Here is a 104,801-nt window from a genome sequence, read left to right as displayed (position 1 = left end):
AGTAGATTGAAGCCAGGTAATGCAATGCCTCCAGATTTGTTCTTTCTGCTTAGTCTTGCTTTGGCTATGTGGTCTCTTTTTTGATTCCATATGAATTTTATAATTATCAGGAGCCACTGGGTGCTGCGGCAGCTTCAGGATAACTTGAGGGCACATCCTGGGAAAGAAACACCTCCTGTCCGTGTCGCTGACTGCTTGAGGATAGCAGTTCGGTGTGGCTTCTCCGTGGCCCAGCTTCTTTAGGGTGTTTTTCTTTCATGGTGAGTGCAGAAGCTTTCGTTTTCTGGAATGTTCTGTGTATCTCTGCTAGATTCTCCTTTTCTTTTTTCTCTCTTGATACCTTAGCATTAATTTTACAGTAGTACTTATTCCCTGAGGGCTTTCGAGGTTGGAATGTGTAGGAGGCTTTAGGGCTGTTTTTGAGGGAGATTCCCCATGTAGATGGAGAGAGAGGAAGGCTCTGGCTGTGGGAGGAAGGGGGAGCCCGGCCCAGATGGCGTGTTGGGGCCAGGCCGCAGTTTGGCTGCCTCGCTTTCAAGCCTCAGGTGGAAGGAAAGGATCCAACTTAAACTCCAGGGTTTGCTGATATTTTAATTATTTTTATTTTTTTGGAGATACGATCTTGCCTTGTCGCCCAGGCTGGAGTGCAGTGGTGGATCTCAGCTCACTGCAACCTCCATTTACTGGGCTCAAGGGATTCTCCAGCCTCAGCGTCTCCAGTATCTGGGCCTATGCCCCATGCCCAGCTATTTTTTTTTTTTTTTTGTAGTTTTGGTAGAGACGAGGTTTCGCCATGTTGCCCAGGCTTGTCTCAAACTTCTGAGCTCAAAGCAACTTGCCCAAATGCTGGGATTACAGGCATTAACTACTGTGCCCGGTCTGCTGAATTTTAAAATCTGTGTCCCTGCCGTTGGGACATAGGGGTCACTTTTCTCCACTCCCTGCAGTGCCTGCCTAACTCTGTCCCTCTAGTCATGGCCACCTGACCGGGGGAAGGGACCTTGCATGTGGTTTAATGTCCTCTTTGCAGAAATGTCTATTCAGGGTCTCTGCTCTGTTTTGGGTGAATCACTTTTTTTTTGTTGTTGTTGCTACTTAGTACTGTTAATGTGTTGCATATTTTCTATAACAACCCCCATTAGCCAATATGTGATTCCTCAAAACGTTCTACCAGCCTTTCTCTTTGGGCTCATTGCTTCCTTTTCCTTGCAAAAACTTCTCACTTTGATATAGCCATGCATGTTTTCTTATGGCCAGGCATGAAGGTTCACGCCTATAATCCAAGCACTTTGCAAGGCTAAGGTGGGATCACTGGAGCCAAAGAATTTGAGACCAGCCTAGGCAACGTGGCAAAATTTCATTTCTACAAAAAATACAAAAAAATTAGCCAGGCGTGGTGGTGTGTGCCTGTAATTCCTGCTATTCAGGAGGCAGAGGTGGGAGGATCACTTGTGCCGGGGAGGTCAAGGCTGCAGTGAGCCATGATCATGCCACCGCACTCCAGCCTAAGTAACAGAGTCACTGTGGTTATCACTTCTATGATTCCCTCCGATTTTCTAACAAGTTTTTGAGATGGTCTCATACTCTTTAGGCTGGAGCACAGCGGCATATCAGGGATTGTGAGTCCTCCAACTTAGTTTCTGTTTCTCAGGATTCCTTAGACATTCCGGGCCATTTGTGGTTCTATATGACCATTAGCATTGTGTATTCACATTTCTTAAATTTTTGTGCATAATAAAGTATATAATTAGAGAGTATGCTGAGACTGTTGTTCCTCTGGGATATTTTGATTCATGTATATTTTTACTAATGATCAAATCAGGGTACTTGCCACATCTGTTCTCTCACACAGGTATTCTTCTTTTGTGAGAACATTGGAATTGCTCCATTCTAGCTTTTTTGAAAAATACAGTATTTTGTTAACCACAATTACCGAGCTGCGAGCTGTGGTATAGAGAACAAGAATGTATCTGTCCCAACTAACTGCAACTTTGTTTCCATAACCAATCCTCCCATTCCCTCCTTTCCCTCTCCTCAGAAAACCACTACTGTGCCTTCTACTTATCGGAGGCAGAGTTTTCTGGATTCCATATAACTGAGATGAATCTCTGCTTGTTTTTCTATGCCTGGCTTACTTTATTTAACATATTTTCCAGGTTCATCCGTATGGCTCCAAATGAAAATTACGTTGTTGTGGATGAACAGTATTGCGTTGTGCAGATATACTGCAGTTTCTTCATCCCTTCATCTGTGGATGGAAAGGTAGGTTGATTCCATACCTTCTGTATTGTAAATAGTGTCATGAAACATGGGAGGGCAGGTAACTTCTTAAGGTACTGGTTTCCTTGGCTTTAGATGCATATGCAGTGTGAGGAATACCCCAACTTTTTCACAGCGTATTCACTAATTCACATTGGCATCAATAGCGTATCAGAGTTTTCCTTTCTGTAAGTCTGCACTGGCTGCTACCTTCCAAAAATGCTATTGCTGTTTTTGGTGATATTCATTCTCAGTGGAATTTGATGGTAACTGATATCGGGGTGTGATTCTGACTTACATGTTTGGAGTGATTAGTGATGTGGAAAATCTTTAGTTTCACCTGTGGATCAGTTTCGTGTCATTTGCAGAAGTGGTTGTGCAGGTCGTTTGCATGTTTTTAGCTTGTGTATTAATCTTTTCCCCACTTGGTAGCCTTAGTGCTTGAATATGTTAAATAACAACCCCTTCCAAAATTACAATTTCCCACAATTTTAACCCAATCATTCTTTCCACCAAGGTAAGATGCTTTCTCTTTGGGTTCATTGTTTTCTTCCCAGTGCAGAAGCTCTAAAATGTTTGTCTCTCAGGTTTATATTTGCTTTTGTCAGCAGGGATTTCTGTGTCCAATCAGAGAGGAAAAAAAGAGATCATAAAGTCATTGTATTGTCTATAGGTATTTTCCCCATAAGTGAGACCATGTGGTGTTTGGTTTTCTGTTCTTTCCTTAGTTTGCTTATCATAGTGACCTGCAGGTCCATCCTTGTTGCTGTCAAGGACATGAATTTTTTTAAACTATGTAGGATGTTGTAGTATCTATGTACAGCACTTTTAAAACATCTAATCAACTGTTAAGGGGGAACATAGATGGATGTTATTTTATATTTCCATGTGAATAGCACTTCCAAGAACATACCCATGCCTGTGTCATTTTGAAAGAAGGATTTATGATTAATTCTTTATGTGTAGATACCCAGTTATGCAATTGCTCATTTGGATGGTAGTTCTAAGTTCTTTGAGGAACCTCTAAACCACTTCTCATAGCGTGAGAACTAGTTTTTATTCCCACCACGAGAGTAGCAGCGTCTGCTTTCCTCTGCTGCTTTGCTACCATGTAAATGTTTGAACTTAGGACAAGTGGCCATTCTGACCGACGTGAGACGGTATTTCCGTGTGTGTGTGAGTTACATTTCTCTGATGATGAGTGATGTCGAGGTGTTTGTTCATGTTCTTTACCCATTGCTTGAATGGTTTATTTGTTTTTCTGCCTCTTGATTTTTTTTAAGGTCATGTTAGAGTCTGGCTATTAGACCTTGCTGAGAAGCATAGTTTGGGAACATTTTCTCCCATCCTGTAGGCTGTGTGTTTACTGTGCTGGTGATTTATTTTGCTATCTGGCAGTGTTACAGTTTCTTAGGCCCAACTTGTCCTTTTGGTTTTTCTTGCTGTTGCATTTTGTCTAAATGCTTTCCAAAGCCTGTATTGAGAAAGATATGTCCAAGGTTTCCTTGTAGGGACTTTCATAGTTTGAGATCTTCTACTGAAATCTTTCATTCACCTTGGGTTGGTTTTTGCATCTGACGAGAGTTAGGGCTTCAGTGTTACTCATCTGCATGTGGCTAGGCACCTAGCCCGGTGCCCTTCATTGCAGAGTGAGCCTTTTGTCTGTCTGAGCTTTGGAGTTTCAGGGCATTTTGTGGTCCCATGGGAATTTTAGCATTGTTTTTCTATGTTGCTTTCAAGAAACAAGATTAGCTCTGTCCTAAAGATGTACAACTAGAGGGCAGAGTGGGACATTTGGGGCCGCGCATGCATCGTATAGGGATGAAATCAGGGTATTTAGTGTCATTTTTTGCCTTGTCGAGTTTTCATATATTTGAGTGAGGAGAGCGAGAACGCTCCTTTCTGGCTGTCTTGAAAACTACCCTCTGGTAAAGTTTTCCCTGATCATCCTGCTGAGGAACAGAACAGCAAGTTTCATTCCTCTTAATGCAACGTGTCACTTTGTACCTGTTTCCTATGCCCACCCATGCCCAGCCTTCTGTTCCAACCCTGGCAGGCCCTGTGGTGCTTTGTAGGTCTGTGTGAGATAAAGTTTCCTAGATGCTTCACGAGGCAGGTGATGCGAGGTTTGTCTGTCCCTGCCTAGGGTGTTTTCATTTACCACGATGTCTTCCAGGTTCCACCATGTTGGTGCGGATGACCTGATTGCGGTACCCGTGTCTGGGTGAAGAGGATCCGGTTGTGACTAGATGCTGCAGTTTCTGAATCCCATTCTCTGTGGGTGGACAGGTAGGTTGATTCCTTATCTTGGCTATTGTGACTGGTGCCACAGTCAGCGTGGGAAGGCAGATACGTCTTCCGTGTACTGGTTTTGTATGATTCCAGTAGCAGCACAGCTCAGTGAGAAATGGTCGTTGTATTTTTAGTTTTCCGAGGAACCTCCAAGTGCTCTGTAGTGTGAGTACTAATTTACCTGTTAACAGCTGTGGATAAGAGAGCTCTCTGTTCTCTGGAAATTGACAGCAGCATTTGTGGTTTCCCTTCTTTGGAGATACATGAAGGGCTTTGTAATACTCCTTCCACCGAGAGGGACACAAGCAGTATCAGAGTCTTGTTCTGATTTTCATTTTTGCCATGATTAATGATGTTAACCAGGCGTTCACAAACAGACTTGTTTTCAGTTTTATATGTTCTTTGCAGAAAAGTCTCTCTGTCCAGTTTTGGTTTGGTAATTAATTTCTGTTTTCCGGTGTTTTTGGCTAGTTAGTAATGTTACTTACGCCTTTTCCAAGAAATGCCTCATCGACAGTGTTTTTCTCCGAACCCTTCTTATCATCCTTCGTATGTTTCTTTCTTTTTATTCGTATTTTTCATTCTTTCTTGCCCAGAAGCCACGTGGTCTGGTGCAGTTTCAGGTGCGTGCAGCGTTCTGGTTTTCCCTTAACACTGGTGACTGATGAAGTTAAAGAAATTCACTAGCATGTCAATCTGTTGCCAGTGAGTTTTGGTTGTTGGTGGTTTGTATTCTTTTGTGTCTTTATTTTTTTTTTTGGTATTTTCCTTTTTGTAAACCATGAGCACAGATCCAGGTTCACCCTGGTATCTGCACACTATATGCTTTCTTCCTAGAGAGTGACTTTTTCAAGTTCTGGGTGTAGGTCTTTCATTCGTGTTGAATGAATTACTGTGAATTTTGCACAATAAGGACCCTATGTTGTTACTTGCGTAGGGATATCCAGTTCCCCAAACGCTGTGTTGGGCAGACTCTCCCTTTCCAGGGTGACTTTTGTGGTTCTTTTCAAACATGTGCTTATTTTATGTTGTGAAAGGAAGATATCTTGGTCCCTCAAAATCACTAAGGAAGACTCAGGCTGGAAACTGCTTAGGGCCATCTTGCCTCCCATTCTATTCAAAGTCACTCCTCTGCTCACTGAGATAGACGCATATCTGATTGCCTCCTTTGGAGAAGCTAACCAAAAACTCTAAGTAATGTAATTATTTGTGTATCACTGATCTGTGACCTTGAAGCTCCCTCCCTGCTTCCAGTCTTCCTGTCTTTGCTTAAAGTTGTTCAGCCTTTCCAGAACGAACCTATGTACTTCTTAACGTATATTGATTGATGTCTCATGTCTCTCTAAAATGTATAAAATGAAACTGCCCTGGCCACGTTGGGCACATGTTGTCATGACTTTCTGATGCTTTGTCACGAATGTGTCCTCAACCTTGGCAAAATAAACTTTCTAAAATTAACTGAGACCTGTTTCAGATTTTCTGGGTTCACTTTTTGGTAACCACGGGGGGATTCTGAGTGGAGATTCTCCTGACCTTTGGCAAGTCTCCTGTCAGTGCTTTGGGACCAGCGTGAGCTCACTTTATGACCCAAACCAATAGGACAATTTGCTGAGGTCTGAGAGCACCCCCTCCAGAGAATTCCTCATCTCCCAAAATTTGGTCAAGATCTAAAAAGTTTATTTTGCTGTACAACTCCTTTTTTTTTTTCTTTTTTTTTTTTGGAATTTTGCTTGCGTCCATCAAGAAGACAAGTTTTCATACCTCCATGATGTTGGAAGACAGGTGCCTCCTTTGTGGGGTTGGAGCTCACTTCTTCTAATAGGCAAGTGTTTTTTCTCCTTTGTGGAGTTGGAGCTCACTTCTTCTAATAGGCAATTTTTTTTTTCTCCTGCTTCTAGGATGGTAGAGAGCAGTTTACAGCCTGAGACCCATTACTAAGTAAGAAACTGGTTTTGGATTCTGTCTTGCATATTCCTTTTAAAGAATAAAGTTAACATTTAACAACCAGCCGGTGTTAATTTCTGCTTACCCTTAGAGTGCTCAGGTACCATAATTTGTGTGACCATTGGCAGTTTAGCAGCATTTTGTCCTAGCTGAAATATGGTGATAAGATTAAAAGAGTTTTGTTTAAAGGAACACAATTGTGTAGAAGTCACCTTAATTAAAAGGGTAACATCCAGATGTGTGTGCAAGTGTGTATTTGAAAGGCCTTCATGTTTTTGGTTTTTCTGTTTGTTTCATTCTCCTAAGACCTTGTCTTTTTTTTGTTGTTGAGCAAACGTATTTATTTTTGTCTTGTCAGTTGACTGAATTTTGTTTTCACCTGATTTTTTTTTTGACTGAAATAGTTATTGCAACAGAGACCACTCTTGGGTTTTTAAGGAAGAATGTAGTTTAATTTTATGTTTAATTTGACTCAGAGAAAAATATTAGTGTCTCCCTCTAGCACCACTAGACTTTTTCTTTCTGTACTTTATGAAGTAAATTTGGCTATTTGATTTTCACCTGAGTTGTTTCCTTTAATGTTCAAATTTCAGGCTATTAGTTGACAACTGCCTAGGGTTGTGAAACAAGTTATCAAGAATCTGAAAGTCTAAGACAGAAAAAAAAAGAGGGGGGAGTCTTTAAATCTATAAAATGTACTGTAACAGCCCAATGGGTTTACCTTGCCTGCTGCCTAGACAGAACCGATTTATCAAGAGGAATTGCAGTGGAGAAAGAGTAATTCACGCAGAGCTGGCTGTGTGGCACACCAAAACTTACGCAACTCGGTCTCCCTGAGCATTCGGGGATCAGAGTTTTTAAAGATAACTAGGTGGGTAGGGGCTTGGGACATGGGGAGTGCTGATGAGTCAGGTTGGAGATGGAATCATAGGGGGTTGAAGTTGGGTTTTCTTGCTGTCTTCCATTTATAGGTGTGATGGCACAACTGGTTGGGCCAGATTACGGGCCTAGGCAGGGTCTGCAACACATATCAAGCCCTGATCTTAGGTTTTACAATAGTGATGTGATGTTACCCGCAGGAGCAATTTGGGGAGGTTCAGACTTTTGGAGCCGGAGACTGCATGACCCCTAAACTGTAAATGCTAATCTTGAAGCTAATAGGTTAGTCCCACAAAGGCAGACTGCTCCCCAGGCAAGAAGGGGTTCTTTTCAGGAAAGAGCTGTTACCAATTTGCTTTCAGAGTCAAACTGTAAACTAAATTCCTTCCCAAAGTTAGTTCAGCTTACACCAAGGAATGAACAAGGACAGCTTACGGGTTAGAAGCAAGATAGAGAGTTGGTTATCTCTGATTTCTTTCACTGTCATAATTTCCTTAATTATAATTTTGTAAAGGCGGTTTCAGTACTTCCATCAATGTGCCTAATAGATTTTTATATGTATTTGTGTGTTGTGTACAGAATGTTCCACTACTAAAAATACATAAAAGAGCTCTAATTGGCTTAAAGAAAAATAAAAGCGCTTAAGTTAGATACTAAAAAAGACTAGTCCAATGCTTTTTCAACTTTATGTAACTTAAGTAAAATCTTTAATAAATAAGCTAGCTTTAAAATTATTGGTAAAATAATATTAGAAATGTCTTAAGAATTGGCAGCATACATTTTTGTTTACATTTAGTAATAAACCAATTTCAAACGTATTCCTGCCAAATACTATAAGGTGTCAAAATTTGGCATTGGGGTTTCAAAACTATAAACCCAGCCCAAAACAGAATGATCTTTACTTCAGTAATTTTTAATAAGATGTTGATATGGGTTTAATAAAAATAGCTGCATGTTGAATTTAGTAAGATTACTAGCACTTCTAGTCCTGTGGCTTTTGGTTGTCTAGTCCACAGACGATAAGGAAAGGACTGCTACTGCCTTTGTTTCAAAGCTAAATTAGAAACCAGGTTCCTCCCAGTGTTAGTTCAGCCTATGGCCAGGAATGGACAAGGACAGCTTGGAGATTATGAGCAAGATGGAGCCAGTTAGGTAAAATCTTTTTTTCACTGTTATAATTTTGCATTGGTGGTTTTATAACTTTAAATCACGACTATCACAGATTTCATAAATCTAGGTAAACAGGTAAATATAATGGGATAAATACTTGTAGACAAACTGGTCATGATTTAGAATATAAAGTTAAATTAAATAATAGATATTTCATTATTTGGGTATTTTCCAATACACATATCTTGTAGGAAAACATTCTTGCCAAAAGAAGTGTGTCTTTTCTAAAAAGAAGAAAAAAAAAGAAAAGATCAACAAGTTTTGTCTAATTCAAACCTTACATTATATATAAAACAAGGTAAAATGAACCAGGGAATAAAAAACAGATGTAAAGAAAGTTGTCAAGAGATTGTTTTTGAGTAAAAAGAGCTTAAAGAGAGATACTATTGTATAAGAAAGATTCCTGTATAGTAAGTTTAGTCCTAAAATAAAATAACTGGTTGTTTAAAAAGAAAGGATGTTCAGAACACATTAGAAAGTCTGACCATGTCATGAACAGTCAGTGTAAAGCCACAACAAGGATTTATGTATTTAAAAAACCCAAAAATTTTTATATAATAAAGTTGTCATATTAAGTTTTGGTTTGCTTAGGAAAAACTGAGATTTTTAAAAATCTAGGTTATTACGTCTGTGTATCTTCCTGTATATGCTTTCAAAATCCTTGCAACATTGAGTTACAGGCATTTACCTCCTAGGTCTAAAAAGGACACTAAGTCCTGCTAAATTTTAAACACTCACAGCAATTAAAGCCTCATTTTCAGGACCCATAGAAGATGCCGATTTAAATAAACTGCTGCCTTCCTGAGAATACAGGGCAAGAAGTGATGAAAGCTATTCAACTCCTCGAGACCCAGAGACCAGTGAAAGAGGTAGGAGCGTAAGATTGTAAGGGCCGATTTTGAAAGGTAAGGTAAGTTCAGTTTCTCTGTACATTAATTACTAATGTCAAAGGCACACTGATGCAAAACCAGTACACGGACCCCTGTGTCAGATGAACAAGGTCTTCTTGAAGCATTAACCAGCTCCTTATTACAGGTTACAAAAGGCTTATGGAAGTTATATTTTATGATCAGGATTACATTTTATAGATTGTTTACAAAAATTTTAAAACCAAATGTAATTGACTTTATGCTGTTTTTATTATGGCCTGTTGTTTAGAAAATTAAGTCTCCTGTCTCAAAAAATGAAGGTTTTCACTTTTTAAAAAATTCTTGAATTATCACTTTGGTTAAATAAATGACTTTACAATGACCTGTAATCCTATTTTTTAATATCAAGTGTTTTAAATATTTTATATTTGACAGACTTTCCAAAATCAAATGATATATTATGTCTTTTTCTTTTTTTTTTTTTTTTTTTTTGAGACGGAGTCTCGCTCTGTCACCCAGGCTGGAGTGCAGTGGCCAGATCTCAGCTCACTGCAAGCTCCGCCTCCCGGGTTTACGCCATTCTCCTGCCTCAGCCTCCCGAGTAGCTGGGACTACAGGCGCCTGCCACCTCGCCCGGCTAAGTTTTTGTATTTTTGGTAGAGACGGGGTTTCACTGTGTTAGCCAGGATGGTCTTGATCTCCTGACCTCGTGATCCGCCCGTCTCGGCCTCCCAAAGTGCTGGGATTACAGGCTTGAGCCACCGCGCCCGGCCTATTATGTCTTTTTCTATCCTGAATAATTCTTTAAGACATTAGGTTCTCTAAAGTCTGAAAATAGCATAATTTGGCTTATCTGGTATAAAATTTATACAGGAAACATTGTCAAATATGAGATGGTGTTTGGCTTTCTTTCGGATCCATTTGTATAAATATGTTATTGGTATGTTTCCAAAATGATGGGAAACTCCTGTAATTCTGATATAACTTAGTGTACATTGTTTGTAATAATCATAATTGTTATGTTAAAATTATTGTGTGCCTCAGAGGTAACAAATTCACTTGTCAGTTGTGTCTTTTAACTATGGCTGCCTTAACTTTTTTTTCATCCACAGATAGTTGTCTTGTTTTAAACCCTCTTTGTAAGGTGGGTTTATAATCAGCTATAGGACTCTAATAGGTGCACTTAAGTTCAGGTTTTCTGATAATTTTGGAAATTGTTATATTGGAATAAGGCAAAAAATTTCAAAACTCTCATGGAGAGCTGAAATGTTCATGACTATCATACAGAACAGGAGTTAACTGAAATAACTGAGTCAATAGAACACTGAAGTAATTTTTTTGACTTTTCGCTTGAAACATTGCTGATACTTTTAGTTTTTCAGAGTTAAGAAACTTTTAAAGTTATTTACAGGTTTTAACAATAAATTATTGTATATTCCTGTGCACAAAATTTGGAGCGTATTTGTTGTTCTCTACCTAATTTCTCCAGAATTTGGAGACCGTGAGTATTGTAAATTTATGGCAATATAGTTATTTGCATAAGTACAATAAAAATCTGTTTTATTTTGCAGTAAGACACAGTTGGAGAATTTGGTTATTTTATCAAGGGTTGGACTGAAATGGTGTGCTTTCCTTTAAGGAATCAGACTTACGAAGCCAATAAAGCCCTTCGAAAAGCTGGCCTCATATTTTGTGTGCACAGTCCCTGTATAGGGTTTTGATCTGTGGTAAATAATGTCACTTGCTGTGACAGGTGCAGAAGCCCCGGTTTATCTTGGAACCTCAAGAGAAGAGGAAATTCACTGAAATCATAGGTATTTGATGGCGTGGTTGGGCTTGGCTTTAAAAAAGTCTTATCTAAGATTCCTCCTATGGAGCAAAGTTCTGTCAAAGCCAATTTAAAAGCCCAGGTAAAAAATAATTATTATTGCACTGTATGCAAATTATTAGGCCAAGTATAATAAAGCAAATCAATTCTAACATGATTTATCTTTAGTAAAAATGGAAAACTGGAGGGAAAAAAATTATGTTTCAAAACTACAGTAGACCTGTTTTTAGATTCTAGTCTTGCCTACTTTTTTTTTCAACTTTTATTATTTTCTACAGCTTGGACCGAATTCTAAGTTTTCTTGGCTACAAGTCTTTAGAATAGTGTTTTCAATTTTTTTTTTTTTCAATTAGTCCTAAACTAAGCTGTGCTTTCTTAAAACCCTGAGAACTGAAGCCAAACAACTTAAACTTCAGAAGAAAATAACAGCAACTTGTTTACATACATAAGCCACTTTCATACTTGCCTACTGATGTATGGACTGCACAGTAATGTGGCTTATGTTTATTTTTCCAGGATTGTTCTTTTGTTTGTTGTTTTTTCTCCCTTCCTCCAGCCTATTTTAGCTTCACAGGATGTGAGACTTCACAACCTGCTAAAAATGAGCTTTTGGGAGCTTTCTAGGAATAAACCCTCCTAGCCATGAGAGATCAGATGAAACCCGAGACCAGAGACTCATTTTCTTGTAAAATGCCTTTTCCAAAAGATTTTTTTTAACAAGAAAAGGGGGAAATTGTGAAAGGAAAATATCTTGGGCCCCTAAAATCACAAAGGAAAACTCAGGCTGGAAACTATTTAGGGCCAGCCTGTCTCCCATTCTCTTCAAAGTCACCCCTCTACTCACTGAGATATATGTGTGTCTGATTGGCTCCTTTGGAGAATCATCAGAAACTCAAAAGAATGTAATCATTTGTGTATCACTGATCTGTGACCTGGAAGCTCCCTCCCTGCTTCCAGTCTTCCTGTGTTTGCTTCAAGTGGTCACACCTTTCTAGACCAAATCAATGTACTTCTTACATGTATTGATTGATGTCTCATGTCTTCCTAAAATGTGTAAAACCAAGCTGTGCCCTGACCGCCTTGGGCACATGTTGTCATGACCCTGAGACTGGGTCACGAGTGTGTCCTCAATCTTGGCAAAATAAACTTTCTAAATTAACTGAGACCTTCTTTTGAGTTTGCTGCTGGGCGGCATCCTTGTGTTCATTGGCCTGTGTTTCTCTCTTAATGCCTATCACGAATTGCTTGGGTAACTAAAGCTTTGGGAAGTAATTTAAAATGGAAGAGTGTGACTCTACTCTAGACTTTGTGTGTGTAGGAACTGCTTTGGGAATGCGTGACACTTCATTGTCCTACGGGATTTTTAGTAGTGTGTTGTGATCCTGTTTGGAAAACAAAAATATCACATGGTCTGTGTTTTTACGTAAAGGGTGCAAGGGACCTTTTTACATGAATCAATGAAACTGCAGGACCTAGCATCTCTGTTTCATGCTACAGTGAGGATTTCTTGATGGAGAGAGCATTCTGAATCCTTTTCAGCAATATTGAATATTACGCTTCCATATTGTTAAGCCTAGTCACCCTGCTGTGCCGTAGAACACCAGAGTTACCTGCATGTCATCTGAGCATCCCTTTGTAGCCATTTCCAATTCTCCCCTCAGCCTCTGGTACCCACTGTTGACACTGTTGTTCTATGAGATTCACTTTGTTAGATTCCATGTGCGTGAGATTATGCAGTATTTGTGTTTGTCTTCCTCTCCCTCTCTCATTTTTTTAATTTAATGTTCTCCAGGTTTCTCCATCTTGCTGGTAGTGAACTGATGTCCGGAATTTTGGTGGCTGAAGAGTATACTTGTGCATAAATCCTTCAATTCCTGCATTTTTTCAGCTGTGGAAAGACAAGTGGGTTGATTCTACACCTTGATTATTGTCCAGAGTACTTCATGAAACACGGGGAGGGAGAGCCCTCCTTAAGGTAGGTTTCCTTGGCTTTGCGGGTGTAGCCAGTGTTGGGATGGCTAGAGGAACTGGTAGTTGTGGTGGTGGTTCAGAAACCTCCAGCTGTCTCTCCCAGTGAGTATAAGAATTTGCATTCTCACTAGTAGTATGTAAGAGTTCCTCTGTCAGTAAATCTACACTGCCCTTATCTTCACAAAGTTTTACTGCTGTTCCTGGTCATACTCGTTCTCTGGGGAGTTTGATAGTATCTGAGTGTGGTTGGGATTTACAATTTGGGGGATGATTACTGATACGGAGAAACTTTTCTGTTACCCGAGAGTCTGTTTCAGGTGTTTTCAGAAATGCCTATGCCAGTCCTCTGGGTGTTTAAAAGCGTGTGTATTGGTTTTTACGTTTTTGTCCACTTAGGACTATTAGTTTCTTGAATATGTTAGGTAAGAAGCCCTTCCAGATCACAGTTTTCCATAATTTTCTTCTAGTCTGCAGGATGCCTTTTATTTGGGTTCTCTATTTTCTCTCCTTTGTTGAAGCTGTGTGAAGCTCTGAAGTTGTCCTTAGTCTCACATGGTTGCATTAGTTTTTGTTAGCACGGATTTCTGTGTCCCTTTGAGAAGAAAAGCGAGATGGTGAAGCCATTGTATGGTCTATGGGTATTTGGTTCCTATGTCTTCCTTTTCTGTTTGTAGCTTAGGTTCACAGGTTCAAGTTTCCCCACAGTGGACACGCACCCTGTGCGTTTTCCTTGGAGATTTTTGGTTTCAGAATTGCAGTTAGGTGTTCAGTGGGTTTCATGTCGCTTTTTGTGTCTTGTGTAGAGGAAGGGTTTATTTCAGTCCTTTGTACGTGACCCCCCTGTTGCCTCAACCATTGCGCCTTTGGTGTGCTTTTGGGGGAAAACAAGAATCCCATGGGTTCAGTGTTTATAATTTTGGGTTGATTATTTGACTCCTTCATTGTGTCCATTCGGTTGTCTTTCTGTGTTCATGCCGCTAATGGGTGGATTGGACTTTTTGTTTTGTGAGTTTTCTTCCTTTTTTCTATTTCTATTTCCAAAGCTGGGTTTTCTAAAATGATAGCTACTTTTATTGTGATCGAGGGGTACACCTGCAGATTCAGTTCCCTACATGGTTATGCGGTAGAATTTTGATGCTTGGGGTCCTAACGTACCCGTCACCCAGGTAGTGAACGTAACACCAGTTGGGTCTTTCTTCCTCCAAGGCTCCCTGTCTCCCTTCTTTTTTTGTCTGGTATACCCAGCGTCTGTTGATTTCATCTTTATGTTGATGTGTATTGGGTGTTGAGCTTCCACTTACATATGAGAACCTGCAGTGTTTGATCTTCTGTTCTTGCCTCAGTTGCTTAGCAGAGTGGCTTCCAGTTCCACCCATGTTCCTACTGAGGGCATGATTTTGTTTCTGTGTTTGATTTTCCTTAGTGGCTTTTTGGCATTCTTTGATGTATAGGTACCACGTTTTTAAAAATCAGATTTTCTGTTGGTGTGCGTCTAGGTCAGTTCCCCGTCTTTATTCCTGTCAGTAACACTCCTGTGGACGTGTGAGTGTCAGTGTCTTTTTGATAGATGCATGTATTTTTCCCTTGGGTAGATGCACGGGGTGGGATTGCTGGGTCAAAGCGTAAGCTCTGCTTTCTATCCTTTTTTTTTTTTCCAGAAATCTTCAGATTGGTTTCCACAGTTTGAGATCTAGTTTGCATTACCTCCAAGAGAATAGCCGTGTTTGATTTTCTCTGCTGCAACACCAGTATGTTATATTTTGACAGGACAAATGGCCACTCTGACCAGCGTGTGATGGCACTGGTACCTCATCTCTGATGATTAGTGATCTGGAGCATCCCCCAGGCCTGTTGAAATAGCAATCCCTTGAAAATGTCTTCTCAGTTATAACCCATATGTATGTTGCTCAGGCCGCTGTGTGGCCCCAGCACTGTTGGTTTGCACTGGGACTTGGGGATTGTTTGTCATTGTTACCCAGGACAAATGTTACACTGCTTTTCCTACAGTGAGTAGTGGGAGTGGCGTATGGGGACATACGCTTATGCCCACAGTTCCATCAGAAATCCCACTGCCTTAAGACAGTCTCACGGCAACCCAGTCCCAGCCTTGCAGCACCAGGTAACCCTGTGGCGTTTTGACATTGGGTGTGTCTGCATTGTTAAAGTCATTCAGCACATTGCCATGCATTTATCCACTTCGGTCAATGTTAAGGGAAGTTCATTGCCTCTGCTTCTTCAGTAACTGATGTCTGGTGCATCAACTGAATGCATTTCAGGCTTATAAGGCGTTCACCTGAATCTATGGGTAAAAAAGCTTTTCACCATGTCCACCTCCGCAGTGAGTGACCAGTGTCTCATTATTAATGCATCTGATGGCACAGAGTTTTAGTGGTTGGAGGGAGGTCAGTCGCCTAGCAGAGACTGAAATCACGTTGGTATTTACGTTATTACTTTGCTACACCTTGGTTTCTGGCAGGGTTTCACACTGTTTAGTCTGGACTGAATCTTTGAATTACTTTACTTTGTCTACCAACTATTTCAAAGAACTTGATAAACTTGTTCTAATTAGCCAACATAGTCATCCATAATGTCCGTATACGAGGTCTAATAATAAAACATTTCTTAATGCACACGGCATGGAAGACAGTCTACACATTTTCAAGTGTAGACTTTGCCTGTGACTCTTTTGTGAGGAATAGTCATTGTTACTTTAGGAAAACCCTGAGTTTATCCAGCTCTTGTTAGAATTGGATAAGTGTGAATTCCTACAATAGAATACAAGTGTGAGAGCCAAGTCCTCTGGTAAAATAAACTCATTATTTATGTATGTCTGGTCATTGTATTAATAAAATCAGTTTGTTTTGGCTGAAACACATGGTTGGCCTTTACAATAGATGTGAAAATGGGATTATAGATCATTGCTGTTAAGTGTGAATATTAGATTGTATTTATTGCCAAACTCTGAACAGCTTCTAAGGAGTGAATTTCCAGTGCATTGCTGTTCTCCAAGTACAAGCAGTCCCTTCAGTTTTACCACATTCACCTTTCACACAGTGATGCATGATATGGAGACAGCAGGAATTGAAGTAGAACCAGAGGGAGTAGCTAGGACAGACATTCCGATTCATTCATTTGATTCTCACTATTGTCAGACAGTGAGTAAAGGTTCACTGAAGTTTTCTTTTGATGAATAAAATGGACAGTTTCTCAGTGCAATGGAAGAGCAGCCATGAAGACTTTACTACTGATTAGTGAAGTCTAAACTGGTTTCTGTGTATTCTTTTTCAATTCAACTTTTATTTTAGATTGAACAAAAATGTGCAAGTTTATTGTGTGATACTGAGTTTTGGGGTACGATTAAAGCCATCACTAAGTTAGTGAGCATCTCACCTTCTTTTCACTCTATTATGGAGAACAGACCCTCCCAGTCTTCAGTGCACTCTAAATACTGGCTAATTCTGGCCAATGGAAGGCATCTGTGGAAGAAAAAAGCCTCCGGTCATGTGGTATCTGTCTTTATTCACTGTAACATATTAGGTAATGGTCACAGCCACTCACCATGGCCGTTTTTAATAACGACCCTGCTTTTGTGTTCCAGTAACTTCTGTTGTTTTCCTGATCCTAAGTATGATAGAAACTTCCTGCTGCTGCTAATCTCTGGGTTCCATTTAAAATCCTTCTGTCACATGAACGCTATGTGCTGTACTAAATTTTTCCATAATTAAATACTTAGAATCATTTTTGCCTACTTACTTCAGCCCTTAGTGATATGTTTTAAAAACGCTTATTTTTTTTTTTTTTTTTTTGAGACGGAGTCTCGCTCTGTCTCCCAGGCTGGAGTGCAGTGGCGCGATCTCCGCTCACTGCAAGCTCCGTCGCCTCCTGGGTTCACGCCATTCTCCTGCCTCAGCCTCCCGAGAAGCTGGGACTACAGGTGCCCGCCACCACGCCTGGCTAATTTTTCTGTATTTTTAGTAGAGATGGGGTTTCACTGTGTTCGCCAAGGTGATCTCGATCTCCTGACCTTGTGATCCGCACGCCTCGGCCTCCCAAAGTGTTGGGATTACAGGCGTGAAGCCACTGCACCTGGCCAAAAACACTTATAATGTGTTACAATATATTTAGCAAATGTAGGGAATGACATTTTTACTTTCGTCAGCATTTTCACTAGCATTTATGTAGTAATGCTATCTCAAGTATTTTTAGTCATTTAAACGTTATCTAATAGATAACGCTTTTGATTCATTTCTATGTAAATATACTTGAGATATTCAGTAAATAGTATTTAATATATGTTTCTTTTATGTAATATAAAATTATGATTTTTTTTTTAAACAGTGCATCATATTTACTTGTTGGCTTTTTGATAACTTAGAAATAATATTCTGGATTAACTGTGACTCATGAGAGAGTTCGTGCAACTATAATGTTTCCAAATTTACTTGATTTTCAAGACTTACACTAGAACTGTGAGAACCAAGGTATTAAGCATATGTATTAATATCACCTTTGGTCAACTCTTGGGTGGCCCCAATGGTAGTGTAGGAATTAACATAATTTTTCCTACTAAAAGTATTGGATTTGTTTTGAGAGACCACAGTTTAAAGTCATTGACATACAAAGTTGTTGGATTAAAAATTTTTAATACATTTGACGTGGTTTTATAGAAAAATAATTATCTAATCTGGTTTACATTGATAGGTTGTTTTCTTGGATAAGAACTAGACGAAGAGAAAGGGAGAGTAATGATAAATGTCCAGGTTTTCAAGTTGAAAAATAACAGTGTATTACAACGGATGTGATGTCAAATTACAAATGCTGAAAATGTTATATGTAATCACGTAACCAGAGTAATTATATAAGGTAAAGAAATGAAAGGCATCCAAATAGGAAAGAGGCTGGAGTGCAGTGGCGCCATTTCAGCTCACTGCGACCTCTGCCTCCTGGGTTCAAGCGATTCTTCTGCCTCAGCCTCCCAAGTAGCTGGGATTACAGGCGCGTGCCAGCACACCCGGCTAATTTTTGTATTTTTTTTAGTAGAGACAGGGTTTCATCATATAGGCCAGGCTGGTCTCTAACCCCTGACCTCGTGATCCACCTGCCTCACCCTCCCAAAGTACTGGGATTAGAGGCATGAGCCGCCGCGCCCAGCCAACATAGAGATAATCTTTAAGATTCCATCAAAAAAAAAAAAAAAGCTGTTAGCTGATAAACACATTCAAAGTTGAGAGTTACAAAATTAACATATAAATAGTATTATTGTTTCTATACACCAATGACAAACTATTAACTGAAAAACAATAAAGTACTTCCATTTATAATAGCATAACAAATATATAAGTTAAAAGACTAATTTTGAAGAAGGATGTGAAACATTTGTAAACTGAAAATTTACAGCACTGTTGAAAGAAATTGAAAGTGACATAAATAGAAAAAATCTCGTATTTATGCATTTGAAAAAATTAATACTGTCAAGATTTCAGTGCTACCCAAAGCAGTCTACAGATTAAATGCAAGCACTATCAAAATCCAGTTCCATTCTTCACAGAAGGAGAAAAATTAGTCCCAAAATCTGAATGGAACCGCAGAAGATGCTGAAAAACCAAAGCAATCTTGAGCAAAAAGGACAAAGCTAGAGGCATCAGACTACTTGATTTCAAATGATATTAAAAAGTTATAGTACTTAAAACAGCACAGCACTGGCATAAAAACAGACTTCTAGACCAGTGTGAGGGAATATAGAACCTATGAATAAATCCATGTGTCTGTGGCCAATTGATTTTTGATAAAAGGGCAAAGAATACACAATGGAGAAAGAAAACTCTCTTCAATAGATAATGTAGAGAAAAACTGACTATTCACATACAGAAGAATAAAATTGGATCGTTATTTCACACTCTATACCAACATCAAATAGCAATGGATGCAAGACTGAAATATAAACCTGCAACCATAAAACCGATGCAAGCAAAGATAGGAGAAAACCGTATGACAATGGCCTGAGCTATGATTTTCTGCAGGTGACCCCAAAAGTACAGGCAATGAAAGCAAAAACATACAAATGAGATTCCATAAAACTAAGACGCTTCTCTGCACAGCAAAAGAAACGGTTATAAAGAGACAACCCACAAATGGGAAGAGGGAATTTTTAAACCATACATCAGGTAAGGGGTTCATATCAATAATATGTAAGGAACTCAACCCAGAAATGAGAAAGCAGGCTTACTAAAAAATAAGCAAAGGACTTGAATAGACATTTCCTAAAAACAGACATACAAAAAGCCAGGTTTTTATCAAAACTGTCGATAAAAGACAGCATTCCTAATTATCAGAGAAATACAAGTCAAAATCACGAAGATACTACCTCACAGATGTTACTGAGGCTATTATAAAAAAAGATGTGGCCGGAAATGGTGGCTCACACCTGAAATCCCAGCACTTTGGGAGTCTGAGGCAGGTGGATTGCCTGAGGTCAGGAGTTCGAGACCAGCCTGGCCAACATGGTGAATCCCCGTCTCTTATTAAAAATACAAAAAATTAGCTGGGCGTGGTGGCACACACCTGTAATTCCAGCTACTCGGGAGGCTGAGGCAGAAGAATTGCTTGAACCTGGGAGGTGGAGGTTGCAATGAGCCAAGATCATGCCACTGCCCTCCAGCCTGGGTGACAGCAATACTCCATCTTAATAAATAAATTAAAAAAATAAAAATTAAAAAATGATGGAAGATAACTGTTGATTAGAATGTGGAGAAAACCCTTGTACACTGTTGGTAGGAATTGAAATTAGTACCACCATCTTGGAAAACAGTATGAAGCTTTTTCAAGACATTATAAATATATTTGTATTATGATTCATCAATGTCTCTTCTGGATATGTGTCTAAAGAACTTAAAATCAGTATGTTAGAGACATCTACAATTTCTTGTTCATTGCAGCATTATTCATAATAGCTATGATTTAGGAACAACCTAAGTGTTTATCAAATGAAGAATGGATAAATATGTGAAAAATTGAAACCCTTATACACTGCTGCTGAGACTTGAAAGCAGTCTGGCAGTTTTTCAAAAGGATAAATACAGAATTATCACATGACTCAGTAAATTCACTCCTATGTATACACCAAAAAGAAAACAAATGCCTACACAAAAAGTAGCATACAAGTATTTATAGCAACAAGAAGTAGGAAACAACAGAAATACCCATGAATTGTGGAGTGGATTAGTAAAATGTGGTGTGTCCATAAAATATAATAGTATTTGGCAATAAAAAAGAAAAAGGTATTAATACATGTTCCAAGAAGGGTGAACGTGTTGAAAACACAAGTGAAAGCAGTGAGTCACACGTAATTATATATTAGTATGATTCCATTTACATGGAATGTCTAGAATAGGCAAATCCTTCCATAATAGGCAAATTCTTAGGAAGCAGATGGGTGGTTGCCTAGGGCTGGGAGGGGTTTAAAGGAAGAGTGGGGAAAATGGGGAAAGATTGCTAATGGGTGCAAGGTTTCTTTTAAGGAGCATAAAAATGTTCTAAAATTATATTGTGGCGATTGTTTATCCACCCAGTTAATACACTAAAAAATTGAAGTTTACACTTTAAATGAGTGAATTAAATAATATATAAATTATATTTCAATGAACCTGTGAAAAAAGTTAAAAATGTGATATACATACACACACATACAAAATCTTTTCATTGTTTATTTCCATAGGTATTTGGGGAACAGGTGGTGTTTGATTATATGAGTAAGTTCTTTTGAGGTGAGATTTTGGTGCACCCAACACCTGTGCAGCATATGCTGTATCCAGTTTGTAGTCTTTTATTTCTCACCCACCTCCCACTTTTTCCCCCCAGTCCCCAAAGTCGGTTGTAGTATTCTAATGCCTTTGCATCCTCATAGCTTAGCTCCCACTTGCGAGTGAGAGCATACTGTGCTTGGTTTTCCATTCTTAAGTTACTTCACTTAAATAGTAGTCTTCGATCTCATCCAGGTTGCTGTGAATGCCATTATTTTTTTTTTTTATGGCTGAATAGTATTCCATGGTGTGTCTATTACACACACACACACACACATATATATATATATCATAATTCCTTAATCTCTTTGATTGATGGACATTTGGGGTGGTTACATATTTCTGCAGTTGTGAATGGTGCTGCTGTAAACATGCGTGTGCCAAGTATCTTTTTCATATATTGACTTCTTTTTGTCTGGGGAGATACCCAGTAATGGAATTGCTGGATATAATGGTAGTTCTACTTTTAGTTCTTTAAGAAATTTCCACACAGTTTACCATAGTGGTCGTACTAGTTTACGTTCCCACCAGCAGTGTAAAAGTGTTCTTTTTTTCACCATATCCCCACCCACATTTATTATTTTTTGATGTTTTGATTATGGCCATTCTTGCCAGGAGTAAGGTGGCTTGGCATTGTGGTTTTAATTTCCATCCCTGATCATTAGTGATGGATGAGCATGTTTTCATGTTTGTTGGCCATTTTTATATCTTCTTTTGAGTCGTTAGCCCATTATTTGAAGGGATTGGTTTTTTTTTTTGCTGAGTTTTTTGTAGATTGTGGATATTAGTCCTTTGTCAGATGTATAGATGGTGAAGATTTTCTCCCTTTCTGTGCGTTGTCTGTTTACTCTGCTAATTGTTTCTTTTGTTGTGTGGAAACTCTTCGGCTTAATTAAGTCTCACCTGTTTATCTTCATTTTGTTGTCGCACTTGCGTTCGTTCTTGGTCATGAAGTGTCTCCCTAAGCCAATGTGTAGAAGGGTTTTCCAATGTTATTTTCTAGAATTTTTATGGTTTCAGGTCTTAGATTGAAGTTGACTTTTGTGTAAGGTAAGAGATGGGGATCCAGTTTGATTTTTTGGCACGCGGCTTGCCAATTATCCAAGCACCATATGTTGAATAGGGTGTCCTTTCCCCACTTTATGTTTTTGTTTACTTTATCGAAAATCAGTTGACTAAGTATTTGGGTTTATTTCTGGGTTCTCTATTCTGTTTCACTGGTCTATGTGCTTATTTTTATACCAGTATCATGCTGTTTTGCTGACTGTGGCCTTGTAGTAGAGATTGAAGCCAGGTAATGTAATGCCTCCAGATTTGTTCTTTCGGCTTAGTCTTGCTTTGGTTATGTGGGCACTTTTTTGGTTTCATAGGAATTTTTGAATTATCTTTTCTAGTTCTGTGAAGAATGATGGTGATATTTTGGTGGAAGATGCTTTGAATTTGTAAATCGCTTTTGGCATTATGGTCATTTTTACAATGTTGATTTTACCCATCCGTGAGCATGAGAGGTGTTTCCACTTGTTTGTGTCATCTGTGATTTCTTTCAGCAGAGTTTCGTAGTTTTCCTCGCGGAGGTCTTTTACTTCCTCGTTAGGTATATTCCTATGTATTGTATTTTATTCTTGCAGCTGTTGTAAAGGGGTGAGTTCTCGAGCTGATTCTCAGCTTGCACATTGTTGGTGTACGGCAGATCTATTGATTTGGATACATTAATTTTGTGTCCTGAAGTTTTGCTGAAATTATCAGTTTTAGGAGCTTTTTGGAGGAGTGTTTAGGGTTTTCTAGGTATACAATCATAATCAACAGCAAACAGTGATGATTTGACTTCCTCTTTACCGATCTGGATGCCCTTTATTTCTTTCTCTCATTTGATTGCTCTGGTGGGACTGTCAGTGCTGTGTTGAATAAAAGTGGTGAGAGTGGGCATCCTTGTACTTACTGTTTCAGTTCTCAGAGGAAATGTTTTTAACTTTTCCCCATTTAGTATTATGCTGGCAGTGGGTTTGTCATAGATGGTTTTTATTACCTTAAGGTATGTCCCTTCTATGCATGTTTTGCTGAGGGTTTTAATTATAAACGGATGCTGGATTTTGTCAAATGCCTTTTCTGTGTCTATTGAGATGATTATGTGACTTTGCTTTTAATTCTGTTTATGTGATGTGTCACATTTATTGACTTGCCTGTGTTAAACCCGAAGAGCTAGGGTGTTCTCAGGAGCCGCCGGGTGCCACAGCAGCTTTGGGATAACTTAAGGCCGCATCCTGTGGAAGAGACACCTCCTGTCCTGGCGCGGACGGCTGAGGACAGAGCTTTGGTGTGGCTTCTCCGCGGCCGGCGTCTTTGGGGAGTTTGGCTTCTTCGGGCAGTTCTTCCTTCGTGGTGAGTACAGAAGCTTTCATTTTCTGGAATGTTCTGTGCATTCCTGCTGGGTTCTCCTTTTCTTTTTTCTCTCTTGCCATCTTAGTATGAAGTTGACAGTAGTGCTCATTCCCTGGGGCTGTCGAGGTTGGAAAGAGGAGGACCTGGCTTTAGGGCTGTTTCTGAGGGAGACTCCCCGTGTAGAGGGAGAGAGAGGAAAGCTCTGGCTGTGAGAGGAAGGGGAAGCCCGGCCCAGGTGGGGTTTTGGGGCCAGGCCTCAGGTGGAAGGAAAGGATCCCGGCCACCTCTAGGATTTGCTGATTTTTAAATTGTTTTTATTTTTTTGGAGATAGGGTCTGGCCCTGTTGCCCATGCTGGAGTGCAGTGGCAGATCTCAGTTCACTGCAGCCTCCACTTTCTGGGCTCAAGGGATTCTCCAGCCTCAGCCTCCCCAGTAGCTGGGCCTGTGCCACCATGCCCAGCTATTTTTTTTTTTTTTTTTTTTTTGTATTTTTGGTAGCCATGGGGTTTTGCCATGTTGCCAAGGCTTGTCTCAAACTTCTGAGCTCAACGCAATCCTCCCGCCTTGGCTTCCCTAAGTGCTGTGATTACTGGCATGAACTACTGTGCCCGGTCTGCAGAATTTTGTTTTTCTTGTATTTTTGGTAGAGACAGGGTTTCGCCATGTTGCCCAGGCTGGTCTCAATCTTGTGAGCTCAAAGCAATCCTCCCGCTTCGGCTTCCCAAAGTGCCGGGGTTGCAGGCATGAACTACTGCGGGTGGTCTGCTGAATTTTTACATTTGTTTCACAGCCGTTGGGACATAGGGTGACTTTTCTCAGTGTCCCCGCAGCGTATGCCTAATTCTGTCCCTGCCTCGGGGGAAGCTCCCTTCCGTGTGGTTTAATGTCGTCCCTGCGGAAATGTCTATTCAGGTTCTGTGCTCAGTTTTGGATGGATCATTTTTTTGTTGTTGCTACTTGGTACTGTTAATGTGTTGCATATTTTCCATAACAACCCCGTTAGCCGATGTGTGATTCCTCAAAACGTTCCCCCAGCCTTTCTCTTTGGGTTCATTGTTTCCTTTTCCTTGCAGAAACTTCTCACTTTGATGTAGCCTGCATGTTGTTTTTATGGCCAGGCATGATGGTTCATGCCTGTAATCCAAGCACTTTGGGAGGCCAAGGTGGGCAGATCACTTGAGCCAAAGAATTTGAGACCAGCCTAGGCGACATGGCAAAACTTCATCTCTACAAAAAATTAGGCGTGATGGTGTGTGCTTGTAGCTCCAGCTATTCAGGAGGCAGAGGTGGGAGGATCACTTGTGCCAGAGAGGTCAGGGCTGCAGTGAGCCATGATCATGCCGCTGCACTCCAGCCTCAGTGACAGAGTCCCTGTCTCAAAACAATTTTTTAAATCTTTTTAGTAACGTTCATTTCGGTAAGAGTGAAATGACATCTGAGTGTGGCTTTGAAGTACTTTTTTTTTGATGAATAGTGATGTTGAGGACCTTTTCTCTTCCCTGTTAATTTTATGTCATCTTTGCAGATATCTCTAAGTTCTTTGCTCAGTATGAGTTTGGATTTGTATTTTTATGCTACTTAGTATTCCTTTTTTCTGTGTACGTGTTTGGTAACAACAGTTTATCACTTCTATGATTCCCTCAAATTTTCTAACAATTTTTTTTGAGACAGAGTCTCATTGTCTACCCAGGCTGGAACATAGCAGCGTATCAGGGATTGTGAGTCCTCCCACTTAGTTTCTATTTCTCAGGGTTCCTTAGACACACAGGGCCATTTCTATGTGATCATTAGCGTTGTATATTCACATTTCTTAAATTTTTGTGCGTAAAAAAGTATATAATTAGAGAGTATGCTAGAACTGTTTTTCCTCTGGGACTTTTTGGTACATGTATATTTTTAGTAATGATCAAATTGGGGTACTTGGTATATCTGTTCTCATACAGTTGTTATTTCTCTGTTGTTATAACATTCAAATTGCTACCTTCTAGCTTTTTTGGAAAATGTACTATTTTGTTAACCAGAGTCACCCAGTTGCGGCATAGAACACAAGAATGTTTTTCCCAACTAACTGCAACTTTGTTTACATAGCCAATCCTCCCATTTCCTCCTTCCCCTCTCCTCGGAAAACCACTACTGTGCCTTTTATTTACTGAAGGCAGAGTTTTTGGATTCCATATAAGTGAGATGAATCTGCTTGTTTTTCTATGCCTGGCTTATTTTATTTAACATTCTATTTTCCAGGTTCATCCATGTGGCTCCAAATGAAAATCACATTATTTTGTTATGGATGAAGAGTATTGCGTTGTGCAGATACACTGCAGTGTCTTTATCTCTTCATGTGTGGTTGGATAGGTTGATTCCATTATCTTCTGTATTGTGAATAGCGCTTCATGAGGCATGGGAAGGCAGATTTTTTTTTTTTGAGACGGAGTCTTGCTCTGTTGACCAGCCTGGAGTTCAGTGGCGCGATCTTGGCTCGCTGCAAGCTCTGCCTCCCGGGTCCACGCCATTCTCCTGCCTCAGCCTCTGGAGTAGCTGGGACCACAGGCGCCCGCCACCTCACCTGGCTATTTTTTTGTGTGTGTATATTTAGTAGAGATGGGGTTTCACCGTGTTAGCCAGGATGGTCTCAATCTCCTGACCTCATGATCCACCCGCCTTGGCCTCCCAAAGTGCTGGATTACAGGCGTGAGCCATTGTGCCAATAAGTTGGCAGATAATTTTTATGGTACGAGTTTCCTTTGCCTTAAATGCGTACCCAGCGTGAGGAACATCCCAACTTTTTTTCACAGTATATACACGCATTTACATTGACATCAATAGCATAGACGAGCTTCCCTTTCTGTAAGTCTACCCTGGTTGCTGCCGTCCAAAATTTTTATTGCTGTTTTGGTGATACTCATTCTCAGTGGAGTTTGATGGTATCTGATATCGGGGTGTGATTCTGACTTACATGTTTGGAGTGATTAGTGATGTGGAGAATCTTTAGTTTCACCTGTGGATCAGTTTCATGTCCTTTGCAGAAGAGGTTGTGCAGGTCCTTTGCATATTTTTAGCTTGTGTATTTTTAAAAATCTTTTCTCCACTTAGCAGCTTTAGTATTTGAATATGTTAGATCACAACCCCTTCCAAAACTATGTTTTTCCAGTTTTCCCCCAATCATCCTTTCCGCCAAGGTGTAGGATGCTTTCTCTTTGGGGTCATTGTTTTCTCCCCCATGCAGAAGCTCTAAAGTGTTGGTCTCACAGATTTATATTTGGTTTTGTCAGCAGGGATTTCTGTGTCTCATGAGAGAGAGAGAGAGAGAGAGAGAGAGAGAAGAGAGAGATGGCAAAGTCATTGTATTTTCTATGGGTATTTTCCCCTAAGTGAGACCATGTGGTATTTGGTTTTCTGTTCTTTCCTTAGTTCGCTTAGCATAGTGGCCTGCAGGTTCATCCTTCTTGCTGCTAAGAGCATGAATATTTTTTTAAGCTGTGTATCATTTTGCGGTATCTTTGTACAGCACTTTAAAACATCGAATCAACTGTTAAAGGGAACATAGGTTAATTTTTATTTTTTCTTGTGAATAGCACTTCTAAGAACATACCCATGCCTGTGTCATTTTGAAAGAAGGATTTATTTTTCTTTTATGTGTAGATACCCAGTTATGCGATTGCTCATTTGGATGGTAGTTCTGAGTTCTTTGAGGAACCTCTAAACCACTTCTCATAGCGTGAGAACTAGTTTTTATTCCCACCAAGAGAGTAGCAGTGTTTGCTTTCCTCCGCTGCCTTGCCACCATGTAAATGTTTGGACTTAGGACAAGTGGCCATTCTGACCGATGTGAGATGGTATCTCCATGTGCATGTAAGTTACATTTCTCTGATGATGAGTGATGTTGAGTTTTTTTCTTGTCTATTGGTCACTTGTACATATTGTTTTTACAAGTACGTGTACGTGTTCATGTCTTTTTGCCCATTGTTTGGGTTATTTGTTTTTCTGCCTCTTGATTTTTTTAAGGTCATGTTAGAGTCTGGCTATTAGACCTTGGTCAGAAGTGTAGTTTGGGAACATTTTCTCCCATTCCGTAGGCTGTGTGTTTACTGTGCTGGTGATTTATTTTGCTATCTGGCAGTGTTTTAGTTTCTTTGGCCCAACTTGTCCATTTTAGTTTTTCTTGTCATTGCTTTTAGCAACTAAGTCATCTAAATTCTTTACCAAAGCCCGTGCTGAGAAAGGTATTTCCTAGGTTTTCTTGTAGGACTTGTATAGTTTGAGGTCTTCTACTGAAATCTTTCATCATTCGCTTTGAGTTAGTTTTTACATCTTGTGAGAGGTAAGGCTCCAGTGTTATTCATCTGCAAGTGGCTAGACACTATCCCGGTGCCATTCATTGCATAGTGAGCCCTTTCTACATCTGAATGTTGGTGTTTCAAAGGTCAGATGGTTGCAGGTATGTGGGGTTACTTCTGGGTTTCCTATTCTGTCTAGGTGGAGGTGGGTCTGTAGCTTTTCTGTGAAATTTGAAATTGGAGAGTGTGGTCCATCTGACACGATCTGGATCTCCCAGCATGGCTTTGGAGTTTCAGAGCATTCTGTGGTCCCATGGGAATTTTAGCATTCATTGTTTCTTTACATCACTTTCAAAGAACAAAATTGACCCCATCCTAAAGGTGTACAAGTAGAAGGTAGAGTGGAACATTTGGGTCCATGCATGTATCACATAGTGATGAAATCAGGGAAATATAGTGTCATTTTTTGCCTTGTAGAATGTTCCTGTCTTTGAGTGGAGGAGTGCCAGAACCCTTCTTTCTGGCTGTCTTGAAAACTATCCTCTGGTAAAGTTTTTTCTAGTTACCCTGCTGAGGAATAGAACAGCAGGTTTCATTCCTCTTATGGAACGTGTCACTTCGTGCCTATTTCCTATCCCCACCCATGCCCAGTTTTCTCTTCCAACCCTGGCAAGCACTGGTGCTTTGTAGGTCTATGTGAGATAAAGGGTCTTAGATTCCTCATCAGTGAGGTAATGTGAGGGTTGTCTTCTCTGCCTGATGTGTTTCCTTGACCATAACGTCCTCCAGGTTCCACCATGTTGCCGCAGATGACGTGATTTCAGTACCTGTTCTGGCTGAAAAGTATTTGTTTGTGAATGGATATTGTGGTTTCTGGATCCCATCCTCTGCGGGTGGACAGGCAGGTTGGTTCCTTATCTTGGCTATTGCGACTGGTTGTACAGTCAGCATGGGAAGGCGATTATGTCTTCCGTGTACTGATTTCATATGATTCCAACAGCAGCACAGCTCAGTGAAATGGTCATCGTATGTTTAGTTTTCAGAGGAACCTCCAGATGGCCTCTGTAGTGTGCATACTAATTTACCTGTTAACAGTTTTGAATAAGAGAGCTCTCTCCTCTCTGGAAATTCACAGCAGCGTTTGTGGTTTCCCTTCTTTTAAGATACCTGAAGTTCTTTGTAATACTCCTTCCACCAAGAGGGTCACGGTAACTGAGTCTTGTTCTGATTTTCATTTTCACGATTAGTGATATTAACTAGGTGTTACCACGTACATTTGTTTTCAGTTTTACATGTTCTTTGCAGAAAAGACTCTTTGATTTCTTTGCCCAATTTTGGTTTGCTAATTATCTTATCTTTCTGCTGTTTTCTGCTAGTTAGTAGGGTTAGTTATTTACACCTTTTCCAGAAAAAGTCTCCTCCGCCGTGTTTTCCCCAATACCTTTCTTACCATTCTTTGGATGTTTGTTTCTTTTCGTTCGTTGTTTTCACTCTTTCTTGCCCCCAGGCCTTACAGTCTGAAGCAGATTCAGGGGTGTGCAGTGTTCTGGTTTCCACTACGTTGGTTACTGATGAAGTAAAGGAAATTCACCAGCATACTCATCTGTTGTGAGTTTTGCTTGTTTGTTGTTTATAATCTTTTCTTTCCCCTATATTTTTTCATTTTCCTTTTTGCAGACTGTAAGCATAGATCCGGGTTGACCGAGGTATTTGTGCACCATAGTCTTTCTTCTCAGAGAGTGACAGTTTCAAGTTTTGGGTGTAGGTCTTTCATTCATGTTGAATAGGTTATTGTGAATTTCACACAGTAAGGACCCTTGGTGGTTATTTGCCTAGGGATATCCAGTTCTCAGAACGCAGTATTGGACAGACTCTCCCTTTCTGTGCTACCTTTGTGGTTCTATTTAAACACGTGCTTATGCTGTATCAATTTGAATTTACTCCTGGGCACCCTCATGGTGTCCATTGGCCTGTGTTTCTCTGCTAATGCCTATCACAAATCATCTGGGTAACTAAAGCTTTGGGAAGTAATTTAAAATGGAAGAGTGTGACGGCACTCCACCGACTTTGTGTGTGTAGGAACTGCTTTGGGAATGTGGGGCACTTCACTGTCCCACAGGACTTTCAGAAATCTGTTGTGATCCTGTTTGGAAACAGAAATTTCACATGGTCTATGCCTTTACTTTAAGGGTGCAAGGGACCTTTGGACATACGGATCAGTGCTATTGTGATCAAATTGCAGGACCTCGCGTCTCTGTTTCAGGCTATAGTGAGGATTTCTTGGTGGAGAGAGCATCCTGATCACTCCTTCCCGCTATGTTGAATATGATGCTAGAAAACTCTTAAGCCTAGGCACCCTGCTATGCTGTAGAACACCAGAATTCTTGCCATTCATCTGAGCGTCACTTTGTAGCTGTTTCCAAGCCTCCCCTCAGCCTCTGGTAGCCACCATTGACGTTGCTACTCTATGAGATTCACTTCGTTAGATTCAACGTGCGTGAGTTCGTGCTGTGTTTGCGTTTGTCTTCCTCTGCCTGACTCATTTCCTTTAACCTAATGTCCTTCAGGTTTCTCCATCTTGCTGGAAGTGACCTGATGTCCAGAAATTGGATGGCTGAGGAGTATACCATTGTGCACGCATCCTTCATTTACTGCATTTCTTCCTCTGTGGATGGACAGGTAGGTTCCCTCCATACCCTGGTTATTGTCCAGAGTACTTCCTCAAACATGGGAAGGCAAATATCTCCTTAAGGTCCAAGTTTCCTTGGCTTTGCCGGCATACCCAATGTTGGGATGGCTGGAGGAACTGGTGGTTGTACTGCTGTTTCAGAAACCTCCTGCTGTCTCTCCCAGTGGGTATACAGATTTTCATTCCTACCAATAATGTGTGAGACTTTCTCTGTCTGCAAATCTACACTGCCCTTATCTTCAAAAAGTTGTATTGCTGTTCCTGGTCATACTCGTTCTCTGGGGAGTTTGACAGTATCTGAGTGTGGTTGGGATTTACATTTGGGGGATGATTACTGATGTGGAGAAACTTTTATTATCCATGAGTCTGTTTCAGGTCTTTTCAGAAACGTCTATGCCAGTCCTTTGGGCATTTCTAGCATGTGTATTGGTTTTTATGGTTTTTTCCACTTAGGAAACCATTAGTTTCTTGAATATGTTAGAGAAGAAGCCCTTCCAGATCCACAGTTTTCTATAATTTTCTCCCAGTCTGTGGGATGTTTTCTGTTGGGTTCACTATTTTCTCTCCTTTGTTGAAGCTGTGTGAAGCTCTGAAGTTGTCCTTAGTCTCACATGGTTACATTAGTTTTTGTTAGCACGGATTTCTGTGTCCCTTTGAGAAGAAAAGTGAGATGGCGAAGCCATTATATTCTATGGGTATTTGGTTCCTATGTCTTCCTTTTCTGTTTGTAGCTTAGGTTCACAGGTTCAAGTTTCCCCACAATAGACACGCAACCTATGTGTTTTCCTTGGAGATTTTGGTTTCAGAATTACCCTTTGGTGTTCCGTGGATTTTGTGTTGCTTTGTGTGTCTTGTGTAGAGGAAGGGTTTATTTCAGTCCTTTGCACGTGACCCCCCCGTTTCCTCAACCATTGCGCCTTTGGTGTGCTTTTAGGGGAAAAACAAGAATCCCATGGGTTCAGTGTTTATAACTTTGGGTTGATTATTTGACTCCTTCATTGTGTCCATTCGCTTATCTTTCTGTGTTCATGCCGCTAATGGGTGGATTGGGTCACTGTAGGCTTTTTGTTTTGTTTTGTGTGTTTTCTTGTATTGTATTCCTTTTTTTCTATTTGTTTCCAAAGCTGGGTTTTCTAGAATGATAGCTACTTGGATTGTGATCGAGGGGTACGCCTGCAGGTTCGCTTCCCTGCGTGGCATACAGCAGACTTGGGGTCCCAACGTATCGGTCACCCAGGAGGTGAACACAGCATCAGTTGGGTCTTTCTTCCTCCAAGGCTTCCTGTTTCCCTCCCGTTTCTGTCTGTTAGTACCCAGTGTCTTTTGATTTCATCTTTATGTTCATGTGTATTCAGTGTTGAGTTTCTGCTTACAAGTGAAAATCTGCAGTGTTTGGTCAATTCTGTTCTTGCCTGAGTTCACTTAGCAGAGTGGCCTGCAGTTCCATCCATGTTGCTGCTGCGAGCATGATTTTGTTTCTGCGTTTGATTTTCCTTGGTGTCTTTTTAGTATTTTAAAAACCTCTCATTTTCTGTTGGTAGGCATTTAGGTCAGGTCCATGTCTTTATTCCTGTGATGAGCACTCCTGTGAACATGCAGATGTCTGTGTCTTTTTGATAGACACATGCATTTTTCCCTTGGGTCGATACACAGGGTTGGATTGCTGGGCCGAAGGGTAGTTCTGCTTCCTTTCCCTCCTTGTTGTTGTTGAGAAATCTTCAAATTGCTCTCCACAGTTTGAGACCTAGTTTGCATTACTGCCAAGAGTGTAGCCGTGTTCGCTTTTATCTGCTGCTACACAACAAGTATGTTTTGAGTTTGGACAGATGACCATTCTGACTGGTGTGTGACGGCACTGGTACCCTCCTCTCTAATGATTAGTGATGTTGAGCATTTTCCTGTGTCTGTTGGTCTTAAAGGTCTTCTTTTTGCTAGTGTGTTTCTGTCATTTGCGCATTTTTTACTTGGGTTATTTTTCTGCTTCTTGATTTAGGTAAGGTCCTCTAGATTCTGGCTGTTAGAAGTTGGTCAGATGCTTGGTTTGGGGACGTTTTCTCCCATCATACAGGCTGTGTCTTTACGGTCTTGGCAGTTTCTTTGCTGTGCAGCAGGTCTGTAGTTTCTTAGGCCAGACTTGTACTTTTTGGTTTTTCTTGCATTTCTTTTGGGTACTAAATCATCTTTAAGTGGTTTGCAAAAGCCTATGTTGAGAAAGGTGTTTGATAGGTTGTCTCTTAGGACTTTTATATTTGAAGTCTTCTGTGTCAATCTTTGGTTCATCTTGAGTTAACTTTCCATATGATGAGAAGCAGGGCTGTAGGGTTAATTCTCCTGCACGTGGCTAGTCGTGTATTCCAGCGCCATTCATCGCATAGTGAACCTTTTCTTTATTTCTCATGTCTGTGGTTTTGTCAAAAGTCAGATGGTGGTAGCTGTGCCAGGCTGCTTCTGCATTTTCTATTTTGTCTAGGTGAAAGCTAGGTGGTTTTTTTCTGTTATGATCTGTTCTGATTTCTTGGGTTCAAGAACTGTTAGATAAATTTTAGGAACTGAAGAACCCACTTATATCCTCAAGGTTAGAAACCATCACCATCATCCTATTCTGTGATGCTATGGACACTTTTCCCTCAAGTCTCTCCTCTGGATTTATTTTGTGAAATTAGATTCTGAATCACATTTTGTTGCATAAACTGCTTGGGCAAAAAAGTTTTTTTTTCTTTAAAAGCATTCTTAGTATACATGGGTTGAAGAACAACAAACATGGCTCCTCTTTCCACTAGTCACACCATTACACTCCCTTCCAGCCTCTTTGCTGCTACGTATAGCCATTCAAATGAGCCCTGGCCAAGTACATGTGGGTAGAAGTTAATGTTTGGTCCTTGCAAGCCTGACCTGTGATTCTATGTCGTGATTTAGAACATAAAAAAGAAGTGAGACTTGCTGAATGAGACAAAAAGCACTCTTGAACGCTTCCTCTGACAAGCTCCAAGGCACACTAGTTGTCTTGCACTCTTTTGGACAGCTACTCATTTGTTGGACGATAATTTGCCAACATGGGGACAATCCATAGCATTTTCCACATGCATCTTCTGCTGCAGTTGCTCATGGTTTTGATCAAAGCTAGACAGTGACTGCTCCAGGAGGCTCAGACCCCAGGCCAGCATAGAGTCCTGTGGTTGAAGACAGGCTGGACCATCAGAGGAAGAAAACAAGTAGGCCTTTCTTCTGGATTTTTACCTTCTCTTTTTTCAGGAAACCTGAAGCTGGTTATATTATTCAGACATGATTGAAAAGAGATTATTTTGAGTTGTTTTGGTGGCACCAAGAAATGCGCCAATGTGACAGCCGAAAAAGCAGAGAGACCAAGGCATTGAGAGTGGGAAAGCCACTGATGATTCTGGGTCTGGTAGGGTTTTCGAGATTTCCCAGCCCCGAAACAGCCAAGCAGCTCTGTCCTGGGTTGTGAGTGGGCTCAGCCCCTGTGCACACCCATGCTTGGATTCTGGCACATATGGCACCCACAGGAGGCAGCGCCCCCTCCAAGAGATGGTTGGCAGGACCCTGTCTCCACATGCGAAGGCAGCACCCACACGTCCTCTACTGCTCCCAGTGCCAGTTGCCCACAGAGGTTCACGATGAGACCCAACCTGTAGGCAGAGTTGCCACCCCAGCCTGAGGCAAAGTGGACCTTTTTCTGCCAGAGGGGTCTGCTTTCCCATTGGCCAAAATGGCCTCAAATGACAGGGACAGAAGGCAGCACAAGTGCCCATTAGAGTGTCTGACCCGCCCGGTTCTGCTGCCACACATCTCCGGGGATGTCCCAGCAGGCACCCAGGCCTGGGCCACAGCTCACCCTACACTCAGAGGTGGGTAGCACAGCTGCCCGTGCAGGCCTCAGGGAGGAAAGGGAGAAATAGAGATGACAAAAGCAAGACACAATAAATGCAGCAAAAGCACACAAACACACACTGACACTCATCTGGGGCAGGCCATCCTCTCACCCATGACCAGCAGTGCAGGCAGCCGAGAGCCGGGCAGGAGTTGGTGCCGCCATCCCGAGTTAGGGCCTGGATCTAGGGCAGAATATAGAGTCAAGGGCCACTGACCTCAGGACCTGCAGGTTGTGGGGAGGGGATGCTGTGAGGAGAACTGTCCAGGTCACAGCTAAGTATGTCTTACTTCAGGAAAATATTTCAAACCGAAGTACATTTATGGAAGACTCCTGATGATATAAAAAAGTATGGTTTAGAAAATGTGAAAGCAATCACCGAACATATTCATATATTTTCATCTAAATTTAGATACAGAGTTTTTCTAAAACTGGGATCAGGCCAGGTGTGGTGGCTCAGGCCTGTAATCCTAGCCCTTTGGGAGCCTGAGGCAGGAGGATCGTTTGAGGCCAGGAGTGGAAGACCAGGCTGGGCAACATGGTGAGACCCCTCATCTCTACCAAAAATACAGAACTTAGCCAGGCATGGCAGCGCACCCCTGTAGTCCCAGCTGCTCAGAAGGCTGAGGCGGGAGGATTGCTTGAGCCTGCAAGGTTGAGGCTGCAGTTAGCCAAGATTGCACTGCTGCATTCCAGCCTGGGTGATACACCATCTCAAAAAATAATAACAGTAATTCCCGATTTCAATAACTGTTCTGGAGTTGTGTAAAAGAATACCCTTATTCTTAGGAAATGCACACTTTGGGGTAATTATGTCTATAGTTTACACTGAAATCATTAAAAAACATATGTTAACGGACAAAGTAAATGGGACAAAATGGAAAAAATTTCTCCAAATTTTAGAAATTGGTAAGTCTTGGTTAAGAGAAGGAGTCTTGGTACTATTCCTGTGACAACGTTTGAAATTATATAAAAATTTTAAGTTCCTAAAACTGGCTGTAGAACTGTATGCTCTGAGTGAGCGTTTATTTTGTAAAAGAGCGATTAAGACCAAAACTTTAATCAGTTGAAAATCTGATGAAATAAAAGTAGTAATATATTAGTGTTTTTGACATCAAATCATGGTAGAAGGGTGGTAACTTTTACAAGTTTTTCTCCAAGCACAGTACATGTCTGTGGATTTTTTAAGAATTCAACTTCCTGTAATTCTTACCTTCCTCCACCTAAAGTGACAGTTTACCAAATACTTTTGAGTAATGGTTAGATTGGGTTAGATTCTCAAGGCTTCCTCTTTAAAAGTCATACATTTAATTCGGGTAGTGAATTACTTGGCTGCTTTGTTCCTGTGAAAGAAGTATATAAAAATGTGCCCTTAGTAACACACAATGGGTTTCTCCTGACAGTTATTTCTAGTTATGCAGTTGTCTTACTATCTCAGCAAAGTCATTCTTAACTTCCTCCATGTCTCAGGTTGGAAATAGGAGCCAATCCAAGATCGATTAAAGACTTTAGGGCCAGGCGCGGTGGCTCATACCTGTAATCCCAACACTTTGGGAGGCCAAGGTGAGTGGATCATGAGGTCAAGAGATCGAGACCATCCTGGCCAACATGGTGAAACCCCGTCTCTACTAAAAATACAAAAATTAGCCAGGCATGGTGGTGGGCGCCTGTAGTCCCAGCTACTCAGGAGGCAGGAGAACCACTTGAACCTGAGAGGCAGAGGTTGCAGTGAGCAGAGCTTGCCCCACTGCTCTCCAGCCTGGAGACAGAGCCAGACTCCGTCTCAAAGAAAGAAAAAAAGACTTAAACGTCAGACCAGAAACTATAGAACTGCCAGAAAAAACAGGAAAAAGTTTTGAGAATATTGGCTTAGGCAAATAATTTATGAATGAGATCTCAAAAGTACAGGCACCAAAAGCAAGAACAGATAAGTGGGCTATAACTTCTGCACAGCAAAAGAAACAACACAGTGAAGAGACAGCCCCTGGAGTGGGAGAAAATACTTGCAAATTACTCCTCTGACAGGGAACTAATACGCAGAGTATACAAGGAACTCAGACTCCTGAAAAGTTAACAAAACAATGCCATTAAAAATTGGCAAAGGACGGGAATAGAGACATACAAATGGCTAAGATGTATATGAGAAAATGCTCAACGTCATTGATCAGGGAAATGTAAATCAAAACCACAGCGAGATATTATTTCACCTCACTTAGAATGGGTATTATTAATAAAACAAGTAACAGATGCTGGTGGGAATGCAGAGAAATGGAAACTGCTACACTGTCAGTAGGAATGCGAATCAGTACAAGCAGGATGGAAACCAGTGTAGAGAATTCTTAAAAAAAAAAAAAAAAAAGAAAAATAGAGCTACTGTATGGTCCAGCAGTCTCACTAGGGGGGAGGTATTCATCCGAAAGAAAAAGTTCAGTGTAACAAAGGGTAACTTGCATGCTTGTGTTTATCACAGCATTATTCACAATAGCAAAGATACAGAGTCAATGCAAGTATTCATCAACAGATGAATGGATAAGATGTGCTCAATATACACAGTAGAATATTTGGCATAACAAATAATGAAATCATGTCATTTTCAGAAATGGGTAGCTCTGGAAGTCATTAAGTAAAATAAGCCGGGTACAGAAGGACAAATACTGCAGGTTCTCACATGTGGGAGCTAAAACTTGATCTCATGGACACAGAGAATATGATGGCAGTTACCAGAGGCCAGGAAGATGGGGTGTGGAAGGGAGAATGAAGAGAAGTTGGCAATTGGGTACAGACCTGCAGTTAGAAGAAATAAGCTATAATGTTTGACAGCAGACTATGGTGACTAACAATATGTGCAAATATTCAAAGTAACCAGAATACACATTTTATGCATGTAACAAGCATTTGTATGTACCCTACAAAGAGGTAAAATATGTGTCAAGAAGATGGAGAGGTTATGCCCCAGCCTCGAGAGGGGCTCCTTGGATCCGCACACCACATCCTGCCCACCTGCATCCTCTGCTGCACTGTGCTGGTCGTATCTGGGCCTTCATGCTCCGGTCCCCAAGGCAGGTGGTGCTGACTCAGGTGGCCACACTGTGGATCTGGGTGTTGGTGGCCCAGAGGGTGGGTGCTAGAAGCTTCCTGCTCTTCTTGTTCCACTGGGACCAGGTGGAGCCAAGCAGTGACAGGGTACCACCCTCTTGACCAGATCCTGGAACACAGGAGTGTCACCTGGCCCCTCCTCATCCCAACTTAGTGCCCAAAGTACCCCTGGGCCCGGCATGGCTGGGCTGGAACTCGGGGATGCAGCTCAAGCCTTGTGGCATCTCTGGGTTCTCTGTCCACTGAGGGTGCCCTGGGACCCAAAGCTGCCGGGAAGAGATTGGCTTATCCTCATGCCTGGCACCCCAGACTGTGCTTCCTGGTCCATCGCCCTGGTCACATTCCCCAGGGCAGCTCAGGGCTTTGTTTAGGGATTTACCGTAGTCAGGTGCCTAATAAGTGCTGCGACCTGCAAGGCCATGTGGGCAGATGGGAGGTGCTCTTCGGTGAGCACCCCCAGCAGCCAGCAGGGCAGTCCCCCACGCAGGCGTCTCGTGCTCTGCTTGTGTTTGACTGTTACAGCACTTCATGTCAGGGACAGCACCTCCCGTCCCTCCTGTCAGGAAGGACACAGACAGCAGGTGCCTGAGGGCAAGGCATTTGCCAGGTAACACAGGCTGTGAGTGCTGGAGCCGGGATTTGAACCCGAATCATGGCACTCTGTATGGGGCAATGGAAGATGTGGGGATGTCCATGCAGGGAGGAAGGGCAGCCTGGTCCCACTGAGCCCAGCTGGAGGAAACTGCTCAGCCCGCAGCTGGGGAGAGAGCCCAGGAGGCCAGGCTTCCCCTTGCTTCCTGGCTCGGGATCACAGAGGGACAAGGGAAAAATTGTGTGTGTGTCTTTTTTCTTTTTGTTTCGTTCAAAATTTAGTTTATTATCAAGCAAGAGGAGCTTAACCCTGCATGTTAGACAAGACTTCAGTTACAAAACAGTCTTTTTTTTTTTTCACTTGTGACTGGCTTCCCCTCTACTTTTTTTGGCAAGTGCAGGTTGGTGTCCGGGCTCAGAATCCATTTTTCCTCCCACACCAAAGCACCTACTGGTTTGGGTGAAGCAGCCTGGTTGGAGCCTGGCTGCATAAGCAGGAGGGTTGAGGTGCCACTGCCCTGGTCCAGCTCAGATGCCAGCACCAGGGAGGCTCAGTGTCCTGTTCCCAGGATCTGCACAGGGGGGGACTTTCTGCATCTCCCCATCAGTGGGAGGTGCTCCTCCAAGCCTCCTCTTGCCAGCCTGCACCCAGCAGCCTGTACCTTGACCCTATTGCATGCCCCCCAGGAGCAGAGCCCCCCAGGCCAGAAGCCCCACAGCTGTTGGCTCTGGCTTGGACACCGGGCAGGAGGCACCGGGGCAGGAGCTGGCCGTGATCCTGTGACCACAAGTGCCCCCTCACTGATGGTCTCATGTTCTGTGTGCGGACCAAAGAGGAGCAAGTGTGGAAGGCGTCTCAGGCAGGTGCTGGGCTCGGTGGGTGTTTTGTGGTCCGCAATTTTGAGGCTATTTGCAGCCAGCTCCCTCAGCCTGAGTTCCGAGCTGCAGCCGCTGCCACGCACAACGGCACGGCCGGGAGTGTCTTGGGGGCTTTCTTCATAGGAGGCTGTCAGCATCCTCAGGTTCCAGGCGCTCAGGCCCAGTCCTGCTTCGAGGCTTTTTTCCCCCCACCGGAGGCTTCTCATTGGCCTGAAAGCTCGGCTGACTCCTGCGAAGTTTGCTGGGAACACAAGGCTGTCAGCGACATTCGTGGCGCCAAGACTTAACCATGCGGTTTGCACGGATCCGCCACTGTCTGTGCCACGTGCACTGGTGCCACCTGAGATGCACACGCACGCCGCACGCGCGTAACGGTTTGGCTGGCCTGTACCGGCTTGGCTGGCTTGTAGCGGTTTGCACACGCACGCCGCACGCGCGACTGGTAACTGGCTGGTTTGTAGCGGCTTGCACGCGCAGGGCACACGTGTAACTGCTTGGCTGGCCTGTAGCGGCTTGCACGCGCAGGGCACACGCGCGTAGCGGCTTGGCTTGGCTTTGCGTTCTTGGCTTGGCGTCGATTGCTGGGCCTGCTGTTCCTCCTTGGACCTCCTTGGATTGACGTTTTCTCCTTTGGGTTGTCGTTTCCTCCCTAGTTCCTTTGCTGGGCTTGACCTTTTCTCTGCTGGGTTTGGCATTCCCTTGGGTGGGCTGGGTGTTTTATTGCGGGGGGGGGTTGGCCCTTCCTGGGGTGGGCGTGGGGTTGCCCCGGGTGGATGTGGGTTTTCCCTGGGTGGGGTGGGCTGGGCTCCCCTGCTGGCGTTGGCAGGTTTTGGCTGGGATTAATCTTTCTCTTCAAACAGATCGGAAACCCGGAGTTACTGCTAGTTGGTGAAACTGGTTGGTAGACGGGATCTGCTCGCTACCATCAGCCTCCCCTGGCTGTTAAAAGCAGATGGTGGCTGAGGTTGGTTCCATGCCGGCTGCGTCCTCTGTGAAGAAGCCATTTGGTTTCAGGAGCACGATGGCCAAGTGGTGCTGCCATTGCCTCGGCCCTGCCGCAGGGGGAGCGGCAAGAGCAACGTGGTCGCTTCTGGAGACCAGGACGACTCCGCTGTGAAGACATTCAGGAGCAAGATGGCCAAGTGGTGCTGCCACTGCTTCCTCTGCTGCAGGGGGAGCGGCAAAAGCAACCTGGGCGCTTCTGGAGACCAGGATGACTCCGCTGTGAAGACAGTCAGGAGCAGCAAGAGCAACGTGGGCGCTTGGGAAGAATACGACGACAGCGCCTTCATGGAGCCGAGGTACCACGTCCGTCGAGAAGATCTGGACAAGCTCCACAGAGCTGCCTGGTGGGGTAAAGTCCCCAGAAAGGATCTCATCGTCATGCTCAGGGACACTGACGTGAACAAGATGGACAAGCAAAAGAGGTAACCGGGCCTGGGCTGGGAGGAGGAGGGACGTGGGGGGGTGATGGGGACAAACCCTCCTGGCCGGGGAGGAGGGGGGCTGCTTTCTTGTCTCCGCAGGCCCCACACCACCCTGGGTGTGGAAACCTCAGCGAGGTCAGAGGTCAGGGCACAGGTCCCTTTGTGAGCAGCAACACAAAACAAAACTTGAGCTGATTTCCAATCCAATTATAATTTCCCTCACAGAACACTAATAGATTGTTTTAAAGTGATTTAACTCGAAAAATTAAGTTGATGCAGCAGATAATTTTTAATGTACACATTTTAAAGCAATGTTCTATATATTATAGAAAAGTATATTGAGAACTAAGAACGAAGCCCCATAACATATCAACTTCAAGGCTAAATATTCTTCAAATAAAATCCAGTATGGATTTTTTATCAATGTACCCTATGTAAGTATGTTCTTTACTGAGGAACCTTAGAAGGAAACTGAAATGGGAAGCAGGTTCGTGTGCTTGAAAAGGAAGATTGAATTTTCTGAAGATGTAAGCTTTTTCTATTTATCACTTTTACCTATGCCAAATAAAAATAGCAAAGTTTTAGAGTTTTTACACATGCTGTCTTTTATTATTGTGATAAATTATTTTTTTGTAACAGAATGGAAAAAGACTTGCTTTTCCAGATATCAAAATGTGCGTGTGCTATTTCCACAAATTGTTCACTAACAGCTGAAAAGATCAGTGAGTAGAACAGAATAGGAAATCCAGAAATACCCAAATATATGTAAGAATTTAGCACTTGATAATGGTGATGTTTTGTATTATTTAAAAAAGGTGGATTGTTCATAATTCATTTTTGGAGAAAACTAGCTAGATTTTTATGTCACAAAAATAAGAGTATAGATTAAAAATTTTAAATACACAAAAGGAGAAACATACCAGAAGAAAACACAAATGCTTATATGTATATGCAGATATATATATATAAAATTTTTTTTTTTTTGTTGGAGTCTCACTCTGTTGCCCAGGCTGGAGTGTAGTGGTACGATCTTGGCTCACTGCAGTCTCTGCCTGTTAGGTTCAAGCAATTCTCTGCTTCAGCCTACTAAGTAGCTGGGATTACAGGCGCCTGCCACCACGCCTGGCTAATTTTTTTTTTTATTTTTAGTAGAGATGGGGTTTCACCATCTTGGCCAGGCTGGTCTTGATTCCTGTCCTTGTGATCCATGCACCTTGGCCTCCCAAAGTGCTGAGATTACAGGCGTGAGTCACCGTGCCCGGCCTATATATGCAGATATAATAAAATAAGCTCATTAAAATAAGCATTTTAAAATTGGGCATAGTACTTTTTAGCGTAGCTACCAGTGACCTGCGTATGTAGGAAAACAGTGTTCCTGGTAGGAGAAGGAATTTAAGTTAGAGAAATGAAATACTGTTTTCTACTTAAGTTAGAAGAGGAATGAAAGGCTGGGTGCAGTGGCTCACGCCTGTTATCCCAGCACTTTAGGAGGCTGAGGCAGGCGGATCACAAAGTCAGGAGTTTGAGACCAGCCTGGCCAGTGTGGTGAAACCCCATCTCTACTAAAATTACAGAAAATTAGCTGGGCATGGTGGCATGCACCTGTAATCCCAGCTACTCAGGAGGCTGAAGCAAAAGAATTGCTTGAATCAGGGAGGTGGAGGTTGCAGTGAGTCGAGATCACGCCACTACACTCCAGCCTGGGCGATGGAGTGAGAGTCCATCTCAAAAAAAAAAAAAAAAAAAAGGAATGAAATACTGTTTTCTATCCACAAAGTTTGTGAGGATGAAGAATAGTGGTACGTATATAGTTGTTCAAAGTTTAAGTTGCTGCAGCTTTTCAAACAGACACTTTAGTGATAAGAACTACATTTTAAAAATGTATATGCTTTTTACTTATCAATTTCATTATACTGAAATACCTTTATGAAATAGATACATCTGTTTTTCTTAGTATTGCTTAAAACAGCAGTGTATTTAGAAGAATTCATAGATTTTATGAACAAATTTCGGTGCATCCATAAGATGGAATAATAAGTAACTATTGAGGGCGTCAGTAGATACAGAGATATGTTGACATGCAAAGATGTACTTTGCTATATCAAGTGAGAAAAAAATCTGTTATACATATACACAAACAATCTGCTCTTGTGTTAGCTGAAAATATGTAGAAAATATAATCAAACTTATGTCTGGGGATTCGTAAGTGAAGTTTTTCCCTTTCTCTTATCTGTGATTTCTGCAATGAACATCTGAAGTTTAGTTAAGGTTCATTAGTAATGAAATAATCCTTGGGAAGAGAAGGAATATGCTGCTTGCATAGATACAACTAATTTCTCACATTCTATTATTTATTTTTATTTCTGTGGATGACTCTCTTCTGTGAACTTTTATCCTCTTCAGACGTAGAGGGATTCTGTTTACCTGTTCCTGTAGATTTTATTGTATATACATTTTATTATATAATTATCTTTTCATTATATATAGGTTAACATGTGTAAAAAGTATGACATTTTAGTTGAGTTATATACTTGTGAAAATTAAAATAGCAAATACAAATGATTATTACTATTGCACATGTATTCTCCTACTCTACAGCAGTTTTCTTTAAAAATATTGAACTCCCAAGCTGCGTTTATCCATTCTTTCAATCCATTTAGTCATCAGACATAAGCCAGACACCTATTATGTGGCAGACATATTCTACTATTTCTCAGGATCCTTCCATCTTTGAAAACTTCATGTTTACCTGCTGGGCATGAGCAAGCTGAGAGATTTAAAGTTGGAGCATTAGGACTTAATCTCAATTGAAGCTTTTCCTCCCTCCTTTCAAACAAAAGCATTTCTGAAGGTAGAAAATAGTAAAAGATAACCTTTAATTGCCTTTTTGAACATTTATAAGTCTTGGATAAAGACTATTTTAGTTGTTTTAAGAACTAAAATGTGGTAGATAACCAGCAGGGAATACTATGCAGCCATAAAAGAAAGAACGAGAGCATGTCCTTTGCAGGGACATGATGGTGTTGAAAGCCATTATCTTCAGCAAACTAACATAGGAAGAGAAAACCAAATACTGCGTGTTCTCACTTACAAATGGGAGCTAAATGATAACACACAGATACCTAGAGGGAAGGAACACACGCCGGGCGGCCTATCAGAGGTGGAGGGTGGGAGGAGGGAGAGAAGCAGGAAATAGAGTGAACGGATACTGGCTTAACGCCTGGGTAATGAAATCATCTGTCCAACCAACCCCCTTGGCGCACGTTTACCTGTGTAACAAACCGGCACATCTGCACCTGTACCCCTGAATGTAAATGTTGAAAAAAGCTTCGCAAATAGTTTCATAAATCCATTTTAAAAAAAGAAAATTTATAACAGTCTTAAATCCTAATATGAAAGATTGGAAATATCTGATGTACATACATTGATAAATCTAAATATTGAAAAAAATGAGCCCATGGTATTTATTTGAATTTCCAGGTATTCTTTGGCTTAAAGTTTTTTGAAAACCAAAGTAAGAATTAGTTTATTTTAGAAATTTGTTTTTGTTTTCACCTCAGCCCTCTTATTCCATAGGTTTTTTAAGAACTAAAATCTATTTAAATGCTGGTCATCTGACTGGAACTGCCCCAGACCTGTTATAACATATTCTACTTAATGTAAGGCACCAGGGGTTGTATGATGCCCCATTATTTTATGTCTCAATAAGAGAATTATTTAAATGCCGCCAATTATAGTAAATCATGAATTATAAGTGGTATTTCAGTGGAGACAACATGGAGACAATGATCATCTTAGAATCACTGAAATACAATGTTACCTGTAGTCTTTAAAACGTACCTGAAAGTGTAGATATAATTGTATCATCTCACTTAATTCAAAGGTCTTTAGGGTATTAGTAAAAATTATAATATCTAACAATTATTGAGCTGTTTGTGTTAGGAACTATTCTATATCTTTTGCGTAGAGTCTCATTTAAGCGTTACAGTGGTTTCCTGTGAGAAAGCTACTATTTTCATTCCCATTTTATTGATGAGGAAACTGAGACACCAAAAGGCTAAGCAACAGCTGGGAAGTGACAGAGCTTCAAGTAGGGTTCCAGCCCAAGCTGAATGTCATCCAAGGGCTGTGCTGTTTCTATTCAAATAGGCTGCTCTTTCATTAATACAGCGAGTAATGAGAGGTAATAAACAATGTGCTTTCTTCATGGGAAAATTAAATGTTTGTTTTGAAGGCAGAGTAATAGCAGGCTATTCAGTGTTTGCAATTACACGAATCATTGATGTGCCTGTAGCTAGTGCACTACAATTTCCTAAAAAGTCTTCTCACTCTCCTAGCACTGCTCTACATCTGGCCTCTGCCAATGGGAATTCAGAAGTAGTAAAACTCCTGCTGGACAGACAATGTCAACTTAATGTCCTTGACAACAAAAACAGGACAGCTCTGACAGAGGTATGCAGTAGCCAACTGTATCAGCGTGAGATGGGTTTGATTTCAATACATAGCATAAAAATGAGTTTTCTGCTCTAAATGTAACTAGCTGGTGAAAGCTGTGGAATGTTACTTGGAATTCCTAGCATTTATAATTTGTTTTTGGTCTAACACTGACAGGCCGTACAATGCCAAGAAGATGAATGTGCGTTAATGTTGCTAGAACATGGCACTGATCCAAATATTCCAGATGAGTATGGAAATACCGCTCTACACTATGCTATCTACAATGAAGATAAATTAATGGCCAAAGCACTGCTTTTACATGGTGCTGCTATTGAATCAAAAAACAAGGTATAGATCCACCAGTTTTCTTTTCAAAATGCTGAAATGCATTCATTTTAACAGTGACCTGTGTAAGGGCCAGTTTTCCGTATTTGGAAGCTCAAGCATAACCTGAATGAAAACATTTTGAAATGACTTAATTATCTAAGATTTTATTTTAAATGTTGTTACTTTCAAAGAATCATTTGAGGGTACAGTTTTTTTTAATGCACTTGTGGTAAATACTTTTTTTGAAAACACTGAATTGGTAAAAGGTAATACTATTTTTCAATTTTTCCCTCCTAGGTTTTTTTTTTTCCCCTAATGAATGTAAAATTGCAAAATTTGCCCTGAAATAGGTTTTACACGAAAACTCCAAGAACACTTAAACATGTTTCAGTGAATAGAAATCCTGCTGCTTTGGCAAGTTCCCAAAAAACAGTAATAGATTTGAGGTGATGCACCTCTCAGTGGCAAGGCTTAAGATATTTCTGATTGCTCATGAGGCAGAAGTGGAAAGGGAAAAAGAGCAATCAGAAATACCAAGGCCAGTTTGGAAATTAGGTAATAGAGGGAAAAGACCATGAAGAGGTTGTGTGTGTGTGTGTGTCTGTGTCTGTGTGTGTGTCTATCTGTGTGTGGTTCATTTATTTGTTTCCTTTGTATGGTGAGACAAGGTTCTCTTCAATTTTAGAGAATGACAGTTTTCATTTTGGGAGGGGGGGTTACTGAGTTGTGAACTGCCTAGAGATCAATTTTAGGAGGCCTCTGAAGAACCAGATTGGCAGTAAATAGGTGGTCATGTAATGGGAAACCCTTGAGCAGAGGGAATAACAAGTAATTAACTGACTTAGTATCCTATTCTGGTAGAAATGGCCAATTAGAGTCTCAACTCTGCTTTCAAATCTAGCATGTCTGGATGGGAAGGTGGGAGATAAGGAGCTTTCAGTAACAAGATCAAGTTGGATTTTGAGTTTACTAGACCTTGTTCTTCTCTTACCGGGGAAAATTATGTGGTGTTTTCAGCAAATGAGTCTGTCTCCTACTCTTTCCTCTTTTTGGCCAAATCTTCAAATGAGAAAGGGAATTGGTCACGTGGGTGAGAAATGAGACTGAAGTAACTGTCTGTTGTATTAGCTTCCAGCTAGAATTTTGCATCCCAGTAACCTGAGGAAAATTTTTAAATAATCAATAAGTCTCGGCTTTTTCCTGAAGATTTTGATAGAGTAAGTCCAGTAAAGCCTAGATATGTATGTTTAAAAATGTTTCCTTGAAGCCAGGCATAGTGGTGCATGGCTGTAGTCCCAGCTGCTAGGGAGGCTGAGGGGGAGGATTGCTTGAGCTCAGGAGTTCGAGTCTAGCCTGGTTAACATAATGAGACCCTGTCTCTAACATCAACAATAACAACAACAAGAGTTTTCTCAAAATCTGGATACACACCTGCTTAAGAACCACTGAATACATAAATGTAATATGTAAATTCTTATATCTCAGAAACTTAAGATATCTGTAGAAGAGTTGGAGTTGGATATGTGCTGATTTCTTTAAATCTTTCCTATCCAATTACATTACTGACTCTTTTTTTTTTTTTTTTTTTTTTTTTTGAGATGTGGTCTCACTCTGTTTCCCAGTCTGGAGTGCAGTGGTGCAATCACAGCTCACTGCAGCCCTGACCTCCCCAAACTCACTCAGATGGTCCTCCAACCTCAGTTTTTGTATTTCTTTTTTTTTTTTTTTTTTCGTAGAGATGAGGTTTTTGCCATGTTTCTCAGGCTGGTCTTAAACTCCTGGGCTCAAGTGATTCACCTGCCTCAGCCTCCCAAAATGCTAGGATTATGGGTGTGAGCCACCATTCCTGGCCTAGTCTGACTTTTATCTCTGTGGTGAGACATTAAAATGAATATTATTGGCAGTATCTATCAGCTTACAGAGTAATACCCTTTCCTTCCTACCGTCAGTTATTCGCTGCCATTCAGAAGGTCTTTAGAAATGTGCAGTGAGTAGTCTTTGAGTCGGTAGAGGATGATCCTCTCGGGATTTTGTGTCTCTTTGTTATCATTCAAGTGCTTAGGTCAGTAAGCCGTTGTTAAGAGCAGAGTTTTCTCATTTAGAATTGTAGCAAATTGTAAACTGTTTTTTTGTCCATTGAAGCTGTATTATGGACTATCCAGTGTGTCTCATAAGTATGTAGAGCTTTGGCATAATCAGCATGGCAGTTTTAAACACTAGAAACCATGGAGTTATTAAGAATACAGATAGGAATTCTGTAATTTAGTTTCAGTAGTCCTATGAACTGATTATCTATTAACAATCTGGAAAAATTAAATACAGATAGATTTTAAATAAATAAATGTTGGGAAATTTTTTCAAATGGGCAGTATGAGTATTAATAGCAATTTTTATTACCTGTTGGAGCTTGAACTTTTGGTAAAACGTGAAACTAAAGAAATTTTTTACATGCAAATTATTGCTTTATACACAACAATTTTTCTTAGGGTGGAGGATATAGAGACAAAAGATACAGCCCCTGCCCTCAAGAAGCTCTTTGTTTAGGTGGGAAAAATGTTATCATCCAATAATAGCATGCCGAATGCTGGGTTAGAAGCAAAGAGTCTTGGAAGCAGTGAATGTTGAAAGTGAGTTTTTGAGATGATCAGCGTTGATGTGGTGAGGCAGAGAAGGGGTGTTTCCAAGGGAAGGAGCAGCACGTGGGAAAGCACAGAAGATTGAGGAGGAAGCAGCTGCATGTTACTTACTTTGTATGCGTGTAAGTCGGTAGGATCTTATATAAAGTTTCCGCTTCAGTTGAGGAGTATGTACTTTTTTGAATTGCATTCGCTTTTGCTTTATATTGTTTTACAGCATGACCTCACACCGCTGTTACTTGGCGTACATGAACAAAAACAGCAAGTGGTGAAATTTTTAGTCAAGAAAAAAGCTAATTTAAATGCACTTGATGGATATGGAAGGTATAGTTATTAGTTTTAATCTGTGTGTTGTTAACTAGATTGATAGCAGTCACTCAAGTCATAAATATTAAATTAATAAGATTAATGTGTACTTATTGGGACATAGTGGTCAGTATCAACACAAATCTGTCAGGTAGAAAAACAGTTATTTGGACTGGGCAACATAAAGTACAGTTTTTGTAGGATTCATCTTCTCTTATTGTATTGACTGATGTTCTTTGTTGTATGATGTTTTGGTTACATGATCTTATGTTAGCTGGAGGGATTTTGTATTGATTTTATGAAGTGTGAACTTTAACTTTCAGTTTACTTTATGACTCAGTATTGAACTTCTTAACCCTTTCTACCAGTTTTTAACCTCTGTGTCTTAGATGCTTTTCCACTAAATATGCTATATTAAACATAAGTAGGGGTTGAAAATTCTTTTGTCTTTTCAATGACTCTGCTTTAAGTTGCTTTCTTTGAAGAATATTAATGTTAGCTTATCCCTACATGACAATTAATTGCTATTCCCACATACTATGGGTTCAACAGCCTTCTTCCTTTTTTATTTCCAGTGTATTTTGATGTTTTTATTTTTAATTGGTATGGAAAGAGGGAGTGAAAATAGTTTTAAGTGGATACACTTTTCCTTTCATGAAGGCAAGCTGTAGGTGGGTGATAAAAGAGAAAAGAGCTAGGCTTTGGATTCACACAAGACTGAGTTTAATTCCTAGCTTTCTTACCTGCTAGGTGTGTGACCTTGGGAATGTTACTTACCACCAAATATGTTGTCATATATGAAAAGTAGGAGAATATATGCTTCAAAGTTGACTGTGCATAAGTAAGAGAGATATATATGGCACTTAATTCAGTGCCTAGTACATGCTTATTGGCATCATTAACTGACACTCCTGTGACTACTCTTCTTACTATTATTATTATTACTGCTTTCAGCATGCAGAGAGCTCTAGTTCATGTTACCCCCTAGCTGATTTTCTATTACAGCGTATCAGTCTAGGGAAGCTGTGATGAAATCTTCACTTAAATCTTTGTCCACTTCAGATAAGTGGTCCTAACATTGTTTCTTGCCCATCAAAGGACTTTAAATTAGTAGCTTCTACTATGCAACGCCCCAGTGAGATAAGAGGTTTCCTTTTTGTCCCTTCCTTTTAACCTTGGTGGTATTTTACAAAGATGAACACTTGAGCACCCAAGATGCTATGTCTTTTGGTACATGTAAATGTTTAATTCTGCACGGAGAGACAAGATGTTAAATTGGTAAAATATATCAAATTAGCTTTAAAAATAACTTTATTGCAGTTCCTAAGGGAGAAATTATCTCTGTCATTTTAGAACTGCTCTCATACTTGCTGTATGTTGTGGATCAGCAAGTCTAGTCAGCCTTCTACTTGAGCAAAATATTGATGTATCTTCTCAAGATCTGTCTGGACAGACGGCCAGAGAGTATGCTGTTTCTAGTCATCATAATGTGTAAGTGTTTACATTAAAAGGGGAGTTAATGCTAAATTGAGGTTTAAAATAATTGTAACAATTGCATCTTACGTATCAGGTGAGATGTCATAGTTCGGTTCAGATAGTTTTAGAATGACAGTGAGTGAGTTCCTTGCATCAGCCAGAACTCACAAAAAAAGCAAGACAAGTTAGAAGTACCAGTGGGTGGAGGATTCTTTATCTCAGGACTTTTAAGACCTTTATCCTTAGAGATCCCAACATTGTTCATTTCATCCAAGTATAACACCTATGCATGGGATAAAAAATGGTGTCACATCTTTGATTTTTCTGATTAGTTATTTGGGTCTTGAAATGTCCAGTTTAGCAGAAAGTCTTGTACTGTCTTCTGGGGACTGTCTCCTACATACTCCATGAATTTTTCAAGAACCGAAGGGGTTCACTAAATCCAAGGAAGACAGTCCCTTTTATCAAGTCAGAAGGAGGAGGAAAAAAAGGACATTCCAGTCATTCTGTTGTTTCCATTGTTTCTGTCGCTGCATTGTTGCCACTCAAACTGGTCCTGCTGCCTGGTAATGGTTGACCTTTGACACCAAGATGCCCTTACTGATTCAGATCCCTCAAGCCTTCCTGGCAATTCATACGGTGACTTTGAAGTTACAGCGTATTTTAGTTCCCATACCTATGCTTATATGCTCAGCCATTGTTCCCAAAGCACCAGCACCCTGCTCTGGCTGCTGGGCATCCTGACTTTATCCGCAGACAAAGTGAGCAGATTGACCCTTCCCCCCATATTCAGAACCTAATGTGGAACCCACATCTTAGCCAAGAATTAGCTGAGACCTTCACGGTCAGAGATCCTTTGAGGCAGTTGTTGGTCTTTTCTCTAGCAGATATCAGGTGGGCTTGTTCTGAAGGGTCAGAGGGGTTCAAATAACGTGAGAGAAAGAGATCAGTGTTTGTTTCTTCTTCTTTGCTACCAGGTCTGTGCTGTGAGGCACCTTTATATCCTGTATAGAACCTTAGGCAGGAGAAAGTCTCATATGAACCTTCCACGAGCAGGGGCTCCCGGTTGTGGTTGGCCCTTGAGTGATCTGTTTTACATGATAATGAAAATCGTCCAAGTTACTTCTATCTCTAGCTCAAGATTTTAAAATATTTTCAAATTCTACCTCACAGGAAGCCATTGAAGAGAATTCTCAGAATCTCAAGTAGGTTAGTTGGACTTAACAGAGCCAAGCCTCGTCCATGACTCATCACTAATCATGTGTAAAAGTAGGGCTTTGTGCTTGCTTCGGTGGCACATATCCTAAAATTAGAACAATACAGAGAAAATTAGTGTGGCTTCTGCATAAGGAGGCAGCACAAATTTTTGAAGCATTCCATGTTCTATGCAGTCACTGGAAGGTCATTTGACTATTTGCTGACTAGCTGTAAGGAAACACTGTGAAGCAAAGCAAAAGATGGGTGCCACCAAAATACTGAAATTGTGATTTGTGCTGCAAAAATAGTCATGTAAGATGGTCTATGAGATGACTTAGAGCTGAATAACATGTTCGGTGCAAAATTATATTGTTAGCATGTATGTCGAAAACTAGAAAATGTCAACTTGCAACTTCTTCATGGAAACTAAAAAAAATAAAAGAGTTTTGGTCTCCCCTGCCAGCTGGCATTGAACATCAATATAAAGCATTATCCTAACAAACATCTGGCTCAGAGTTGGAGTCTGTAGAGAAGGATCATTGGTCCAAGCCAGGTCTTAACATCCATTGGTTTTTCTGCCCTTGGTGTGATTGGTCAACTCCATAATAGTGGACAATCACATTAGCTACTTTAATGAGATATTTATGAATAAATTTAGTTACAAACTATGACATAGTTGAGATGCCCTGAATTATAAGCCATAAGGAGTAGGACAACTGAAAAGCAAAATTAGGACTTAATAACATTTTCTGAAAACTACATTTGCATATTAGAACCTATGAACAAAATACACATTGGGTTTTATTTGGGATTCCAAGATAATTTTAGTCATAAAGTTTAGGAACAGATTATTCCATTGCTTTACTATTTCTCTGAGCATTTAAAAAATATCTTGTTAAATCTTTATAACAACCTAGTAAAATATGAAATAAGGCAGCAAAGTCCTCACTTTGTTGAAGAAGGCATTGAGCCTAAGAGAAGCAAATTGTCCAAGAACAAATAGCTGTTCATTATGGAGCTAGGACTTATGCAGAGCTGGGACACTTTCTATTATGTCATGATAATGTAAGCTAATTTACTGGGTCACCATGCCCTTGATTTCTGAGCATTTCACCTTACATTGTTTTCTTCTTTAATTAGAAGCTTAAAGAGAAGTTTGTAGAATGTACTCATAAGTGAATGGGATGATACTGTTAAGTTCTGATATTATGATAATAGAAATACTCTAAGAATTTTACATTTGGTAAGTATTTTTTATATCAGTATTAAAATAGTAACTTGGTTTATTGCATTTGATACATAGAATTTGCCAATTATTTTCGACTACAAAGAAAAACGGATGCTAAAAATCTCTTCTGAAAACAGCAATCCAGGTAAGACTTGTGATAGTGAATTACTTTGGGTCAGTTGTCCCCAACCTTTTTGGCACCAGGGACTGGTTTTGTGGAAGACAAATCTTTCCATGGGCTGAGGGAAGGTGGGAGTGGTTTCAGGATTATTCAATCATGTTACATTTATTGTGCTACTTTATTTATATTATTATTACATTGTAATATATAATGAAATAATTATACAACTTAGCATCATGTAGAATCTATGGAAGCTCTGAGCTTATTTTTCTGCAACTAGACGGTCTCATCTGGGGGCAAAGTGAGACAGTGACAGATCATCAGGCATTAGATTCTCATACGAAGCACAGAATGTAGATCCCTCAGACGGGCAGTTCACAACAGGGTTCATGCTCCAATGAGTATCTAATTCTCTGACTGGTCTGACTGGTGGCAGAGTTCAGGCGGTAATATGAGCCTTGGGATGTGGCTATAAACACAGGCGAAGCTTCCCTGGCTTGCCTGCTGCTCACCTCCTCCTGTGTGGTGTGGCTCATAATAGTCCATGGATGGGTCCCAGTCTGTGGCCTGGGAGTTGTGGACCCTTGCTCTGGGTGGTCCTACCATAGATAAAAAAGTGAAAGTAAGCAATTTTTTTTTTTTTTTTGAGACGGAGTCTTGCTCTGTCGCCCAAGCTGGAGTGCAGTGGCGCGATCCTGGCTCACTGCAAGCTCCGCCTCCTGGGTTCACGCCATTCTCCTGCCCCAGCAATTTTTGATCACAAGAATGCTGAAGCACAAGTCGTGTTACATACGCTTGTCCCAACAAGGTTTTACTGTTACTGACTTCGTTCCTCCTCATTTGAAGTTGGAAAGAGATACATTTACTTTGTTGGAACAAGATGTGTTCTACCTGCTGGTTAATTGTCGTGATAACAGTAATTTTGTTAGAACAAGATGCTCTGCTACCATTTGCCAAAAGATTGCCATAATAAATATACAAATTGCCCCACTCTAGGCTCAGCAGATTATAATAAAAGTAGAAAAATGTTTCACAATAACAAAAATGCTAGTATGCTACTGGGTTGTGGACACCTGATACATTGTATAATCCAAACTGTAGGAGGACACCTTTAGCTATCTATTTATCACAGAGCTTCTGTAAGTTAGGTTTCATAAGTTGCAGGAGACAAAGATGGAACAGATGTAGTTTTGATCTTTAAGGTGCTCATAATAGAGCTGTCTCCATTTCTGTGCCTTTTCAACAGAATTTTCAAAGAACCCATTTCTATTTATGTTTTCACTTGTCCACTTAACAAATAACTATCAAATATCTTTTAGATACTAACCATTTTTGTAATGCTACAGAACACAAACAAAAATACAGACAGGAGCTTGTTATTATCATTGTCGTTTTTATTATTTTACTACTTTGTTTGGTGCTTACTGTGTGCTAGATGCCCACTGGAAGCTTATAATTATGATTTGTTATATATTGATTATGTGCCAGACATATGTGATGAGGAATAAAAGTTTTGGGGAAAAAACAGGTGTGATTTAAGGTAAACATACAGAGTGAGAAGAATTTTTCTAGGTAAAGAAGCAGAAGAAGAATAATGTTTGGCAGAAGGAACATGCAACGAGTTGGTGTGTTTGCCAGAAGGAACGTCTAACGAGATTGCCTGTTTGGCAGGAAGAGCAGCAAGTGCAAAAGACAAGATGCTTGAGTGAACTTTGCAGGGTTTCTGAGCAGTTCACTTTTGCTAGCACCAAAAGTGTGAGATACCAGAGGTTGGGAATGAGGTGAATACTTAGCTAAGGCAAATTTATGGTAGACTTTTTAATACTGTAGAAATGAGTAGGGCTTATCCTGTGGGCCATGGGAAATTTACCAGATAGAATGCTTTGGACTGCAAATACTGATGAGCAGTGGCTAAAACAGTAGGAACCAGAGTTGTTTTGGTTGTTCGGTGATATCTTAGGTATCCCACTTGTTCCTCTTTCAGCTGTGCTGTTGGCAGTGTTTTATTCATGTCTCCTTTCAGGGTTGGCTAATCGCAGCAGCTCCAAACATCTTGTTCTCACGGCACAACATCACAAGAGCTGCTTTTCTTCACATGTGTCTTTTAAACAGGGAGAAAACTTAGAAGCATGCAAGGGGCTTCCTGTAACATTTCATTGGCTGGGTCACACCACATGCTCATTCCCAAATCAGGCACTGGGAAGGCAAATATGTGATTAGCTTAGAATAAACATTTCTGTTTCTGAGGCTGAGGAGGGGGATTGGGATAATAAATATCCCAATAGACTTGTGTTTCTTCTGCAAGAAAGAATAAGGCGTGGCTATTGTGAGGGAGCCCACAGTGTTTGCTGCAGAGGCTCATTGGAGACATTTGAGCAGGGGAATCGCAAGATTAAATTTGAGTACTAAGGCATTCTGGTCGTGGTATAAAACGGGTTAGCAAGCTTTTTCTGTAAAGGACCAGGTGGGTAATATTTGAGGTTATGTGGTCTCTGTCATATCTACTTACCCTGCTGTTGTTTGCTGTTGTAGTGTGAAAGCCATGATGATTCTATGTAAGCAAACAGGCATGATAGAGCTCCTATAAAACTTTATTTACAAAGCCATAAGGCAGATTATATTTGGCCTGTGGCCTATAGTTTGCTGGAATTGATGGAAGGGAACCAGGTAAAGAAACCAGGAGACAAAGGAAGCTTTTGCAGTAGTGAACTATAGTTTTCTTCTCACACATCCTTGGACTAGTATCAGTGTATTAGAAGGTTTTCACCCATCCATGGTGAAATAAATAAAGTTCAGAATCTCAGTTACTCATTTTAATATGTTGGCCTTTTTTTAGTGTTATGCTTTTTTCATTTGCTTAATTTTTTTCATGTAAAAAACGCATTAATAGTTGGCATTTTCTTTTAAATAAAAACCATTTTGTAAATGTTTATGTTCCCAGTGGTAGTGGGAATATAAAACAGAGGCAGAAAAGAGGTATAGTCAATATGATTTAGTGATAATTGAATGAGAAAGGTTTGGGGCACAGAGAGAAGTGTTCACTTCTGATTTTCCAGTGACTAGCACAAGACAGTTTGAAACGTGATTTTTTTCTCTTGGGCCCCCCCCCCCCAAAAAAAGGCTTTTTTACCTTCTCATCCTTGGAGCCATTGGCATTAGCTATGGGCCTGATAGTTTAAGAAAACTTTATTCTCCAAAGTAACATTTTGATAAATAGTGTAATTCTTTATTACAGCAAAACCATTGCTTAAGTGGGCAAAACTCTAGAGGATAGGAAAAGACACTCTTGAAATAAGGTGGTGATGCCCTGAAATTCAGCAAACTGCAGGGGCACATGTTGTTCTACTGTTATGCCCAGACTGTTTGTTCCCCAAAGAAGACCACCAGAGTCCAGAGTCAAAGCCAAGCGGCAAGGATCTTTACTACAAGTTCGAACCTGGTCCCTCCATTCCACAGTGTACAAGAGGGCCTCGAACAATGCGAGCGTTTGCTTTTTATAGCCCGAGAGTTACAGGGGAACAAAGGAATTCTTTTGATTCCCGCGCTTTCAGTAAAACCTTGAACGGCCGTCTCCTTATCGGAGACTTTCCAGGTGGTGTTTGTACTGGGCTCAGGGAGTTTGAGAGATACATGGCGATATGTGGTGGGATGGGAGGATGGGATGTGTTTGTACTGGGCTCAGGGAGTTTGAGAGATACATGGCGATATGTGGTGGGATGGGAGGATGGGATGTGTTTGTACTGGGCTCAGGGAGTTTGAGAGATACATGGCGATATGTGGTGGGATGGGAGGATGGGATGTGTTTGTACTGGGCTCAGGGAGTTTGAGAGATACATGGCGATATGTGGTGGGATGGGAGGATGGGATGTGTTTGTACTGGGCTCAGGGAGTTTGAGAGATATATGGCGATATGTGGTGGGATGGGAGGATGGGATGTGTTTGTACTGGGCTCACGGAGTTTTCCCCTGGGGCTGAGGAATGTGCCCAGCTCCTTTCATTCTCCCCTTCTTTTCAGGCATCTCTAGAGCCAATCTTGGGTCTTATAAGTCTGATTCTGTCTCAGTGTTTACAGGTTGGTATTGGGCTCTGAGAACCATGAGTTGTACGGTGTCAAATCTCTCTCTAACAAACTGTAAAATTCTGTTAACAACACAAGGTCCTACGGTAAGCAGAAATAGTAGACTTAGCAGGGGTCCAAGGAAGGGGGCTAACAGAGAAAACATAGAGGAATTCCACCATTGGTCTGCAGCTGAAGCAAACTGCTGTGTTTTTACTTCAGTGCTTAACTTGCGTAACTGTTGGACCCGGTCCTCTACAAGCCCTGATTCATTTATGTAGAAACAACAGTCTTCTTTTAGAAACATACAAGTACCACCTTTTTCTGCAGTGAGTAGATCTAGGGCCCTCCGGTTCTGCAAGGTTACCTGTGCTAGGGACGTGAGCTGCCGCTGGAGGGAGGCAAGGGACTCAGCTGACTCCTCCATAGCAACGGCAAATTGTTGGTACAACTTGTTACTTTCTATGAGGGTGTGACCTAGGGCTCCCCCCGCCAGTCCGGCCGCAATGAAGGATGCGGTGAGGGAGATTCCTGCAATGAGGGGGAGAAATATGGCTCGTGCAGGTCTCGGTCTAGGGTCTGGGTGAATAACAGCACTAGTCCAGTTACCGGTATACCCTAGGAACTCGCCAGCAGTTAGTAGAGTCAACCGGGGAACTAATGTGACAGGGAGACACAGTAGGTTGTTAACAGAGGGACTAGGTAGGTTCTTAGATAATGTTCCATTACACCAGAAGAATATGCCTGACGGAGCCTTTAAGGTGATATTAGGGGGCGTTGCAGTGATGCTGCAGAGGCTGGAACTGGTTCCTGAGAAACAGTAGGGAAACTTCTCCTGACTGGGGTTTAGGTATAAGGGCACGTTAGGGATAGGGGCATATGAGAGGTTTCGGAGGTTGTTAGCTTGGGCAGAGGTAGAGGATCCTCATGGCAGAGGGACAGCGGTTAGCGGTGGATGCCCTAGAGTGGCACACAGAAAGCAGCCAGACAGGCTGTGAAGTCCTGTAAGGTTAGCAAGTTCTAGTCCTTCTTGTAATAACTTTCTTTTTTTTTTTTTTTTTTTTTGAGACGGAGTCTCGCTCTGTCGCCCAGGCCTGGAGTGCAGTGGCCGGATCTCAGCTCACTGCAAGCTCCACCTCCTGGGTTTACGCCATTCTCCTGCCTCAGCCTCCCGAGTAGCTGGGACTACAGGCGCCCGCCACCTCACCCGGCTAGTTTTTTTGTATTTTTTAGTAGAGAGAGGGTTTCTCCGTATTAGCCAGGATAGTCTCGATCTCCTGACCTAGTGATCCGCCCATCTCGGCCTCCCAGAGTGCTGGGATTACAGGCTTGAGCCACCGTGCCCAGCCCTTCTTGTAATAACTTTAACCAGGAGAAAGGACGTAAGTCTTGTGTTAGTCTGTTTTCCTGTCGTTGGATATTCCCGTGGACCAGGGGCAGTACTTGCACTAGGCCTCGCCACAGATAGAGGTGACTGCTAGGCCATGTGGAGGAGGGGGAGTAGTATACAGCCCCATGTTGAGGCGTGGTGCAGCGGGAGTTCCAGAGGTCTCTAACTATCCATGTATATGAAAAGTCTCTATCCCGTCTACGATGGAAGGGCCACTTAGGGTCTAACTGTTTTCTCTCTCCCCAATAACGGGGTCTGTGGATGTTACAATAGTTATAAGGACAGCCGGCATTTTGGTGCCACCAGTAGTGTTTACAGTTGTATTTAGTCTGATCAAACTCAAAGCATATTATTGGTGTCATAGGTTTGGCTATTTGAAAACCATTAAAATTTAGTAGAATTGGGCTGTTGCACCCTGAGGAGGGGCAATCAGCACTGACCAATAATTTCCCGGGCTTATGAGGTTGCCCAGGGTGGGTTCGGTTTTCATAAAGCCAGAATCTCCAGACAAAGGGATTAAGAGCTGGTTTTGTGATTTCTCCAGCGGCCACTAGGGCGACTAACGTTAGGGTTAGACTACCTAACTGCATGTTTGTAGTGAGCTATGTTGCCGGCGCAGGGTGAGTTTTAAGGGGTTGTTTCTAGCTCTGTCCACAGTCCACGTGTCCGGTGCTTCAGCCACCGCCGTGATTGGTCCCAGGAGGTCGGAGGTTGGGTCCACCGGCTTGACGTGGGTGTAGTGGATCCACGACGTGATGCCTTCTACCTTCAGGGCGGTGGGTGTGGTTAGGAGTACCTGGAGTGGTCCTTTCCACCTGGGTTCTAGGGTCTCTTGTCGGTGTCGCTTGACACCGACAGGACCCAGTCTCCCGGCTGGTACGGATGGGGTGTCGGCGGGGGACTGGTCTCATATAGTTCCTTCAGCTTGGGCCAGATTTCTTGATGAATTTTCTGCAAGGCTTGTAGGGAAAATAAGAGTTCAGAGACATTTTCTGTTTCAGACTTGAGCAGATCATCTTTTAGGCTGGGAACTAAGGGTGGGGGTCTGCCATACATAATTTCATAAGGGGTAAGGCCCAGTCTGTAAGGGGTATTACGGGCCCAGAACAGAGCATAGGGGAGAAGGACCACCTAATTAGCACCAGTCTCTATAGTTAATTTAGTTAAGGTTTTCTTTAAGGTCCGATTCATCCTTTCTACCTGTCCTGAACTCTGGGGCCTGTAAGCACAATGTAGTTTCCAATTTGCCCCAAGGATGGAAGCCAAATCTTGACTTACCTTAGCGACGAAGGCCGGCCTATTATCTGACCTTATCTGGACGGGGAAGCCATACCTGGGGAGGATATCTTCCAGGATTTTCTTTGCTACAACCTGAGCAGTTTCCTTTTTGGTGGGGAATGCTTCAGTCTACCCTGAAAAAGTATCTACAAAGACAAGTAAGTACCGATACCCATATTTTCCTGGCTTTATCTCAGTAAAATCTACTTCCCAGTAGATACCGGGCCTGGTTCCTCTGAGCCTTGTTCCCGTTGCGGCCTGGGATTGGGGGTAGGCGTTGTTAAGCTGGCAGACTTTGCAACTTGTCACGATGTTGCTGGCCATCTTGGCTGTATGTCTGAATTTGAGCTTAGAGCGTCTGATCAGGTCTATCATCCGCCAAGCACCCAGGTGGGTGGTTCGGTGGATGTGTTGTAACACTTTGTTGTCCTAATTTTTCTGGTAGGATGGTTTGGTCATTAGTATCAGTCCACCACCTATTCTGGATCTGTTTTAGGGGAAGCTTGTCAATCCACTGGAGATCTTGTTCTGAATAATCAGGGAAATATGGCAAGTCCCGGGGACCCGGGTCAGGGAGCTGGAGTGCAAGGAGTTGGCTGGGAGCCTTTGCCACCTTTCTTGCAGTTTGGTCCGCCAGAAAGTTGCCTTGAGCAGTTGAAGTAGTTAGTTTCTGATGCCCTGGGCAATGCACAATGGCTAACTTTTCTGGCCTCCATAGGGCTGTTAGCAGGGCTAGGATTTCTTGCTTGTTTTTTATCTCTTTTCCTTCAGCCGTCAGTAACCCCCGCTCACTGTAAATGGCCCCATGTATATGCGCCGTTGCAAAAGCATATCGGTTGTCTGTATATACCATCAGCTTCTTCCCCGCCCCTAAGGTAAGAGCTTGAGTGAGCGCTATCAGTTCGGCCTTCTGGGCCGATGTCCCCGGGGGCAGGGGTTCCGCCCAGATTACTTCAGTCTCTGAAGTTACTGCCGCTCCAGCGTACCTCTGGCCCTGATGCATGAAGCTGCTCCTATCAGTGAACCAAACGAGGTCGGTGTCAGGAAGTGGGCGGTCCTGCAGGTCTTCTCGAACTCTGTGCACCTGAGCTAGTATCTCGGTGCAGTCGTGGAGTGGGGCGTCCAGGTCCGGGTTGGGCAGCAGCGAGGCAGGGTTTAAGGTCGTTGGGGGCAGGAATGTTATCCTGAGAGGATTTAGTAGTAGTCCTTGGTAGTGGGTGAGTCGGGCGTTACTCATCCAGCGATTAGGTGGCTGTTTGAGTACACCTTCGATGGCATGTGGAGTAACGACCCGCAATTCTTGCCCCATGACAAGTTTATCAGCATCCTGCACCATCAGAGCCGTGGCTGCAATCATTCGGAGACAGGGAGGCCACCCGGCAGCCACTGGGTCTAACTTCTTTGACAGGTAGGCAACTGGCCTCCGCCAGGGGCCTAAGTTCTGTGTTATTACCGCCTTGGCAACACCTTTATTCTCATCTACGTATAAGTGGAAGGGCTTGGTAACATCAGGTAGTCCCAGTGCAGGCGTGGAGAGTAGGGCGGTTTTAATCTGTTGGAAAGCCGACTCGGCTTCGTCTGTCTACTTAAATGGCTGCTGCCCCTGTGTTGCCTGATATAAGGGTTTAGCCAGTTCCGCGAACCCAAGTATCCATAGTCTGCAAAACCCCGCCGACCCCAGGAATTCCCTCACTTGTCGGGTGGATTGCGGCCTGGGGATCTGCAGGACAGTTTGTTTCCGGGCGTCTGTTAACCAGCGCCGCCCTTCTTTAAGCAGGTACCCTAGATATGTTACCTCTGGCTTACAGATTTGAGCTTTCTTTGCCGAGGCTCGGTAGCCTAGATTTCCCAGAGCTTGTAAGAGACCCTTGGTCCCTTGGATGCAAGCTTCTTGGGTCTCAGCAGCAATCAGGAGGTCATCAACATACTGTAGTAAAGTTATTTCAGGGTGTTTGCATTGGTACTCACCCAGGTCTTCATGGAGGGCCTCATCGAACAGGGTAGGAGAGTTTTTGAATCCTTGCGGCAGTCTGGTCCATGTCAGTTGGCCACTTATGCCCCTATCAGGGTCATTCCACTCGAAGGCGAAGAGCTTTTGGCTCTGAGGGGCTAAAGGCAAACTGAAGAAAGCATCTTTTAAATCTAAAACAGTGTACCATTGATGTTTAGGGTTTAGGATACTCAGGAGGGTATACGGGTTAGGCACAGTTGGATGTATGTCCACAACCCTCTTATTGATTTCTCTTAAGTCTTGTACAGGTCTGTATTCTCCACTATTAGGTTTTCGTACCGGCAACAATGGAGTATTCCAGGGTGAGTGACATGGGCGAAGGACCCCTTGGTCAAGGAGCCGGCAGATATGCGGGGCAATTCCTTTCTTGGCCTCTAGGGGCATCGGGTATTGGCGTACCCGCACGGGGTCTGCCCCAGGCTTAAGTTCAACAAATAAGGCAGGACGGTGTTTTGCTAGACCTAAGCCCCTCGTTTCTGCCCAAGCTTCTGGATATTGCTGGAGCCAGGTTGCTATGTCCTGGTCAGGGGCCGTTTGCTCCTGGTGGAGCCGGTACTCATCTTCTAGGGTTACAGTCAGGACGGACACGGGTCGATTGTGGGAGTTGGTCACGACGGGCCCCTCAGGGAGGAAATGGATCTGTGCTCCTATTTTAGTTAGCAGGTGTCTCCCTAATAGGGGACAGGGGCTCTCAGGGATGACCAGGAAAGAATGGGTTACATTCTTGGCTCCGAGGTTTACTGTTCTTTGTGTTGTCCATGGGTATGTATTAACTCCTGTGGCCCTTTGTACCCACGAGGACTTGGAGGATAATTTCCTATTAGTTTTAACTAAGACTGAGTGCTGTGCTCCTGTATCGACCAAGAACTGGACCGGGGACCCCTCCACTTGCAAAGTTACCCTAGGTTCGGGGAGGGGATCCGAACCCCGTCTTCCCTAGTCTTCATCTTGAGTGACTAGTACGGGTGTAGACCTAGGAGGTCCCTGTCCTCGTTGTTTCTTTTTGGGGCAGTCTCTTACCCAGTGGCCAGCCTCCTTGCAGTAGGCACATTGGTCTTTTTTCAGATTATCATGCCTGGGGGGCCGCCTGGGTTGGGTGTACTCTGGCTATAGATGCTCTTTCTGTACCACTGCTGCCAGGACCTTGGTCATTTTTTCAGTGGCCTTAAATTGCCTTTCCTCTGGAGTATCTCTGTTATTGTAAACCCGCTGGGCTATCTGAAGGAGGTCTTGAATCTGCTTTCCTTCTAAGTCTTCTAATTTCTGGAGTTTTCTTTTAATATCTGGGGCTGCCTGATTTACGAAAGACATTACAACAGCTGCCTGACTTCCTGGAGCCTCTGGATCTATGGGGGTGTACTGTCTAAAAGCTTCCATTAATCTTTCTAAGTAGGTAGCTGGGCTCTCTGTCTTTCCCTGCAGAATAGAATATACTTTAGCCAAATTAGTGGGCTTGCGAGCAGCTGCCCGGAGACCTGCCATTAGAGTCTGGCGATAAAGGTGTAGCCGTCCCCTACCTTCTGCCGTGTTGTAGTCCCACGCTGGCCTGGTCAGAGGAAAGGTTGCGTTTATGAGGTCAGGGTTGGCAGTCGGTTGACCGTCGTCCCCCGGGACCAGCTTTCTAGCTTCTACCTGTATTCTCTCTTGCTCTTCTGTGGTAAACAAGATTCGGAGGAGCTGCTGACAATCATCCCAAGTGGGCTGGTGGGTGAACATGACACTATCCAGTAAAGCCAGTAAATCTTTGGGGTTGTCTGAAAACCGAGCACTCTGAGTCTTCTAGTTATACAGATCGCTGGTGGAGAATGGCCAGTACTGGAGCCTGGGGATTCCTGTGTCATCTGGGGGTCCTATTTCCCAAAGGGGTAAAGCCACTGTGGAGTCAGGCGGCTGGGGGGGGGGCTAGTCCGCGAAGTGCACCCTCGCGTCCGCCCCGCCGGCCCTTCAAAGTTACTTTCCCTTTCAGCGGACCCATGAGTGCCAGCCGCCTTCCCTCCGCCTGCTCCTTCCCGCGACACAGCCCGGGGGGCCAGGGCCTGGGGCCCGGAGGGATACGGAGGGGGTTCTGTGAACAGTGGGTCCCTGCTATCAGGTAGAACAGATGGGGGCGGGCAGTTGGTTGCTTGGATTTTAGTGGTCGAGCAACCAGTGCCTTACAGGGTTCAGAGTCTAATTGGAAAGGGGACAGCCAAGGAGGCGGGTTTTCAACAAGGTCCTGCCATATGAGGATGTATGGGATTTGATCTAAGTGGCCCGCACGCCCAGGTAGGAAAATCTTGGATTTTACCCTAGTTATGACAGCAAGCCGGAAGGTCCCTTCAGGTGGCCACCCCACATCAAAGGCAGGCCATTCGGAGCGACACAGAGTAATTAGCTTTCCTTTCCTGATTTCTATACCAAGATCATGGCCCCTTGCTCTAACTTCTTTGAAATTACTTGTAAGGAGAGATAGAGGAGTGCTCTGGGTATTACCCATCCTGTAATGATTTGTAGTCTTTTCCTGTAAAGGAATGTGGGTTAGAATCCCTGTAAAGGAAATCTGATCTGACTTATTAATGATATCTAGTCGCAGGCGCGCTTTGGCAGCCCGAAGCCGGAAGCCCGGGGACCGGGGCCGCTCAGATCGCGAGCGCGCGCCGGAAGCCGGGAGCCTGGGGACCGGGCCGCAAGCACGCGCCGGAAGCCGGGAGCCCGGGTCAGAGTTAGCTGCCCGGGTCGCGATTGCCCTCGGGCGACCCAGATCAAAGACAGCTTTCAGATCGCAAGCGCGCACCGGAAGCCCGGGTCAGAGTTAGCTGCCTGGGTCGCGATCGCGCTCGGGCGACCCAGATCAAAGACAGCTTTCAGATTGCAAGCGCGCACCGGAAGCCCGGGTCAGAGTCAGCTGCTGCCCGGATCGCAAACGCGCTCCCGCAGCTCAGATGGCGATTTAGATCAGAAGAGAGCCAGGGGACGTCTCCCACCGGTCTCCACTGGCCATCCTATAGTGCGTCCGCCAGGACTGTGCCAGCTCCAGTTTCAGATCTCACGAGTCACAGATTCAAATTCAGAACAGACACACAGACACAGACAGACAAACGGAGACGAGCCAGCTCAGCTATCAGTAGATCGATCCTAGCAGATCCGTTGACCAGGGGTCTGGTGGGCTTGGGGAATCCCGGACGGGCCCCCAGATGTTATGCCCAGACTGTTTGTTCCCCAAAGAAGACCACCAGAGTCCAGAGTCAAAGCCAAGCGGCAAGGATCTTTACTACAAGTTCGAGCCTGGTCCCTCCATTCCACAGTATACAAGAGGGCCTCGAACAATGCGAGCGTTTGCTTTTTATAGCCCGAGAGTTACAGGGGAACAAAGGAATTCTTTTGATTCCCGCGCTTTCAGTAACCTTGAACGGCCGTCTCCTTATCGGAGACTTTCCAGGTGGTGTTTGTACTGGGCTCAGGGAGTTTGAAAGATACATGGCGATATGTGGGGGGATGGGAGGATGGGATGTGTTTGTACTGGGCTCAGGGAGTTTTCACCTGGGGCTGAGGAATGTGCCCAGCTCCTTTCACTACTACCCCAGGTCAGAGTGTGTCAGTCATCACTCAGTGCCACTCACAGACCACCAACTTCAGAATATCTAGGTGTAAAGGTCTGTACAATAGTCGTAACATAATAATGTAAACAATTTTACGTTATTAATTATTTATACAGTTACACAATGTAAACACTATTAAAACATGTTTGTCTTCAAAGAATGGCCTTAGTTTCTGTGGGCAGTGTCTCCTCATGGAAAGGTAGTGCATTCCTGCTAAATCACGGACAAAACGGGCCCCCAGGAGCTCTCCAGGCTGCAGCAGCAGCTTCTCATCTATGTCCTTTACTGCATGATGTTGTTGTTGACTTTGAAAGCTCCTTTTCGTCTAGTTTTATCAACAGAGCTGGTATTTCATGAGGATCTACTGCATGCCAGGGCTCCTATGGCACTGCGGTCTTGTTGGTTGCCAAAAGGCAGACCACAGGCCATCTTGAACATAAAGTGCAGAAAGCAGGCAGGATTACCACCCATGGGCCTCGGCCTTCTGTGGCCCTGGCCAGATTTAGAATTTGGGACAAGGCAGGACAAGCTCACTCGGAGCAGCGTGTCGGTGGCTGGGGCCTGTGCATTGCAGGCAAAGCCATGGTGGCTCAAGGAGCAACCAGCCACTTCTGCTAGGCTGGGCCTGGGGTCCGGAGGGTGGTGGCCCTCTGCGTGGGGCCTGCAAGCCTGTATTTTCCTTCTGCAGTGCCCTAGCAGAGGTTTTCCAAGACTCTGTGTTTAAGAGACCAGAATAACTAAAACACGAAACTGAATTGAGTAAGAAAGTGGCAGCCTTTAATTGCAAATATGCACACACACACAGGCGAGGTTCTCCGGTCCTCAAGTGTGGGGCCAGAGAAGTCGCGCCGGCTCCTGCTGGTGGCGGACTTTTATGCATTGCTACCGGAAAGGGGAGGGCAGTGGGCGGGATAGGGGCGTCTCCATAGGCGTGGTCGGATAAGTTTCGGTTTCTTCAGATTGATATCACGTGGCGCATGCTCAGTTGATCCGCACTTTCCCAGGCACGGGCAAGTTGGTGGTGAAGAACCTGGAAGCAACAGGGACTGCACCATTTTGCTCACCTTTTTCCATCTTGTCCCTTTTCCCTCACCCAAACACTCTGCCTCTGCAGCATGCTTCTTCCTGGGAATGGTGGGAGGTGGTTTTCCAGGGTGGAAGCCTCACCAGTGGTTAAGCACTGTCTTCTTGATGCTGACCTCGTGATAGTGAGTTCTCATGAGATCTGGTTTTATAGCAGGGTGTGGCACCTTCTTCCTCTCAGTCTGCTCCTTCTCCTGCCACGTGAAACATCTCCTTGCCCCTTGACCTTCTGGTGTGATCAGGAGGCACCTGAGTCCTCCCAGAAGCAGAAGCCACTGTGTTTCCTTTGCAGCCTGCAGAACCGTGAGCCCATTAAACTTTCTTTATGATCACACAGACAGTTAGTACTGTAAACTCAAGCCATGAAATGCCTTCAAGGCCTTTTCCCCATTGTCTTGGCAATCAGTGCTCAGCTGCTTTTCATGCAAATATCTGAAGCCTGCGTGAATTTTTTCCCTGAAATTGGACTTTTCTTTTACCACACTGCCAGGCTGTGACAAAGGTAGCTGACAGTGTAGAAGCAGGCTCAGAAGCGGATAAAAGACAGAGGTCGGGAGAGTTGGGAGAGCTTAGAAGACAGCAAGGTGAGGAAAAGTTTGGAGCACTGTAGAGAATTGTGAAATGCTTGTGATGAGAAGGCTGACAGAAGGATGGACAGTGAAGGCCAGACTTAAAAGGTCTCAGATGAAAATGAGGAATTTCCTGTGAACAGGAGCCAAGGTTCCATTTGATTGGCCTGACAGAGAACATGGCTGCACAGTGACCCTGCCCTGGAGATCTGTGAAACTATGAACTTGGGGGTGATGATTTAGGATGTATCTTGTGGAATGAACATCTAGGCAGCATAGCTCAAGAGGTGTCCTGTCTGCGTCGAACAGCCTGTGTTATGTGTGAGCCTAAGGAATGACCTCAAGTTGGAACTTCTATTTAAAGGAGAAGCGGAGCTCAAAAGTTTGGAAAATTTGCAGCCTGGCCAAGTGGTCAAAAAGAAAAGCTATTTTCTTTTTGAAAATAGGATAGCTAACAGCTAATAGCTAATAAAATAGAAAATAGCTAATGGGGAAAATTCAAGAAGGCTCAGGTTATTTGCATAAAAAGGAGCTTAGTGCAAGCAGCCAAGACAAAGGGTAAAAGGCCTTGAAGGCATTTCAGAGACCTTTGCAGTGGCCCTTGCTCTCTCAGGTCCGGGGGCCTAGCAGAGATGAATGGTTTCCTGGGCCAGCTGCATGGCCCGGCTTCTGTGTGCATCCTCAGGACGCTGCTGTCTTCATCCCTGCAGCTCGAGCTCCAGCCATGACTGAAAGATGCACAGATAGAGCTTGGATCACTGCTTCAGAGGTGGCTCCAAGCCTTGATGGCTTCCACATAGTGTTAAGCCATTAGGTGCACAGAGCAAGAGACCAGAGGCTCGGGAGCCTCCGTCTAGACTTCAGAGGATGTAGAGAAAAACCTGGGTGTGCAGGCAGGAGCTTTTCCAAGACCAGAGCCTCATGGAAAACCTCTACTAGGGCAGCAAAGAAGGGACATAGAGGGTTGAAGCCCCCACACAGGGAGGCTCCATTCTCCAAACCCCAGATTCATAGACCCACCAACAGCTTGCACCCTGAGTGTGGAAAAGGCACAGGCACTCAACATCAGCCCTGTCCATGAGAGGCAGCCTTGGGTGCTGAACACTGCAAAGCCACAGGCGCAGATCTGCCCAAGGCCTTGGGAGCCCAGCCCCCACACCCCTGTGCCCCGGATGTGGGACAAGGATTCAGAAAGGATGATTTTGGAGCTGTCAGATTGAGTGACTGGCCTCCTGGGTAATGGATGTTCATGTATCCTGTGAGTCCCGTCTGTGTTTTGTTTTTCGTTCTGGCAATTTTTTTTCCTGTTGCCTGGAATGCTTACCCATTGGCTGTACAATCATTGTACCTTGGAGGTTAACTAACTTGCTTTATAATTCAGAAACTCAGGGGCAGAAAGGACTGTAGCCTTGTCTCAGATGAGACTTTGAGGTTTGGACATTTCAGTAAATGCTGGAATTATTTAAGATTTGGGGGACTGTAGGGAAGGCATCATTGTATTTTGCAGTGTGAGAAAGATAGGAGATTTGGGAGACCAGGGACAGAATAATATGATTTGGCTCTGTGTCCCTACCAAAACTCCTGTGGAATTGTAACGGGAAAAGTTAAATGTGGGGACTGGTGGATGGTGATTTAATCATGGTGGACAGTGGAGGTTGGAAGGTGGGGGTGGTCAGGAGCATTGCAGGGATTGTGGTGGGGTTCGGGGGAAAGGCAGGGGTGGGAGGCAGATCCTTCACAAATGGTTAAACACCATCTTTTTAATGCTGTCTTTCTGATAGTTTGCTTCATGATTTAGGGTCTTTGAGATTCAATGAATACTGGCCTGCTGGGTTTCGGATGTACATTGGGCCTGTGGTCCCGTTTGTATTATTTTTCTGGGAAATTTCTTCCCTTTGGATTGAGAAAGCTTACCCCATGTCTGTGCCATCAGTGTACCTTAAAAGAACTGCGTTTGAAATTCACGGACTCATAGGCAGAAGAGACTGTGGCCTTGTCTCAGATAAGACTTGGAACTTTTTACATTTGAGTTAATGCTGGGATGAGTTAAGGCTTTTGGAAACATTTGAAGAGGCATGACTGTATTTTACTCTGTGAGAGTGACATGAGATTCAGGGGGAGAGGATCAAGGGCAGAATAATATGGTTTGGCTATATTTCCCTAGAAAAACTCATGTGGAATTGCAATCCAGAATGTTGGAGGTGGAGCCTGGTGGGAGGTGATTTAATCGTGGATGGGAGGGGGGTGGGATTGGAGGGAAAAAGGGGTGGGTAGGGTGGTGAGCAGTAAGCTGGCTGTAGGGTGGTGGGAGGGTGGGGTAGTAGGAAGGAGGAGTAGCCTGCTGCAGAGGCAGAGGCTCGTGGAAAACCTCTCCTAGGACAGTGCACCTGTGGCTTTGCAGGGTGAAGCCCCATGGCTGCTCTCATGGGCTGGGCTGATGTTGAGTGCCACTAGCTTTTCCATACTGAAGGTGTGAGCTGTTGGTGGGGCTATGAACCTGGGGTTTGGAGGATGGTGGCCTCCTGCATAGGGGTTCCAAGCCCATGTTTTTCTTCTGCACTGGCATAGTACAGGTTTTCCAAGAGGCTCTGCCTCTGCCTCAGGCTTCTGCCTGGAAACAGTAGGGGGTGGAGGTGGGTTGGGGGTCGGATCCTTCACCAGTGATTAAGCACCATCTTCTTGATGCTCACCTTGTGATAGTGAGTTGTCATGAACTTCCTCATGGTGTTAAGCCACTGGTTGGATGGAGCATGAGACTAGAGGGTTGGGAGCCTCTGCATAGACATTGGAGGATGTATGGATATGTCTGGGTGTCCAGGCAGAAGCCTTCCAGAAAGGCAGCACCTCATAAGAAACCTCCACCAGGGCAGTGCAGAAGGAAAATACGGAGTTGGAGCCCCCACACTGGAGGCCACCATCATGCAGACCCCAGATTCATAGACCCCACAACAGCTTGTACCGTCAGTGGGGAAAAGCTACAGGCACTCAACACCAGCCCAGCCCATGAAGGCAGCCCTGGGGCATAAACCCTGCAAAGCCACAGGTGCAGAGCTGCCCAAGGCCTTGGGAGCCCAGCCCTTACTTCCGTGTGCCCTGGATGTGGGACAAGGTTTCAAAAAGGGTAATTTTGGAGTTGTAGGATTGAATGACTGGCCTTCCGGGTTTGGAGTTTCATGGGGCCTGTAAGTCCTTTCTGTGTTTTGTTCTTACTGGCAAAATTACTCCTTTTGGCTGGGAATGCTTACGCATTGCCTGTATAAGCATTGTACCTTGGAAGTAGTTAACTTGCTTTATATTTCAGAGGTTCATGAGTCTAAAGATCTGCAGCCTTGTGTTGGGTAAGACTTTAAGCTTTGAACATTTGTATAAATGATGAAATGATGTAAGACTTTGGGGGATTGTAGGGAAGGTGTTATTGTAGTTGGCAATGTGAGAAGGACATGAGATTTGGGCCAAGGACAGAATAATAAAATTTAGCTCTGTGTCCCTACCAAAACTCATGTGGAATTGTAATGGGGAATGTTAAAGGTGGGGCCTGGTGGAAGATGATTAAATCATGGTGGAGAGTGGGGGTTGGAAGGTGGGGGATAGGGAGAATGGGGGGATTATGTTGGGGGTGAGGGGTGAAAAATGATGGTGGCAGGTGGATCCTTCACAAATGATTAAACACAATCTCCTTATTTCTGTCCTTGTGATAATGAGTTCTCTTCATGATTTTGGAGCTGTGAGACTGAATGGATACTGGCCTCTTGGGTTTTGGACTTGCATTGGGCCTGTGGTCCCATCTGTGTTATTTTGCTGGGAAGTTTCTTCCCGTTGGATTGAGAAAGCTTACCCAATGGTTGTACCATCTTGTATCTTGAAAGAAAAGAATACCCTTTTAAATTCAGGGACTCATAGGCAAATGGGACTGTAGGCTTGTCTCAGATGAGACATTGAACTTTTTACATTTGAGTTAATGCTGGAATGAGTTAGGACTTTTGGCAACTTTTGAAAAGGTATGATTGTATTTTGCTCTGTAAGAAGGACATGAGATTCGGAGGCTTCAGGGTCAGAATAATATGGATTGGCTGTGTTTCCCTACAAAATCTCATGTGAATTGTAATCCTGAATGTTGGAGATGGGGCTTGGCGGTAGGTGATTTAATCGTGGATGGAAGGGGGTTGGGGTTGGAAGGAAAAAATGTGAGTAGTATCAGTAGGAGTGGGTTGTCGGTAGGGTGGTGAGAGGGTGGTGGGTAGTAGGAAGGGGGAGTAGCCTGCTGCAGAGGCACAGCCTCATGGAAAACCTCTACTAGGGCAGTGCTGGCTTTGCAGGCTTTAGCCCCCATGGCTGCTCTCATGGGCTGAGCTGGTGTTGAGTGCCTGTAGCTTTTCCATACTGAGGGTGCAGACTGTTGGTGGGCTTATGAGTCTGGGGTCTGGAAGATGGTGGCCTCCTGTGTGGGGGCTCCAAGCCCATATTTTCCTTCCGCACTGCCATAGTAGAAGTTTCCCAAGAGGCTCTGCCTCTGCAGGAGGCTTCTGCCTGGAAACAGTAGGCGGTGGTGTGCGTGGTGGATCCTTCACCAATGGTTAATCTTCTTGGTGCTGATCTCCTGATAGTGAGTTCTCATGTGATCCGGTTGTATAACGGGCTGTGGCACCTCTTTCCTCTCTCTGTCTTGCTCGTACTTCTGCCATATGAAACAGTTCATTGCCGCTTGGCCTTCTGGTGTGGTTAGGAGGGTCCTGATGAGCGTGCACCTGCTCAGTGGACCTAGTCAGTTGGGACTTGGTCAGTGAGGCTTATTTAGTGGCAGCGTGGTCAGCAGGGGTCTGCTTACAGAGGGTCTCAGGGGGATCTAGTAGTGGGGGTTTTGGTGAGTGGGGACCTATTGACAGCCAGTTGTTTGGTGTCTGGTCAGTGCAAACCTGGGCTGTGGGGCTTGACCAGTGGAGACCTGATTAGCTGGGGCTTAGTGGTAGCCTGGTCAGCATGGGCTGGGTCACTTGTGAGCAGGTCAAGGGGTGCTATTCAGTGGACACTGGTCACATGGGACCTAGTCAGCAGGGCCTGGGGGGTGTGTCCTCATCAGTGAGGCCCTTGCCAGTGGGGCCCTGGTCAGGGAAACCTGGTCAGTGGGACCTAATCAGAGGGGGCCTGGTCAGAGAGGACTGGGTCAGTGGTGGCTTTTGTAGCACCGGTCTATGGGGTGACCTGGTCATCAGGGACCTGAGCAGTCGGTGCCTGTTTGTGGGGCCTACTTATTAGGGTTCCAGTCGGGGCATCTGGTCACCTCAGGCCTGGTTAGGAGGGGCCTGATCAGTGGCAGCCTGTTCCCTAGAGGCCTGGTCAGTGGGGCCTCATCTGTGGGGTCAGGCAGTGGGGTCATGATCAGTGGAACCTGGTAAGTGAGGCCTTGTCAGTAATGACCTAGTCAGTGAGAACTTGTCAGTGAGGACCTGGTCAGTGAGGCTTTGTCAGTAAGGACTTTGTCAGTGAGGCCTGGTCAGTAAGGACCCAGTCAGTGAGGCCTTGTCAGTGAGGCCTTATCAGTAAGGTCCTGGTCAGTGAGGCCTTGTCAGTGAGGTCCTGGTCAGTGGGGTCCTGGTCATTGTGTGCCTGGTAGCAGGGGCATGGTTAGTGGGGCCTGGTGATGGGGGGTCTAATCAGTGAGGGTGTGGTCAGGGAAGACCTGATGTGTGGAGTCTAGTTAGCAGGAACCTGGTCAGTGGGGACTGCTGAGCACTGCTTGGAGAAGCCAGGTGTATTGTGTGTTATCAAGGGCCCTGTGGACAGCTGGGATGGTCCAGTGGTGCCCAACAGCCCAGTCAAAAGTGGACAAAGCAGGTGTGCGGATGGACCTGGGAGATCTTGCTCAGAGATTCTGACAGGACAAAGGTAAAGAAAGGGCCAGAGTGGCCGGAGAGATGGTCACAGTCTATGGGCTGCACAGGATGACGGAAGCCAGGGAACAGGCAGTGTGGGCAGCTGGGGTGCAGGGAGAGGCAGGTGCATGCTGGGAGGTCAGACCCTGTGAGGGCTGTGAGGGGTCAGGTGGGGTGGGCTCCAGGTGCACCCTCAGTGCACTGGGTGGGTCTCACCCCAGGCTCCCTGAACCCCAGCCAGGTGATATGGTCACTCCCTGGGGGACTGCTCTCAGGCCCCGGCTACCCACCCTGGGCAGTGCTGTCCCATGTCAGGACTGTCAGGACTGGACTTTCTCAGATCCTGTGGAGAGCACAGCCTCCAGCCTAGGAGGGGCAGCCCCATGGTGCAGCCTGAGCTCTCCATGGGCCTGGAGCATCCCCTGCCAGCCTTGTGCTCCCTCTTCTCCCAGATCTCATTTTTCCAGTGTCAGCCAGCAGGGAGGCCCCATCCTCCCTTCCCTGTGTGTCTCCTGGGCTGAAACTTGTGGCAGATTGGGTCAGGGATGGGCTTCCCTCAGGCCTATTTGGGGAGGGGACTGGCTCCCAGCCTGGTGCAGGTCCTCAGCTCTGCCTTGGTTGCCTTAGAGTAAGATGGACCAGTCAGTGCCCTGAAGGTGAAGATAAGCGACTGTCCTGCTGTTGGGAGGCTGGTCTAGGGATGGAGGACTTAACAGGTCCTCCCAGTCTGTCAGGCCTGGGCAGCACTGTCTTGTCTTAGGACTCAGGCCAGTCCTGAGATGAGGCAGTGCTGCCCAGGGTGGGTGGCCGGGACCTGACAGAAGTCTCCCAGGGAGTGACCACATCACACATCCAGGGTCCAGGGAGCCTGGACTGTGACATGCCCAGTGCACTGAAGGTGCACCTGGAGCCCACTCCACCTGATGCCTCCACAGCCCTCACAGGGTCTGACCTCCCAGCATGTTCTTGCCTCTTCCTGCACCCCAGCTGCCCACCTTGCCTGTTCCCTGAGTTCTTCCATCCTGTCCAGCAGGATGGGATGGACAAGGGGACAGCCTGTGTGCACATTTCATGGCAAGTGGGAGTGGCACACCATCTCTGGGAGGCACCATGGTTCCTGCCAAATCTGACCCCAGGACTCTGTCCTTGAGGTGGTTTTACCAAACCCCAAACCCAGAACTGTGGTTGTGGCTCAGGGGTCAGCATCTGCTAGTGCCAAGACACTACTGGGAGGCTGGGACTTGACCAAAGCCCATGGTGTCTCTGACCTGAGGACAGGGTGTCTTGGGACTATAAGGCCAGGCAACCAATGGCCATTGGGTCATAGGGGTTCAGCCCCAATGTTTGTCCTTCCCTGGCTCCTTCTGATTCAGTGCCATCAGGGCCCTGGAGCCCAAGACTCAGCATCCAAGGTCCCCTCCAGGAATCCTGTTGGCTCAGCATACTTTATCGCGTGTCATCTGAGAGCAAAGGTGTAAAATCGGATGCACAGAAAAATGACTCAAAGTGCTTACTGACTAGAAGAAATCTAGGAGCAGCAAGGTGGTAATGGGGAAAGGGAGGGACCTCCATGACCAGTGTCTGCAGAGCCAGGGGTACAGGCGCCCAGTGCTGTGGCCTGGCACCAGCTGCCTCTCAGAGGGTGGGTGGCACACTGTCCTTACCCAGAGGACAGCAGGCCTGGTCACCAGCTTTTCTACCTGTTCCTGTAAGCATCACATTGCTGGAGGACAATTTCATCCCAGAGCTTGGACCATCCCTAACTCAGGGGTTAGGGGTTGTCTCTTGGTGACGTAAATGAAAAACCAGGTCCAGATCAGAGTTCCTGACGTTGAACACTCATCCATTCTTTGAATCATGGGAGGGGAGGCCTGGTACTAGGTAGACCTAACCTCTTTGAGGAACCACAGAGCCCAAGGCTGGAAACCTCTAGCATCCTCCACCCCCGATCCTCCCTGGGACCCCTGTGGCCTGTCTCACTGAGCACTCTTCCGTCCGTAGATGTCTCGGCTGCTCTATGAGGGAGTTCCTTTTCAGGTGTGGGGCTGGGCATGGCCACTCCTGCTGGATGTCCAGATGGTGGAAACCAAGGACCTAGGGAAATACTAGGTACAGCCTTTCCACGCTCATCCAGCGCAGGACAAACAGGCCAGGCGGTGTCAGGAGCCCAGGTCTCCAGCTGGAGGGAACGTCAACCCTGCAGTGGGAACAGGGGCCCATTGTACATCCTAGGCACAGACACCACATGTAAGCTGGGCTTGGTACCTACTCCTCCTCAGATTCAGAAAGAAGCCAAACAAGGAGCTTTGTGCAGAATGAAGCCTCCTTCCTTCCAGAAGCACTGCTGACTGTTTGGCGGTTGCCATTTGTGGCAGTGAGCCTTTTGTTTATTCTGAGGTTGGGCTAGTTTCTCCTCTTGGCCCTGACCTACAGATTATAAAGCAGAACAGCAAGAGGTCCGCAGGAAACATCCACAGATGGCATTGGAAATAAGTCACCTTCTGAGAAGCATGTCATGTTTTGGGAGGGCTAAGGCATCAAGTAAGGCCTATGGGGTTGGAGGATCCCTGGGCAGGTGGGGCAATCCACAGCCTTGGGGTCTTCGCATGGGAATCGGGAGGTCCCGAGGCAGAGGCAGTGGTCCCACAGGAGGAGTCACAGAGCCACCAAGGGCTCTCCTGGCCCAGGGAGCAGTCAACACCATGAACTGAACACCTGCTGAGCTCAAAGTCCTGGTCCAGACTGGGGCATGTGGGGCCAGGAGGGAACTCGGAGTGGGAGACAGAGAGACAAGTGTGCTCAGAGGGCACCCGTTTCTGGAAGTAGTGTGGTCCAGAGATTTTGGCTGGGAAGGGCTTCCAGGGTTTCATATGTGTTGTGGAGCTGCTTCCTCTCTCCAGCCTCACCCTGCAGGAATGCCAGTGAATATGTTGCCGCCATCTTGGAGCTCAGTGCCCTCATAGTGTAATGACACCAGCAGATCTGCCTGTGCACGGACTTCGTATACTATCTCATTCCTTAGGAGCAGTGCTTCTGTAGGGCCTCTGACTTAGTGCACAACTTCAGACACCATCATCCTGGAGCAGCACTGCACCCTCACTAGCCATGGTGTTGATGACTTCCTGAAGGCCAAGGCCACGTTCAAGGCTTCGGACTTCATTGATGCACTTGTGCTGAGCAGGGCGGGCTTCTCCGGGACCTTAATTCAGGAGGTAGAATGGAGCTTGGGATCAAGCATCTGGTGAAAGAACTTGCACGTGATCTGGAAGGCTCTGGAGAGCCATGGAAGGTGCTGGATAAAGGAGTGACAGATTGGTTTTAGAGATGACTGTAGAAGGCTGCTTAGGAGTGAACAAAAGCCAGGAGACCAGGGAGGGAGCTTGTGGGGCAGGTCTGGAGATGGCAAGGGAGGGATCCTGCTTGGATGAAAGGTCTTCAGGCACTGTCTCAGGTTACACTCAGGGGCCCTCAGAGCTAGTATGTTCAGAGTCTTGCCTCCAGGATGAAAATGGGAAGGAGTTGTCAGACGGGGACATAGAAATGGAGGCTGGCATATTCATGAGTGCCGGTGGTGGTCCCGGTGTGGGACTACTGTGGCAACAAGGATCTTTCCTTTCAGGGATGATGTGGATGGACCCTACATCACTCCATTCTGCCCTTCCTTTCGCTCCTCCCATTCTCCCAAAAGCCTCAGTGCATGGGCGCTGTTCATCCTGTGGTGCTGAAGCAGCCAAGAGTCACAAGCCTGCCTGGCTGCCTCTGGGTATGACAGCAGAGCCAGTGGCCTCTACTGGATCCTGTACAACTTCACAAGACACCCAGACACCGGGAGTGCTGCCAGCACGTGGTGCAACAGTTCTGAGGGATCACAGTCTTGAAGACATTGAATGGTGGGTGCAGGGCCTCATGGCCTGTTCCCCAGTCCGTCTCATTGGCTCTGGTCCAGGTGGTGAAGGGGGAACATGTTTTTGTCCGTTCTGCCATGATTGCCCGGGAGGAAAAGGAGCAGAGCCCAGAAGCAGTAAAATGAATTAGTAAAGTCAGTTTTCTTTTCTGAACTACATCTCTGCCATCTGTAAGTTGAAGGGAATTCCTTCTACCCCACGAGGCTGCTTGGGGAATGACTGACAGTGTGTGTAGAGCAGGTGCCACCCAGCAGGCATTTGGTGTCCAGACCACTCCTCTTCCCTCTTGATTTTCTGACTGCATTTGCATTTTGTTCCCAAGACCTTCACTCCCCTTAATTTTGCTCTTCCGTCTGATTCCCACCTTATCTTCTATCCCATGGATTCACCAGGATCTAAGTGAGTAACAGTCATGTATGCATGTATGTGTATGTACATATTCCCTGTGCTGGTGTTGGAGTGTGGTGTGTGTGTGTGTGTGTGAGAGAGAGAGAGAAAGAATGTGTGTGTGTGAGAAAGAATGTGTGTGTGCGTGAGAGAGAGAGGGAGAGAGCAAGAGAGAGAGAAAGAGTGTGTGTGTGTGTGTGTGTGTGTGTGTGTGTTGGGGTCACTGAGGGACTGAAATTCTCCACACCAGGCTGTAGTCCTGCTCATTGCTGGAGGTGCTGTCAGGGCCCTTGCCACTGACCCTCCAGGTCTCATTCTTGCAGTGCAGGCAGGGTATTCTGGAGGAATCATGCCCTTGGAAGAAGCCCTGAGAAGTGACTGGTAGGTATGAGTGGATAAATACCCGAACTCCCTTGCTCCGGGTGGGATGACTCTGAGACACATGTTCTATGCTGTGTCTCAGAGGTACCCGGCAGGGCTGAGTCCTGACTGCGCACGGTGGAAACATTCTTGATGAAGGTCCCTTTAACTGCTGCATTCCATTCCTGTCTCAGTTCCCCACTCCTGTACTGGTGTTTCCTGCAATTAGTACCGGAAGAACTGGCAGTATAATTGCTGTCCTAGAGTCACCTCCAGATAAAATTTTTATACTTGAATCTTTGCCTCAGGATCTACTTCCAGGAAACTCAAACTAAGATACACATTTTTATTTTGGCTCCTCCAATCTTCATAGACCTGTCATTGTGCTGTTTTTACCAAAAATGATCATGAGGATCAGAGAGGGAAAGTCACTTGGCCAAAGTCACACAGCTGAACAGTGGTGGAGTTCAACTTTGACAATGGACTGTCTGACCCCAAGTTGTATACTTGCTTCTCTCCCAAGAGACTCCTCTCTTATCAGGCTCAAATGAATGAAAGGAGGATGTTAAAGGTAGGATCTCTGAAGCCTGTGCCAGAAGAACCCCAGCTCATTGCTGGCACCTGTGTTCTCATTCTTACTTCATTAAGAGTAAAGTAAAGTTTATTGAGTTCATTAAGTATCTTTAGTGAGAACTGGGACCAAACAGATTTTCTGACTCTAAAAGAGATATTTTTACGGGAACAGATGTATACCTACAAGTATAAAGACAAGCATACACATATTTCTTTACTGCTCATAATTCATGTCAGTTAGTCCTTATTAGAATGTGGGATGTATAAATGTAAGAGAATTTTCATGTTAAAATTGACAGATACATATTTAAATAGTCCTAAAGGAATTTAATTATTTTTCTTTTATATGAGAAACTATATAACTTCATTGATAATACAATAACCCTTTGTTTTTCACGTTGAAAATACAATGTATTCTGCAAATAACTAAAGCCTAATTTTGTATTAGCATTTTAAATTCTCAATCTTTTTTATTATTATTATACTTTTAAGTTCTGGGACACGTGGAGAATGTGCAGGTTTGTTACATAGGTATACACAGAACAGGGTAGTTTGCTGCACCCATCAACCTGTCATCGACATTCAGTGCTACATTAGGATGTGGAGAAATAGGAACGCTTTCATGCTGTTGGTGGGAGTGTGAATGAGTTCAACCATTGTGGAAGACAGTGTGGCGATTCCTCAAGGATCTAGAACCAGAAATACAATTTGACCCAGCAATCCCATTACTGGGTATATACCCAAAGGATTATAAATCATTCTACTAAAAGACACATGTACACGTATGTTTACTGCAGCACTATTCACAATAGCAAAGACTGGGAACCAACCCAAATGCCCATCAGTGATAAAGTGGATAAAGAAAATGTGGCACATATACACCATGGAATACTCTGCAGCCATACAAAAGCATGAGTTCATGTCCTTTGCAGGGACATGGATGAAGCTGGAAACCATCATTCTCAGCAAACTAACACAGGAACAGAAAACCAAACACCACATGTTCTCACTCATAAGTGGGAGTTGAACAATGAGAACAAATGGACACAGGGAGGGGAACATCACACACTAACCTTTCAGTGGGTGGGGCGCTAGGGGAGGGATAGCATTAGGCGATTTAATAATTTTAAAATTCAATTCTGTTGAAATGTTTACTCCAAGAAGCCATGTGTTTTTGAGAGCTAATCCTGATATGTTCAAATCTTAATGACTTAAGTTGATGGAGCGAACTTCTTTTTAATTAGTGATTCCCTAATTTGCCTGACTGTTGGAATTTCCAGGGCATGTTGAAAACACAGATTATCCAGACTCTTATCTCTGCAGATGTATTTAGTGGTTCTAAAATGGCACCAAGGGACCTGGATTTTTCCCAGGGTCGCTGTGTAATTCACACTCATGAACAGGCAAGTTTGGGAAATAGTGCCTTAAGGAGATTTTTCACTGAGCAGTCTTCATTTGAAGTGAAGATCATTTATCTTCTAATACCCATGATTCCTCTTTGTGGTGCTGTCTTTATCGCCTGCTGTCTTTCATTTCCTACAAGCTTTAATTGAATGACAGATCCTAGTATATCTGTACCTACTAAAAACCACACTTCTGAAGCGACATGGCCAGCAGAAGCCACAGCTAGTCTGCCATGTAAAAAAGGAAAGGTCCATGTGCCCTGATGGTGCAGGAGTGAGAGGCAGAGGAATGGAGACCCCCACAGCCAGCAGCAGTGGCCCTCATCACAGCCCTCTGGGAGATATAAAAGGAGGTCAGACGGTGGACAGTAGTCTTGCCTTCGTGCTATAGAACACGTTGTTAACACCAAAAAAAGCTGATCTCTTCCAGGGGAATGTTGAAAGCTGATGCTAGCACTTGTGCTCTTTGGTTGGTTGTTTGAGATTGAGTCTTACTCTTGTTGCCCAGGCTGGAGTGCAATGCATGATCTCGGCTCACTGCAACCTCTGCCTCCTGGGTTCAAGCAATTCTCCTGCCTCAGCTGGGATTACAGGTGCCCACCACCATGCATGACTAATTTTTTATTTTTAGTAGAGATGGGATTTCGCCATGTTGGCCAGGCTGGTCTCCATCTCCTGACCTCGGCCAAAGTGTTGGGATTACAGGCGTGAGCCATTGTGCCCGGCCTGTGATTTAATTTAATTTAATCATTGCACAGCTTCAAAATGACAGCTAAGTAGCTGACATAAAAATGAAAATTCTGCGTACTTTGATGTTAGCAGGCTTCATATACAAACCAGAATGTGATTAAATTTTTTCTTAAACTGAATAATTTTCACATAGGCAGGCCATTGGCAGGCCATTCAGCATCTGGCTTATGTTTGGGCCAGGCTGGGTGCTTCATAAAAGTCTGGAGGGAAATACAGAGGCCAATTCTTCATAAGCATTAGACTCAGAAATACCTTGCTTCCCAGTGAAAAGTTTAAATTGACTTTCACGCCACCTTCATCAAACTGAGGTTGGTCAACACTTATCACCACTGCCACTGGACACTTCGACTTCCAATTTTGCTACCTGCTCTACAAAGTTACACCCCTTCCTTCCTTTCCCGCATTCTCCCTACAACCTCTTCTTTTGAGTTCATCCACTCTCTCTCATCATTGTCCATCTCTGCTTCCCAAAACCTTATATAGTACAGAAATTGACCAATCAAGATTACCATGTCAAAGAGCATCCATTTACTGAATAAGGCAGCTGGCTCCTGGGGGCAGAAAAGTGATTAGACACAGATAAAAATCATAATCCCTACTCTCCTGGACTCACTGTCCAATGGGGAGACAGACACATAAGCAAATGCAACTTGATAACTACAAGAGTCAAGTGAATTACATAATCCCGACTGGAGAAAGAGCTAATGTTATTATAAGACAGTGTGTCCAGTATTTACTCTCTAACAGATTTCCTGATTAACGTCTAGGCTTGCCAACTTGTTGCGTAAGAAAATTGGAACGTGGGGGAGGGGAAATACGTATGCTTGTTAGTATTTCAATCCGTAAATGCATAAATAATGTAACTATTAATGATATCATGTTTATTCAATAAGTTTGAACCAAAATTGAGAGTCATCTTTAGAAGAAACTGTGTATGTGTCTATGTGTGTACACATGTAGATATACAGATATTGCTTTCTGAAATTTTCAATGACTTTATGCTTCTTCTGAAGCAATTCAAGTTTAGAATTTGAAACCCATGGGTCATAGTATCTTCCTGAGTGTACTGAAGAACATTTAGATTAATTTCAGACGTGTATTTTGGTTTACATAGTGTTTTTTATCCCTGCAAATTTATTTACTGTTTTTAAAATAAATTGAGAATAACAGCAGCAACCCTGAATTGAGTGAAAGTCCTGAGAAGGGCATTGTCCAACCAGTGCATGTGCATGTTTACACTAATCTCCTGTCTGAACCTCGGAAGTGGCTGAATGAGCCTAGCAGATGATCTCTTTGGCTGTATTACAAATGATAATTTATTTTTATTTGTTTCATTCATTCATTCATTCATTCACTCATTCATTTTGAGACGGTCTCACTCTTGTCACCCGGGCTGGAGTATGGTGACATAATTATGGCTCCCTGCAGCCTTCAACTCCCAGGCTTAAGCAATCCTCCTGCCTCAGCCTCCTGAGTAACTGGGACTACAGGTGCATACCACCATGCCCAGCTAATTTTTAAAACTTTTTTTGTAGAGACTGGGTATTATGCTTCCCAGGCAGGTCTCAAACTCTTGGACTCAAGCGATCCTCCTTCCTTGGCCTCTCAAACTGCTGGGATTACAGGTTTGAGCTACTACATGTGGCCAGAAATGACATTTTAAAGCCAACTATTACCTATGCAGATATATCATGCTCTCCGGTTGTTTTATTTAAAAATAGGAATGCCTTAGGTTTATTGGCTCATTTTGTTTTATCAAAGAGTTTAAATGCAGTTGTGAATATTTCTGTTTACCCTCATAATAGCCTGAGAATTTACAATGAATATAATTATTGCCATTTTCACAAGTAGAATTAGAATGAAAAGATAAAACAGTGGAATACAGGTGTAGCTAAGAGTAGCAGAGGTAAGCCATCTATAGAATATTAAAATTTCTTCCATGTGTGTTGTTGGAAATCTATAAAACCAAAATTTTTTCGTGCCTGTAATCCCAGCACTTTGGGAGGCCAAGGTGGGCAGCTTACCTAAGGTCAGGAGTTCGAGACTAGCCTGGCCAACATGGTGAAACCCCGTCTCTACTAAAAGTACAAAAATTAGCTGGGTGTGCTGGTGGGCGCCTGTAATCCCAGCTACTCAGGAGGCTGAGGCAGGAGAATTGCTTGAACATGGGAAGTGGAGATCGCAGTGAGATGAGATTTTACCACTGTGCTCCAGCCTGGGCGACAAGACTGAGGCTTCGTTTCAAAACAGCAACAACAACAACAACAAACAACAAGAACAACAACAACAAAATCCAACATTTGCTAATACAAGCCAACTCACTAAGCTTTATGAGGCTCTCGTCCCTGCAAGTATTATCCTTTCCATGTACCCCAACATTAATGACAGCAACTGATACTAGCCATGTGACATACAATCCCAGCACATTGTTGGGCTCTGATGTTTTCTAGAAATTTTTTCTTTAAAGCTGTATTGAAATGAAGCTGTATTCCCTCAAGACCTGGTTTTTATAAACTCTATTTTTGCAGTTGAGGGAAAACAGTCTTAGGTCAGTCAATCCACTGTTGACCCAGAAATGGATTGAGGTAGGATTATTGTGAAGATGGAGAGGTGTCTGCAGCATCCTACACTCTTTCCCAGCCACTAGGTGACCATATAATTAAAATATCCTTGATATTTCTGTGTAGTTTAAGTTGTTTTTAATTCTAGAACCTCTCAATCTTCCTCTCTCCAATTTAAATGAAAAGGCATTGGAGTATCCAGAACACACTCAGCACTCAGAAGCAAAGCAAGAAAAATGGAAACATAACGGTCAATGCCCAGGTTCTCCCCCAGGATCAAATGAGGATTAATATTGAGAGTTGATTCTGAATAAGTCTTAACCTCATGAACATCTTAGTTGTTCAAAAATTTGTCATGTCAGCAAGGTGGTAACACTGAAGATTTTGTAGAGTCGAAATAGTATAGTTATGTTCTGTTGTATAAAATAGAAATGTACCACATTGATCAGAAAAAGCACACTAGCATATTCCAACAGCTTAATTTTTAAAAAGCTATGTTATATTAATAATTTAACCACATAGATCTGAGCTAGGATAAATGTTACATATTTAATTGACAATAGTTGTTTTGCGCTCTCAGAGAGCTGTAGATAGATTTTGGGATTATCAATGAAATGGTTCTGACGTTTTTTTTTTTTTGAGATGGAGTCTTGCTCTGTCACCAGGCTGGAGTGCAGTGGCACAATCTCAGCTCACTGCAACCTCTGTTCCCTGGTTCAAGTGATTCTCCTGCCTCAGCCTCCTGAATAGCTGGGATTACGGGCACACACCACCATGCCCAGCTAATTTTTGTATTTTTAATAGAGACGGGGTTTAACCATGTTGGCTAGAATGGTCTCAATCTTCTGACCTCGTGATCTGCCCGCCGCGGCCTCCCAAAGTGCTGGGATTACAGGTGTGAGCCACTGTGCCCAGCTGGTTCTGACATATTTTTAAGAAAGATTAGGCTGATGCTATGGTAACTCAAGTTATTCATGATACATGTCATCTTGTAAGTAGGAGTATTCAATATTCATGATTTTGAAGTTGTTCCAGAGTGCTATAATCACCCCACTTGACAGACTTCAGAATTTGTTGAAAACCTCTGGAAATAATTAGCAAGTTATTATCATAGGCTGTAAACAGACCTTCAAAATGCATTACATAGTATTGGCAAAACAGATTGTCAGTCTGCCAAAAGTAGTCACTTTGATTTGATTTGCCTTGAATGAAATTTTTAAAATGTAAAGCTAAAGTCTTCAGGATCACTGCACTGGGTTTCTGTGGGATAACACTGAACAGGGCTGCCGCTGAAACACCTTGGATGAGAGCCTCAAGCTCCCTGAACACAGCATCCAGCACACTACTGGGAGAATGACTGGGACTCAAAAATGTGTGCAATGAATGTACTTATGAGCTTGTTGGAGAGGAAGTAAAGAGGTTGTATGTAATTACCTCAAATTAGTACTACTACAGAATAATCAGTACTGGTAAAGTAAAAGCGCTAAAGTAGTACTAATAAAGTAGTACTAATAGCCCTACACTAGTAGTAGTAATAAAGTGGCATTGCTATTGAATCTATCCGTCTACCTACCTACCTGTCTGGATGGGAGGACACAGGATTTGACTGATAAGATTGGGCTTAGCAGTGAAAAGAGCTCATGCATACTTTGAGCAGGTATACACTCAAACTTGGTATCATGTGACTGTTCTGAATTCGAGAACCATGGCTAAAGGGTGGGAGTTTTGTTTGACTGTGTCTCACATTTTCCTTTTGGTCTATTGTCTAACACATGTTGCTAGAATTCTTTTTACTCTACCTTTTATGTACAGACAATGCTGTTACTGACGAGATCACACCCAAGCAGATCGGAGATTGGCCCAATACTTACGCCTACACCAAGGCCTTGGGAGAAATGATGGTGCAGCAGGAGAGCAGGAGCCTAACCATCGCCATCATAAGGCCCTCCATTGTGGGAGCAACGTGGCATAAGCCTTTCCCAGTAAGCCCACTTACCTGGATTCTGTGTTTTGCTTTCAAACTAAGGTTTTTCTAGCCCAATTATTTTCTGATGTCTTTCTTCTTCTTCTTCTCAGGATTTATAGCTAAGTGCAGCCAATCAAATATGAACCCATTATACTAGGGCAAAATCCGGCTTTGGGATCATGAGGGTCTTCTGGCAGTTACCCTCACTATCTTAGAGTTGGATGGAGATCTTAAATTAGCTTCTAACTACTCTAGTCTCAAAATTCCCATGGGTGATGTTTTTATATCTTGGCTTTCCCACTATAGCTTAAACAGACCAGAATGTTCTTGATGGCCAACTTGATAGTATTGCAACTAACTGCCAGGGTAAACAAGAGTTACAAAGCTCACAGAAGGATCTCAGTTTGGGAATAGTAATTTTTTTTAACCTCAGTATACTGCTGTGTCCTTCTGAAAGTACTTTGGGGGCAGATAAATTCCAGCTCCACCACTTACTGGCAATGCAACATTTTTGAGTTGTTCTTTCCATAAAACAGGACAGATAATACTTTGGAGAGTTGGTTTAATGAGACAATGTATGAGGAGAGGAGTGCTCAGACTCTAGTAAAAGGCGGGTCCCTACTAAAAAGGCTCAATTAATATTAGTCCCTTCTTCTCCTCCCATATCTCTTGTCTCCCATTATACACATTTCGACTTTTATACTGTAAGGTAAAGGGACATAATAAGGTCAGCTGAATGGCTTGGGGCTTAGGAAACAAACTCAAAAAGACATTTCCCTCTAACTACTCTTAAGCATAATCTTTCCTGTAACATCTTTAAGCAAGTCAACACACATTACTACCAATCATGTTTTCAATGTTCTCCTAAGGAGGCTAAAATCAGGACTGAGGTGGAGAAGTATGGTTGGTGAATTGCTTAGCAGATCATGATATAAGGACAAGGTCCACCGTAGCCCTTAAGATGTCACAAAACGCTGCAAAACCATTCATGGCTCCTGCTATGAACAACAATCCTGGCCAAATTTTAATTATTGGACAAAATGCAGAAAATAGCCAATGCTTTGGCATTGATCTTTGGGATCTTAATAATACTGAATTAGATAGTTCTATTAGCTGGGGTCTCAGTGCCCTTGTTTGAAATTTATTGAGATTAGACTGCAGATGTTCCAAGATAACAACAATTTTCTAAAATGTGTAACCAATGGAAATCATCTTTCTTTTAGGGTTGAGTTGATAATCGAAATGGACCTAGCCGAGTCATTATTGCGGTATATATAGGGATGAAGAAATAACTCTGAAACGTAGTGGAGGAATAGTAACAGAATTCTTAGTGCTGGCTTAGCTTCATTGATCCAAAAAGGTAAATGCTACTTTACTATCAATTGAAGCATATTATTTCAACGATTCTGGTTATAATATGAAAGCAGGATGAAACTGTTTTTTTTTTTTTTTTTTTTTTGAGATGGAGTCTCGCTCTGTGGCCCAGGCTGGAGTGCAGTGGCCAGATCTCAGCTCACTGCAAGCTCCGCCTCCCGGGTCTATGCCATTCTCCTGCCTCAGCCTCCCGAGTAGCTGGGACTACAGGCACCCGCCACCTTGCCCGGCTAGTTTTTTGTATTTTTTAGTAGAGACAGGGTTTCACTGGGTTAGCCAGGATAGTCTCGATCTCCTGACCTTGTGATCCGCCCGTCTCGGCCTCCCAAAGTGCTGGGATTACAGGTTTGAGCCACCGCGCCCGGCCAAAACTGTTTTTTTTCTTTTAGAATTTTTTTTATCACGAAAACATGTAAAGTGCTATCAATTACTATTTGAGAGTTCTATTTTGAAAAGTCTTTGAGAATTAAGGATTTCTCTTTTTTTTAAAAGAAAGAACTTTTTTAAACTTAAAAATAAAACCAGCAAAAGTCTTATAAAAATGAAGCAAGTAGCCCAAAAAATGGTTAGGGTTAGGGTTAGGGTTAGGGCTAGGGTTAGGGTTAGGGTTAGGGCTAGGGTTAGGGTTAGGGCTAGGGGCGAGGACTAGGGCTAGGGGCGAGGACTAGGGCTAGGGGCTAGGGTGATTGCAGATTCGGCTGCTCAGGGTATATAGTGTTGTGTTTATTAGCTTTCAACAATGCTAATCCCGAGTGCCAGGCTGCTCTGCGACCTTTTAGAGGGAAAGCACATTTAGTTGATGATTATATCAAGGCCTTTGATGGTATCAGAGGTAATCTGCTTAAAACTACTTTGTTGGCACAGACAATGGCAGGACTGAGAGTGGATAAAGGAAATATTCTTTTTCCTGGAGCTTATATTAACTGTGGGAAGCATGGTCATACTAAAACAGAATGTAGAAAAAAATCAGCCCACCAGATAGGGGAAGAAAGAAAACTGCTGATACTGAAATATGTCCAGATTGTGAAAAAGGAAAACATTGGGCTAATCAGTGTCACAAGATAGGAACCCGATTTTGGGAGATGCTATGAGGAGACCGTCCCAGGCCCCATTCCAAACAAGGGCATTTCCAGCTCAGACCATTCCCTCATCGCTGTACAATGTCTGTCCCCCACCACAGCCGGTAGTGCCGCAGTAGATTTATGCTGCACAAAAGCTCTGAGCCTTGTGCATGGGGAACTCCCGCAAAAAGTTCCAATAGGGTTCTGTGGACCCTTGCGACTGGGGATGATAGGATTACTTCTAGGAAGGTCTAGTTTAAATTTAAAAGGAGTACAAATACATACAGGAGTCATTGATTTAGGTTACAGTGGGGAAATTCGAACTGTTATATCTACGTCTGTTCCCTGGAAACAGAGCCAGGAGAGCGTATAGCACAGCTCCTGATTATGCCATATGTGGAATTGGGGAAAAGTGAAATTAAATGAACAGGAAGATTTGGAAGCACAAATAAACAAGGCACAGCAGCTTATTGGGTGAATCAAATTACTGTTAAATGTCTTACCTGTGAAATAACTATTCAGGGAAAGAAATTTAAAGATGTGGTAGATACAGGAGCAGACACTTCAATCATTTCTCTGTAACATTGGTGATCCGCATGGCCAATTCAATTTAACATAGTTTAATTTAACATAGTTGGAGTCAGTAAATCCCCTGAAGTATATCGAAGTAGTTACGTTTTGCATTGTGAAGGGTCTGATGTACAACTTGGGACTATTCAGCTGGTTATAACTTCTATACCTATAAATTTATGGGGGAGAGATTTATTACAACAATAGGGAGCACAAGTTCTAATTCCAGAACAATTATATAGCCCCCAAAGTCAACATATGATGCATTAAATAGGGTATGTCCCTGGTATGGGACTAGGAAAAAATTTGCAAGGTTTGAAAGAACTGCTTAAGTGGAAAGACAAAGTTCCCGTCAAGGTTTAGGATATCATTTTTGATGGTGCCCATCATTAAGCCTCCAGAACCTATACCTTTAAAATGCTATCTATCCAAATTGGCTAGAACAATGGCTGCTGAGTAAAGAGAAACTGCAGGCTTTAGAGGACTTGGTTACTAAACAATTTTCGATAATCATTTTCCTAAAACAAAACTGTTTCGATTTTTGAAATTAACGAATTGGATTCTCACTAAAATAACTAAATTTAAACCAATTGAAGGTGTGAGAATGTTTTTACAGATGGGTCTAGTAATGTTAAAGCTTCTTATTCTGGCTCAAAATGTAAAGATTTTCAGACGCCCTATACTTCAGCTCAAAAAGCAGAGCTTTTAGCTGTAATTGAGGTATTGAATGATTTTGATATGCCTATTAATGTGGTTTCTGTTCTTCATATGTGGTTCATTCCACAGAATTAAATGAAAATGCTCAGTTACAATTTCATACAGATGAACAACTGATGACTTTATTTATCCAATTGCAAACAGCAGTTAGGAGTAGAATGCCCCCTTTTTACATCACTCACATTAGGGCTCATACACCTCTTCTAGGACCTTTGACTGCAGGGAATCAAATGGCTGATCGCCTAGTTGCTACTGCCATATCTAATGCTAGACAGTTTCACAATTTAACCCATGTTAATACCTCTGGTCTCAAATGCAGATGCAGCATTACGTGGAAAGAAGCTAAAGCTGGGCGGTTCCAAGATGGCCGAATAGGAATAGCTCTAGGCTACAACTCCCAGCGTGAGCGACACAGAAGACGGGTGATTTCTGCATTTCCAACTGAGGTACTGGGTTCATCTCACTGGGGCGCATTGGATAGTGGATGCTGGACAGTGGGTGCAGTCTACTGAGCGAGAGCCAAAGCAGGGTGAGGTGTTGCCTCACCCAGGAAGTGCAAGGGGTAAGGGAATTCCCTTTTCTAGCCAAGGGAAACCCTGACACACAACACCTGGAAATTCGGGTCACTCCCACCCTAATACTGTGCTTTTCCAAGGGTTTTAACAAGCTGCACACTAGGAGATTATATCCCGCACCTATCTTGGAGGGTTCCATGCCCACAGAGCTTCGCTCATTGATAGCACAGCAGTCTGAGATCTAACTGCAAGATGGCAGTGAGGCTGGGGGAACAGTGCCCACCATTGCTGAGGCTTGAGTAGGTAAACAAAGCGACCGGGGAGCTCGAACTGGGTGGAGCCCACTGCAGCTCAAGGAGGCCTGTCTGCCTCTGTAGACTCCACCTCTGGGGATAGGGTATAGCCAAACAAAAGTCTACAGAAAGCTCTGCAGATTTAAATGTCCCTGTCTGACAGCTTTGAAGAGAGTAGTGGTTCTCCCAGCACGGAGTTTGAAATCTGAGAATGGACAGACTGCTTCCTCAAGTGGGTCCTTGACCCCCGAGTAGCCTCACTGGGAGGCATCCCCCAGTAGGGGCTGACTGATTCCTCACACAGCCAGGTGCCCCCCTGAGATGAAGCATCCAGAGGAGCGATCAGGTAGCAACATTTGCTGTTCAGCAATATTCACCATTCTGCAGCCTTCGTGGCTGATACCCAGGCAAACAGGGTCTGGAGTGGACCTCCAGCAAACTCCAACAGACCTGCAGCTGAGGATCCTGTTAGAAGGAAAACTAACAAACAGAAAGGACATCCACACCAAAGCCCCATCTGTACATCACCATCATCAAAGACCAAAGGTAGATAAAACCGCCAAGATGGGGGAAAAACAGAGCAGAAAAGCTGAAAATTCTAAAAATCAGAGCACCTCTCCCCCTCCAAAGGATTGCAGCTCCTCACCAGCAATGGAACAAAGCTAGATGGAGAATGACTTTGATGAGTTGAGAGAAGAAGGCTTCAGATGATCAAACTTCTCCGAGCTAAAGGAGGAAGTTCGAACCCATTGCAAAGAAGCTTAAAACCTTGAAAAAAGATTAAACGAATGGTTAACTAGAATAACCAATGTAGAGAAGTCCTTAAATGACCTGATAGAGCTGAAAACCATGGCATGAGAACTACGTGACAAATGCACAAACTTCAGTAACCGATTCGATCAACTGGAAGAAAGGGTATCAGTGATTGAAGATCAAATGAATGAAATGAAGTGAGAAGAGAAGTTTAGAGGAAAAAGAGTAAAAAGAAATGAATAAAGCCTCCAAGAAATAGGGGAGTATATGAAAAGACCAAATCTATGTCTGATTGGTATACCTGAAAGTGACGGGGAGAATGGAACCAAGTTGGAAAGCACTCTGCAGGATATTATCCAGGAGAACCTCCCCAACCTAGCAAGGCAGGCCAACATTCAAATTCAGGAAATACAGAGAACGCCACAAAGATACTCCTCAAGAAGAGCAACTCCAAGACACATAATTGTCAGATTCACCAGAGTTGAAATGAAGGAAAAAATGTTAAGGGCAGCCAGAGAGCAAGGTCGGGTTACCCACAAAGGGAAGCCCATCAGACTAACAGCGGATCTCTCAGCAGAAACTCTACAAGCCAGAAGAGAGTGGGGGCCAATATTTAACATTCTTTTTTTTTTTTTGAGACGGAGTCTCGCTCTGTCACCCAGGCTGGAGTGTAATGGCCGGATCTCAGCTCACTGCAAGCTCCGCCTCCCGGGTTCACGCCATTCTCCTGCCTCAGCCTCCTGAGTAGCTGGGACTACAGGCGCCTGCCACCTCGCCCGGCTAGTTTTTTGTATTTTTTAGTAGAGACGGGGTTTCACCGTGTTAACCAGGCTGGTCTCAAACTCCTGACCTGGTGATCCACCCGTCTCGGCCTCCCAAAGTGCTGGGATTACAGGCTTGAGCCACCGCGCCCGGCCAACATTCTTAAAGAAAAGAATTTTCAACCCAGAATTTCATATCCAGCCAAGCTAAGTTTTAAGTGAAGGAGAAATAAAATCCTTTACAGACAAACAAATGCTGAGAGATTTTGTCACCACCAGGCCTGCCCTACAAGAGCTCCTGAAGGAAGCACTAAACATGGAAAGGAACAACTGGTACCACCCCCTGTAAAAACATGCCAAAATGTAAAGACTGTCAATGCTAGGAAGAAATTGCATCAACTAATGAGCAAAATAACCAGCTAACATCATAATGACAGCATCAAATTCACACATAACAATATTAACCTTCAATGTAAATGGGTTTAATGCTCCAATTAAAAGACACAGACTGGCAAATTGGATAAAGTGTCAAGACCCATCAGTATGCTCCATTCAGGAGACCCATCTTATGTGCAGAGACACACATAGGCTCAGAATAAAGGGATGGAGGAAGATTTATCAAGCAAAAGAAAAACAAAAAAAAGGGGTTGCAATCCTAGTCTCTGATAAAACAAACTTTAAACCAACAAAGATCAAAAGAGACAAGGCCATTACATATGGTAAAAGGATCAATTCAATAAGAAGAGCTAACTCTCCTAAATATATATGCACCCAATACAGGAGCATCCAGATTCATAATTCCCAAACAGTATAATTGTGAATTAGTGATGAACATATTTTTGAAAATTATTTAAAAGATTCAAGCAAGCACCCAGGTTTGAGAGCCATTGACACAAGGCAATCCTGTCACTCACAGATGAAGCTGCTAAGACATCCAGATCAGTCAGACCTGACAGTCACTGCACACTGGCGGATGTGCCAGGGGTACTGCTGGTTGTTATGACCACCATCTTTTCTCATTGGTCAGTGGCCATCCTTTGTCCATAATGATGGTTAGTGTCTATGATCAAAATTTCAAATACAATTATATTTTGCAGCTAATAAGTGGTAACATTGAATTAGCACTAAGAATCTTCCTGCCATGAAGTCAGTTGTGTGTTGTCTGCATTCCCTGACCCTCACCTTTTGTGTAAAGTTTTCTTTATTACCTGATGAATAGAACAAAACTTGTTTGTGCTCATTAAACAGGTAATTCATGTTTTTAAAAGATAAGCATTATCTTTCCTTTATCACTTCTAATAATTCAACTCTGTAGTCCTGATCAGTGTGGCTTACAAACTGGAAGACAAAAGACATTTTTAAAAACCTAATAGCTAAGTTACTTTTTGAAGCTATTAATATTGCTAAAATTATTGCTATAGAAAAGAGAAAAAAACATGCTGAACAGAACTCTGTGCTTAGAGATTTCTCCTGAAAAAATCACATGTTATTTCTTCTCACCTCCATATGCAAAAAAAAAGAGAGAGGAAAAAAAAAAGCTATGTGCTCATGCAAAAATTTTAGTAGGTGGGTTAGAATAGTCAGAGTGCATTCATAAAAACTGAACTGAAAATATTTGGACAACAGCACCAATGACTATCGTGAATGCCAACATGCATCCCTAACAACCCCGTGCTGTTACTCTCCAAACTTTCTATGTCTTGCAAAGTATTAGAACTTCCTATCTGAAGCCATACCACTCAGAGGGACTGCAAAATATATAAAGACATCTCCTTTAGGATGTCATTAGAGAATTCAAGGGAAAAAAGTTAAATAATTTAATAAGTGCTTTTGGGTACATCTATTTAGCAGTAGGGGGTAAGATTAGAGATAGATCGTAAAGATAATAGTACGGTTAGGGTTAGGAGTAGGGTCTGGGTCAGAGTCAGGGCCGGAAGTATGGTTAGAGGTGGGGTCATGGTCAGGGTCAAGATCAGAGTCAGGGTCAAAGTCAGGGTCAGAATTAGGGACCAGGGTAGGGATCAGGGTTTAGGGTCAGGGTTAAAGTCTAGAGACAGGATTGGGGTTAGGATTAGAACCAGAGCTTTGTTCTCCTCAGGACCCACCCAAGAAGAGGCCATGGCTTTGGAGCACCTGTTAGTGTGTTCACAGTGAAGACCAGAGTTTTGTTGTCCTCAAGACTGACCTGGGGAGATGTGGCTGCGGGCTAGTGAGGAAGGTGAGGCAAAAGCTTCCTGTCTGTTACCCGGGTGCTAAAGGGAGATCTGCCATGGGCTTTACTTCACACGTTATATTCTGCAAGTCTTGTTTTACAAAAGCATCCCTTCCTCGAGGCTTTGGTTGCTCATCATCACAGCGTGTCATAACACATTATAAGATTTGGTTGTGCTTCAGCAGGGAGATCTTGGTATAGAGAAAGGAGAAATGCTTAGAGCCACTATCAGGACAGTTGGGATAAAAGCTGGAGATGGGCAGAGGCTGGAGGAAACATGTGCACCCTCTGTAAACACTTTTATTCATGTTTTCATTGCTCATTTTTCTTACAGTGTTAAATTAGTAAAAATATTGAAAAATTGAAAAGTAGGCATATTAAAACTTGCAACATTATTATTATTATTATTATTTTGAGATGGAGTCTCGCTCTGTCGCCTGGGCTGAAGTGCAGTGGCCGGATCTCAGCTCACTGCAAGTTTTGCCTTCCGGGTTTACGCCATTCTCCTGCCTCAGCCTCCCGAGTAGCTGGGACTACAGGCACCTGCCACCTCGCCCGGCTAGTTTTTTTTTGTATTTTTTAGTAGAGATGGGGTTTCACCGTGTTAGCCAGGATGGTCTCGATCTCCTGACCTTGTGATCCGCCTGTCTCGGCCTTCCAAAGTGCTGGGATTACAGGCTTGAGCCACCGCGCCCGGCCAACTTGCAACATTATTTAAGTTTAAATATGTTATTTGTACCTCATCATTTTTTATTTTGTTGAGAAAGTCTAAGGTTAATTGGCAGCATATTTTTAATAGTATATAGAATAATATCTGTTTTATAAACATTGATATCCTACATTACATGTGTGAACCCTGAAAATCTGAGACCGGTCTGAGATTTTTTAGGGAGTTCATTTTGCCAAGTTTGAGGATGCGCCCCTGATGCCTCCGCAGGAGGTCCCGACAACATGGGCCCAAGGTGGTCGGGGCCCAGCTTGGTTTTACACACTTTAGGGAGACATGAAACATCAATCAGTATGTGAAAGATGTACCTTGGTTCAGTCCAGAAAGGTGAGACAACTTGAAGAGAAGGCCAGACAGGGAGCTTCCAGGTCATAGGTAGGTAAGAGACAAATAGTTTCATTCTTTTGAGTTGCTGGTTACCCTCTCCCGATGAGGCACTCAGATACGCATTTCTCTCAGTGAGCAGACGGGTGACTTTGGACAGAATGGGAGGCAGGTTTGCCCCCAGCAGCCCCAGCTTGACTTTTCGTTTTAGCTTAGTGATTTTGGGTCCCCAAGGTTGATTTTCCTTTCATAAGGTCTTACATGTTTTCCTATGAGCATTGAGTATTCATTGTGTATTTTATTACACAAGGCACGGATTTTTAAAAAATCATCAACTTCATGACTAGCTCTATAGACATAACTACATAGAGGTTCAACTAAATTTGGAAACATTCCAGAGTTTTGGTTTCTAATACTTCTTTGTGATTCTTTAAAAGGTAAAGTATTTTTTTTCCCATAAAGCATAGTAACATCTGAAATCACCCGTAGAGTGTCCTGCCATTTTTTTTCTCTAGTTTCCCCATTTTCTGCAAAGCCTCATTGAGGAAATTGACTTTGAATATCCTTTTACACTCTTCTGTTTTAGAAAGCTTTGTGGTAAAACATTGAATCTTCATGGTCACAAGTTCTGCTCACATTCTTTCTTTCTTTGAATATTTTTTTTCCCAGTGGCCAATATTTGACTCTGTTGTATTACGGCTAAAAGGTAGGCATGGAACAAAATAAAGACAAGAAGTCTTTGGAAGAAGTGATCCAGTCACAATGAATCAATTTGCCTTTGGAACATATATTTAGAAAGTCACTCTTTTGAAAATATTTAGTCATGAATTGAAACAGAGTCTGGTAGGTTTGTTTTTTTTCCTGGTCTAAGGTGAACAGCATTTTAGAGAATGAACCCAGGACATAACCACAGCACAAGAAAAAAAATGATAAATAAATTTACACATATGTGTTACCACTGTAACAGAAAACATGTAAAGAACATTTATTTTGATTTATATATCAGTCTGCATTATTTAAATTTTTTTGTGTCGTAAATGCTCTTATTTAAAAAACAGGACTAGTTAACAGTGTCAATTACTAGCAATTCATGGTATAAATAATTAAAGAAGTGTTTGAAAAATATAACAATGTTTTAAATACAGTTATATTTTATAGCAGTTTTTGACTTACACAGAAATTGCAAAAAAGAAAAATTGCAGAGATTTCCCTTGTAGCTTCAAGCTACTTTCCTCTCTTATTAACATCTTCTGTCAGTGTGTCTCACATGGCTTATTCATATCTTACATAATGTCTCACAGTTAATGAGCAAATACTGATAGACTAGCATTAACTAAAATTCATATTTCATTTGGATTCCCTTAGTTCCATCTTACCCTGACCCATCCAGGACCCCTCATGACATGTAGTCATCACGTAGGTGGCTCCTGGATGTGACAGTGTGTCCGGCTTTCCATCTCATGATGACCTTGACAGTATTGAGGAGGATTGGTCAGGAATTTTGTAGAATGTGTCCCCCATTGTGATTAAACATGGAATTTTTCTTATAATTATACTGAGATTCTGGGTCTGGAAGAAGTAGATCACAGAGGTGAAGTGCTACTCTTGTCACTTCATTTTCTCAAGGTGAACTGTTGCCTTTGATGTTCACTTGGATTGTTCGGCAGAGCTAGATTTCTCCACTGTGCATTATTTTTCCGCCTTGTCCCTACTACTGCACGTGTTCTTTCGGAGCGAGTCACTATGCGGAGCCCACACAGAGTGAGGAGCTCCACCTTCTTGATGGCTGTCTACCTCAATTATTTGGAATTCTTTTGCAAAGGAGATTTCTATTCAACTCCATTTGCTTATTCACCTATGTATACAAACACAGACACCTAGATAATTACTTAAAGCTTTAGTTACTATTCAGCACTACAGCATTATGTTGCACAATTCATTCCTGTGTTGGTCATGGGTAGCTCTTTTTATTGGCTCCTGTTTTCTTTTAATAAAAGAATTAATTTTTATTTATTTTTATTACATATTTTAATTTTTTTTCGTACATTCTGATACCTCAAGATTATCCTGGCTCATATATTTACTGTCCCATTTCTGGTACCAGACATTTCTTCAAAGAGCCTGATTCCTTTGAGAATGGTAGGAAAACTTACATCTGACTACTGAATGAGCACATTGTATCTTGTCCGTCCTTAGCAATGCTAGGAAGTATATGTGTGCATCTAACAGACCTATACACCCCTAATTTTAAAGGTTTCTATGTAGAACTGTATGTATCTATATTAAACCAAGTGTAAGTTTATGTTGATGTTTCAACCTCTGATCTACTATCACATGAATCATTCTAGCCTTCTCCCCTTGCTAATTTGTAACCTCCCACTTCAACAGTGAGAGACCTGTTTCCTACCATCTGCAACTTATGTAAGTCATTCTTTTATTCCAGATACAGATACTGTGGTTTTACAATTGTTCACAATTACTCCTGTTGGAAAGAACTTTATAAAATGGAATCCAGTGATGAAGTGTAGTCCATTTGCCTTCAGCCTACAGAATCTATTCATTTTTGAAGTGATTAGGTCAACACCATTTTCCCTACACCTTCATCGAGTTTTTTCCTACATTTGTGTCTTAGTCCATTTTGTGCTTCTGTAACAGAATACCTGAGGCTGGGTAATTTATAAGTAAAAAAGGTCCATTTGGCTCACAATACTGGTGGCTGGAATGTCTGAGATTGGGCAGTTGCATCTGGTGGAGTCTCAGTCTTTTTCACCTCATGGTGCAAAGTGGAAGGGGAGCAAGGGGTGCACCAGAGATCACATAGCAAGAGCGACAGCAGGAGAGACGCCAAGGGACCCAGACTCTTGTTAACTACCTACTCCTGCAGGAATTAATCCATTCCTGTGAGAGCAGAACTCACTCATCCCCATGGAGGACATTAACCTATTCATGAGGGATCCGTCCTCATGACCCAAACACCTTCCACTAGGCCCCACCGCCCCACACTGCCACATTGGGGGTCAAATTTCAACACGAGTTTTTGCAGGGACAAACCACATCCAAACCTTAGTAATTTGTAGCATAGTTAAATTATTTTTCACATAATGTATTCTGTCCTGGGATACTCCACATCCTGAATAATTTTATTTAATTTGAATAGAGTTTGGCTTACCCATTTGGCTGTAAAATTCTGCGTATTTTGACAAATGCGTAGTGGCAGGTATCCACTATTAAAGTATCATACGGAGTGCTTCAAATCCCCACCCCATGGAGCCCATGGCTTCCCATCTGTGTAGTTTGCCTTCTCCAGAATCTCATTAAATGAAGTCACACTGTGTGTATTCTCCTCAGATTGTCTTCTTCCAGTTAGCAATGTGCATGCAAGATTCACTCATGTCTTTGTGTGAGTTGATAGCTTGTTCCTTTCTACGGCTAAATAATATTCCATTGCATGAATGTACCACAGTTGGTTATGCATTTTGGGGAACAAAACCTTCCTCTTCTAACTTTGTTCCAGGGTTGGAGACCTTCAAATTAACTGACAATAGATACATTAATAGGAGAGGCAGTATTTGGCTTCTTATTCCACAAGTATCATTATGGGACAAAATTCATCAGATGGCAGGATCCAGTTTACAAACAGGTAAAACTAGCCCAAAGACAAGAAACTAGACTAGAATCTGATAACCCACAAGGGATATAGATTTCCTTTTATTTAAATTTTTTATTATACTTTAAGTTCTAGGGTACATGTGCACAACGTCCAGGTTTGTTACGTAGGTATACATGTGCCATCTTGGTTTGCTGCACCCATCTACTTGTCATTTACGTTACGTATAGTTTTCCTCAAAAAAGTTTTTTTTTGAGACAGGGTCTGGCTCTGGGCCCAGGCTGGAGTGCAAAGGTGCAATCTCAGCTCACTGCAACCTCTACCTCCTGGGTGCAAGCCATCTTCCCTCCTCAGCCTCCTGATTAGCTGAGACTACAGGCACCTGCCATCATGCCCATCTAATTTTTCTATTTTTAGTAGACATGAGGTTTCACCATGTTGCCCAGGCTGGTCTTGAACTCCTGGCCTCCCAAAGTGCTGGAATTATAGGCATGTGCCCCCACGCCTGTCCGACTTAGTTTTCCATTGAAACATAAAATTTATCTCTGTAGTAACCATCTATTTTTGATCATAGATAATCAAAGTAAGATTATTCTTGTTTCAAAAATAAGTCTAGCCTTGTTAGATTGTGCCTGATCATTTATGTAAGTTTAGTAAGAACAAGAGCTGACCACATAGATACTTTCAAGCTTCCTTGCTGCAAGTTTTCATACAGGATCTCAGATTGGACTTTTAAAGGCCTTATTGAGGCTAAAAGCCAAGCCAAGAACATACTATCAAATTTCAGCTGCAGACCTTACAGCTTTGTGTGAATTCCTCTCTACTTGAGGCCCTCAAAATAGCCCCAAATTCCTGGGCCTACAAGGAAATGACCTTCCTTACTAATCTGTAAGGCTGTGAACCCCATAATCTAGGTATCAGACTGGCTTTTCTCAGAGTGCTTTGTAAGCGTTGACTCCATAAAAGTCAACCTTAGTTCCTTACAATTGCTGGTTATAACCGGTCTGAGGTACATTTCCTAAATATGGTATTTCAGTAAAAGCCTTGATAATATAGCCAAAGTTTCCAATTATGTCCTGTTACAAGGTGAACAGATTCTTTTTTTTTTGTTTTTTTTTTTTTTTTTTTTTTTTTTTGAGCCGGAGTCTCACTCTGTAGCCCAGGCTGGAGTGCAGTGGCCGGATCTCAGCTCACTGCAAGCTCCGCCTCCCGAGTTCAGGCCATTCTCCTGCCTCAGCCTCCCGAGTAGCTGGGAATACAGGCGCCCACCACCTCGCCCGGCTAGTTTTTTGTATTTTTTTTTAGTAGAGACGGGGTTTCACCGTATTAGCCAGGATGGTCTCGATCTCCTGACCTCGTGATCCGCCCGTCTCGGCCTCCCAAAGTGCTGGGATTCAGGCTTGAGCCACCGTGCCCGGCCAAGATGAACAGATTCTTACTGGACTTTTGCTAACAACTATATTGTCATGAAAGTAAGAGTATTCAGTAAGAATTTCAAAATTCTAGAGAAATCAGGTGGGGAAAAAAAGATAAATGCTCCTTTTCTGTTTACAAAAGCATAATCTACTAAAATTGTTGTGAGTTAGCTTGAGAGTGGCCAGGTGTGGTGTGTAATCCCTGCACTTTGGGAGTCCGAGATAGGCGGATCACGAGGTCAGGAGATCGAGACCATCCTGGCTAACAAGGTGAAACCCCGTCTCTACTAAAAAATACAAGAAATTAGCCGGCGTGGTGGCGGGCGCCTATAGTCCCAGCTACTCGGGAGGCTGAGGCAGGAGAATGGTGTAAACCCGGGAGGCGGAGCTTGCAGTGAGCTGAGAACGGGCCTCTGCACTCCAGCCTGGGCGACAGAGCGAGACTCCGTCTCAAAAAAACAAAAACAAAAACAAAACAAAAAAGCGAGTTAACTTAAGAGAAAGAGATTTCTTTTTTTTCTTTTTCTTTTTTTTTGAGACTGAGTGTTGCTCCGTCTCAATTTCTCAGTGTGGTAGGCAAAAACATGTTTATTAACAGGCCAGAATACCTAGTTTCTCTGTAAAAATAAGAAGCCAAAAGTATATAAACTTGGATTACTTATGTTCAGTAATTAATTTTGTAGTACTGTATCTTATTTATAAATGATTAGATATTTAATGGAAATATTTTACTTAGCTTAACTTTAAGGTTAAAAATTACCAAAAGTATTTTGGAAACTACTATTAAGCAGATTTAGTGTAAAAAACTTATTATTGAAATAATGTTTTTCGCTTTTCACAAGATGGCATCAAAAATTAAGGAAGCTCCTGCCCCTCCTAAAGCCCAAGCCAAAACAGAGGCTTTAAAGGCCAAGAAGGCAGTGTTGAAATGTGTCCACAGCCTCCCAAAAAAAGATCTGCACCTCACCCACTTTCCAGGGTCGCAAGACACTGCGACTCCGGAGGCAGCTCAGATATCCTGGGAAGAGCGCCCCCGGAGTAACAAGCTTGACCACCATGCTATCATCAAGTTTCCACTGACCACTGAGTCAGCCATGAGGAAGATAGAAGACAACAACACGCTTGTGTTCACTGTCGATGTTAGAGCCAACAAGCACCGGATCAAACAGACTGTGAAGAATCTCTGGGATGTGGATGTGGCCATGGTCAACATCCTGATTCGGACTGATGGAGAGAAGGAGGCATATGTTCAACTGGCTTCTGATTACGATGCTTTGGATGTTGCCAACAAACTTGGGATCATCTAAACTGAGTTCAGCTGGCTCATTCTAAGTAGATGTATATCTTTTCACCATAAAGGAAATAATGTTTTTCATAAGAATGACAACTTAAAATCTTAAAGCTTGTAGATTTGATTCTAATTATCTAGTAAGTATAATATTAGTTTCTTGTAAGCACTCAAGCAGAATAGAAACTTGTTTGTTGGCCGGGCATGGTGACTCACACCTGTAATCCCAGCACTTTGGGAGGCCGAGGCAGGCGGATCACGAGGTCAGGAGATCAAGACCATCCTGGCTAACACTGTGGAACCCTGTCTCTACTAAAAATACAAAATTAGCTGGGCGTGGTGGCAGGTGCCTGTAGTCCTGGTTACTCGGGAGGCTGAGGCAGGAGAATGGCCTGAACCCAGGAGGCGGAACTTGCAGTGAGCCGAGATCGCACCACTGTACCCCAGCCTGGGTGACAGAGAGACACTACATCTCAAAAAAAAAAAAAAAAAAAAAAAAAAAAAAAAAAAAAAAAAAAACTTGTTTGTTTTATATTTAATGTAACTCCTCTGAAGACATAGTTGTTTTATTACACAAAAAATGTGAAATATATCTTATTTAACTAAGTTGTATCCAAATCGTGTTAACTTGAAAAACATTTGGATCGGTTCTTACATTTCTAGGAGTTTGGGGAATATTTATTTATCAATGATTATTTTTTTTCCAATCTAAGTTAGAATAGAACACTTTTAGAGGATTTTATAAATGAATTTTGCAGTGCTAGAGTTAAGAAAAGTCACATATACAGAACATACATTAATAGACATACAAACACAAATAGAGATCTCATAGCTTTCGTCTTGAAATTTTAGCCACGAATCAGACATAAATATTCTGATGGTTAATTTTAGGTGTCTGCTTGATTGGATTAAGAGATACTAACATAGCTGGTAAAGCACAGTTTCTGGGCATAAGTGTGAGGGTGTTTCTGGAAGACACTGAGATACTATGGAAGATCCACCCTGACCCAATGTGGATGGGCACTGATACGGTTTGACTGTGTCGCCAGCCAGATCTCATCTTGAATTGTAGTTCCTATAATCCTTACATGTTGTGGGAGGGACCCGGTGGGGATGATTGAATCATGGTGGTGGTTACTGCCATGCTGCTCTCATGATAGTGAGTGAGTTCTCATGATGTTTTTATAAGAGGGCTTAGAACTTCTTGCTGCTGCCATGTGAAGAAAGACATCTTTGCTTCCCCTTCCGTCATGATTGTGAGGCCCCTCCAGCCATGTGGAACTCTCAGTCCATTAAACCTCTTTGTTCTTTATAAATTGCTCAAAGTCAGGTACTTCTTCATAGCAGTATAAAAATAGACCAATACAGGCACCATCCAACTGCTTGAGAGCCCAGATAGAACAAAAAGGAAGAGGAAAGGTGAATTACCTCTTTCTGAAACTGAAACATCCTTCTCTTGCCTTTGACATCAGAACTTCAGGATCTCAGGCCTTTGGCCTCAGAATGAGAGTTACACCATTGGCTTAACTGATTCTGAGTCCTTTGGACATGGACTGAGCAATGCTACCAGCTTTCCTGGTTCCCCAACTTGGAGACAGCCTATCGTAGACTTTCTCAGCCTTCATAATTATGTGAACCTTCTCTCATCTGTCTGTCTACATATATCCTACGGATTGTACCTTTCTGGGGAACCCTGATTAATGTGATGACAATACAAAATTTACTAGTTTATGTAGAAGACTTGGTTTTTGTCTTTACAAACATTTTATGTTTGTATTATAACTGTGTTTCTGGAAAATGGAACAAGTTTTTATCTTCTTCATATGAGGGCTAAAGCTTTTTTTCACCAATGTTTTTGGAGATTTTTAAGATATTCAAGATTTTCTTTTGACATACAATCTTATGAAGCTGAGAATTAAATTTTATTTTTTCTATTTTATTTTTCAGCCTCAAGTGTTTGCTTTTGCAGATCCCTGAGCACATTGAGAGCCGCCAAGGCATGGAGTGGGGTGCCTAAAGTTTCCGTGATTATAGGGAGTTGAGAGACTCAATTAGGAAAGGCAAGGTCTAAAGGAGGCAATTTGGAAGATCAAAATTTTCTCAAAAGAACTATTAAAGTTGTAAATAATTCTTAGTAAAGTCATGCAAACAAGAAAGGAAGTAGAATTAGTTCCATATTGGTGGAACACACAGTCAGCAGAGGTTTGAGAAGGGAGAATTTAGTCAACTGAGAAGTTCCCATGAAAGGAGCAAGACCAAGATCACAGAGACACCATGAAACAAAAAGCCAGGAATAACTTCCAACCCAGGAGGAGAACACAGAGGCCTCAAAACCAAAGCTAGGATAAGAAACTTCTAGCCTAAGAGTTACCTTTCAGACAAAGAAGCCTGAGATTTCAACCCAGCTTCAGAGTACTCAAAATGTTTCTGAAACCGTAGGCTTTTTAATGACTTAGCCATGCATGCAAAAGGCATTCCCTACGGTGGCACAGAAGATGGAGCCCCCATATCCAAAGATAGCCAAGGAGAAAGAAAGACCCCTGTTGTCAGAGTCAGTGGGCAAAGGCAACAGAGAAAGAGACAGGGGTCCTTATGGGATGAGACCCTTGCAGATTTAGACTTACACAAACTCCTGAGAACTGGCAGCATGACAACCATAAATGGGGTACCAACATTTCTACTCATTGGATTACAAGTTCTCAGGCATCCAAAATGATTAACAAAATGGAGATATCTAGGGCTTCTGTGGGAGAGTATGGAAGGTCTTTTTGAACTTTTTAATACTGTCAACTGGAGAATGATGAGCTTCATAAATTCGGAAAGCAGAGATTTCATTGTTTTTTTTTTTTTTTTTTTTTGAGTCGGAGTTTCACTCTTGTTGCCAAGGCTGGAGTGCAGTGGAGTGATCTTGGCTCACTGCAGGCTGCACCTCCCAAGTTCAAGCGATTTTCCTGCCTCATCCTCCCAAGTAGCTGGGACTACAGGCATGCACCACCATGCCCAGCTAATTTTTGTATCTTTAGTAGAGACGGAGTTTCACCATGTTGGCCAGGATGATCTTGATCTCTTGGTCTCAGGTGATCCTGCTTCCCAAAGTGCTTTGATTACAGGCATGAGCCACTGCACCCAGTGAGAGATTTATTTCCTGTAAAGGGTTGCAGCCTGCAGGATAGTCCTGACAGGCTAGGAAGCATAGCCTCCAGCCAGAAATCAGAAACAGACACTTCAAGGGAGAGGTAAAGGAAATAGTAATTTATTCTGAGTGGCATGGCCAAATACACATATTTAATAAGCTCTAGGAGGAGTCATGCATATTTATGAAAGGAGAAATGCATGCATGCGCAGTTGAGCTTCTTGCTCCTTCATGGGTCTAATGTACAAAAAAATGGCAGTGTTAACATGATCCCAGGGTGGAGTGTTCAGCCCTCTGACATTAAAAGTTGAAGCAGAGGATATGAAAACTCGCTCTGTGCATCCTGTGTACGCTGTCCAGAACCTCTCCGTCATGGGTGGTCTCTTATTAGGCAAGAGAGGAGAGGCAGCTTCAGGCACTTGGTTGAAATCAGTGGTGGAGTCTTTTGAAAGGCTTGTTTCTGTTAAATCCTTAGGGAAGAAAGCCTTATCATGGTTAGCAAAGGAGGGAATATAATGAGGTGTATCTGACCCCTGTCATCCTATCCTGCCCAACTTGTAAGAGGGGAGGAAAAGTAATTTTCTCTCTACCTTTACGGAATTCTAAGATGGGACCCTCTGTAAATCCGAGAACTCAGTTTTGAAAGTCACTCTGGGATCCCCTCAGCCAAGACTGGGTCTGTTCAGTCAGTTGGGAGCTTAGGATTTCATTTTCAATTGTCAGTGCTAATGGGAATGTGTAGGCTGTCTTCCCGGCAGCTGAATTTGAAAGAAACTCCTTGGATGGGGTTAATGGCAGCTGTGTTTTCTGGGAGCTCTGCTTTAGATAAAGTAAGTTCCGGTAAGATTTCTTTATTTATCTTCAGTATCTCAAATGTTTTCATTTAAATGATCTTTTTTTTTTTTTTTTTTTTTTTTTTTTTTTTTTTTTTTTTGAGACGGAGTCTCGCTGTGTCTCCCAGGCTGGAGTGCAGTGGCGTGATCTCTCGGCTCACTGCAAGCTCCGCCTCCCGGGTTCACGCCATTCTCCCACCTCAGCCTCCCAAGTAGCTGAGACTACAGGCGCCTGCCACCACGCCCGGCTAGTTTTTTGTATTTTTAGTAGAGACGGGGTTTCACCATGTTAGCCAGGATAGTCTCGATCTCCTGACCTCGTGATCCACCCACCTCGGCCTCCCAAAGTGCTGGGATTACAGGCTTGAGCCACCGCGCCTGGCCCATTTAAATAATCTTTATAACAACTTTTTTTTTTGTTTTGTTTTGTTTTTTGAGACAGAGTCTTGCTCTGTTACCCAGCCTGGAGTGCAGTGGTGCGATCTTGGCTCACTGCAAGCTCCGCCTCCCAGGTTTATGCCATTCTCCTGCCTCAGCCTCCTGAGTAGCTGGGACTACAGGTGCTCGCCACCAAACCTGGCTAATTTTTTTTTTGTATTTTTTTTTTTAGTAGAGACGAGGTTTCACCATGTTAGCCAGTATGGTCTCGATCTCCTGACCTTGTGATCCACCTGCCTTGGCCTCCCAAAGTGCTGGGATTACAAGCATGAGCTACCGTGCCTGGTCCCTGTGACAACTCTTGATGTCTGAGTGGGTTCCCACACAGTCATCTGTTGTAAGACTTTCTGATTCCTTTTTTTCCTTTTGTCATTATGAATAGGGCTTCTGTACATAATTGCATGGTAGCTTTTGTTTGGAAATAATATCAAATTAGCTGTCAAAATAGTTTTGAATGTGATTTTTGGATTGTAAGGTGAGACTTGTTTAGCTTTGGGAAAAACTGCCCAACTTGTAATAGGAGAGGAAAAATAATTTTCTCTCTACCTTTACGGAATTCTTAGATGGGACCCTCTGTAACAAATTACAGATTAAAATGAGAAAAAAGTAGACAAGTTTAAAAACATGTATACCTTACGGATACATGGGAGATATTCAAGGAAAAATGAGTAAATCCCCAACAGGTGGCTTTCAATTCAAGTGTAAATGCTGTCTTCAACTTAAAGAAAGAGTTGAGGCTCAGTAGTGGGGAGGTAACAAGCAAAAGCACAGTAGACAAGGGTAAGCTTTCTTATACAGATTTAACTCCATGCATTCTCTGTTGATAAGACTCTTTAGTGATTTAGTCATCCTTCCCTTCTCGGTTGGTGCCGAGAGAGAGAGAGAGAGAGAGAGATCTTTTAAATGGAGATTTCATTTATAGATGTAAATTTTCCTTACACAAGGGTAACTTCTACTCTGTTTTCAGAACTTCCTTTTTTAGCATTTTTTCAGAGTAATCAGCTCAGAATAGTTCTTAAGCCAAAGGGGCATATTTTGGGGTGGCATATTCTGGTTTCCTACCATCACATTTTGG

The 104,801-nt window shown here is 43.1% G+C and overlaps 1 protein-coding gene and 1 non-coding gene across 2 annotated transcripts; both read left to right on the top strand.

Annotated features, from left to right (window-relative positions):
- The first annotated feature begins 9,756 nt into the window (after window positions 1–9,756).
- Window positions 9,757–98,928, top strand: POTED (POTE ankyrin domain family member D). The gene is given in 17 exon segments (XM_050779072.1): window positions 9,757–11,227; window positions 13,034–13,216; window positions 23,209–23,390; window positions 30,233–30,344; window positions 39,670–39,858; window positions 39,861–40,236; window positions 44,574–44,688; window positions 44,848–45,021; window positions 47,854–47,960; window positions 49,296–49,433; window positions 50,592–50,623; window positions 51,919–51,988; window positions 83,552–83,721; window positions 84,929–85,065; window positions 87,747–87,873; window positions 91,848–96,652; window positions 98,877–98,928. Coding segments are annotated over 8 exon segments (1,095 nt in total). The 5' UTR covers window positions 9,757–11,227; window positions 13,034–13,216; window positions 23,209–23,390; window positions 30,233–30,344; window positions 39,670–39,761; the 3' UTR covers window positions 51,975–51,988; window positions 83,552–83,721; window positions 84,929–85,065; window positions 87,747–87,873; window positions 91,848–96,652; window positions 98,877–98,928.
- On the top strand, window positions 50,698–50,804 carry LOC126949440 (U6 spliceosomal RNA). The gene has a single exon (XR_007723741.1). It is a non-coding gene; the product is annotated as a U6 spliceosomal RNA (small nuclear RNA).
- Window positions 98,929–104,801: the final 5,873 nt, after the last annotated feature.

This window comes from Macaca thibetana, chromosome 2 (assembly GCF_024542745.1).
Source record: "Macaca thibetana thibetana isolate TM-01 chromosome 2, ASM2454274v1, whole genome shotgun sequence".
NCBI classification, from domain to species: domain Eukaryota; kingdom Metazoa; phylum Chordata; class Mammalia; order Primates; family Cercopithecidae; genus Macaca; species Macaca thibetana.
Note: the sequence above shows the minus strand (reverse complement) of the source record. Positions and strands in the feature narration are given on the sequence as shown.